This window comes from Sander lucioperca, chromosome 6 (assembly GCF_008315115.2).
Source record: "Sander lucioperca isolate FBNREF2018 chromosome 6, SLUC_FBN_1.2, whole genome shotgun sequence".
Lineage (NCBI taxonomy): Eukaryota > Metazoa > Chordata > Actinopteri > Perciformes > Percidae > Sander > Sander lucioperca.
In genome coordinates, this window is record NC_050178.1 from 42,983,956 (window position 1) to 43,128,134 (window position 144,179).

General features: G+C 41.6%; 2 protein-coding genes and 2 long non-coding RNA genes across 6 annotated transcripts; 2 read left to right on the plus strand and 2 right to left on the minus strand.

Moving 5' to 3' along the window:
• Positions 1-10,807: 10,807 nt before the first annotated feature.
• On the minus strand, positions 10,808-19,393 carry elf3 (E74-like factor 3 (ets domain transcription factor, epithelial-specific)). Its single transcript, XM_031280826.2, has 9 exons — positions 19,263-19,393; positions 18,546-18,691; positions 15,705-15,938; positions 14,258-14,365; positions 13,892-14,032; positions 13,704-13,790; positions 12,625-12,759; positions 12,209-12,404; positions 10,808-11,177 (listed from the first exon to the last, which is right to left on the minus strand). The coding sequence occupies exons 2-9, from the start codon at positions 18,685-18,687 to the stop codon at positions 11,066-11,068; spliced, it is 1,155 nt and encodes a 384-aa protein (XP_031136686.1). The 5' UTR covers positions 18,688-18,691; positions 19,263-19,393; the 3' UTR covers positions 10,808-11,065.
• Positions 17,587-33,639, plus strand: LOC116037325. Its single transcript, XR_004101838.1, has 3 exons — positions 17,587-18,224; positions 26,620-26,625; positions 33,629-33,639. It is a non-coding gene; the product is annotated as an uncharacterized LOC116037325 (long non-coding RNA).
• On the minus strand, positions 22,548-120,917 carry fbln2 (fibulin 2). 3 transcript variants are annotated; one of them, XM_036001757.1, is made up of 18 exons: positions 120,677-120,917; positions 112,406-114,245; positions 89,671-89,794; positions 87,434-87,560; positions 85,166-85,346; positions 76,141-76,350; positions 75,042-75,140; positions 70,163-70,264; positions 61,507-61,641; positions 58,727-58,864; positions 54,950-55,093; positions 51,048-51,176; positions 49,562-49,687; positions 47,285-47,401; positions 46,446-46,574; positions 46,026-46,149; positions 40,700-41,085; positions 22,548-22,573 (listed from the first exon to the last, which is right to left on the minus strand). In XM_036001757.1, the coding sequence occupies exons 2-17, from the start codon at positions 114,135-114,137 to the stop codon at positions 40,725-40,727; spliced, it is 3,978 nt and encodes a 1,325-aa protein (XP_035857650.1). In that variant the 5' UTR covers positions 114,138-114,245; positions 120,677-120,917; the 3' UTR covers positions 22,548-22,573; positions 40,700-40,724. The 3 variants fall into 3 exon arrangements, with proteins under 3 accessions (XP_035857650.1, XP_035857649.1, XP_031136190.2); XM_036001756.1 differs by lacking the exon at positions 22,548-22,573 and having other exon boundaries at positions 39,669-41,085; XM_031280330.2 differs by lacking the exon at positions 22,548-22,573 and having other exon boundaries at positions 39,669-41,085; positions 112,406-114,240; positions 120,677-120,901.
• On the plus strand, positions 84,294-103,087 carry LOC118495206. Its single transcript, XR_004897523.1, has 3 exons — positions 84,294-84,517; positions 94,105-94,109; positions 103,060-103,087. It is a non-coding gene; the product is annotated as an uncharacterized LOC118495206 (long non-coding RNA).
• Positions 120,918-144,179: the final 23,262 nt, after the last annotated feature.

Below are 144,179 nucleotides of genomic sequence, written 5' to 3' on the forward strand. Positions count from 1 at the left end.
GTGTGTGTGTGTGTGTGTGTGTGTGTGTGTGTGTGTGTGAGGGTGTGTGTGTGTGTGTGTGCATGTGCATGTTTGTTTTTCAGAGTGCTCTGCTCAGATAGTTAATTAACAGGTCTAACAACGGCAGTGAGTGAGGATTAAATCAGGTGTGTTGTTGCTGTTGAAAGGGCTCTCAGGGTTAGCAATGAGTGAAAGATTAATACATTCTTGGATCATCAAATGTAGTACAATAAAGAGACACAAATCAAAACACATTGCCCGTCTCCGCCCATCACTCACCTCCCCTGCTGCCGAAACTCACACGCCTTCCTCTCCCACACCCACTCCCGTGACCACATCACCCCCGTCCTACAGAACCTGAACCAGAACTGGCTCCCTGTTCCCCAACGCATCCGGTTTAAAGTCCTCCTACTCACAAAGCCCTCCATAACCAGACTCCTTCATACCTCACAGACCTGCTCCACCGCCACAATGAGCAATTTCAAGAGACTTTTTAAAATGAATATGTTGAGTGGGTATGAGAAAGACTCGATGTGATTGTATTTTGTACTGACTGTTTTGATCTTGGGGTTATATACAGTGTTGGGCAAGTTACTTCCAAAATGTAATACATTACACTGTAGAATCCTAGTTACTGTCATTTGAGAGTAATTAGTTATATTATAATATTACTGTCTCTGAATTGTAATGCTTTACACTACTTTTGCGTTACTTTTGAGTTACTTTCACCAAAATAACAGCAGAAGTTTGACTTGGCAGGTAGCTTTTGAATTTCACCACCGGATCAATAAAGTCTTTATCCACTTTAATACATCACTGATTATTCATAATATTTTGTATAATTAATATGAAAGGTAACTAAAGCTATATAAATAGAGAAGTAAAACGTAAAATAGGCAAGTAGGAGAAAATATAAATACTCAATTAAAAGTACCTTACAGTTGTATTGAAGTACGGCATAGTTACTTTCCACGGCTGATAAAATGCAATGATATTTACGTGCAGCAAGCCTAAACATGAATTCCCGACATGTTTCTATCTGTCAGTAGCTCGGACATACTGCTGTCCGCGCTGACGTACCGTCACCTGTTGGGACACAGATGTTGTCCGTACCGTCTCTGGTTCTGGCTCTGACCACGGGGAACAGTGATGGGACAGCTCGCTTCAACGCAGCGTAATAACTCCTGAAAATAATATCCATCTCGCAAATGTATCTGTCTCTGCAGTCACCTCAACCATCGAATACAGCAACAGGAAATAATATTTATGTTTTTTTTTTCCTGTGCAGAAATGTTTCGCGGTGAATTCTTAAAAAAACAAAATACCACTAAATGTTGCGTTAAAATGCATTGTAACTCGTGTTACTGACATTGTAACGGGTATAATATTACCAAAATGTAATTAGTAATGCGTTATATTACTGCGTTACGGCAAAAAAGAATACATTACTGTAATTGCGTTACTTTTGTAACGCGTTACTCCCAACACTGGTTATATATTATGTCTAGCTTGGATAAGTTATTATTCGGATGCTATAACTGACAGATGAAACATGGGACACCGGTAGTTGATAGCAGGAAAAAAAAACAAAAACAAATAATGTGTATACAGTATGTATGTGTGTATGTATGTGTATACGGGTATGCACGTGTATATGTGCCTGTAAGTAGGTATATATGCATGTATGCAGGGCTTAATTTGAGCCGGAACACGCCGGAACATGTTCCGGCACCTCCGACGTTGGATCCGGAACCTTTTTTATTGGATCCGGCACCTCCTGTGTCACTATGAAAAATTAGTCGCCTAAATGAAAAAAATAAACTACTGTTTGTGTAGTGTTCAATGTTGTTATCTGTCTTGTTAGTCTTGATTCCCCATTGGAGTTCCACAAAAGTCTTGTGTTTGCATTTTCAATGCGTTTTGAGGTGAATTTTCAGGGTAAGATAGGAGAGGGATGGAGGGAGCGGAGGCACTTCAACAGCGCGGCGCTGCACTTCAAGTGACACAAGCGCTTGTGCTGGTTGAGGATGAAAATGTCAAAAAGACAACAAAGCTTGCTTAACTTTTTCAAATCCGCTGGCCAGCCGGATCCCAAACAAGCAAAAATCGTTTCTGCCGATCAAGAATGTGGAGACCACGGTGGGTTTTATGTTTTAATTGTCCGATGGATAGTTGCTGCTTTTGAAAACTATCATTGCAGTGTATTTTTAATTTTTTTTACATTTCGCACCGATGCAGTGCACGTTCTGAAATAAAAATAAACATTGCCCTGATGTACACACAGCGTTGTTTAGGCTTTTTTAGTCAGAGTCAGAGAAGCTACGTAGGCAGGTGTAATTTTTGTTTTGGTTCCGTTACCTCCAACACCCGTTTTGAGTCGCCGGATCCACCCCCCCTCTGCGCTCCGGGACCTCCCACTTTACACATTAAGCACTGCATGTATGTGTAGGTATACATGTATAAATAAGTGAAGAATTAAATTATTTGTGTATAACTAAAGTAGAAAAGTAGAAAAAGGGGACAGGGCCAGAAAAGTGTTTTTTAACTTCTTCCTACTACTTTTTGAACATGGGAATCCTTATTTGAATCATTAACAATACTTTTGCAAAGATATGTTTGCATTTTGTTAGTATTTTGTTTTGTTGGTTTTCGTGCTTGTCCTGAAATGTAAATGTTCTTATTTATCTTTTATTTTTAACATCCATCCATCTATCTTCGTACACTTATCTGGTGTCGGGTCGCGGGGGGAGCAGCTCCAGCAGGGGACCCCAAACTTCCCTTTTCCGAGCCACATTAACCTGCTCCGACTGGGGGATCCCGAGGCGTTCCCAGGCCAGGTTGGAGATATAATTAATTAATTAATTATTAATTATTTTTAACATGTTCAAAATAAACTTAATCAAACAAAAAGGGGACACAAATAATATGTTTAGTTGTGGAACTCCACTAGGTAGGCTGGCAAAGCTATTTAAGTCACTTTAAACATTGGATGAAGTGATTATTTTCTCTACAGATGATGCTGAACTGAGAACTGAGCCTACTAGCAAGCAAGCTAACTAACTAGCCAGCCAGCCAGCCACTAAATTAGTAAAATGTAACACCTTAATGTTTCATTCACACACTCTTGTCACAGCATAGAAAAGCACAAGGCTCTCGACAGATGAGTGACAACTCTGTTCAACTCATTTTCTATAACCAGTGTGCAGCATAAAAGCACAGTGGGTGGAATTAGCAAGCTAGCTAGCTAACTATCCAACAGCGGACTTGTGGAAAGATACATCTTTTTTTTTTTCGTCATGACAAATTTATTGACTCAGCATCCTCTGTATTAGAGAAAACTCACTTTATCTGATATTTAAAGTGAATAAAACAGCCTTCCAGCCTACTTACTAAAGCAATTCAATATCTCCCATGAGTCCCACAAGACTTCTGCGTAGTGCATGCTGTTAATGTAAAGGATAAAACCAGAGCAATAGAGAGACAAGAGTTGAGACACTTGTTGATCTCGCTAGCGGGGTGGTCACGTGGTTCATGTAAGCCTGTATATGTGGCCTGTATATATGTGATTCGTGTACACAGACACGTTTATCTCGTTTTTTTTCGTGGTGGTCAGCACGTAATGGGAAGCATCTATACGGAGGTTGGACTGCCGTGAGACTGGGTTGAACTGTCACGCTGACTGAAACGTAAGTGGGAAACAACATTCTGCACGATGTTGCAACAATTTTGCAACTTCACCCCGCTGATCCACTTTCTGGTGTGTGACTGGGCACTAAATCCTAGCAGTCGTTGGCACCTAAGGAAATTCTTTTACAAAGGACAAGCCATCCAGTTGTTATCATGCCATGGCATCTCTAACAGACCAGACCTGTTGTACAACCAAGCTGAAACCAAAACCACCATCTGTCAGTGTCAGTTGGAAGAAGCAGACAGAGGTGTGTCAACCACAAAAGCTCATTTTTGCTGCTAAATGTATGAAACAATACACAAAAATGGTTGTGTTGCATGAGAGTATGTGTTGACTGATGCTTATTTTTTGTATTTTGTGTTGTCTTTGTAAAGCTGCGGAACGGAGTCCAAAACAAATTTCCCTTCGGGGACAATAAAGTATATCTTTTCTTATCTTACGTTGGAAAGCTAACAATGGTGGATTGATAACGTCTTCAGTCAGTAGGTAACTCACAGCTGTCAAAGGCCATGAGTCATTATGCAGTCACAATGTAATTACACACACACAAACACACTCAATGGTGTTTTAAGCCCCCACCGTCGACTTCAAGGCAGCGCTGCGACCGTCGACTTCAAGGCATCTAACCCTAACCCTAACCTCAATCCTAACCCTTGCCTAACCCTAGTGCAGATGCGTAACTATTGGTAAGCAGGGTAAGCGGTGCTTACGGGCCCAGACCAATCAGGGGCCTGTGTGACTGGAAGATATTGATTGACAGCCGGGGTCCCCTATCGCATTTTCATTACTCGCGACAATCCCAGCAGTCCCATGTGCAGCCACTGACCAAGCGGGAGTGAGAACGGGTCAAATTCATTTCCTTGTTTCAGAGACCGTTCTCTTAATACATCCATGGACAAGACATGTGTGTGACGCGAACATCTCACATTTACCAACACAACGTACAGCGAAAGGCAAAACATTTCAGACTGTCCTGCCAACCTGTATACATTTTAACATTAATGTACCTTGTAACGATTTTTCACTCTAAAGTCGCTGACGCTGCTGTCGGCTCTCTGCAGCTGACGGGGCTGCAGAGTTCCCCACACGACTGACGTGCGCGCGAGCGCACACACACACACACACACACACACACAATCACACACGGTGGATGCAGGAAAAACCGCAGATGAGACGACACAATGACCTAAATTGAGGACAGCTACTCTCGTTATTGTAAGTGCAATGATAAGTTAAAGTCCAATAAGTGCTTTATCAAACCGTATGAATGTGTGTCCCAGGCCAGGTTAGGAAATTAGCTAACAATGTAAAGATCAACAAGCCACTGACACATATGTTCAAATTTGATTCAATAAATTATAATTTTTTGTCTTAAATACACCAGCCATTTTCATATTATACCAACATTTGCAGCATCCTGAGCCTTTTTGGTAAGGTTCCCTAGGAAATCTCAGCCCAGAGTAATTAATTAATAGTAATAATTATTATCCTCCCCAAAACAAGTTTCCTTTTTTTTTTTTTTTAAAGAACTATACAAAAAGCTTTTTTTTGCAACTTTCACTGTCTTCCGCAACTTTATTGCAACAAACATACAAAAGACATCGCAACTTTTATTGCAATTTTTTACAAAAGCGCCCACAAAATCAGGCATTTTGGGCCGAAACAATCTCAAAAAAAGGCCGCGAAATCCTGGAGGGACTGCCCTTGTGTGTTTTTTCATGTGTTATGGTGCGCATTCACCAGTGTTTTCAGTGCATTCACCAACCTAGAACTAATAAAGGCATGAACTGCCTTTTCTAGATCGTGCCTGTTGAGGAAAGGCTTAACTTTAGCCAGGAGACAAAGCTGGAAAAAGCTCATTCTAACAACATCACTGATCTGCTTGTCAAATTTCATGCTGCAATCAAAAGTAACCCCCAAATTTTTGACAGCTGACCTAGTGTAGGATGCTAGAGCTCCCAAACTCAAAGCTGGACCATTTTGCGTGCCTGAAGTACTGAAAATAATACACTCCGTTTTATCTTCATTCAAATTAAGAAAGTTTTCTGAAAGCCACAGCTTAATATCAGTGATGCAACTAAGCAGGGAGTTTAGTGCGACACTGTCATTTGCTTTAATAGGCAAATAGATTTGCAAATCATCTGCATAACAATGAAATGACAGTTTATGCTTTCCTATAATAGCCCCTAAAGGCAGCATATATAAAGAGAACAGAATGGGGCCAAGAATTGAGCCCTGGGGAACCCCACAAGAGAGAGGAGCAGCTGACGAGAAGAGGTCACCAATCATGATAGAAAAGCTCCTATTAGCCAAATAGGAGCTAAACCATTCAAGTGCCGTGCCTCTGATGCCTACATAATGCTCAAGGCGAGAGAGGAGGACTGCATGGTCCACAGTGTCAAAAGCCGCTGTGAGGTCAAAGAGCACTAAAACAGTAGGATTCCCGGCATCTACAGACAAGGCAATGTCATTATGTACTCTCAACAGTGCAGACTTAGTACTGTGGCGTGATCTGAAACCAGATTGAAATTTTTCAAACACAGAGTTCTGCTGTAGAAAGGCTTGTAACTGTATGAAAACAACTTTTTCCAAAACCTTAGAAAGAAAAGGCAGATGAGAGACTGGTCTAAAATTTGACAACACTGTGGGGTCAAGATTAGGCTTCTTAAGTAGGGGCCTGACCACAGCATGTTTGAAGGCAGCTGGGACAGAACCTAAACTAAGACAAGAATTAAAAAAAGTAAGAAGACTCGACCCAATGGTGCTATTAAAAACCTCCTTCACCATTCTGGCGGGAACAATGTCTAGGGGACCATTAGTGGGTTTCATTTGTTGTACAACCTCACTAAGTAACGTCAGTGAAAGTGGTTTAAATTCCTCAAACACAGCTAAGTGTGCAGGAGAAGCAGGTACAAACACTTTAAAATTAGCACTGGCATTTTTCCTGACAGATGCTACTTTGTTGATAAAATAACAGAGAAATTTCTCACATGTACTGATTGAAACATCTGTCGGAGCAGAGGTGCATGGATTTACAACAGAGTTAATAGTATTAAATAACACTCTAGGTTCATGGCAGCTGCTAGCTATGACGGAAGAGAGATGGTGCATCTTTGCCACCTTCACAGCCTTCTGGTATGCTGCTAGACTGTCCCTTAGTAAACCCAGTGATACATGTAAATTGTCCTTCTTCCATCTTCGTTCAGCTTTTCTGCAGTGTTGCCTAAGGGCCCTTGTGGTATCATTTGTTTATCATGTCCGCCTTAGGTTTAATAGATTTAATCTGATGAGGGGCAGTATTTTTAAGTATTTAATTTGCCGTAGTAGGGGGGCCCACCTTGATAATCCTGCTTAGGGGCCCAGTGTTGGCTCATTACGCCACTGCCCTAGTGCCTTCCATGCAGCGCTGCCTGGAAGACAACGCTGGGGGCTTAAAACACCAAACACCAAACACCCACAAACACAGACACAGTTCCTCTGCACAATCTATTAACACAGATTGTATTTTTTTACTCATGCATGTTGATTTTCACAGAAAAGTGACATGTTAAATGGTTCTTTTGAAAGCTTTAATGCAAGTGTTGGGTTTCATAATGCCATCAGGTCTGCAGGCACCAATTGTGCAAGTTAAAAGGTGATATTGTGCAACTCTGGCATTTTGTGAAATCATTCCGGTAAACAGGTCTTACAGGTGTTTATGGCACCACACTGGTGAGTCTACGATATGGATCAGTATGATTGGTCTTGGTGCATGGCCGGGCTTTAATGGTGGGGTTGTTGTTGTTGTTGCTTCTTTCTTTGCTGTACTTCCATTCAAAGTGCAGGTAATAAAACCAGTCAAATCTAACATTCTGTCAGATGCACTAAATCAAAACATAATCACATATGTGTCCTTGAATATATTTTCAAGTTTAAGTTCAGTTTTTTTTTTAAACCATAAAAAGATTAATGAAAAAATTGTTTCTCTCAAGAACAAAAACATTAAGGAATTAAAAGATGCAAACGTAAAACCAGAAACTCTCACTTTCTTTACAAACTTTCTCTCTCCCTTGTGGAGACTTTCATGTTGTAAGGTTTGTTGGGAGACTAATGGTAGACAGAGCCCAAATTTAAGACGTATAGTAGAAGTACCAGTTTATCTTCAGTATAATGTTTCAACTCTTCAAAGATAAACCTTTGTGCAAAAATAAACAGTGCAACAGGGACTTGTGGAAAAGAAACTAGCCCATAGGGAGAGTGAGGCCTGGAATTTACAAAGCACCAGTAAGATGTTGTTACCGTCTTTATGGCTTGCATTTTCCGTGCATGTGTGCTGTGATAATGAGGACTATGAACTATATGTTGAGTGTGTTTTAATTTCTTGTAGCTACATTTCAACACGTTTACATGTCACAAAAGTTTCATACTTGAGTGTATTCCACTTTGTTTTTCAACATCATATCATGTTATCAAGAGCATATTTCTGGTGGTTATGGAATTGTATGGTTGTATTAAGACAACTAAAAATAAGGTTTGGATAAAACTGTGAGTAAAGAAAGAAGGAAGGTCACTTAAGTACAAAAAAGTCACTAATTGCAACATCCCCAGTTAAGTTACATGCATCTTTGTATTTCGGCTTTTGTCAATCCAAAAAAGGTAAAAATGCAAAAAGAAATCTCAGTCAACATTGGATGGATAAGACCATAGATTGTAGTCTTCAAAGTCTTATGTCTATAAGGGTTAGACTACATACAACTTATTCATACCCACTCCAAATAATTCAGGTCCCAATTACCCCCTTGGTGCACTCGTTAATCATTCAATAACTTGAGTCCGTCATAAGAGCTGGAAGGCCGCTGCCCATCATGATGACAGGGTTTCCGCAGGGTTTTTATGTTTTTATTTAATTTTAGTCCTTAAAAAGTCATAAATTCACAAGTATTCTGTTCTAGGTCCAAACAGGTCTTAAATGTTTCTACGCCCATGTAACGCTTCCTTTAATGCTCATTGAAATGTTTTTTTTTTTTTTTTGATTCTGTGGTGTTGTAGTTCTTTCTTTCGCTAGTCCAAAAATAATTTGCTGTATATGTACAGATCATTATTTCTCTGTTGCTTTTATTCAATTTTAATAATTTCATTTACTTTGCAAGCACTTTTGTGACCCTGCATTTCATTTTCGTGCTTTTATGTTGTCATATAGGTCTTAAATTTCATTCATAATGGTCTTAAAAAGGTCTGAAATTTGACTGGTCGAAACCTGCAGAAACCCTGGAATGAAGTGTTTAGTTTTGGAGGAGCACTGCAGACAAAAGGTTGGTGATAATTGTATCATGCAAGTTTAAAACTCACAACTTTACTCCAGTTTCACATCTTCCATCCTTCATGATTGTATATATCAATAAGATTACAGCGTTAAAAAATAAAAGTCAATCCCAAAACAGCAAGTACATGTCAAAGTGTATTTTTTTAATAGAAACAATATGCCATTAATTAAAAGATATTACAAATGGTATGATATAAACTCCACATACATTTATCAATCCAAAATGGATTAATCACATTAACACATTAAAAAAAGAAATCACACAAACAGCGTGCAATTGATTTCCAACTGATTAAAACAAACAGTTCTTTACAGGTGATGATCATGTAAAAGACATGTGACATAGTTACTCCCAAAACTACTCTTTACACTGTGTAAACACACTTTATAATAAGTGATACCGATAGACATGTAGTGCACATCATTACTGTATTAATGTGAATTAACATCACTTAGCCCCGGAGTCCTTGTGTTTTTTTTCGCCCAGCATATTTCCTTGGATTAGGATGGCACCAAGATCTTGGTTGCAGCTGTCGCCTTGATCCTGCTGCACCCCCTGCTACACCCTGCTATGCTCTGCGGTGCCCTGCAGTGTCCTGCTGCGTCCTGCTAAACCCTGCTGCGTCCTGCTACATCCAGCTATGCTCTGCTGTGCAACGCTACATCCTGTAACGCCCTGCAGTGCCCTAGCCTAACAAGCTAGACCCACATCAAGATGTTGGGTCAGGGAACTCACCATTGACGGAGCTCAATCCGAGGGGCGGGATAAACGGTTGTCTTTCAAATTCCCTCTGCACGCAATAGGATAGCCTAACCAGGCAGAGCAACGAAGAAGGTAGCGAAGCTAGTTGATAGATTAAACTTTTGCCATATCTGGTCGGCAAAACTCCGAACACATCTTCCTTTTTTAAGAATGACTTCAGTGCCGTTCTTTGTTCTTTTCTCAAAGAAAAGCTGAACTCCAAGCCTTCCAGAAGACCGCTGTTCCCAGCAGCAGCAGGCATAAGCCCGCCCACCGACTCTATACACGATGTGATTGGCCTGACTAGAGTTTGGTTTTTCCAGCTCGCAAGCCAACGGAGAGTGCCTAGACCCCCCTGGCTGCAAAATAAATTTGCTGCCACTAGGTGCGTCTCTCTTCTAGGCTAGCAGTGCCCTGCTATGACATGAACTACTACGACTAACATTTTCTAGTCACTGTTCCATTATCTTTATTGTGACTATTATTGCCACTGTTCATCACACCCCCAACCGGCACCGTCAGACACCGCCTACCAAGAGCCTGGGTCTGCCGAGGTTTCTTCCTAAAAGGAGTTTTTCCTCGCCACTGTCGCACTAAATGCTTGCTCTTGGGGGAATTACTAGAATTGTTGGGTCTTTGTAAATTATAGAGTGTGGTCTAGACCTACTCTATCTGTAAGGTGTCTCGAGATAACTCTTGTTATGATTTGATACTATAAATAAAATTGAATTGAATTGAATTGAATTATTTCACCCTAGTTCTCTCTGCTCTGTCTTTGTCCTTCACTTTTGAGTTAACCTTTAGAAGACCACATTTCCAAATTTGGTCCTACATTCAGATACACAACTCATTTTACATTGACATGGAAATACGATGGTGACATTAGTACCCTTTTTGAATAACAAGACAGTAGTAAGAAAGTAAGAAACAAGAAATATAACATTTTCAGTGCCACAATACAGTCATTAATGCCCGTATACCAAAGAAAACTCCATAGTGACAGATGAGGATGAGTTAGTCCTGCATCACTAAAGAAACTTAAAACACAAACATCAAAGTGAATTCTGTAAAAAAAAAAAAAAAAAAGCCTCTAGGTGCTTACCGAAACTCACAAGCATCCAAAACGATGTCCATTTAAGTTACAGTGCACATAGTAAAGTTTTGCTGTGGCAATCAAACACACAAAACAGGTACAACATTAATATTGGTTCATAAAACCTACTAGAGCCAAAAACACTGGCTTACATTTTCTGCAACATCTTCCTTTCAAGAGGAAGTTAGTGTCTGGGGGCAGCAAGGCTTTTTGGTTTCTACCCGCTCAGTGACTGATGTCTCACATGCCCATGCCAATCTCCTCCATCTTCCAGCCGCTGGAGTTCTTTCCAAATTTGTACACGAGCCTCCTGCCGTCAACTCGTTCCAGGATCTCTCTTTTATAGTAATACCTGAGGGAGAAGGAGGGTTAGTTAGTCCAGGCTTAAGACATAAAGTATGCAGTTCCCTTTAGCATCTGCTGCGCTTCATTGAATTAAAGTAAATGAAAATGTCAGAAAGTGACTTCTAGTCTCTTTCAGGGAAGACAATACAGGCAAAAACATCCTTTTTTCAATTTTGAGTTTTTGGGTTATTTTGCTTCCACAACATGTCTTCTTTTAGACTGGTGGGGGAAAAAAACATCTAAAATACACATTTAGATGTTTATTTGACTACACTTTGTCTATTTGCACCTGTAAATTTCTCCTAAACTTACTCAAAGATAGCATTAGATAATGGGTCATTTGCATATTTAAACATAAAACTTTCAGAAAACTTGTAATAGAAAAATAATTGTCTTAATGTAGGTAATCACCTGCAGTGTCTCCCCTTTAACAATATTCTTCCACTATAGTGACCAGACCAGGATTAAAATGGCACACTAAAAACACTTGTAGAAAGTCTTCTGTGGCTTTAGAGCAGCTTTGTCAACTGACATCATCAGGCTTATCTTGGCTTAGAGACTTCAAAGTTGGAGCAAAAAGCCTGTGTTATAAACTGGGGGTGTGGTAAACCACTGCAATAAGCCCTTTAAATTTGGCCAAAAAAGATAAAGCTACCAGCATAGCTTTGGGATGTTTGCTTTTTCAGCCTCTAAGTCAGGGGTCGCTAACTTTTGTTGTTTTTTCTTTCTTTCGTGCTGCATTCTTTGAAGAAAGTAGCACAAAGAAGAGTACTAGCCAATCAGAGGCAGAGTAGAGTGGATCTTCGAAGAAGCCAGAGGGTGAAAAAGTCAATCAAACTACTGTAAATAACAGGATGTGCTCCTGCCATTGGCTGTGAAAGAGGTCCTTTGGCATGGGGATTGGAACATTTCTAAAACTCTTGAACCTCTGAACCACGTATAAATGCTGAATCATTTCAGATTCAGGCAGATTCAATGGATAGCTGACGAAAAGTTTCCGAATCAAACTCTCCCCTGGTTGCTGCTACATGAACTCACCTCATGGCCCGGCTGAGTTTTTCATACGTCATGCTGCTGTTCTTCTTCTTCTGGCCCCACATCTGAGCCACGGCCTCGGACTTGAGGAACTTGAATACACCTTCGCGGCGGTCCTCCCACTTCATTAGGCCCTGGTTCCTCTCTGGGCTGATCAGAATGTCCCTGATGAACTCCCACAGGTGAGTGCCACGAGGAGCTGCAAACAAACAGTGACAGTGGGGCACAATGAGCTAAATGTGTGCGTGCAAGGATGCATACAGTAAGCATAAGCATGGCAGTCAGATGTGCATCTGCAGCCTGATAAAGATGCAAAGTAGAAACCGTAAAACAGCCCAGCAGTGTTCATGTACAGATGCCTTTTGAAACGGTTTTACATGATTAATGACAGTATGCTGATTCTCCAAACATGGCCTTACCGTGTTTGTTTTTCTTTGGACTGCCATAAATGTTGCTGCTGCTGCTGCTGCTGCTGTGCTCTCTGCTGACTTTGGGAGGTCGTCCCCGTGGTCGCTTCAGTCGACACTCTACTTTCTCTGTTTTGATGTTCGCCTCTGTCAGCACAACAGTTAATTGTCAGACGTTTACTTAAACTCACAGACACTGCTGAGACTGTGGAATGCAAAGAACCTCAAGCCCAGTTCGGACCAAAGAATTGTGGCGAGACGAAACCGGTTTAGAACGTTGCAGGGAAAAGTTGCAGCGGTCTGAACCGGCCCATCTTAGTACGACACAAGCCGGCTGATGACGTCACTGGACGTTCCTCGTGGCCCGCCTTATTCTGCCTCTGATTGGCTTACCCTGGTATTCTTACCCTAACCCTAACCAGTCTCCACTCCCCGTGCCTAAACCTAACTACATCGACCATTCTAGCAGATCCGATTTAGGATCTACCCTGCGACTCAGCTGGTCACGTCTCCAAAGGCTGGTGTTAGAACGTAAGGGACATCACCTTTTTCAACAGAATAGAGAAGTCAGCTTGTAAAGTCAGCTACAAACTATAGAAATAAAATGATCCATGATGCATTTTATTTCCATGTTACAAACTGTCAACTGGTCGAAACGGCAGAGTTTTAGACGAAGGCTCAACGTGCACCCGCGAGCACGTATATATGTGACCGAGCGAGCTAGAGAGTGACTAAAGAGAGGGAGCGGCGTTAGAACAAAGCTGTGATTTACAGAAATAGAACGTTGTTTGCACCGATTCATCACTAGATGTGCAGCTGTAGCAAGCATCTCACTTTTACTAATGTTATGCACATTCATATTTAGACGCAACAAATGATATATCTAGTTACAAAAAGCCTGAAAATCAAACCCTAAAATGGAAGTACAGAGCTGCTATAGAGATGATACATTGTCTTGTCTCATTGGTGTAAAATGGCAGGTTTCAGAACGTTGCTGACCGGCGCGTTGCAAGTAGTTGCAAGTTTCAACTGGTCAGGAATCTTTGGTCTGAACTGGGCTTTACAAACAATGAGTTTTGTTGCTTTCTCACTTGAAATCAGAGGGTAGGAGAACTCCGGGTCTGATTCGCCACTGCCAGACTCGGGTGAGCTGAGGCTTGAGAAGTCAAGCATGCCACCTGGACAAAAAGAGAGAAAAATGTTTCAGATACACAGCGTTCAGCTTAAGAAACAGAAAGGCAGAAGAGTCCGGCAAGATGATGAAGGATGAAATACTCACTGTTGGAGGAGGAGCTGTACTCGCTGTCAGACTGGTTATCAGACAGGTACTCAGTGTCTCCCAGAGATGTCATGGGCTCCAGGCTCACACTAATATAATCATCCCTGTAGTCAAACTCCTTCTTGGTGACAAACCCTTCACCTGTTGGTAGTAAGAAGCAACATTAGCCCTATGATTTCCACACTATATCAATTGTATGCTAGTAAGTAACATCCAGAGGTGGAAAGAGTACAATGCTTCAAACAAAACACACTTAAGTAAAAGTAAATAATAAGGATTTTAAAAACTGCTCAATAACAGGAACACAAGTAGTCGTTATTTGTTACTTCCCCAACCCCCTGGTAACACCACTGTAACAATATTTACCATGGCCAATTCTAATGGTGCTGAGCAAAGGGAAGTTTAGGTTGTCCAGGAAGTTGTCCAGGAGCTGGCAGGTCTCGTTCAGCTCCGGTCCCGACAGGCTCTGCAGCTCTGCGAAGAAAAAGGACGTAAAGAGGAAATGAAAAATGAGGAGTTTCAGCCATAACATTCATCCTGGAGAAGAAAACTCCAGCAAAGCAGGGAAGCATGGAACTACAATTCTGTCATCTGGGAACAGAGAACAGAGGCCAAATATATAATTTTTTTGACTGTATACATTCTTAGAGTTGTGTCATCTCTCTCTCTCTCTCTCTCTCTCTCTCTCTCTCTCTCTCTCTCTCTCTCCATATATTTACAAAGTTACATGCATTATAAACAGAAACTTAAAGATGTCTGCATGTCTCTCAGACACTCTCGTGCTCAAATGGACCTGAGGGGAGAGACTAAATTGAGACACACAGACACAAAACTCAGGGCAAAGGTGAATACGTGGAATGCTGATACTTGTTGTATCCTAACGGTGAGAAAGACAGTATACTCCAGGGCAAACACACACTCAGGTGTCATGTTGGGAGCGTGCCTATGTTCCCACAGCCCTATGTTCCCACATTTCTAAGAATTGTTTTTTTCACTGAAAATTATGCCCTATGTTCCCACATTTCTAAGATTTTTGCCAAAATTAGGCCCTATGATCCCACAGTTCCCACATTTCTAAGATTTCTTTTCCAAAATTAGGCTTTTTTTCATAAATTTGTATCAGATTTTATCCCCCTTTCTCCCAATTTGGTATCCAATTACACCCAACCTATTATCCAGTAGCAATGGACTACAGATGGAATGTAATCCTAACCCTAACCCTAACATAGGGCCTAATTTTAAGAAAAATCTTAGAAATGTGGGAACATAGGGCTGTGGGACCATTGGGTTGTGGTACCATTGGGCTGTGGGACCATTGGGCTGTGGGAACATAGAGCTGTGGGACCATAGGGCTGACCCCGTCATGTTGCACAGAGAGAGCTGCAGGTTTCTGTACAGAAGTAAACCTCTTGCCGACCAAGAGCCAGGTTCTGTCCGATGTTTGTTAAAAGAAGTTTTTGCTCGCCGCTGTCACACCAAACTCTTGCTCTGAGGGGGAATTGTTGGGTCTGTGTAAATTATAGAGTGTGGTCTAGACCTACTCTATCTGGAAAGAGTCCTGAGATAACTTCTGTTATGATATGACACTATAAATACAATTGAATTGAATTAAGTTTATTGACATTTAACTAGAAAATTTTACTTCTATTTTGGTGTGCTGTGTAGATTTTGGAGCATCAAACCCCTTGAAGTAACGAGTCGCGGGGGTAGCAGCTCCAGCAGATTATATTATATATATATATATATATATATATATTTTTTTTTAAGCTCTGAACTTGTACAAATCATTTCCACATGACAGATGCAGGCTTACCATATTTGGTCTTGTGTTCTTGCAGACTCTGCTGGAGGTGTGGGCCAAGCTGCGTGCCGAAAGCCCCGATCATCTGTTCCCGGCTCATTTGGCAGAGAGCAGGGCCGTCAATGGCGCAGTAGGCCAGATTTAGGGTGCTCGCGTCAAACTTGGTGCCCTCTACGTGATCGCTGATCCAGTCCAGAACGTTGTCTGCCGTCCAGCAGTGAGGGCTGATCTCCCTGTACCACTGGCCTGCAGAGAGACAAAGAGGCAGGATTTAACTTAATATTCTGCAGAGTATGGAAGGTGTGTTTACAGAAAGACACCTCTGAATGGGCCCCGAGGCTCTGGAAGGATCCGCCCGAGGATATCAGGTCAGCTGAGTTAGTGACAGTGGTGGAATGTAACTAAGTACATTTACTCAAGCACTGTACATAAGCACAAATATGAGATACAGTACTTTCACTTTCCTTTTCATTCCACTTTCTACTTCTACTCCGCTACATTTCAGAGAGAAATATTGTACTTTTTACTCCACTACATTCATCTGACAGCTTTAGTTTAGTTTTAGTTTAGTTACCTTACAAATACAAAAAGATTTTTTGCACACAAAACACATGTAGTTCATAAAATACGATGTTATGTTATGGATTAAACTACCCAACAATATAATGGCCTACAAGTCCAGTTGGAATGATTAGCCGTTTTTAGTTCGTAATTAGTTCCATACAACGCTCTTTGCAAGCAAAATGAAGGATCGCATCACAACTTTCATCCAGTTTTGGCGTTTTATTCGATTTTATAGCATTTGAAAAAAATAATTTGAAATAAAAAAAAAGGCAACCCAGACGGAGGACAACACAAGGGTTAGAGAAGCAAGTTCTGACATCTTCTGCATGAAGCAAGATCAAGATTTTTTCAGGGCTGCACCCTCTTAGTCGCTAAGATTACTTTAGTCCATTAGTCATGTTTTATGCCTTTTTAATGCTGAATCACTTATTCCCAAGAAACTTATGAGCACATTGGTGGTAAACACAAGGTTTAAAGTGATGCTTTTGGATGACTATTTGTCATAGCTCTGTCGATCAAATCAATTAATGGATCAGTCGACAAAATCGTATGGGAGTGTTATTCATCTGAGGATTTCTTCAGTCCAGGACAGCCATAGATTTAGTATAAAACACATACAATACAGTTTTTTTTAAATCTCCGTCTCACTGCCATTTATAGCTATTAATCAACCTGTGCACAGAGCAATGATAATGATAATAGTCTTCTTTTATAGAGCACTTTTTGAAAATCCACATTACAAAGTTCTTCAAACAAATACTACAACACAAATAGCCTACTTTTAGGTGTATAAAAACCTAACCCTAACCCTAACTGTACAATGTAGCTAAGATTAGGAAAAACATTTTTTTTTTTTTTAAGAAATAAAAGACAATTCAAAGGAGTTTCAAGCTCAAATAAAATCAGGAAGTATGTTTTAAGAAGTGTCTTAAAGGGGATTACCGACCAGTATTCAGAACCTTTACTTAAGTAAAAGTACTAATACCACACTGTAAAAATACTCTGTTACAAGTAAAAGTTGTGCATTCAAAACGTTACTTAAGTTAAAGTATGTAAGCATACTCAGGAAAATGCACTTAAGAAAGTATTAAAAGGTGGCCGGGTTGGCTCAGTGGTAGAGCAGGCGCACATGTACTGAGAGGTTGATACCTCAACGCAGAGGTCCAGGGTTCGAAACTGACCTGTGACGATTTCCTGCGTGTCTTCCCCCCCCCTCTCTCTCCCACCTTTCTCACCTAGCTGTCCTGTCAAAAATTAAAGGCGGAAAAGCCCAAAAAAGTAATCTTCAAAAAAAAAAGTATTAAAAGTAGAAATACTCGATGCAGAAAAATCCTCCCATACTGGAAACGATCCAAACTGTTCTGTGTTTAACGTCTTTTTGGGGCAATTTGGTTTGAAAGAAACCCACATTTCTGATATACCCCAACGACAACAGGAGGCTGATTTTCCTGCAACACATCTACCCGCTCAGCTATCAGTGGTGTGGACTGATACCAGTCTGCATCATTACACCCAGTCTCTGAGGTCAGACAAACAAGTCTGAGCTGTTTCAACTATGAGGTGGCGGCATTCCCCCCGTTTGACGGTTTTGCCGAGTTAAACATTGGCTGCCTGGTAAATGATTGAGCCGACAGCGTTAAATGAGGTCAAAGCAAAGTTCAGTGAGCTCATGGTCCCGATCATGTTTACTGTGAGATTAGTGTTCAGCTGAAACTGCCCACGAAACTCAGACCGGACTATAATGGTTAACAAAAGGCTTGGCAGCCAAAACGCCACACACATTTTAATTTCTTTTGGTGTCACACGGATCACAGCTAAATCTGAAACAGCAGTGATAAGATGAGTTCCATGTACCTAGTTGTCAAGACATCGATTTTTTATCAGATGTAGACATCCACTGCTGTGGAATTAATTGAATATGTCACTAAAAACAACTTCTTTGCCAGCCTTCAGGTCACAGTTAAAGAAGTTTTGAATTTCACCGAAACCATATGTTGGGATAATTCTGTTGGTTGTATTTATTGTCTGACTGGGCTTGTATTTTGTTTGCCTTGTCCTATTTCTTGCTTTATTTTTTTTTTAAAAAAGAAATGTATATACATGAATGTATAGTGTATAGTGTTGTATTGCTTGTTTTTACATTTTATTTTTTGTACAGGAATGATCATGTTTTTGTTCTCTTTTATATAAGGGGAGGATCCTCTCCTGTGTAATTGCTTGTTTGTGCAAATGAACTCAACTAAATAAGACAGAAAGGAGGGTCACAGCAGCAGCGGGTGTTCCTCTTACCGCTTATGTTGGAGTTGTATGCTGAATTGCTGATCTGCAGGGTGTCGATGCTGGGCAGCTGCGGCGGGACGTCGTGGCTGCCAGTCTGATACATGGTGATGTTGGCGTTGGTCAAGATGCTGCTGAGGCACGGGGATGACATGGCGCTGCAAAAACATAGAAGACAATATTTTTCTTTTCCTTGCTAATTTTCATTCAAAGTCAAGTCATCTTTTATTTATATATTATATAGCCCATTTAAAACAACAGAAGTTGACCCAAACTTAAGGTACAACCCAGGCACATGGTTTGAAATCTGCCTCGATACAGATGGACAACGTGACACAGCTAAAAAAAAAAAAAAAAAAAAACAACACTACATGGAATACAAAACAACTGACATGATAAAGCCAAAGTCAAGCAAAGAAGAAGGGAGTTATAAGAGAAGGAATGAAATGCACAGTAGATTAAAAAGCAGTACAGGCAAATAAAAGATAAGTCAAGAGGCAAAAAAGCAGCTAAAAGCGCGAGAAGAAAAGGTGGGTCTTTAAATCAGATTTCAAATTTTCTGTCAGAAACAAGAGGAAGCTCGGTCACTTTTGCAGCAAAGAGGAGTTATATCTAGTGAACCTAATGCATTTGTTTGCAGTTGTCCAGCGTTTGCAACATAATTAAAATATCACTTTCAAAACAGTGAACGCTCTGACATATTTCAACTCAAGTTCAACTCATATTTACCTGATTACAGCACGAGCCACAGATTGATGCAAAGGGTTTTTATGCTCCAGGACAATCTGCAGCAGCGTGAGCGTGCGTTGTATGATTTCCACTTTTCAAGTATCCGTGCCTGTTCTGTGCCTTCTTCACCCACCTGTTGAGCTTTATACTCCTGTAAAAAGGAGCGGGTTGGGGGGGGCGGACTCAGGTGAGTTCAGGGGAATTCCACCTGAAACTGGCCGCGCCCCCATCCCTCCTCCTCCTCCTCTTCCTTTCCTGAGAACTTGATCAACTAAACAAACCTGCTTTATTACCTAGCCTCTAATCTCTCTCTAACCATAATCACATTTACCATCAGTTACGCTTAGATTATAGTTGTATTCAGGGGTGGAATGTAACTAAGTACGTTTACTCAAGTACTGTCAAATTTGAGGTACTTGCACTTTACTTGAGTCTCTTCTTTTCATGCCACTTTCTACTTGTACTCTGCTACATTTCAGAGAGAAATATTGTACTTTTTACTCTACTACATTCATCTGACAGCTTTAGTTACTAGTTACTTTACACATTAAGATTATTTTTTTTTGCACAGAAAACCTATGTAGTTTATAAAATACGATGTTTTATTATAAATTAAACTACACAACAATATAACTGCCTACAAGTCCAGCTGAAATAATCAGCTGATCAATCACTCAAGTGTTTTTAACGTTTCCAGTTTCTAAAGTTTTCTATGTGAGGATGTTTCTGCATTGAGTACTTTTACTTTGAATACTTTAAGTACATTTTCCTGATGATACTTACATACGTTTACCTAAGTAACATTTTCAATGCAGGGCTTTTATTTGTAACAGATTATTTTTACAGTGTAGTATTAGTACTTTTACTTATGTAAGTAAAGGATCTGAATACTTCTTCCACCGCTGTTTGTATTTATAGACTGAGTTGGCTTTAATAGGTTTGCTTTGTGATATTAGATTCCTTTAACTGAAAATGAAATAGTAGTGCCGACGTGTTGGAGCTATATTTACACAGCACACATGACATGAAAGCAGTTTGTCAGACCTGCACTGGAGGATTACAGTATTTGCGTCAGTTAGTTTTGAAATATTTGTTATCACATTGTACGATGTGACTGTTTTAAAGTGACTTGACTTTGTCATGTTTCCGTGACAAAACCACCATTGACTCCAACAAGGAAGGGGGTGGGGAGAGTGTGCGTGACACAAGTTTGCGGATAGTCACAATTTCTAAAAATAGCCGCACAAAGTGTGTGTGTGTGTGTGTGTGTGTGTGTGTGTGTGTGTGTGCGTGTGCGTGTGTGTGTGTGTGTGCGTGTGCGTGTGCGTGTGCGTGTGCGTGTGCGTGTGTGACATCAGCAAACAGCCGACTGTGTGTTCGCAGACAGTTTAATCAGTAAACGGCCAAGCCTGTGAGTGATAAAAACAACTTTATTAAGATGCTTTTTTTCCCGATAGTCAGCTACGTCCTGATATGAACCAACCTGCGCTCTCTTTCTTCTCTTTCTCTCTTTCTTCTCTCTCAATTTCACTTTTCAATTTAAAGAACTTTATTGGCATAGCAAGACATTGCTTATATTGTCAAAGCAGATAACATATAAATGAAAGGAAATTGACAATGCCTGGTGCTAGGGAGGATATATTCATTCATAATTCAAATTGAAAGTCCAAAGAGAAAACGAAAAGAGATCAAATTAAAAATATTATTTTACTACGCTGCTAGGAATAAACATGCCATAATTGAATTTACAAAAGAAAAAAAGGAAACTGAAAAAGCAAAGTTGAAATGCAAAATGATAATTTGAAAGTGTAAAGTGGCAATGTAAAAAGTCAAATTTATAATGCAAAGCTTAAATATAAATGCTCCAACTGAAATCCTAAATTGAAAGATGACATTGAAAATCGCAGTGGGAATAAGAAAAGAGAAACATCAAATATGAAACTCAAAATGTGAAAAGGAAAAAACAAACAAATAATTAAATTTTAGCCTTTAAACTTTATAATCTTCAATTTTCATTTTGAAATTTTATCTTTTGAATTTTACATTTGGCAATTGCCCTTTGACATTTTAAAGGCCGTTTTATGGTTCTGCGGAGGTTCCACGCAGAGCTTTCTCCGTAGCCTACGTTAGTGGCCTGATGTTTATACTTGTGCGCTGGTGTGTGCGTTGAGCCGGCATGTGTGTGTGTGTGTGTGTGTGTGTGTGTGTGTGTGTGTGTGTGTGTGTGTGTATGTGGGGGGGGGGAGTGTGTGGTAGAGGGAGAAGTGAGAGAGTGACGGCAATCGGAGCGAGTACCGACTCTAGAGTCATAGTGAGAGAAACAAAGTGTCTCTCCTGTGCTTTCTGACCACGGTGGGAGATCTGTAGCAGGAAAAGTTAACCCTCTCCTTGATTTCATCTTGTTTATGGAGAAGGAGAACCAGGAAATGAGTCGGGGGAAATGCAACGCTACCAAGCCACGGCCGAGCGACGTGCGTCGGCGCGACGTGTCGTTACATTTTTCGAGAGGTTTTACGTTAGGCTATGGCGTAGACGCAGAGGGGTCTGCGTGAGTACGCCGTCGATTTGACGCAGAAGCATAAAACGGCCTTTAGATTCACCTTTTCCATTTCGATTTAGCGTTTGGCGTTTTGACGGGGTATGTAAATGAGGGGGCGTGGCCCAAAGGCTGGTGGGAGGGTCTGAAACGGAAGAGGTGCAGAGGTGTTCCATTGAGATTTTAATTTAAGTATTTCCATTTAAGCGTTTCCATTTCACATTTTGAGTTTCATATTTGATCATCTTTCAATTTAAGATTTCAGTTGGAGCATTTATATTTAAGCTTTGCATTTTAAATTTGACTTTTTCCATTGTCACTTTACACTTTCAAGTTATCATTTTGCATTTCAACTTTGCTTTTTCAGTATCTTTTTTAAATTCAATTATGGCATGATTATTCCTAGTAGCGTAGTAAGATACTAATATTTTTAATTTGATCGCTTTTGGTTTTCTCTTTAGACTTTCAATTTGAATAATGAATAAATACTGTATATCCTCCCATAGGATCATGCAACAGTTGGAATTCTCACCTACAGTAAATCACATTTCACGTTTGTCCCTGTCTGAAAGTAGCCTGGTCCTACCAGACTCTCGTACAAAATTGAAGTACATAGTACATATAGAGTAACTATAGAGTCTGAAAGGGCCTTGTCACAGCAGAGTAGTACTGCTCTGTCTCTACTTCTCTGTCTGTCCTCTCTGGGTGTCCTTTCTCTCTCTCTCTCTCTCTCTCTCTCTCTCTCTCTCTCTCTCTCTCTCTCTCTCTCTCTCTCAATTCAATTGGGCTTTATTGGCATGAAAATGTTGCCAATGTCCAAATATTCGGACACAATAAACACTTTTCAATATATTAGGATGGATTTAGTTGAGGTGGTTCGGGCATCTGGTAAGGATGCCCCCTGGGCGCCTCCCTAGGGAGGTGTTCCAGGCACGTCCAGCTGGGAGGAGGTCTCGGGGAAGACCCAGGACTAGGTGGAGGGATTATATCTCCACCCTGACCTGGGAATGCCTCGGGATCCCCCAGTCAGAGCTGGTTAATGTGGCTCGGGAAAGGGAAGTTTTGGGTCCCCTGCTGGAGCTGCTGCCCCCCGCGACCCGACACCGGATAAGCAGACGAAGATGGATGGATGGATTTATATTAATTATTTATACACTATATCTGTGTGTGTGTGTGTGTGTGTGTGTGTGTGTGTGTGTGTGTGTGTGTGTGTGTGTGTGTGTATGTGTGTGTGTGTGTGTGTGTGTGTGTGTGTGTGTGTGTGTGTGTGTCGGTCATTCACTGTCCCTCAGGTTGTGGCATGTTTGTACATATTGGGCAGCAAGATGTCTCCTTGTCTCCTTCTGCCGGGGGGATTTTTAACTTTGAAAGGTCATTAGGCTCTTTAAAATCTGAGATTAATTAATGAATTATATATTAAATTTGTGAGAATAACTTTCCCTCGTTTCATTACTAAATACTTTGCATTGTAGGAGAGCTGCCATCTCTGTCTCAACCTCACCTTTCATACAGTGACCATACATGCCTCTCTCGCTCTCAAATTCAAACTCAAATTGCTTACTGTAATTGACATGAATGTCAGGAAAACAATATTGCCAAACCGTCAAGGATAATAAAATTCAATATTAATAATGAGAAAAAATGCATAATTTCTAGTCACTGTTCCATTATCTTTATTGTGACTATTATTGCCACTGTTCATCACACCCCCAACCGTCACAGTCAGACACCGCCTACCAAGAGCCTGGGTCTGCCGAGGTTTCTTCCTAAAAGGAGTTTTTCCTCGCAACTGTCGCACTAAATGCTTGCTCTTGGGGGAATTACTGGAATTGTTGGGTCTTTGTATATTATAGAGTGTGGTCTACTAGATAGAGTCTTGAGAAATAAAAAATATATATATGCAAGTTTACATTGAGTAAACAAAAATAAATGTATTTAAAAAAAAAAAGAAAATCATAGGAAATGTGTGTGTGTGTGTGTGTGTGTGTGTGTGTGTGTGTGTGTGTGTGTGTGTGTGTGTGGATAATTCAGTTGTTTAGGGTGCATAAAGTAACAACAACAGTATATTATTTATAAAATTGAAAAAACACATGGAAAACACATAAAGCAGAGGGCTAAATGAGTCTCTCTCCATATATTTCCAAAGCTACATGCATTCTAAACAGAAACCTAAAGATGTCTGCATGTCTCTCAGACACTCACGTGCTCAAATGGACCTGAGGGGAGAGACTAAATTGAGACACACAGACACGAAACTCAGGGCAAAGGTGAATACGTGGAATGCTGATACTTATTGTATCCTAACAGTGAGAAAGACAGTATACTCCAGGGCAAACACACACTCAGGTGTCATGCTGCACAGAGAAAGCTGCAGGTGTCTGTACAGTAGGAAACCTCTTGGGACTCGATGCAGCTCGCTGCTGGTACCTAGCGGTTAGTGATAACTGTAAATACCTTTACTAATCGTGCGTTCCATTTACCTTAGGAACTCGGAAGTTGAGTGCATTCCATTTACAAGCCCGTTTTCATTGTTTTCATTAGCTCTAGCCAGGTTAGCCATTGTTAGCAATACCTGTTGTTAACAGCGCATTACCCTTTCATGCATACAAACTGGCATAGCAACATATCCACACATAGAAGTTGGACAAGACTGTGTGTACGATGATTTAGTGAGATACTAGTCTCGGTGGAGGAAGGTCTGGCTAGTCCACACAGGATTCCTGGATGGGAGAAAAACGTGCTCTGGTTTTTTGGCATTTCTTTAAACCAATCCAATTGTCTTGGGCGGCGCTAAGCACCGGACAGAGCCCCGGTGCCACTGCAAAACAGCCTCAGGAAGGAACTTGTTTTGGTGGAACATGTGTACATTCAAAAGTTGTTTTAGTCGTGCAACGGAACACTCAGATTGGACAGATAGTCGAGCTGTGATTTGACAAGTTCTTGTTTTGACGCATCAGACCAGATCATAGGGCAATAGTCTAGATCATGGATCTTCAACAGGGGCTCCGGGACCCCTAGGGGGTCCTCAGAGTCAGTGCAGGGGAGCCTCACAATTTTTGTTAATTTTTGAAAGTTTTTTCGAACAAATTAAAAAGTCTTAACATGAATCCAACAGATTATTAGCAAATATAAATCCCCACTGATGATAGGTTTACTGGCCTATTGGTAAGGTAGTCACTAAGATAGTCATCTACAGATAGTTAATTAAAGCTATAGTGCGTAGTTTCTGTCACCCCCATGAGGAATTCTGAGTAATGACAACAAATGCGCGTCAACATGATACAAGCCTTACATGATCACACATGTGCCCCCACCCCTCCCCCTCCACGCAGTTGCTAGTAGCCAAGGAGGACACGGAGGATTAAGAAAAACCTGATGGACTCTTCAGAATAGGTCATTATCTTCACTCAAGTTTCTGCGTGCGAAAGTCACCAGACGCCACAATCTTCTGAACATAGTCATACTGAGAAATCCAGAGAGAGTCGTGTGGAGCTGAGTCTTAATTAGCTTTGTAGCAACTCATTTGGCAATGGCTTGAATGTAACGGACGTTACGCAGTAAAACTAATTACTAATTAATAATCCACTGTGCCACATGTATGTTATAACATTAAAACATTATTTATAAAATCATGCCAACAATTATTAGGCTATTTTAATAGCTTAGTATTCTATGCAAAAAGACTATGTATAAAGGCTTTAGGCCGCCCTACGTGTTATTGTAGGCCCAGTTGCATGCATCTTCATTTTATACAATATATGTAGTGGGGGGTCCCTGCTCCGTCTCTCTTTCAGTTAAGGGGTCCTTGGCTTAAAAAACGTTGAAGACCCCTGGTCTAGATGGGACAAGACTAGAGAGTGCGTTACTAGTGTAATTGTTGAGTCTGTCAACAGACAAGCATTTTTTTCTGATGAGTAGTATAATTGACTACAACATAAAGAGAAAAAGTCAGGCTTTGTTACAAAGTTTTTTAGATTTGTTTGTCTGTTACTATTGTGTTACTGTGTACACAATTTAGTATTGTGATGTAGTGCCTTGCAAGTGTGATTATGTTAAGAGCTTAAGAAAATATACTAGGCTACATACCAGGCTGTCATGGCTGACAGTAGATGAAAGACTAGCATGCAGCCTTATTGTATTTAGAATATTTGTACATTACGGAAAGCCACCAGCCTGTCCTCACAGCCATTACATCTCAGTGACAGACATGGTTATGATAGCAGACTGGCCGTAGGTTATTGCTTTACCCTGCCTCCGCCCAGAACCATTATTAAAAATTGTTATTTCATGTCACTGTCTTTTGTTTTACAGCATGAAACACATGCTACTGTGCCTTTCATTTCATCAAATGAGGCCATGCTACTATGTTTTCATCTGAAATCTGATCTGAAATGACAAATATGAATGGTGCTTTATGCATTACCTTGTGATTTTAATTGTACTTTGTTTTAATATGTATCATATTTTATGTCTTATGTAAAGCACTTTGTTATTTTGTATCTGGGAAAAGCGCTATATAAATACATTGTACTTACTTACTTACTTAAGGTAGAGTGTGCACCACATGTACACACATGTTTAGGAAGTTATGGATGAAATTACTTTTGTATTGGTGTCATGTAATTCCTTGTGGGATGGGCCACTTAGTGGCATGACACGTAGTCTCGCTTTTCCAGACCTTCTTGCAAAGCGCGCTGGAGGAGAGTCTGGCTACTCCACATAGCATTCGGGGATGGGAAGAAAATGTGTAAGGGTTAATGCCCGACGAGGTGTCCATTGTCAGGTATTAAATAATTGCATTTAGAGGTTGTACCAGAATAGGTTTATGTGGTTTAATTTTCAGAAAACACCATATGTTTGTTGTACTGCACATTGCTGCAGCTCCTCTTTTCACCCTGTGTGTTGAGCTCTCTGTTTTAGCTACAGAGTGAGACATCTCACTTCTGTTCCATCTTTGTTGGGAGTCGCACATGCCCAGTAAGTACTGCTAGCTAGTCAGTTGCAGAGTATGAGGTCGTGCCATGCTAGCAGCTAAGCAAGCATTATAACGCAACACGGTCTCACGGCAGTTTGTGTAATTGTCACATTATTTAATCTATTGACTCGTGTTCACGGGGACGTTTATCGCGTTTTTTTCGTGGTGGCCAGCACGAAATGGGAACCATCTATTCAGAGGTTGGGTTTAGGAAAAAAACAACGGGGAAAGGATGCCTCACACGCCAGGAGACGGCCGCGGGGGACGCGCGACAATAACGGGACAGTTGTGATTAGGAAAACAACGGGGAAACAAAACGGCACACGCGGGACGCGATCCCCAGTCTCCTGGGTGAAAGTCACCCCGACCAACCTCCCTACGCGGATTTTCGGCTTTTCATACTACTCCCTACCGTATTCGTGCTGTGATCACGAAATATGCTTCCCATTGAAATACATTACTTCACATTTTCATGCTGGCCAATACAAAAAAAACGAGAAAAACGTCCCCGTGAACATGAATCAATAGATTAAATAACGTGACCATTTCACAAACTGCCGTGAGACTGGGTTGTATAACGTGTGTTCCAAAGTGACCACGTTTGTCTCTGAAGTAAAGGCTGGACTACAATAGAGCTGTTTGGAGCAGTTTGTGAACAGTGTTTTCTGTTGGAGATGGTAAGTCCCTTTGGGGTGGACTTTTTTACTTTGTAAACCTATAACGTCCACAAAAAAGATATATAACAAAATAAAGGAAAGGGGAAAAGCCAAAAAGCATAATATGAGCACTTTAATGGACGACGGTGAGGCGTGAACCATCCGATTAAGTCCATTAATACCTGACAATGGACACCGCGAAGGGCATTAACCCGTCTTATACCATGGTCACTTGCCAAATAACATATTTTAAAAACATTAGTTTATATTTTAATTTGCTTTACGATCAAAATCTAAAGTTTTTCCAAACAATAACTCCGTTTCCCTGGTTACGCCTGAGGGTTGGACTAATACCTGGAACAATCATTCCCATCCATCAGGTTCGTATGCAATGCAAACGTTGTTCACTGCTCCAGGAAATAGGAAGGACCTTAGATACGACTTGCCTCCCATAGCAACGGAAGATATTTATAGTCCGCTCATCTGATAGAACCCTTCAGCTCAGCTACGAGTAGGGATGGGCGATACCACACTTTTAGGATTCGATACGATACAGATTCTTTTTCTTGCATTTTCATCGATATCAATACCGATACCGTTAATTTCTTATTGGCAATTTTTGTCAGTAAGAATATTATTACATTTAAGACAAATCACAAGACAAATACAGACCATTTATACAAAATGTATTATGGTCAATACATAATAAAATTAAAATTAAAATAAATAACACCTCCGGCTTCCGCATTCGTGCTGGAATGGCCTTGACTGTGTCCCTGTCGGCTGTGTCCTTCTATATACAGTCTATGGCTGTGTCGCACGTTGACGCTCATTCGCTCGTCTCCTGTCACGTGACATGGGCCAGCTCAATACGCCGCCAGGTTACAGGGGTGTCCCGGCACATAGTAATTTAAGTAAGTAATCTAAAACAACTGAAAGTGATGCATACACCCCCAATTATTATTTTTTTAGTTTATATCAATATTTTTTTAAGGAAATCAATGCCAAATGAGTAGCGTGAGTATATCGATACCACAGGATCGATACGCCCATCCCTAGCTACGAGCCAGAAAGCTAACGCTGTGCTAGCAAGATCCAAAGTCAATAACATTGTGTACAGTTGGCTTTTACGAACAATTTTATCCGCAATGTGTAACGTTACTGTCGGCCGCAGCCTGAAGTAGCGACCTGAACATCGAACGGGATGTGAGATAACGTTATTCGCTGTGAAACTTATGGCGTTTTTCTATGACGTGGTACCTGCTCGACTCGCCTCGACTCTACTCGCCTTTTTTGGTTTTCCATTACGAAAAAAAGTACCTGGTACCTGCTAACAGGTACTTTATTTAGTACCACCTCAGTCGAGGTTCCAAGCGAGCTGAGGCGATGCCAAAAGGTGACGTGAAAGCGACAGAGGGGGGTGTCCTGAACAAACACACCATTTTTAAATAGTTTAGCCAGCTGTGGTTTTTTGCTGCCTCCAGCTTCTTTAGAAACTAAATTTGTCTTCTGTCTGTGGCAACAACAACACACCTTCGACATTCTGTGTGTGTGTGTGTGTGTGTGTGTGTGTGTGTTGCGTTAGGTCACAGCAGTTTACTGCGGCGCTGCTATGACGACCGGTCACGCTGAGGCGGTACTAAAATCTGCAATGAAAACGGACGCACAGTACGTCGAGTAGAGTCGAAGCGAGTCGAGCAGGTACCATGTAATGGAAAAACGCCAAAAGTCAGTTAAGAGGAGCAGTGTAACTTAGTTCTTACAGCATGTGTGTTAGCACCATCCTGTGGTGTTCAGAGAACGAGTTGGAAATAACAGATCCACATTTCAAACACATTTTGTTTTAATGTAGCTCATTCCTTTAGAACAGTAAACAGTCAGTTTTACCGGAACTCCTTTAGTAGGTGTCCTACATCACTTTTTTATGGACACCCAGAAGCCAATCAGAATTGAGCATTCACCCAGACCATGGTATAAAATATATCGAATCACATCATATCATATTATATCAAATCACATCATATCATGTAGCCCTGGTTTCAAACTTGACCCGTGGTCCTTTGATGCATGTCATCCCCTTACTCTAATAAAAGCAATACAAAATAAAAAACAACTTTAAAAAAGAAAAGAAAGAAAAAGCATTGACGTACAGCTGACAGATGGAAAACCAAAAAAATATTGAAACTCAATAAATAAATGAATCAACCCATGTAACATTTTCAGGTGGATTTTCCCTTTTTTTTATTTCCAAAAAGCGTGGGCAGCTGGTGATGTCAGCAGCCATGTTTCCTCATAATCCCATTCAGCATTGTCCTTTTGAAAATGGGTTTCAAGTCAATCAATTATTTCCCAGCGAACCTTTAAACAGTTTTCTCCCAAATTTCACAACATCACTCACACCCTGTTACCACAGCGTGTTAGAGGAAAAGCTTACAGCGTGGAATACAGCCCCTCAGGTTTTCTGCTTTCAGATGAGGCTCCAGCTTTCATGGCCCGGGGGACTTAACAGGCAAATCATTTCATCACTTGCACTTCTTTTTTCACCACCCTTCATTGCTCTTCTACACCTGGCCTGTTGCTAGCCTGCGGGGCTTTCCACAGGCACGTTTGTGTGCCTTTCAAAAGCGGGAAGACTGTGACGTCACAGAGGTGTGTGAACTAGTATGAAGGTGTGTTAGTTATGTGTGTGTTCCAGTGATGAGACTAATACACATGTCAAACTCAAGGCCCGCGGGCCAAATCCGGCCCCCCTGCAGATTTAGATCTAGATCTATCAACTTGGGTTCACAATACATTTTGGCCCGCCTAGTTGTGCGCCAAACCAAGAACACAGGAAAGTGTTTTATAAACTGCAATTACGTGACATTCAAAGTAAAATATGGCAGATTTGCTGACTCTGAGACTCCCCCAGAAGAAGCAGAGAGTTTTCATATTCAGGCTGTGAAACAGGTTGTATCATTGTTTTGCTTGATTTGCTAAATTCTATGACGGCTAAGGAACTCTTTCGATGACTTTTGTAGGGCTTTATATAAACAAAAATACGACAAAAAGCATACAAAAATGTCAGAAAAAGCAACACATTTACAAAAAGGTGACAAATGTCTGAGAAAGCCACAAAAAAAGTCAGAACAAAAACAACAAAAATGAGGAAAAAAGCTACCAAAATGTAAAAAAAAAAGTGACATGCAGTAACAAAAGCACGTCAATAAACTCTACATGTCTGGCCCTTGGTGTGATTCTCTATTTTCAGTGTGGCCCTTAGTGAAAATGAGTTTGACATCCCTGGACTAATACAGAGGCGTAATAATCAAAACTGTCTAGTGCAACGCACCCAAAAAACCTATTATAATTCCCTTTACATAAATTAAGACATTTGCACCATAATTTGATGCAGAAAAGGCACACAAAGAAAAATTCACCAGAATGCAGACAATGAAGTATTTGGATTAGAGCCCTGAGCGGGACTGTTTTTTGAATCCCGCTCCTGCCCGCTCCCGGTAGATTTCTGACCATTACCGCCTGCTCCCGCAGTGTGTGTGTTCTGTTACCGCCCGTTCCCGCAGCTTGTGTGTTGGGTCCTGCCCGCACGGCGAACATAGATTGATTGTCAATAGATTGACCGTTGATTTTGTGTCTTCTCCCCTCCCGCAGGGAAACTAGTTATTTTACTGTGTAGTATTAATAAATATGCATATCTGTTGGTAATAAGTAGCGACATTACGTTCTAGTGCCTAATTACATTCAAGTGCAATAATAAGTTATTTTAGTGCAATATAGAGGGAAAGTGACATTGTATTCATTTATTTATTTCACTTATTTTAGAACGTGTTGTTGGCTGTAGTTTGTTTTACTCAGGTTTCTTTTAATGCACTCTCTAACCAATTTCATGTGAAAGTTCCTTAAAGTTGATTGGATCCCTCAGGTCGCCGTAGGAGAAAGGGGCGGGGCACAGTGCCCGGGAAAGAAGTGAGAGAGAGGGAGTAGAGGAGTGCTAACGGTGCTCTAAGCGATGTTGGGTGACGTCACTTCCTGTTCGAAGTAATGTAAAACAAAACGGAGGCTAGCTCGCCCCTCCCTCCTCCTCATCCCGTCCCCTCCTCCTCCCTTCCGTGCACTAACCCCCACCCCCAAATCCTTCTTGTCGGTTATTGGCTGGAACACTGTTTGTTATGTTTGGTGGTGCAGGTTGGCGCAGTTTGTTTTTGTTGCTGTTTGTGGAGCCTGGGCTGTCTACAGAGACCGCGTTTTTTTACAGTGCATTCTACTTGCCCAAAGGTAATTTTTACTGGCCCATATACAAATTGTTTTTTCTCAAAAAAAAAAAAAAGAAAAAACATTAAAAAAGCGTTCAAAAAAACGTCAACAACAATGTCAAAAAGCATCAAATGTTTAAATAATTCCTAATAAATGTCAACAAAAAAAAACTTCAAAAGCATCAAAAAGAATACCGACAAAAAAAGTTGAAAAAAGCATTAAAAAAAGCGTCAAATTAAAAAAATTAAGAATGAAAGAAAAAAAAGTCAAATCTCGAGAAAAAAAACATTGAAAGCATCAAAAGCATGAAAAAATGTCGAAAAAAACATCAAAAGCGTCAAGCACCAACTCAATTCTGGATTGGCCAACAGCACATTTAAATCAAGTCATTCGACAAACATTGTACACATGTATGTGTGTACGTAGGCTATATATATATATATATATATATATATATATTTCTGTTTATCTGATTTCAAGGGTTTCAATTTGTGTCTCAACTTGTTTCTACTTAATTTAGTTGTATTTCCACTATATGTGTGTTTTATGCTTGTATACATATGTTTTCGTCTTAGGTGCAAACTTGTTTGCTTTTAAAGTGCTATATGAATGAAATCAACTTAAACTATAAAAGCGGAAAGTGTATGCTTACTGAGTTATAAAGTGTTATAGAGGACCTAAAGACTTCTGGCCCAGCTGAAGGTTTTTCCATGACACAAAGCACACACACTTTTCAGGTGGGAATGTTTGAGGGTGTAACACACACAATACGTTCCTCGTGCAGCAGTGGAATAGGTGATGAAAACAGTTAAGATAAGGACTGCTCAGACTGGTCATGTAGCAGTTTATTTTCTAAAGAACCTCTAAACTGAAATGTGTGTGTTGAAATGTGAAATGTGACACTGAGTTAATATTCATAGACTTTGATATTGCCTTTGTGTCTTACTTAACCCTCGTGTTGTCTTCCTGGCGACCATGCACCTGTTTTCATCCTGCTTTGCCTGTTTACAAGGCATAAAGTATTATTAAATGACCGTGTGTTACACCTTCTTGGCCAACTTTATTCCCGCTTATTACGACTATACACTTCTTTTTGGAATTCATGGTCAATAAACCTCATTTACATGAAATTATACACAATATTTGAGTTATTTGAGAAAAAAACAGAAATTATGAATTATTTTGACCAATATTTAAGATCTGAGGAACGTTTGTTGATGGATAATCACAAACCTGTTCATGCCAAAGTTTAGTCAGGGTAACTTCCTGTTTTAACCCTCTGAGAACGGAAGACGCACCGGCGTGTCCAAACGGTGTTTGACAAAACTCCCACTCAAAAAGCGATTGAAAATTCATTTCAAGCACCAAAACAATTCGTACAACACATCATAAGTTGAGATTTGTTTTCAAAAGAGATTTGAGGAGAATTTTAAAAAGCCAACAACAACGTTTCAGCGTTAGCACCCAATTATCTCTTAACACATTGCTCTAACCTTGGGCGTCACTATACGCAAAGCTAAGCTTGTTCTGAACATTTTGATATGAAACACATGGGGATCATTATATGCAAATACCTTAAAAACACATAATGACACCCGCCTGTTTGTAAAGCATTAATATAAATGATCAACCAATTCTGTGCCAGACCTAGGCTTCTAGACAACTTCATTCAGTTATTTTTGGGGCAATTTGGTTAAAACAATCCCAAATGTCATGTTATATACAGGAAATAAAAGAATTGAGAGTGAAAAAGTTAAACTCCACATTAATAATACAGAAATAGCCAAAGTTTCATCAAGGTCAGTGTATCTTTTGGTTATTCAATTTTCCTTTCATAAACAGGTATTAAAAAACAAAAAACAAATGGTTGTTTCGTTTTAAAATACAAAATTTGAAAATTGAAATACAGGGCGTGTTTTCCTTTTCCTGGTCAAAAGGGGATGAGAGAAATTTAAAATATGCTTTGATATTCATTTTCTATTTCATATAACAAAAAATAAAATCACTAGAAAACAGAAATGAAAAAAAGGCTTTTTTTTTAATATTCTGAGACCAGATGTTGTCGTTTCCAAGGCAACAGCGCCAGTGTACCAGTGTTGCTTTCAGCACAGACTAAAATTACTTTGGATTCCTACTCTGATGTGATGTTAGACACGGCGACGGCGGAAAAAAAAGGCCTGTCGTGCAGAAATCTCTGTGCGCATATCACAGGGAAGTGGGGGTGCAAGAGGATTTTCTGCAAGAAATGTGAAGAGATTTTGCGCTGAAAATGGCTCAAACATGATGTGACCATAGAACTGTATGGACTCATCTTACACCACGCTGAAGTTAGCTTCCGCTTCGCAGCGTCTGATTCTGCAGTTGAGGGAAACTTGTACCCCAACTTCCTGAGCGACTGACCGCTTTACATAAATATACATAAATATGGCTATGAAATACATCCTGAAATGAATAAATGGCAATACATATAAAGATTAGATACATTAGTCAGTATAGTTCAATAGCCTAAATACATATGTTTTACTTTGATTTATTTCAGGGGACTTTATTTGATATGTATCGTTAACATTAATCTCCCTATTTGCATATTATATTTAAATTAAGTTTGGTTATCTTACAGACTCAGACTAAAAGCAACTAGCTAGCCTCCCTGTCATAGTGCATCAAACCATATCACCATCTGCCAAAGGAAATACAACTTTAATACACCCATGAATAAAACACGAGCTCGGCAGATTAGTCTGATACCCAGCTAATGTTAGCTAGTGCGGGTCACACACGGACCAGAATCAGTCAGCACCAGGGACCCGGGTTACAATCTATGGTCACAACGGGCTGATGGCTAGCTGCTAGCTAGCTGCTACTTGAAGAAAACGGCAACAGCTAATATTAGACCCAGCACCGGAGGTCTGATCCCCGTGATCTGATCCCGAACCGCCTGTGACTCTCCGCCAGATCAGCTCAACTCAACGGCAGCAACAGAAAGTATGCTGGGATCCGACCTTGGCGCTGTAACAGTTACGTTAATTGTGTAACAGTAACGTTACAGCCGTGAACTGAAAATCTATTATTTCCTGAGCTGGTATCGACTCTTTTCGCGGCAAAGTTGTCTCTCAGCGGGGGGGGGGTTAGTACAAGCATTTAGTGAGAAAAAAGGAGTGAATGTCCCACAAATTGCAACAGAAAATCTAACAAATGTTTATTAGTCATAAAAGTCTCCTGTATAACATATAAGTTCAAGTCCAAGTTGAAAAATACTGAAACACCATTATTTATGCAAATTAGCACATATTTAATTAGACAATGCTATTTGCATAATTAAACATACACGTTCAGAATACTTGTAATACAAGAGAATATTGTCTTAACGTAAATAATCAACTGGTTTAATGGAGATATCTGTTAGTTAAAATATTTCCCCCATTCACCTGTAGTGTCTCTTTAACATGGGCTGCAATGGGAAACTGGCATTACTGATTTCAGTATTTTTCAATACTTTCCACCACTTGGACTTTGTATATGTTATAGAGAAGACTTTTATGAGACTAGATCAGTTGAAAGAGTTTCTGTTGCAATTTGTGTGGGGTCATGTTGCATAATGCCGGTACTAAGAGACGGAGAGTCGGGGGGAGGCAGGGAGAGGGAAATAAATGTGACATGTTGAAATATAAGTCCGCACAAGCATCATCAGAGTAGGGTTCCAAAGCATAGACTGTAAATATTAATATTAACAGTCTATGTTCCAAAGTCATTTTAGCCTGTGCTGAAAGCAGCACTGCTACACTGGCGCTGTTGCATTGGTAATGACAACATCATCCGGCCTCTGAATATAAAAAACAGGCCTTTTTTTGTTTCTATTTTCGAGTGATTTTATTTTTTGTTATGTGAAATAGAAAATTAATATCAAAGCATATTTTTTAAATTTCTCTCATCCCCATTTATTCATTCATTAGCTCAGTCAGTAGGGAGTTGGGTTGGGAACTGGAAGGTTGCTGGTTCAAGTCCCCATATGGACCAAAGTATGGTGGTGGACTGGTAGCTGGAGAGGTGCCAGTTCACCTCCTGTGCTCTTGAGCAGGGCACCGAACCCCCAACTGCTCGGGGCGCTTTTCCCTGGGCAGCTCCCTCATTCTGACCTCTCTCCATTAGTGCATGTAGAGGTACTGAGTAATTCAGGTCTGTGTGTAATAACTCAAGTAGCAGCACGTATCTCGGACTGACATTTCTTACACAAGACCTGACTATAACAATTGACAACTCTGTGGTAGCCCCCACCCAGACTGCTAGAAACCTGGGTGTGACACTTGACGGCTAACTCTCCTTCACTGCCAACATTGCTGCAACCACCCAATCGTGTAGATACATGCTGCAGAACATCAGAAGGATACGTCCCGTTCTAACGCAGAAGGTGGTTCAGGCTCTTGTCATCTCACGTCTAGAAGACTGCAACTCCCTCCTGGTTGGCCTGCCTGCGAGTGCCATCATTTGACATGGTCAAACCCTATACCCCAACCCGCCCACTCCACTCTGCATCAGCCAACCTGCTTGCTGCCCCCTCACAGCGAGGGAGAACTAATCACTCAACGAAATCCCAACTGTTTTCTGTCCAGTCTGTGTGGAATGAGCTCCCTATTGACATCAGGATGGCCGAAAGCCTACGCATCTTCCACCGAAGGCTAAAAACACATCTCTTCAGACTACACCTCGGATAAATATAAAAAAATATATATATTTCTTGAAGCTGCACTTTCATATGGCTCTTTGTAGTTTTGCCTATTTAAAGCTAATGTACTTGCACTTACTACTTGTTGTCTGGAGTTTGAACCTCCAGGGTTGAAAGCACTTAATTGTAAGTCGCTTTGGATAAAAGGGTCAGCTAAATGACATGTAATGTAATGTAATAATGTAATGTAATAACAGAGTGAAAACATTGTAATTTCCCCTTGCGGGATTAATAAAGGAAAAAAAGGAAAAAAATTCCTTGTATTTCAATTTTCAAATTTTGTATTTTCAAATGAAAATCAAACAACCATTCGTTTTTTGTTTTTTAATACCTGTTTATGAAATGAAAATCGAATGACCAAAAGATACACTGACCCATCAACTTGCTTTCTATGTATTCTGACTGATGCTGAACTCTTGGAGAGAACAGGTTGGTTTTGTCTGCAATAAGGTCAATAAATCTCTTGGGATCCTGAGAAAAATAAGAGACTTTGTAGGCTACACAATCAATGTTTCTTAACATTATATTATAGCTAAATGTATCCTTATTTAACATACTGTAATATTGTGTGGGCAAGTACGTTTCATATGTATCTGTCCAAACATATTGTTGCTACAGAAAAAGTTCATTAGACTAGCAATATTCTCCAAAGCTGTTTAGTGGCATTTCTTTAAACCAATCACAATCATCTTGGGCAGCGCTATACCCCGGACACAATGACGGTGCCGCTGCAAAATAGCCTCGGGAAGGAACTTGTTTTGGTGGAACGTGTACGTTCAAAAGTTGTTTTAGTCGTGCAACAGAAAACTCCGATTGGACAGATAGCCTAGCTAGCTGTCTGGATTTACCCTGCAGAGATCTGAGGAGCAGTTAACCATAGTCCTCAGAAATCCACCGGAGTTTAGAACGCCAACACAAAGAGGAAGGTAACGGACATCCGGCCTAAATGAGTGAAATCCGGTGGATTTTCCGGCGGCAACGGAGCAATCCCGGAAGTGAAACGGATATAGACTAACATTCTTCAAACCTGTATATTTGTTTAAAACAAAATATAAAAGAACAGACTTACCTTATAATTTTAGATATTATTTTGCTAACAATTCACATTTCCATAATTATCCAACTAGACAGGCTGAGAATCTTCATCTTCCCTTGAACAAACCATCCCGGGGTCATTTCTCTATCAACCTTCGTGGATCAGTATCAGCAGAAAACTGCACTTTATAATGCAACTGTATTTCAGGAGAATACTGAAAACAGCAGAACTGAGTACACTTTAATATCTGTTTATTTATCGCAAGATATTCAACGTTATCGCATATCGCATATTTTCCTCATATCGTGCAGCTGTAACACACACACACTATTTTGTGGAATGAAAATTTACATTTAATGGATTCCTCTGTGTCATTATCCATGTGATTTTTGAAAAAAAAAGTACTTAGTGAACTGTTGTTTTTATTGTAAACATGGCAACTATTTCTGATTCTCATCCTTCAAATCCGACTCGTGACGGTTTTCCTGCATGTCTTCCCCCCTCTCTCTCCCCTTTTATATCTCAGCTTTCCTGTCCAATAAAGGCAGAAAAATAAAAATAAAAATTAAAGAATGTGACCCAAGGACAACAGTAGGGTTAAAGCACTTTGAATTGCCTTGTTGTTGAAAGGTGCTATAGAAAATCAACTTGGCCTTGGTCAGAGGACACTTTCACCAGTAGATGGAGATGTTGGCTCACTGTTCACACACACACACACACACACACACACACACACACACACACACACACACACACACACACACACACACACACACACACACACACACACACACACAGTGGAAATGATAAACACAGCACCAGTGGAAAGCATTGATGTGGAAAAAGATTGATGTGACCCTGACACAGAATTTGATCTGTGCTATTATTGAGCAAATTTCAACAGTTTGATGATCATTTATTGATTGGTTTGTAGATACAAATGTCACGTGGCAGCCGGCACTGTGCACAGTCTGGAGTTACAACCGCAGACCCATTCATTCCTGCAAAATACAAAAGAATTTGTCTAATTTGTATACACAATTGCATGATTTTAACCCTGAGATAATTATAACACAGTAACAGAGAGAGATACATCCAGAAATAAAGGAAAGAATATGACAACAATAAAATGATCAACAGTTACGCTACATTAATACTTCTCAGTGCTGGAATTGACCATATGTAACTCGTTTAGGTTTTTTCGTGTGAATTGCAACGAATTTTAACACTTACATCTCATCAGATCACATCTTTCAAAAAAAATAAACAGAATACACACCAAATGCAGAACAAAATGTACTTTGAAGGATATGCTACTTTTTTCTAACCACATTAACTAATTTAGGTGGTGGCTTACGGAGGCCCAAAACTGATATGTGTATATATATAATATATATATTTCTATATTTTCTCTTAACCTCCAATCAGTTGGTAAAATAAATCAAAGCTTAATGTATTTAAAACTAAATCAATTTAAACTTGATTTATGTTATTTACAATTTTACTCTTGTATTTATCGCACGCACGCACGCACGCACACACACACACACACACACACACACACACACACACTAGGGCTGCACGATATGAGGAAAATATCTAATTGCAATTATTTTGACTGATATTGCGATTGCGATATGATTCATGATATTGGAGGGAATGATCAATTTTGTATTATTATTCTAATTTTCATTGAAAAACATATTTAAAAAAAAAAATGATTTAAGTGTGATTTTTTGCGAGGATCTGTACCAAACAAAGATTTGTTTCTTTAGTCTGTAGGATAGGACTTATTGGCCGGGACGTCTCTGCAGCACCACAATACTATATTTTAGAATGGTTTGACACATGGTTTGCATTTAACAAATATTGCGCCCCCCCCTGTGATTTGGATATTGCACTAGTCCATATATTCGATAAAATTGCGATTAACTGTGCAGCCCTAACACACACACACACACACACACACACACACACACACACACACACACACACACACACACAAATGGACACAGCCATTTCATTATCATATTAGCACGAGAAAAATAGGCAATGTCATGTGGAGAAGAAAAAAAAGATGATCAAGATAAATGATCACATTTCTGCCAAGACTAATTAATAGAAAAAACTGAGAAGTTGAACTGGTTAGTGGTAAAGGGAAAAAAAGTTAAAAAGCATTTTGCTTTTTCTTACCACCTTAATTGAAAGGAAAAACTACTTATCGATATGATTCATTATTTATTTTTACACTCTATTTTCAACTGTTTAACTAATTCATGTATTCCGTTGTGATTTTGACTAGTCAGTGTTGGGCCTCCACAGCTGACAAGTGCCTTTAACTTCAAGTGGTGCAAAGGTTTATTAGTTTTTTTCAGACTTCCATGAATAACTCTCATAAAAAATAACATTTACAGGGTAGAGGAGGTTAAAGAGCAATTGTTAAAGAGAGCAGAGCAGCACATAAAACACCGAGCCAGACTTGTGCAGTGACCAGCTTGAGCAGACCCTAACACTGGTGCTGCAGAAAAGCTAAATTACATACGCAAATAAGCTTATAATTAGCTGATAAAATACTTTAAATGCTGTAAATACAAGGCTTCTCGGGAAGTATGATTGTCATAGAAGATCTGAAGAAACAAGCAAGATAATCTGAGAAAGACAAGCAAACAGTAACGTCAGAGACACACAACCTGCGAATCGCTGCGAAGCCTAGATTCGTGCGCCTGTCTGTTCACACCAGACCAAATCCTCTCCACTTTACAGAATGTCTCCCTCTCTCTCTGTCTTTCTCCCCATCTGTCTGTCTGTCTCTTTCTCTCTGCATGCCTAATCGCCTGTCTCGCTCTAGACACAGCTGAGAAGTTAAGACAGCCAACGTCCCCAAAAAACTGGGCGTTTTATTTTGAAATGTGTTTTATTTTGTAAAGTATCCGGCTGCGCTGTGGATAGCCTGTGTTTGATAACCTACCTAGCTTGACACATTCGCTTAACAGCTTGTGGAAGAAATAGAAGAGATGGCGAAAGAATAGACGCTTCTCTCCTAAATCGCAAGCGGTGCGAACAACAGGTTGGATAACATGGGCGTCGAAATGAAAATGGCGCTGCTTTGCGTCGCTTCGCAGCGCTTCCGCGGCCGGTGTGTTTTTGGCGTAAGGTCTTTGGCAACATTCTACAAGAATTTCTTTTGATTTTGGGGAGGCATTACAAAAAGAGTCCGCACATATAAAAGTTGAGCACCATATGAAGTTCCCAGTCCCTCTCTCTGTCTGTTTGGCCTTGGTGTTACACAGCACTGGATGTGATGAAGACATAGATCCTGGCAAGGAACGAGGTGAACGTCCCCTGCCTCAGCAGCTTCATCTCCACGTCTATCAGGAAGTCTTTGGGCTCGCGGACCTGTCTCTGCAGGTACACAGCCCCGGTGAAGCTGTTCAGCTTTCTGGTGCTGAAGTAGCCCTCCTCGTTGCCTTTGATGATGCCGATGACAATGTGGTCGCCAGAGTAGGCGGGGGATGGTCCGATTCGGAAAATCTGGGCAGGAATGATGATGTTGGTCTGGAAGCTGAGCTGGTAGTACGTGATGCGTACAGGAGAGTTCTGACAGTCTAAGGAGTTGCTGGGACAGCTGATCCGCTCACATCGTCTGAAAACGAATCAAGAAAGAGAGAGAGAAAAAGAAGAGGGTCGATGGGCACGGCAAAATTTAGAGACTAGGTACTTTGGGTGTATTAAAAGACAATATACTGGAACAGTATGTGTGTTTTATTGGGAAAAAAACAAATATATTAAGTATCTTTCTTCCTGTCAAGCTTGGTTGCGCGTCCTGCTACATTTGTTTCCGGTGTGGATCCAAAAGCCCAAAATAGTCTTTGCTCACGTCATTGTACAGTTTAAGATATACAGTACATCGACCCCACTGGTCAAAGGTTAGGCTGTCTAGAATTAGACCAGAGTTAGACCCCACAAGCGACAGATGTAAACAAGGCCCTGCAAACCTATTACATATGTTTTAGACATGTCCAAGACTACATCATTTCTGCCAATCAATTTTCAATACTCTTCTGAAATACTGAAGGAGCCAATTGATCCATCCCCTCTTACTGCTGCGCTTGGTGTTATATCACAGGTAGTCTATAGCCACGACGTTCCACTTCCAGGATTGATACGGTGCCGCAGGAAATGTCTTTTCGCCGATGTCCGTTACCTATCGCTTTCTTTGTGTTTGAATTTTAAACTCCGGTGGATTTATGAGGACTAAGGTTAACAGACCGTCCAATCTGAGTTTTCTCTTACACGACTAAAACTACTTTTGAACGTACACATGTTCCACCAAAACAAGTTCCTTCCAGAGACTATGTTGCAGCGGCTCCGTGCGGAGCTTAGGGACGCCCATGACGATTGTGAATGGTTTAAAGAAATACCAATAAACCAGAGCACGTTTTTCTCCCATCCTGGCATGCTGTGTGGACTAGCTAGACCCTCCTCCGCAGCGATGTGGAGGAAGGTCTGGCAAAGCAAGACTATATCATAGGATATGCATTTAAGTAATAGGAAGTGCAACATGCTGGCCTATTGCACTCTGTTGGCCAGGCGACTCACTCTCTTCAAAGACCCTCTACCCCCTTTGTATTCTCAGTGGATTAAAGAAGTTACGCAATATCTTAAACTAGAGAAGATAAGACACTCCCTCTCTCTCTAAGGGTCTGTTTTGACTGCTGCTATTTGGCAGCTTTCCTTGAAATTTTATAGAACAAATGGAAGCAAAAAACAAACCCCATAATACATTGTATATTACTCTGTTGTTAGTGATTTTTCTTTTTTTATGTCATTCTCCTTTATGGGTAAATATATAAAGGGATTGGCCTTAATTTACTGTAGAAGTGTGGGTAGATGTTTGCATTTTGTTTATATCTTGTACACTCTGAGAATCTTTAATAAGCAGACCTTGATCTTTTGCATGATCCTCCTCCAGTATTGTGTATGTGGTGTGCTGTCTTCCCTCATGACTATGGCTATGAATAGTGTGTGAGGGGCTGTGTGTGTCCTTGCTGCTACAGAGATTAACACAGCGCTATAGAGATGGAGAGGGATGACGTGTTCATGGCCCATCAGCCAAATAAAAGGATGCAGACGCTCTTGGGCCTTGGGTCAGGGTGTTATACTACCCCCTAAAGTTTCTGGCGGTGCAAACGTTAACACAACTCCTATAAGCGAACAATAAACGGTAAAGGAGATATAATATAGAAACTAAACTTCAAACCACAGAGATTTAGTTAGAAGCTCTAAACGTACTGAGAGCTGAACACACTGACACTTTTAAAAACCGTTTTCTCTTGTCCAGGTCCCTGCGCCCAGACATACATCCTTATTTTTAGGTTTATGTAATGCTGTCGCGCAAAGAAAGGTTACATCCTTTGGCACACGGAGAGACTGTATAGCAGAGCTTTTTTCATTGGTCATTGAACGTTTCTAATGTAGGATTTATGTGAGAGTAACAACTGAAATGTATACACTCACACACAATCAGCCTATATGCAAACTGAATGATGTATGTGGTTATTTGCGTATAGAGTGGGAAAGTGAGATCCGATCACCAGCGGTCACTTAGAACACATTTGGAGACACATTCTGCTGCCACGTGTCAACTAGTTTTGCATTACCAGAGCTTACCCCACAGTGCTGTGGGGTAAGCTCTGTCTGCTGCACACATCCTTCGCAGGATAGGACGCTGTGGGTTGTTTGCATTTCTTTAAACCAATCCCAATCATCTTGGGCGGCACTAAGCTCTGGACGCAGCGACGGTGGCTCTGCAAAATAGTTTCGGGAAGGAACTTGTTTTGGTGGAAAATTTGCACCCCCCAAAAAAAACGCCACATACAATATTAAATTAAGTTAACTGATCACACAATACAGTAACGTGAGCTATTTAAATTAAATGGATACATGGTTAAACCTCATTTGCTCTTACCAGTGTATCGCCCTTTGTAACGTTACGTTGTCCACAGCAATTCTGACACAATCGGTCCCAAAACGTCCCAGTTAGTAAATGCCGTAACGTTAAACATATTCTTCGTAAATCTTAACCCTAATCCCCAGAAGAAGAAAAAACAAGCAGGCCTGCCTTGTTGCACGATCCAAATTTTCTTCAAAACTTGCCATTTTCAGCATGTAGCTTGTTGTTGTTTCCCGAAACGAACAGAGTTTTGCATAGCGAGGGATGTTCTACAGGAAATGAACTGTTGTAGATCCCGACTAGGTGTGAACTAACGTACTTAGAGCTGTCCACTTGTGATCCGATCACTCAGGACAGATTTTAATTCTAGGTGGAAATAGGAAATCTGTGCAGCAGATAAAATGTAGCAATACAATGCCGTTGGAGAAAGAAGGCATCCTCCAGTGGCCACTTACACGGCTTTCCTTGTCTGTGTTCTGATGCTCTGTGACTGCTTATCCATTACACATTAAAATTTACAGCCCGGACTAAAGCTTGATGTAGTGCACCGTAAAATTTGCACAGCTCATGCCAAAAGTGTCTTGGAACCTGCACTAATAAATCTCAGTCACTAAAGGCAGACCAGGAGGAGTTTTAAGCCGTGCGGCCATGGCTGCAAAGTCTACTCATGAATGAAAGATGTCTCTCTACGCTGAGCCAAGCCACGCTACGCCACGCCACGTCACACTGATGTTAGTAAGGTGTCTCTTGATAACATTGATACGACTGGGTAAGACTCCGGGTTGAGTGGAGGGTGTGTGTGCTGTTTCTGTCCACTGGAGCGTAGAGTGGGGAGAGCTGCTGATCAAAGCCAACTGACTACATCATACAGCTCGATGGGAGTCATGCTGGGTAACCAGACAGCCTCTACAGCTGCCACAGGTTCACAGCTAACAAGACCCTTCTGTGCAGCACACTGCAGCGAAAGGACTTGGATGTACAGTACTTCTCATTAGAGGAGCACAGGCAGAGAGGAACTAAGGGGAAACCTATCAAAGAATCTCACAGACACAAGCCAATGCTTAAAGGTGGAGTAGGAAGGATTGTGAAGATCCAGGCCAACAATGTCAACATCGACAACTTCTCAGTCCCTCCCCCCTTTCTGCTAAAGCCCAAAACGGTCTCCTAAGCCCCTCCCCCCACAAGGATGAATACGTGTGTATGAACAGTGACTGACACACAGTTAGACACCCCCCCCCGGCCCTGATTGGTGTAAATGAACCTACAGGCTGTAGGTGAAGCCAGAGGAGCTGGATTTTTTTTTTAATGACCTGCTTCATGTAGTTCTACTGGAACATAGGGTCAGTTTCAGCAAATATGACAGAACGTTTTATAAGTCTTACCTACTGCACCTTTAAAGGGACAGTATGTCAGATTTTAAATTCCCAGGATACTGCAAAATAACTTTAATATTCGTTTCACCATGGTGTCGGCGACGCAGGCAGATGCGGCAGCCAGTCATACACTTTGCTACAGGAAGAAAGTAGAACTACAATTCCAGGAGGGCAACCCTAGAAGCATGTGATGTACATGTCGTTTATACCAATAACACATAGAAAATGCTTTGCAAAGGTTTAACTTAAATGAAAAAAAGGCAACATTCGAGCAAAAATGTTTAAGGATTCTCCAGATGCTCAAGAATTCCCAGGGTTTATCATAAGCCTATCTCTCCTGACAGAGACGTGGCCCTTTTTGGATGCTCAGAGGACTCTTTAATCCTCCCTCTACACATTCAAACAGCTTTATTGATGGGCATGGTTCTGGCAAAAAAAACTAATTCTTACGGACTGGAAAACATCAAATCCACCACGTTTCAGAAACTGGCTACGTGGACTTGTTTCAGTGATCCACCTGGAGAAACTGCGGACTAAGTATTCAAAACATCAGCATTAATGGATCGAATCCTGGGGCCCCTTTTTGCAATATCTGGGTCCAATTTAATTATATGCATACTACAGGACATTTTTGGGTTTTGGTTTTCTTGACTTTGGGTTAAGATATATACTTGTAATTCTCCCCCACGTGTGTGTGTGTGTGTGTGTGTGTGTGTGTGTGTGTGTGTGTGGGCTTGTTGTGTTTAACTATATTCGTATACTTGTGGGGTCCACAGCTCGTATACAGCTTTGTGGGGCCAAAATGCTGGACCCCACAACTTTAAAGGGCTGTTTGAGGGTTAAGACTTGGTTTTAGGATTAGGGTTAGAATTAGGTTATGGTTAGGGTGAGGGTAAGGGTTAAGGTTAGGCATTTAGTTGTGATGGTGAAGGTTAGGGTAAGGGGCTAGGGAATGCATTATGTCAATGACGGGTCCCCACAAAGATAGTGCCACAAACTGTGTGTGCTGTGTGTGTGTGTGTGTGTGTGTGTGTGTGTGTGTGTGTGTGTGTGTGTGTGTGTGTGTGTGTGCGTGTATGTGTGTGTGTGTGTGTGTGTGTGTGTGTGTGTGTGTGTGTGTGTGTGTGTGTGTGTGTGTGTGTGTGTATGTATACGTGTGTATGGGAGTATGCTAGTTTGTATTTTGGGTGTTGATTTTTAAATATTTTTTTCATATGTTGTCAATTCTGCAGATGCTGAGAGAAAAACGTGACTCACATGTCTGACACCTTCTTGTAGTTGTGAGGGCAGGCAAAGGAGAGACATCTGAAGCCTCCCTGGAGGTTATAGCAGGTCTGTCCATATGAACAGTTGTGGGCGGCAGTTGTGCACTCGTCAATATCTGGAAATAAATAAATAATAAAGAAATAAGCAGTTTGATTTTGAACAGTATTCTTTTTTTTTTTTTTGCTCCGATTCATATCACATCATTTTGAACGTAACTCATTCATCTTCAGAAACAGATTTGACACAGTTTGACAATTATAATAAAGAGCTAGAAAATTTCACAAAAAATGTTGACAGTGTGAATGCTACTTGGTGCACATCCCAAGTTAGCCTGGCAGTATGTTTTTACAGCCAGTCTCTCCCAACTATCTTTTTGGTGCCGGACCATAACACTGTTCACTGAGGCCTCACCTTTGCAGGTGCGTCCATTGGCCGACATGACGTATCCATTAGCAGGACAGGCACACTGGTAGCTGCCAGCAACGTTCACACACTTGAAGGTACAAAGGTTCCCGATGCTCTGGGAGCACTCATCAATATCTGTTAAAAGAGACAAACATCTCAGATTAGAGCCCTGGATGGAAGCCGAAGGCAGGTTCTTTATCTCTCTCTCTGTGTTTGTGTGTGTGTGATCGCTATGACTGTGCAAATGTGTTTTCCTGTCTGGGGATTAGCGACAGGAGCTAGCTCAAGGCCCTCTCAGCCAAGACACAATTAAATCTGTTACTGGTGACAAGAGTCATGCTGCTGTTCTCCGCATTCATGGAAACACTGTGATATGATTTGGCTCAATGAGACTTCATATAAGCAATTTGAGTTATTATAGGATATTAAAACTCCTTCACCCATTCGGCCCTGACAGAAAAGTGTCCACTGTATTTGCCTTATTCTGTTTCCCTGAATATATCACGACTCAAAACTATTTCCAATGCTTTCTCAAGATCTGACATCTCTCTCTCTCTCTCTCCACCTCCCCCCCACATACAGCCCACCAGGTTTCTGCCTGCTAAGAGGAGGAAGCAGTTTCTCCTCGCCGCTGTCACACCAAATGCTTCCTCTTCAGGGTGATTGTTGGGTCTCTGTAAATTAAAGAGTGGTCTATCTGTAAAGTGTCCTGAGATAACTCCTGTTATGATTTGACACCCTGAACTGAATTGAACTGTAAGTCCAATGTTCCCTCTCCTTTTCAATTTGTTTTGGTTCTCCACCAACTCTACCAGTCTCTACCTAGTATCTTTGGTAGAAAATACCTTCACAGGTGTGTCCGTCCTCTTTCAGGTAGTAGCCTTGGCGACAGTAGCATTGGTATGAGCTGTAGATGTTGGCGCACTCCTGGCCACACGGGTTTTTGTCACATTCATTTACATCTAAGTACAGAAAAGAGAAGACGAGATTAGAATTCTTCCTGTTTTTCATATTCTTAAAGGGATAAGGCCGGCATTATTCTGTATTTTTCTTGTTGTCAACAAATCCTATCAAAATGGACTACATTTAAAAATGTGTTACCTTATCTCAATACTCTCTAATGGCCCAAAGCCCACTGATTCCCTCAGGAGACATACGTCTTCAGATGACGACTAATACACATTTGGGGCCCTATTTTAATGATCTAAGCGCACGGCGTGAAACGCCTGGAGCAGGTGTGTTTAGGGCGTGTCCAAATCCACTTTTGCTAGTTTGACGGCAGAAAACAGGGTCCGTGCGCCGGGTGCATGGTTCTAAAGGGTTGTACTTAGTGTCTTCATTAATCAGAGGTGTGTTTTGGGCGTAACATGCAATAAACCAATCAGAGATCATCTCCCATTCCCTTTAAAAGCCAGGCGCGTTTGGACCTTGGAGCATTGCTATTATGATGGCGGATTTGCTAGGCAGGAAGGAGAGATTTTCAGGAGAAGAAACTGATCTGCTTGTGCGTGAAGTGAAAGCGCACGAGCAGATCATATATGGCATGAGCACTATGTCACCAAAACTCCACTAGGTGAAGCAGGCGTGGGAGATGGCTTGAAATGCTATGCTATTGACTTTAGACCAGGTTTTTGTTGGTCAATGGTGCGATCACTTCCCGCTGCATCAAGATAGCAATACGCCCAGAATGCACCTGAACACACCTCCCTGTAAGACCAGCACGCCCAGAATGCACCTGAACACACCTCCCTGTAAGACCAGCACGCCCAGAATGCACCTGAACACACCTCCCTGTAAGACCAGCACGCCCATGGGCCACAGATGGGTGCAGGTTAGGGCTGGGCGATATGGAGAAAATCAAATATCACGATATTTTTGACCAAATACCTCGATATCAATACCGCAATATTGTAGTGTTGACTATTGGTGCTTTCACAATATATTTACACAATGAGATTTTTTATAAATAATCATCAGTTATGTGGATATAATGACTAAGTGGGTAAAGGCAAATAATAGAACAGTTACAACAGTCTGGTAAGTTCAGAAAATGACCACACACATGATCACTTTACTATAATGCAGCCTTTAAAACCAGGAAAAGACAACACTTATGTCATATTACGATATCCAAAATCTAAGACGATATCTAGTCTCATATCATGATATCAATATAATATCGATATATTTCCCAGCTCTAGCGCAGGTGCATTTGCTATTTAAACGACGTAGGCATTGGACGGGAAATTTGACAACTGCGTCGGTTTTAAACTAGCAAAGACACTTGCGTCGGGCCATGCGCTGCACTGTGCTGGGTGCAAGACAGGGCCCTTAGTGTTCTAATGAGTATTTAAGGTAGCAGGACGTATGTGGGATTAAGTCAAAATAAACTACAGTGTGTGTGTTTGTTAATTATAATGGAAATATGGAAATATGAACATAATGTCAGCCTCATCCTTTGATGTAACAAATAAACACAATTTCAACAGACAACTAAATGAGCACCACCCACAGAAACATCATCAGAAGGAAAAGGGAATTTCCTGCAGTGATTTCTAGTGCGCCGTCACGGAAGGCTTGTATCATGTGGACGCGCCGTTTTGTTGTCATTACTTAGAATTCCTCATGGGGTCGGCAGAAACTACGCACTATAACTTTAAAATATTCCACATCTTTCAAACATTATTGGTATTATTCAACTTTTGAATGACATTCATACTGATTAAACCCATTCCCACTTTTCAACTCATCCTACTTCTTCACCTACTTCTTACACGTTCAAGCCAGCAATCCACTCTAGACTCAGCCATTCAACATCCAGCATTCACACCGCATTTTCTTCAGAAATTGCATTCTCTAGTTATGTATGCACTCTCAGACACCTCCGCCATGGAGACTAAATTAAATTCCAAGAGAATACAGTTTTTGTGAAACAAACACTTACAAAGACTCATAATTTTATCAATATACATAATCTCCAAAGTCTGTGCGAAGGCTGCATTTTGCTCTCCCCAGAGGCATATCTCTATGCCTTGAGTTCTTCAAGGTAAATAACAGTCCATGTAAACAACGTGGCATTTAAATTCTCGATATGTTAGAGAGAAAAAAACAGTCTAGCTTACCTTCACAGTTCTTGCCATCAAATGCTAGGGAGAAGCCGGCTGTGCATGAGCAGTGGTAGGAGCCTGGGGTGTTTTCACAGGTCTGGGCACACAGCCTGCCAGGATAGCGCCAGCACTCATTTACATCTGTCAGTGCAGAGTAGGAGCTATTAGATAGCAGACAGATACCTCGGGCCGCTATGGACTCAACACCAGTTCTCATACAGACACACACCAGTGATGTTTAGAGTAGGGCTGCTCGATTATGGAAAAACTCCTAATCACAACTATTTTGGTAATTTGCCTTCATACTTTTCCCGTTTGAACTTTTCTCTTGAAAGAGTTTACTTGCAAAACGTAATGTTCAAAAGAATTGTTTTGATTACATTCTTGGTGATCGAGCTGAAATCAAAATCTCTAATCATCAGCAAAAGACTGATAGAAAGAGTACCCCCTGTCCTAGTTACTCAAATCTGACATTTTTTTTGGCTCTGTGCAGTGAAGTCGAACTGAGCCAGTGATGTGTTCTGCCTCCAGCGCAGATCTGGCTTCAATAACTGTTTGGACGACTAAACCGCCGATCTGGCACAATGTTATGTTATGTTATTGTATGTGGAGTGTTGAAAATTGTAATTGAAATGAAAAAAAACAACAAAAACAACAACTCCATTGTGCTCGTCACCTGCTCTTAGTTATGCTGTTATAGGTCTAGATTGCCGGGGGACTCCCTTTGACACACTGATCTCCTCTCTCTTTCCATCTGCGTGCATTCATGTCCCGGTAATGCTTGTTACTAACTTATCTCCGGGGAGCTTATTCCCCGGAGTCCTTATGTTTTCTTGCCCCACAGTTTTCCTTGGATAGGGATGGCACCTAAATCATGGTTACAGCTGCTGTGTCTTGCTCGACGCCCTGCTGTGCCCTACTACGCTCCGTAACGCCCTGCTAAGCCCTGCTATGCCCTACTATGCCCCGCAATGCCCTGCTACACTCTGCAACGCTCCACTAAGCCCTGTTATGCCCTACTATTTCCCGCAACGCCCTGCTACACTCCGCAACGCCCCACTAAGCCCTGCTATGCCCTACTATGCCCTGCATCGCCCCGCTACGCCCTGAGCTGCTACAACTATTATTTCTAGCCATAGTTCCACCATCTTTATTGTTACTATAACTGCCACTGTTCACCATTCCAACTGCTATAATTATTATGAATCATATTTCTCTATATCTGTATATCTGTGTCAGTGTCTGTGTCTAGACCGGCAGTGACAGATGCCGCCCACAAAGAGTCAGGGTCTGTCCTAGGGTTTCTGCCTAAAAGGAAGTCTTTCCTCGCCACTGTCACACCAAATGCTTGCTCGTGGGAAGTTGTTGGGTCTTTATAAATTATAGAGGGTGGTCTAGACCTACTCCATCTGTAAAGTGTTCTTGAGATAACTCTTGTTATGATTTGATATTATAAATAAAATTGAATTGAATCTCACAGACCTGACACGGCGATACGTACCGCTGCAGACTTTGCGGAGGGCGTCATACTGGTAGCCCGTCTGACAGTCACAGCGGTAGGTGCCAGGGAGGTTGTGACAGATCTGGCCCACTCCACAGCGGTGCGTCCCCATCTGACACTCATCAGTGTCTGGACAGGCAGAGAGAAAGATAGAGTACCTGAGCACCGATCCTCTCGGCACCTGACTGAGTCTAACGTCAACACATCCAAACAGTGATCATTGATAAATTAATGATTACAGAAATGATTGGAGTAATTTATGATGCCAAACGGTTATCAGTGTAGTTGAAATATTTGGGTTAAGAACGGTTGGTCGGACATCGAGGCTGTCACCTCGGGCTCTGGGAAATTGTGATTGTTTTGTTTTTTTCCTATTGGTTGATCAATAGATCAGAGGTGCAATGGTTAATCGATTAGTTGTCAACTATTAAATTAATCTGCAACTATTTTGGTAATTGATTAATCGGTTTGAGTCATTTTTTATGAAAAAAGGCTAAACATTCTCTGATTCCAGCTTCCTAAATGTGAGTATTTTCTAGTGTCTTCAATCGTCTGTGACAGTAAACTCAATATCTTTGAGTTGACATTTGAGGACTGCGTCTTGGGCTGATAATAATAATAATGAAGTTAAGCTGCTGTTCCTCGTCTCTGGAGACGCACTTACAGATGAAGCTGCGTGTCCGACAGCAGCTCTGTTATGTTCACATTTACGAGAACGTTATTAATATTTCCCTCCTTACTTATGTATTATTTCACACCCACTATTAATCACAATTTTAATTTATATGATCTGACTGGCCCGAACCGTGGATTAACCACGGGGTATAACTCTATATATATTTAAGGGCTGTCAATCGATTAAAAAAATGAATCTAATTAATTACATACTCTGTAATTAATCGTAATTAATCACGTACATAATTAACGGTGCCTGAACCGATACTTTTTAAGAAAGTAAAAAAAGAAAAGAAAAAAAAAGGGTACTAAACAACAGTTGGTGACATTAAAGAGCGGCTTGTCTATTGCTAAGGCCATATGGTCAAAATTAAATGATTTAATAATAATGTGTAACAATAACAATAACTTATTTCACTAGTAAATTGCTGTTGAACGACAAAAACAACCACCGTTTAGCGTTAGCTGTCAGCATTTTAACCGTTTTTTATCCAGCTACTAGCTAGCGGTAGGCTAACGTTAGCTGCTGTTGAGTATAGTGTTAACTAGCGTCACGTGCAGCGGTGTTTGTGTTGCCTGTATTGTCTGTTTCAGAGCATCAGAGAGAAGAGCAGACATATCAGTGGCACCAGATTTCGGTAGCCAGGGTTGGCAGGAAGAAGATTTTTACAAGTAAATGTTCCAGTTAATGATCCAGGCAGCACATTCTCGTCTCCCTCCTTCATTTTACAGTCCAATGGTGGCTAGAACGGCTGGAATAAATTAATCTGCGTTATTTTTTTTAACGCGTTATTTTTTCTCAGATTAATTAATCGAAATGAACGCATTATTTTGACAGCCCTAATATATATATATATATATATTCTCTCTCTCTCTCTCTGTCTCTCTCTGTCTCTCTCTCTCTCTTGCTCTCTCTCTCTCTCTCTCTGTCTCGCTCTCTCTCTTTCTCTCTGTCTCGCTCTCTCTCTTTCTCTGTCTCTCTCTCTCTCTCTCTGTTTCTCTCTCTCTGTCTCTGTCTCTTTCTCTCTGTCTCTCTCTCTCTCTCTGTTTCTCTCTCTCTGTCTCTTTCTCTCTGTCTCTGTCTCTGTCTCTCTCTCTGTCTCTGTCACGCCTCTTTGTTTACATGGCACTACCCGTGCAGAGGATACATCGGTGTATCCTTGATTATAGCTCCTCCAGGGAGCCACCTCGCTCTTAAATCCTCTCTTTGAGATGCATTTGAAGAATTGGGACGTTCTTCAGGATGGCGCGCTGAGATCGATTTCCGGGTCACAAGCCAGAGGATCGAGGTGGGAGGAGCCGAGGAGGTACACATTCGGGAATTGGGAAAGAGATTGTTGAGATATTTCAGCCATGCTGCTGTCCAGAACAGCTCAATAGCTTTAGTAATAACCCCTGTGGGGAGACTATTTCTCAGACCATCACAAGCTACAAAAGCAGGAGCTCATTACACACACTGACATTGTCAGATGAGCTTAAGACCTTTTATGCCCCCTTTGATTTTCTCAACAGAGCCAGCTGCCAAGTTTAGTTCCAAGTTTATTATATCCTTTTTTATATTTAAGAGCTTAACATTTTAATATTTAAATGGTTTATTCAGCTCAAAGCATGCAGGAGTAGTAGTCAACCGAAAAAAATGAATGGAATAATAAAGATTTGGATAACAATAAGCTGCAACAAACAAGGTTATTGTGAAAAATCATAATAATGAGGTGAGGTTAAAAAAATATTATATATACAGTGCTGCTCATAAGTATTTATACCCATGGTCAAGTTGGCTAAAAAGAGGAATAAAAAAATCATCTTTTGGAAATTGATCTTAATTCCTTAATTAAAAAAATTAGGAAAAATCCGACCTTTTAAGCACACCAATTTTTTTTACCCCAATGTTAAATTCCCATAGAGGAAGGATTTTTATTTTTAAAGGCCAGTTATTTCATGGATCCAGGATACTATGCATCCTGATAAAGTTCCCTTGGCCTTTGGAATTAAAGTAGCCCCACATCATCACATACCCTTCACCATACCTAGAGATTGGCATGGTTTTATTTCAGTTAGCCTAATAGCTGGTTTGATTTGCATTGATATGGATCTTATCTCAGTTAGCTATTAGGCTAACTGAAATAAAACCATGCCAATCTCTAGGTATGGTGAAGGGTATGTGATGATGTGGAGCTACTTTAATTCCAAAGGCCAAGGGAACTTTATCAGGATGCATAGTATCCTGGATCCATGAAATAACTGGCCTTTAAAAATAAAAATCTGCCTGCCTCTATGGGAATTTAACATAGGGGTATGTATAATTATGGCCCCTGTATTTTAAGGAAGAACATTTATTTATTTACAATACATTATTCATTCACAAAACAAACTGGTGTCCTTAAAAGGTTAGATCGTCATTTTTAGACCTCATTTTTTTAATTAAGGCATTAAGATCAATTTCCAAAAGATGATTTTTTTATTCCTTTTTTTAGTCAACATTAGCATGGGTATGAATACTTATGAGCAGCACTGTATATATATATATATATATATATATATATATATATATATATTGTGTCTGCTTCATGGTTTCATGGTTATATTTGATTTTTGTATCTGTATTTATTCATATTATAATTTTTTTATTTTAAAATGTTTTCATAATGTTATGTATTCAATTTTGTACGATTTTGATCTCCATGTAACCAACCCTAGTCTATATCGACGACGTTCCACTACCGGGATTGTTCAGTTGCCGCCGGAAATTCCGCTGGATGTCCCTCTTTTCGGCCGGTTACTTTCCTCTTTCTTTGTGTTGGCGTCCTAAACTCCGGTGGATTTCTGAGGACTATGGTTAACTGCTCCTCAGATCTCTGCAGGGTAAATCCAGACAGCTAGCTAGACTATCTGTCCAATCTGAGTTTTCTGTTGCACCACTAAAACAACTTTTGAATGTAGAAATGTTCCCGAGGCTATTTTGCAGCGGCACCGTTGCTCCGCCCGGCACCAGACCTTCCTCCGCAGCGCTGTGGAGGTAGGTCTGGCTATGTGAGACTAAACTGGCGTTAACTGCCGGATATTCAAGCTCATTCTTCCCCTTTTATGGCATTTTGTAACTATGCATTTGAGCACCTGTGTTTTAGCCAAAATACATACAATGCTAAATTCAATGCTTTCATTTACATCTTTTCCATAGTTGCCAGCCTCCCTCATCCATGCTGTTGTGTTTAAGAGGTAAATCTCACCGACACACATGGCTCCATCAGGGCTAACATGGTAGCCGGGGTTACACATTATGATCTTCTGCTGGCAGGTGTAGGAGCCCACGGTGTTGATGCAGTTAAAGCCAGAGCCGCACGGCTCACTCAGGCTGCTGCACTCATTTATGTCTGCAGAAACACAGAGAGAGAGAGTATCACGCCTCAGGACAGCTGAAAAAAAATGACACACGGGAGAACGCACTGGAAAAAAGGCCACTTCAAAAATGCGTAAAAAGACAATGAATACAGGGGGCCCTATCTTGCACCCAGTGCAGCGCAGCACAAAGCTCGACGCAAGTGTCTTTGCTAGTTTAAGACCGACGCAGTTGTCAATTTCCCATCCAGCGCCCACATCGTTTAAATAGCAAATGCACCTGCGCCCATCTTTGCGCCCATGGGCGTGCTGGTCTTACAGGGAGGTGTGTTCAGGTGCATTCTGGGCGTATTGCTATCTTGAGGCAGCGGGAAGTGATCACGCCATTGAACAACAAAAACCTGGTCTAAAGTCAATAACGCAGCATTTCATTGTCATTTTAACAGCAAATTAGTAAAATGCTCCTAGGCTCGTGCACAGCGCGCACACACTATGCTTGTTACACACACAGGGAAGCACAGCAGCACACAAACATGCAAAAGATTACAAATAAAAATATTACGGTGCAAATCCTCCATCATAACAGCAATGCTCCAAGGTCCAAACGCGCCTGGCTTTTAAAGGGAATGGGAGATGATCTCTGATTGGTTTATTGCATGTTACGCCCAGAACACACCTATGAATTAATGAAGACACTAAGTACAACCCTTTTGAACCATGCGGCAACAATCTGCCAATGGAACAAGTGGAAATTCACTTCATACGAGTTTTTAAAATAAGATATGATCTTCAAACAAGATGATCCATCTTTCACAAATAACACAGCAGCTTAAAAACCTTGGGATTTTGACTCAACTGAGTGAGACTCACAGAGGCAGCCAAGCCGAACTGCAATTACAGTAGTGGTGTCCGATAGCTTTTAAACATCACTATGTGAACTTATTATGCACCCTGAAGCAACCAACAAGGCACAGAAATCCCAAACAGTGCTTGTGCAGATACACAAGTCACAGAATTTACAAAAATGTGAGTTAGTCTGAAAAATCATAATAAACAGTTTGCATTGGAGAAAGCTAAAGGAAGCCTTCCACCATCAGTGATAGATCTGTAATGTATGTCAACAAATCACCTGCTGTGAGTCATTAGGCTTAATGATTACTTTGCTCTGCGTGGCTGTTAATATCAGCCGAGGTATATGAGACACTTTTATGATATCAGGAGCACCCAGGGGTGAGCATTATGACTACTTCGTGGTATTTCCCCATTCCAAAATGATAAAGTTTCCCTACACACTGCTAAACAAATAAGTAAATCATTTAAAGGAAAGCGGGATATCATTTGTTTAATCCGTATAAAAACCGATAAATTGTGGTTTTATTGGGGGTTATGTGCCAGACTATTTCTTGGCCAGGCGCAGGAACAGTGAGGTTACCAGGCAAACAGACGAGACACTCCAAGAAGTCACTGCACCGGGCCAAAAATGTCCAAAATGTCCAGCACGTAAACCCCCCAAAAAAACCACAACCTGTCGTTTTTACACTTTGTTTTTAGTTTCCCCATGCCTACAGTCTTTATGCTAAGCTAAGTGTCTCCTGGCAGTAGCTTCACATTTAACGTAAATAATGAAAGTAAGCATATTTCCCAAAATGTCAAACTATTTTATGCCTTTATTGTATAACAGACAGGAAAATGATGATGGGAAATGGGTTAAGAGAGATGGGGAATGACATGCATCAAAGGTTCCCGACCTGATGCCAACTAGGGACGTCGTAGTAGATGGTTGGCACCCAAACCCTTGGGGTTAAGACGGATCTACGCAGAGCCTACGCAGTAGCCTACGTAAGTGGCCTACGCCATTGTTAGGATTTATACTTGGTGTGGGTGTGCGTGGGGAGTGTGTGGTAGAGTGAGTGAGAGAGTGATGGGGTTAAGGCCCTGACACACCAACCCGATAGTCGTCCGTCGGACAGTCTCAGTGACTCGAGTCTGTTCGGTGTGTTCCGTGCCGTCGTCCGTCCGAGGGGCCGTCGGCCTACATTTTGGCCGACCTGACTTGCTGGGTTGGAGGGCGGGCAGTCGGACTCAATGACCAATCTGATTGGTGGAGTTCTACCCCTTGACTAGCGAATCAGTGCACTTTTGTTAGCGTGACGAACGGCTCTCAAAATCTGACGAAAATATTTTAAACTGACCTTTGTTGATCTGAAATGAAGACAGATTCAGCAATTGCACGGCCTATTTCTCGCTTAAAATGTTTTCAGAAACACGTTTCGGTGAACTATTTTAGTACAATATGAGATCGTATTCTGAATGAGCCGCCATTATGCTAGGTTGTAAAATCCCGGAGCAGCCAGACCCATGTGACGCGTTTGTCCAATCACCTGCCGGTTTTCATTTTTTTGGGCGACAATACAGATTAGCGCCGCCTGCTGTTATGGAGATGTATTACGTCTCGCGCATGCGCAGAACGTACACTCAAGTCGGCGTCGCTTCGGTGTGTCCCGAGGCACTTTTTTGACCAACTCGGGGAGACTGATCGGTCCGACTGCCTTTTCTGCTGACGGTCGGCTGTCGGGTTGGTGTGTCAGGGCCTTTAGCTTCGGAGCGAGCACCTACTCTGGCGGTGGAGACGGAGAAACAAAGTGTCTCCCCTGTGCTTTCTGACCACTGTCGGAAAGCTGTAGCAGGAAAAAGTTACCCCCCCCCCCCAATTTCATGCTGTTTACAGAGAAGAAGAACCCAGAAACGAGTAGGGAGGAAATGCGATGCTACCAAGCCCTGGCCAAGCAGACCAATCAAGGTTGTTGCGGTCTGCGTCGCCTCAAGGTTTAGTTACATGTCTGGGGAGGTACAGGACCATAAATCAGGCATTAGGGTTAGGGATTAGCTAATTGTTTATCTTCTTCCGTTTTCGGTTGCAGCTAAAGAGCCAGAAATTTCCCTCAGGGATTGTTAGAGACCAAAAACAGAGCTAAAAGGAGATTGAATATTGGACTGACATTCTCCAGGTGGTCAGAAATACGTCTCCAAATGAGTGCCTACGTGTTACATATTCCTAAATTAATTTGTTTAAGCAAATTACCAGACAACAAATCTGGGTAGTGTTGTAGCATAATTACTGCCCTTTGCCAACCAGTCAAGTTGCAGTTTACACCCATGTCTAATCAGACTCTATTCTCTACTCATACTATATGTAGTGAAGACTTTGAGCAATTTAAAAAAGGTATAAAGTGTATTTAAAGCATCCCCCTTTCGCGAAATTCACAAGCAGCTTCAACTTGGCAGCACAGGCGATCTAAACAATCACCACAGTGTCCTAAGTTATGGCACTGAATGACATTATGATGTCACGGTGAAGTTGACCTTTTGGATATAAAATGTGATCACCTCATAATTTTATCCTTTTAGTCATAATTAGCGCATGAATTCTTCAGTTCTGCATAGCATAGAAATGTACACACATCACAGAGAGTGGGAGGGACGAGGGTGTGAGCAGGGACCCAGCAGCTACATTTTGCCTCAAGGCCATCCTAGCAGGTTAATCAATCCATGGCGACACAGCAGGACAAAGATAAACTGTTCTTTGCCATACTCTCTATTAGCTATTTAACGGTCATGTGTTATAAGTTTCCGTTAGCCAGAAGAGAGCAGCACTGACAGTCTCTTACCGATACAGTTGCCATGGGAGTCCTGTGTGAAGCCACTGATGCACTTGTGTTTGGGATTACACAGGAAAGAGCCCGCTGTGTTCTCACACACAAAGCCCATACCACAGTTATGGGTTTGCAGAACACATTCATCAATGTCTGGAAGAAAGAACAGATAAAAACAAAATCCAATGTCAACTTGAGAAAATAGTTCACACTATATTCAACTGTTAAGAGTTTAAATGTGCTGTCAACTCTCTCAGCTTGTTAACAGTACAGTAGGTGGCACTGTGGCTCAAGCCCAGAATAAACATGTGCAGCATCCCAGAAACTTCCACTCACACAGTCAATGTTTAACTCGAGGAAAAATTCCCCTTACTCTAAAATGATCACAACTCTGCAATTAACAGAAGTTGAACAAAACGTCTTAAATGGCAGTTATTGAATCTCATGAGCGATGGATGGAGTTTAAATGGAAGATTTGTGCCGCAAGCCCGTTTTTCAGTTTACGTTGTGCTGTTACGTTATCCTCTGAGACTCATCCTGTGGCACACAAGCAAAAGGTTTTTTTCTCTACCAATCATCATCAGAGGGATATATTTCCAACGTCACAGCAAATATCTCTCCGTTCTTTCATGCAGCTAATTAGTTTTTTTCCCCCTGTTGGATGGTTGACTAAATATTACCTTCATTACCTAGCTACATTGATTAGTCCTCCCTGGTGCCAAGTGCTGATGACACCAGTCATAGAGCTTCAAAGTGCTTTACCACCCGCGCAATGCTTCTTCTCTCAATAATTATCTTGTCACATACTGAACCTTGGGCATCTGCTGAAGCACAAACATCACTGCAGGGGCCAAAAACATTAGCATACATCTTGATGAAGGCTTGCTGACTGAGCGGAGTTTAAGCCTGCATTCACACTGAGTGTGTCGGCCTTCAGGAGGTGCAGCGGCCTGAGGCGAAAAGTTGAGACGAGACCGATTCAACTTTTGGAGAAACGCAATTCGATGTCACGCTGCGGTAGCCAATCATGTAACCGGAGATCAGACTTGTCAGTGTGTTCTGAGGCAGTGTGAGACTCCAGTACAGGAAACTGGAAACATCACTGCCTCTATCGCTGTCATAACATTTTAAAAGACTATGAGGTTGAGCGTGAAGAGGCTCAGAAAACAATGAGATCTATAAAAGATCTGACGGAAAACAATAATTATACAAAGTCTAAGTATCATAAATAATCCATATAACTCTGTTTCTACACATCACTCTGATGATTTGTGTTGATTTCTCTGTCACTAAAGTGGACTGTTTTCATCTGAACATGAAAATGAAAATGAAAATGAGCTGTCTAAATGTATCCTGTTCCTGTTGAAGAGTGTCTTTGTTAACAACTGTCTGCCATCAATAATGCCAGAACCTTCGAATAGCCTTAACACCTATGCCGATGTACTCCACTTCAGTCTTGTATTCAGGGATTTGCGAGTGCTCAAGGGGCCCTTTAAAGACAAATTATTCTTTGGTGTATTCAAAGACACAACACAGAGCAACAGAATTATGCAGTGCCTCAGTTTGAGCCAGGGGTGTTGGACTTGTGTGCTGTTGGTTGTTGGATCCTCTTTAAATTGCTGAGAAACTGGCAACACTGAGTAACACAGTCCAACCCAAACACTAGTCTCGGCCAAAGTAAGTGCCAAGTTGTGTTAGGAAGTGGAAATAATTCAAGGTAATGTTTAGAACCTCACATGAAGGCTGTAACTACATATAAAGGAGTAGTATGGGGTTCAGCCAGATGTATCGCAATCCAGTATCTCTAGGAATCATGTCCATATTGGACTAATCTGCAGCTTATGATTTATGTCCAAGGTTATAACCATGGTTTATTTGCCATTATCACAATATTTTCCTAGCCTTAAAGATACTGTAGTTGCCATGCACAGATATTGTAAAAAGAGAGAGTTTTTTCAAATACGTTAGATTAGCAGATGCAATGATATGCAACCCAGGCAATATGCGATTACTTAGTTAAACATGTCAAAATTTACGTGAGAGAAAATGGTCTGTTTTAAGTTGTAGCTTGCATGTTGCAAATTTGATTTAAAAAAGGGGCCCCTGGATCTGTCCAAAAGGTCACAAAATCTGCCTTCCAGCACCTCTAAAGCTCACTAATAACATGTTTTTCCTGTGTGGTTGCCGGGCAACAAGCAGAGATTCCAGTAAGTAAAATGTGTGTGGCCAGGACATAGTCCAGCACAAAAAGGTATCAATAAAATATCAATAAAACCAACAGGATACAGTATAATTTTTTTCAATTAGTGAGCTTTAGATATGCTGGTATTTTGTTAGCTTTGCACAGAGCCGGGCTAGCCGTTTCCCCTTGTTTCCAGTCTTTGTGCTAAGCTTAAGCCAGCTGCTGGTTCCAGCGTCATGTACCAAACATATGAGAGTGGTATCAATCTTATTATAGATTCTACACAAGAAAAAAAAACAAGTGTTGAAGTATTCTATAAACAAAACGTTGGCATGGGACGTAAAAAAAACCCTGCTGTCACTGAAAATAACCCAGGCTTTTGCAGAATTGTCCAAAACTGACGTTATTGTCTGGCGATAGGGTTGTGCTAGGTTTTGCTTTACTGTCCTTTCCGTCTTATTTCTGTTCTCCAACCATTAAAAAGAAGGTAGAAACCCTGTGCTGCATATTAAACAAGGCATCATCAGCATTTCCAGCGACTACTTTAGTGGCCCTGAAAGTGACTGCTGGGTTAATTGGCCTTAATGAAATTCATCAGGAACAATGAACTCACCCTTGCAAACACTGTTCCTCAGCTGGAAGCCGGCAGGACAAGTGACCTGCAGCTCGCATATAAATGAACCCACTGTGTTCACACACTGCTCGCTGGGCCGACAGCTATGGGTGTTGGTTGCACACTCATCCACATCTGCAGAAAAAGAACAACAGTGACTGTGTGTGTGTGTGTGAAATGACGGGGGGGGGGCAATCCGTCACACAGGGCCTGTACATAATTCTTACCTCCCAACTGGCTCTAGATCATGACGAGGCTCAATGAGTCAGCAGCAGATGGACGTCAGCAAAATACACTAACAAAGGAAGTCGTTCTTAAATCGAGGCGTATGAGGCATACCAGGAAATTACATGATTTGCTTTTGCCTGAATGGAAATCACTAGCTGGGAAGTATGGGGCGAATGTGGCTCAGGTGGTCGCCTACCAATCAAAAGGTTGGTGGTTCGATCCCTGGCCCTACAGTCCCATGTCGAAGTGTCCTTCGGCAAGACACTGAACCCTGAATTGCTCTCGATACTGCGCTATCAGTGTGTAAATGTGTGTTAGGGCTGGGCAATATAGCAATATAAATCGATATTGTGCTATGAAATAAGATATCGTCTTACATTTTAGATATCGTAATATGACATAAGTGTTGTCTTCTCCTGGTTTTAAAGGCTGCATTATACAAAAGTGATGTCATTTTCTGAACTTACCAGAGTTACTAGCTGTTCTATTATTTGCCTTTACCCGCTTAGTCATTGTACCCACACTACTGATAATTATTTATCACAAATCTCATTGTATTCTGTAAATATTTTTTGAAAGCATCAATTGTCAACCCTACAATATCACCACAATATCGTCATCGAGGTATTTGGTCAAAAATATCATGATATTTGATTTTCTCCATATTGCCCAGCCCTAATGTGTGTGAATGTTTATCTGATGAGCACGTTGTATGGCAGCCTCGGCCACAGTGTATGTATGTGTGTGAATGGTGCCTGTAATATGTAAAAGTGCTTTGAGTAGTCGTTAAGACTAGAAAAGTGCTTTATAAATACAGTCCATTTACATTTGTCACAAGGGTCAATGGGTGCGTTCCGATCGCCTAGTAGTTCCTTGTGAAGTGGACTGTACGGGGTATTCAGACACGTAAAGTACCATAAGCTACTGTTAATACTTTTTTTGGAGGCAGTGTGTAAACGTGATTGACCTAACGTGAGGTCATATTTATTTTTTAACGTGCGAGAATTTCGGACTCTGTGTGCAAGGACCTTCACACCCAGTGGGTTTCTGTGATTTGAGAAATACTTTCAAAGTACTAATGATTAAAAATACAAAAATACACAGAGCTACCCAAAGGATCTTAGCCCCACCGAGTGGAAAAACCGTAGGGAGCTAACATGCTCAGTTCAAAAGGGAACAGTGAACTGTGTAGGGAAGAAATGAACAACGGTTCATCACAACAAGCAAGATTACCGATCAGTCATTGCGCCTCGCTGGAATAACACAATACATCTGGAAAATTAAATTATCAAATGCATTCATAAGTAACATGCATTTCAACTGAATAAGTCTTGTAATGGTATCAGTTTTTGTTTCGATATATTATTTTCAGTAGTGTAAAATGTCCACAGTAGCAGCAACATAACCAAGGGGTGTTAATGTTACCAGGGGAATCTACGTTGGTGACGTTGCAGGGTGTTCTGAATAGAGGAATTTTGTCGAGGGAAGTTCCCTCAACCGACACAAAACCTGCTAAAGAAGTCCACTGAGGACCAACTAGAACCATTAGTTCTGGGGAAAGTAATTTAGTTAGTTTTGGTCTTCACCACTTTGATGTAACATTCACTCCGTTGAGGTGTCGCCCAAAACGGCTTGGGTGCTAACATGGCTTTGAATAAAGTTTGAGTTGCTTTTGTGTTGTGTCAGTGTTACTGTCAGCCAATGACAGTAATGGTAATGATTACCACTTTGTGCAAATATGTTTCGAATGAAATGATTTGATTGGCCATAGGCAAAGAAACAAGGACATTCTTGCTGGTATCCACAAACAGGAAGTGCCATCATTAATCCAAAACATTGGAAATATACCTAACAAGCTGGCGCGTATGCGGCGGAAAAAAACAAACAAACAGGCAGGTTCATTTTAGCTGGACTATGTAAAGATGTGTTTTTTCGTATCCCTAATACTGCACACAATAATATCACATAATCTGTCCTGTGAGTGCTTTTTGGCGGGCCATCATATCAACTTTGGACAGTGACTGCTTGTTATGCTTGTTTGTGCGAAATTAAATACAGAGGTGCAAACCTTTGCATATTTATTAGTCAAACAGCCACGCAGCCAGTACATACAGGCACTGTTGATTTATGACGGTGGTGGGCTTATGCCGAGGCAGTGGATCGTCGCTCTGTTGTGGCTCACAAGCTGATGCATTATCTTATCGTGCATCACAGTGCATTGCCGATTAGCTGGACGCACTTATAGCATTGGTCTGGTATTATACATTCCAAAGATACATGTGTGTGTATCTGTGCGTTTGTGTGCATGCGGGAGTGTGGCAGTCATCCAGTTTTGAAGATCATCCCGATATATGTCGCATTCCACAGGGAACCTGACGGAAAGGTCTCGACCAAATCTGCATGACAGAGCCAGGGCGGAAAAACAAAAAGGCTGGAACAAGAGTGAAACATAGTCTCCTGTGTTGCCTGCGTATCTGTCGGCAGTCCCTTGCTGAAATGCCTTTCTCGACTTTCAAAGCTTTTGCTGCAGGGAATCTGAATGCACTTGTGTGTCTTACAACACCTTCCCACGGGGAGCAGGAGGAAAACCACTGAGCCGAGGTTTTTTCAGCAGCACCTGGTGAGTGATTAACATCCTGCAGCTCTTTTCTTATAAGGTTATTCACCTCCGAAAAACCACACAAGCTCTCACACAACATAGTTTATTGTATTATATAAAGCCTCTGTGGAGCTGCAGCAAACACATTCATCTTACCCAGTAAAATGAACCATTTCCCCTTTTTACATTGTGTAACTCTCTGTATAGTCTACAGGACTCGTGCTGTCCAGGCAGTGCAGTGGCAAATGTCCCTGTTTTTTCCCCAACCGAGAGACATCTGTTGTCCCCATTGTAGGGAGGATACTTCAGGGGCAAATCACACTAAGCGTCTCGTTCGCCTCGCCCTTTGGGCCCTGCTCGCCGCCAGGCCTAGGGATGGACAGGACTGTTTCCAATGTTTGCGTATTGCTAGTGGTCCAGAAAGTCGCCTTCTACTACCGCTCAGCATTATTTCCAGTGCGTCATTCGAAGAGCCAAAGAAAATAAAAGGAAAAATGTTCCTATTGCCTGTCCCTACCTCCCCTGACTGGTCCCCAGGGACAGCAACATTACACAGTCGTGATCCAATACAAGGTGGAAACAAAGACTCTATTTTCTGAAAAACACAAACGCTTAGCTGAACGGAGTGGAGGGGGGATAGCGGATTTAGAAGAATTCCATCAAGAGACCAGAGGAGGCTCTGCACAGGGAGAAGTCTGAGAGGCAGCACTATTAGGCACAGAAGCAAACACACACACACACACACACACACACACACCCTATTGTTCTTTCACAGCTCAAACTGATGTAGATGAAGTCAGCCTTGGAACATTTGCAAATTTGGTTTGAGACAGGAGGGTAAGGGTTACACAGACGGGTGGGACTGTAAAGGTTCACAAGCTGTGAGCATGATTTCCCAACCATCAATAACAGAGGATAAAGTCAGGAGGATGTGCAGAGCAACAATATTTTTTCAGGCTTTATTTAACAACTGAGCAAATCCATCTGGTGAAGGCCACGAGATGTAGCTGAATGAATCTTGTAAAGAGAATTTGTTGTCAAAATAATCAATTGAGTGACATTGTGCTGAAAATGTAAATATTCTCATGTGTGCTGCACAGGGCACCAATCAAGAAGCATTTCAAGGTTATGAAAACACCATTACGCAGTAGTGTCCCTCGCACTAGTCTTTGTGCTTCTATGAAAATAGAGCACCTAGAGTTATACTATCTAATGAGAATTTGTTGTCAAAATAATCAATTGTGTGACATTTTGCTAAAAATGTACATACTGGGGCAGCCTCTAGCTGATTGATGGGTATCTGTAAATTATAGAGTGTGGTCTGGACCATCTCTATCTGTAAAGTACGGAAGAGGATTAGGGCCACATGAGAAAAATCTATTTGAGTTCTGAGTTTAAAGTCAGAATTCTGAGAAAAAAAATCAGAATTTTGACTTTAGAAAAAAATCTGAGATTAAAGTCAGAAATCTAAATAAAATTGAATCAAAGTTAGCTGTTAATAAGTTGGTCTGCACTGGAGTTAGAGTGTTCTACAGACTGTACACATGTTGCCCTCCTCCACAGTAAAGGGAGATAAACATTATTCTCTTGTCCTGAGTAATCATTCTCATGTGTGCTGCACAGGGCACTAAACTATCAAGAAGCATTTCAAGGGTATGAAAACACCATTACGCAGTAGTGTCGCTCGCACTACTTTGTGCTTCTATGAAAATAGAGCACCTAGAGTTATACCATCACACTATTGAAACATCTCTACAGCCCTGAGCTGAAACTCAGGGCTGATATCAATTTTCAGTTACACCTTCCACCTCTCCTGTGAAAGCGAAGCAAAGACGCTTCGAGCGTGGATTGTAATTTGAGAGCAAACTTTCTCAAAACTATAGATACAAGAGAACACTTTTGGATCCTGTTGTGGAGTGTGGATGAGCGGACACTTTTAATTTTTTTTTTCTTTTAAAAGCTTGCTACAGCTAATCAAGGACGGAAAGTATGGTTGAATCGGGAGAGGACAACAGAGAATCCGCTGCAGAGCTAGCAACAACGGTGGCTAAAAACAAGGGAACCGTTTTCTCACCGAGCAGTCTCTGTGGCCGTAAAGCTTGTAATAAAAAACCGTGTGATAGTAAACTGTGAGCTAACAGCTACCCGGCTCTGATCAGGAGAGGGAAGAATGCTGAGAGGAAACGACAGCACACAGATCACAGAAATGACAAACACCGCAGATGACCTAAATGAGATAACAAAAAAAAAAACTCTCTAACTTTAATGAGTTGAATATATTTTTTTTAATTGATTTGAATTGAATATACTTTATTATAAACTTAAATGTTCAATTCAAATCAGTTATATTCAATTCAAATCAATTGAAAAAATTTTAAAACTGTAGTGAGACATTTTAGTGCAGGGCAGTGATGGAGTACTCAAGTCTGATTCAAGTCGCTATTCTCTGGACTCGTGACTCGTGACTTTGACTTGTGCACTGATGACTTGGACATAGACTCAGGGTTTCCCCCAGAAAAGTTGTTTAGCCCAGTGGCAAGTGTCTTTTTCGAAGAGGGCCCGGCTGGGGCAAGTCACACACTGATGGCAGCTGACGTAGAGCCCAATAGTTTCTGTGATAACAGAATTATGGATGGAATCGCAAAATTGAGAATTTAAAAAAGCTATGAGACAGAGGGCCCTACATTAAGTCAGTGCTAAAAGCTAACTGGAGATTTAAAAAAGTATGACTATGTCTAACTTCAAAAAAAAAAATTTCAAAAAAGCCATCCCACTGTCAAAATCATTCCCAGTGGCTTAGGCCACCAGACTTGCAATACACTGGGGGAAACCCTGGGGCTCGAGCATTCATGAAATAAGATTTGGAAGTTGGATGAAGTGTCTGACTACTTTTATGTGTAATAGGCAGTGATGGAGTACTCGAGTCCTGGACTCGGACTCGACAGTTGGTGACTCGACTACAACACTGGTGCAGGCTCCCATCCATAGATAATACCCATGTATTACATGTAACTTTGAAAGCAGATCTCAATGCACAGACTGATCTCATGAAGTGCCGTATGTATGACACGCCAATTCGTATGCCGTTTTTGCATGTTATAAAGATGCATAATCGTTTTTTAGCGTGTTTATCAACGCCGTTTGGCCTCCATTGACCTACATTACATGTGAATTATCGCTGTAGCGAGTAGTATGAAAGGGTGGAGGTTGGTTGGGGTGACTTTCACCCAGGAGGGCTGGGTTCGTGTCCCACGTGTGGCGTTTGTCAACCGTTTTTTTTTTTTTTTTTTTTTTTTTTTAATAGAGCCTTCCCCAATGTTCTTTTCCTAAACCCAACCGTTCATGGTTTCCCTAAGCGTGTGACGTTGGTCACCAATGTTCTTTCCCTAAACCCAACCTTTGTCTTTTTTTGTTTTTTGTTGACGTTCTCACAATAACACGGCACGTGGTGTATGTTTACATCCGCTGTATACAGCGTAGACATACACGTGGATAGCTCAAAATGCGTACAGATAACACGCCATTTGGCTTTAGGAAAGTGCCGTGTTTCATGATGCCATGTTGCAATGCACTATTTTGAGGAAGAAACAAATCAAAACCATCCCTGCCCGCAACAGTTTGTTTAGCGCTCAAGGTGAATTTCATAAAACTGTGAAGGTGGCAAAGATGTGTTAAAGCAAGAAAACCACTATGGTGTTTGAATTTGGTTTGTCTGTGTGTGTGTGAGTTCAGGAATATCCATTCACAGCCTGGTGATGAGCAGAAATAATGTCAGAGCACTGAGCAACTGTCTAGCCCACACATTTACTCTTCAGCTCGTGTATAAAGCCCTCTTCACAGATCCCATCCTGGTTGACACACTGGTAGGATCGCCATGGGAACAATTGTGTGTTAAGATCTTACATTCATTCGTATGTAGCTGAATGCATCATATAGAGAGAAGCGGCTTTATTTACCTTGTAAAAATGTGATTTAAATGATACTGGATTAATCTCTTCAGCATTTATGATAGAAGTGCTTCCATTTACAGGAAACATCCGTTAAATCCTCAAATACCCCCGTCACACTTACACCTTGTAGTGCTGTTTGCTTTTTTCCATTCCAGTCTAAACCAAAAGTAGCCCACCCACATCTTCACATGTGGGAACACTTTCGGTCCTCACTCGGCTCACTGAAACGGAGTGAATTCGGAGGGGAACACTAACTCTTATGTGCGTGTGCATCCAGAGGTATTATCCCGTCTGCTGACTGACGGACAGATTAAATAAACTCAGCCAGGTCTGCCAGACACACTCGCACTGTATACATTCACTATCACAAGTGCAGGGAAATCAAGATTTCACAGCAGGCCTTCAGTATTGAAGCCGCACATGATCTGAAAAAACGTATTCATACAAGCAAATTATATTCATGTTGATATCACTCACTTTCTACCTGTCCTTTTCTGTAGCGACATCTTGTACACTCAAAAGTACAAGTGGCGTAAAAAGGGATTAGCACACGCAATGCTTTAGCTGTTGTGTATTGAATTCCAGAGGTGGACCACACAGTATATCTTTTTTTCACGAAAGGAAAATTGCTCCCAAGTTTTCGCCCTGTTGCAAATGCATGGATCAATTTACTAACTACTGCAGTAGATTTATTACCGTAAGACCCTTCATGTAAAATAGTCTTTGGCATGGTAACAATTACATTTGGGAGGTCTCATGTCGATCTATGTGATGAGTTTTTCCACAGTAAAATGTTGTGCGTGTAGTTGCTTATCTTGCCATTTTACATGGATTCTCAGCTCCCCTAGTCTCGCATTGCCAGACCTCTCTCCACAGCGCTGCGAAGTAAGGTGTGGCTACACCACAGGCGCACAATCGTCTTGGGTGGCGCTAAGCTCCGGACGCAGCGACGGTGGCTCTGCTAAATGGTCTCAGGAAGGAACTTGTTTTGGCAGAACATTTGCACCCCAAAAAAGACAACGCCACATACAATATTAAATGAAGTTAACTGTTCACACAATACAGTAACGTGAGCTATTTAAATTAGCTGATACATGGTTAAACCTCATTAGCTCTTACGAGTGTATCGCCTTACCAGTACTTCCTTCACAGTAATCCCACCAATCAGTCCCAAAAACGTCCCAGTAAGAGAGTAAATGCCGTAAACATATTCTTTGTAAATCTTTACAATCATCCCCGAAAGAACCAAGCAGATCTGCCTTGCTGCACGATGCAAATTTTCAGCGTGTAGCTCGCTAGCTCGAAGTTCGTTGCTGTTTCACGAAGAGAACGGAGTTAGACAGCGGCCACACACATCCATACTAGTGCTGACCCTGCCTCCTACTATTTAAACAACAACAAACTTCACCTGTCAGGGGTGCCACTCTGTGTAAAGAGTGTGTGTGATAACTCGGTGCCAAGTTATCACACACAGCTTTATGAATGGAAGATAACTAAGTACACAGACATGCAGTGTTTGTAACAGCAGCTGTAGCTGCCACAGAGTAATTGGCCGTGGTTGACTAATGCTCCAGGCAGCAGGAAGTGGGAGCACAATCACTCAATGCATTATTTAGTATCACAAGACCTGCATTTGCCTCCTTCATCAGTGACTGCACCCAATTAAAAAGTGTCCCGATCCCTGGTTGTGTTGTCATGGCTGTATGTGTTGCTGTTCATGTATACAGCAGTTGAGTGCTATTGTTGATGGTGTTTGGTTGTTTGTCACCTTGTGCAAACCCTGCTCGAGGGAGACAGCTTAAGGGATACATACGAGCATTGTGAACCGCTCCAATTACTGCCAACGTTGCCATGACAACAACGAGCGGGCAGCCCTTACCTTCACACATGCGTCCGTCTGTCATCAGCGAAAACCCTGGGAAGCAGGAGCAGCGAGTCCGGCCGGCCACCGCCGTACACTGCTGACTGCAAGGACCGTTTTCTGCAGGACACAAAATTGCAGCATGATCACCACCATGTTTATTATTATTGCTTATGAAAAGGATCCCCATTAGCTGATGCCCTAGCAGTCAGCTACTCTTCTTGGGGTCCGCACTAGACACACAATACATACACATTACATCACAGACAGACATTCCATTACAAGAATATATGTAAAGTCACATCAATGTGCAATACACTTATCCATGCCCACATACAAACACATGCATGTGTACACACAAACATACACACAAACACACATTTCCCATAAACAAAAGATCAAACTAACAGTCAGACTCAGTAACTATCACACATTATAAACATGAACAGAACAAACGTTTTTTTTTATTTTTTTTTATTATAGAAAAATAATTATAAAACACAATAGGAATATTTTCAAACAGTGTAAGAATCATATAAGACTTATACAGTTACTTTCCAATATTCAGTCTATCATGCCAGATAGATGCCTCTGCATTTACTATACCATGTCTGGATTCCACACAGCGACGACTCTAGGACAGTAATTCACTCATGATGTCTTCAATTCTCATCCTTGAGCTGTTTCTCTGCTGTCTTTGTAATTCATTTAGGGCTGCAACTACTGATTTTTTTCATTGACGATTAATCTGTCGGTTATTTTCTCGATTAATCGATAAGTTGTTTGGTTTATAAAGTGTCCGAAAATGGTGATAAATGTGGATCAGTGTTTCCCAAAGCCCAAGATGACGTCCTCAAATGTCTTGTTTTGTCCACAACTCAAAGATATTCAGTTTACTGTCACAGAGGAGTGAAGAAAACAGAAGATATTCACATTTAACAAGCTGACATCAGTCTCACTTCTCATTTAAAATGACTCAAACCGATTAATGGATTGTCAAAACAGTTGGCGATTAATTTAAAAGTTGACAAGTAATCGGTTAATCAGATTAATCTTTGCAGCTCTAGATTCAAGGAAGGAGCCTCTCATGAGCCATCACATGCAACACAACAGAATCAATTCTCTCTATTTAACAGCCCGATAGTTTGTCGACTGTTACAAAGAGGCATGGACCAGAAATTTCTCACAATTTCTCACCAACACATTCCCTGCTAAAGTGTCAGAAGGCCGCTCGATACGTCGATCAGGTTATTCTTACAACTAACAATCAGAGGCACTTTGAAGGAGCATGGCTTTTGTTGGAGCCTGGAGTAGAGACTTGAGGGTTTGCACTGTTGATCTCTGCCTGACTTGATCAAGATTCAGCTCATGAAGCTGCAGCAGCATGGCTGAACAGTTGATCAGTGAAAAATGCATGCAGCGAGGCAACTGCCCCTTACTTTTTTACTTCATAAGGGAGTTATTCGCGTCAGGGCAATCAGACAGTACTTGGACACGTCATGTCAGACCTTCTCAGCCCGGCCGGCATGCTTTCTTTCAATAAAAGCAGAGCTGATTTGTTGAGCAGATGCTTACTGGGCTCTAGACATTGAGTTGCAACTGCTTGTACACTTCACCGCCTTATATGAAACACTCTTTTAAGCCCTCAAACCCTGTTACCTCTATTTTCCACCAGGCATCTGCACTGCGTTCCGGAGGCGCCGCGGGCCCCGCGAGCAATTGCGGCCATTCAAGTCAATGCTTGATATTCCACCAGCTGCGTCACGGCGCGTCCCAGAAGCGTGCGTGAAGCGGCTCTCCGCTCCCCTAAAGATACGCGGCAGGTCTATTTTCACGCGAGCCGCGGGGCATTCAGGCAGCCGGGCAGGAAGTGAAAAAGCGAGAGCATCCAGTCAGTTTACCAAAACACCCCCAATATTGTTTACGTCTCCTCTACAACACCACGGACGACAAGAGATTCATCTTGGAGGTGGAAAAACATAATAAGACATGACTCTTTTTATGAGGACAACACCAGAAAAGAGAAGGCACGGAGTTTAACTGTAGGAGTGCTTGGAGTGGAAGGTAGATACTAGCTTAATAAACACGTGATTGTTCTGTAAAGTACTTGTAGTAACAATAAAATCTGCAAGTCGGGCAGCAAGACGCTCTGCTTCTGAGACGCTCCCAGTGCGGTATGGCGCGCGGCGGAGGACGAAAGGAAACAGGAACGCAGCCGGAACGCAGCACAGACGTGTCCAATGGAAAATGGGGGTTACACATTAGGGCTGGGTGATATGGAGAAAATCAAATATCACAATATTTTTGGCCAAATACCTCGATGACGATATTGCGGCGATATTGTAGGGTTGACAATTGGTGCTTTCACAAAATATTTACAGAATACAATGAGATTTGTGATCAATAATCATCAGTAGTGTGGGTACAATGACTAAGTGGGTAAAGGCAAATTACAACAGTCTGGTAAGTTCAGAAAATGACATCACTTTTGTGTAATGCAGCCTTTAAAACCAGGAGAAGACAACACTTATGTCATATTACGATATCCAAAATGTAAGACGATATCTTATTTCATAGCATGATATCGATTTATATTGCTATATTGCCCAGCCCTAGTTACACAGAAAGCTGTAACACACAACTTTAGATGATGGCACAAAAATCTGGCAAAATGGCAGCTGGCCTGGCAACCCGAAAGGCATAGGTTTCATTTCTAACATTTGTGGGGACGCATTCCTTTGAGGGTCTGGTTTGGGTTATTTTTTGTGTCGAGTTTGATTGAAGTGCGTTTTATGATTATCATAAAAAATTTAATACAAAAAAAAAATAAAAAATGTTTTTGTGAATGGAGTCTGGTGGCTTTTATAACAGTTTCTTTTCACATCTTACTTGTTGAATTCAGGATTTAGTTTGACTAAATAGTAAGAGACAGTTTTGGGGAGTTATATTTGGTTTCTGTTAGGGTTAATTCATCTCGTCTTGGTTCGGGGAAAGAGACAAACTTGAATTTAGAAGGTGTATGGTTGTATCTTTCTGTTTAGGTGTGAGAATGTTTCCTTTCTTGTAATTTTGTGGCCACAGTTGCTATGGCTACACAAGCAGGAGAACGAGCTTTCTCAGTCAATATGGCACACGGTGGGGGATTTATTTCTTTAACAGACTACATATACCATCAGTACTGCTTGGACATCCACAGTAAACGTGGCAAATTTTCCCTTTAAGTCAGGTTGATTGAAGGGCAAAGTAAGATGAATGATCAATGAGTAATCCAAGAATATATCCTGATCTATGCTTTTCATTTGTGCTTTAAACTTAAATGTCAGAAAGGATTCCGCCAAAGAAAAATGCAAACCACTAGGGTTGTCCTGATCACAGCAGTGTTTCCCACACATAGACTAATTTGTGGCGGTGCGCCATACAATCAACACCGGCCACCACATATTGCGTTTCGTTATTATTATTATTTTTTTTTAACGCTGTTTAAAACACGCAGCGTATTCGTTAAGCTGCATTTGCTTTCCTTGCTCTCCTCCGTCTCTCTGTCGCTCACGCGTCTCACACACACACACACACACACACACACACACACACACACACACACACACACACACACACACACACACACACACAGCTCCTCCCCTCCGTGCACACAGCGTCTGTCTCCATGAAAACGAGAGAAGACGGCTGGCGAAATTCAAAAGTTCATTAAAGGTTGGTATCTCGTGAACACCTTTACACCATCACACATTGAAAAGTCCTCTAAAAAATATTTTATATTCTGAATACAATGTTGAGTCCTGACCCAACTCTTAGAAAACAAGCAATTGCGCCCGCTTTAGAAAGTTAACTAGTCACAAGTTTGCGGTAAAATGCAGTTGGGTTGTCGAGGTCAAAACACTATATGTAGCAGCTGTGAATCAAATAAACTTATTATAAATAATGTTATGTCATTTTTTTACTCTTACACTGAATGTTTGCTGCTTAAATCCAGATGAGTATTGAAAAGTGTTTTCCACGACTGAAAAAGGCACGTGTTGAGGATGAGGACCAGCCTGAACCGGAGGTATCAGTCTGAAACAGAGCTCAACAGTCTTACCAGTGTAATTAGTTATGTTATTAATTTGTTTACAATATTTTCAGGCTTCAACCAGTGCTGCTCACGCAGGAGAGAAAGAGATAGATTCCTTAGGCATTGAAAAAAGAGTAGGAGAAGTGGACGGCATCCAACAGCGTGTCCTCCTCAGTTTTTGATACTTGATTGTTACGAAAATAAGTACTGTCTGTCTAGCATGCTAGCGCTAGCGTGGTTTAGCCCCCTCGTTTCGGCTAGTGGCGTAGAAAGCCGTGCAGATTTTGAACAGCTCACCCGGAGACTGAAGACAGGACACATTCAGAAACCCATAATCTCACTCAAAACAGCATGGATGTTTTTTTACCCAAGTTTATATGAGTGTGGAAGCACCAGAAACACAAAATAACACCCCAAATCCCAGAAAAAGTGTTTTTTTTTTCATAATATGGGCACTTTAAGACATATTTTAGTTACTTTTATTACTTAAAAAAAAAAAACCCGGTGTGCAGATCTATTATCTGAGCAACTACAAGCATTGGATCGGGACTCGGGATCGAATCGGGGGTCTAAAAAGCTGATCGGGACATGCCTACAATCTCTCGACTTCCAGTCAGCGGAGATCACGAAAGTCGCAGCCCAACAAAATAAAATCATGGCTCTGATGGGAAAAATCCAAACACTTAAGACACCAAACATGGAAAACAAAGAAATAAAACCTGTCTGAGTCTAAATACCAAACATGACTGAATGTGTAATTTTAAAATAAATGCACAGATGCTGAAGGTTTGAATGTTTACATGCGTTGCAGTGAAATGCTGGTATTACCTGCACATGGATTGAGGCGGGCAGGGCTGCTGGTGGTTGCGCTGGGTGTGGTGCTAGCAGGACTGTGCTCTCGGACTCTGTTGTCCTCGTCTTGACTCACTGCACATGAAAACACGGCAACAGAAACCAGGAAGAACATGTCTCTTTATGTTAGTTTCCTTTTGACCTAAGCCATGATGTGTGCCTCCTGTAAGTTGATTAACTTTCGAAAATCTTGATTTACCTCATTAATCAATCAATTTATAAATCACCCTCTCCTCCCACTTTACACGTAAAACAGACAAAATAACTTTGGGTACAAAGACCATATATCATAGTCAGTTTTCCCTACATCGAGTATTTTTTTGATTCTTCAAATTTCACCCTTCAAAAAATAAAACTGACAGTTCAGAAGACTGAAATTGTGAGTGACACTGTGTCTGATACAGCGTCATGCAAATTCTTTCTTGCCTGAGTTTAAATATTTCAACACACAAATTTGCGGCATCATTAATGGCCACCGCCGCAAATTTGCATCTTTGCACTGACTTTGTGACTTTGTTTATGTAATTGCGCTGCCAAATTCGTGCGAAAACACCTCGGTGTGAACGCACCTTAAGAAGGTGATCAGTGCAGAAGTGCATAATACAAATGCCCTCGGAATATGTGTACTTCTCTCATGGGCAAAGTAAAAAAGCTTGTTTGTAATTAATTAATCAACCCTCAGAGGTTTTTTTTCCATCTCTGTTAGCTTTTGTCATTATGATTCAAATGTCAATGTAAAAAAATGTAAACTTGTTAGCTAAATAATGAGTTGTACCAAGCCAGCCTCCTTCTGAAATATGACATCTTACTTTCAAGAACATTTGTGCAAACATACTGTAACTTCAAGCCATATCAGATTTTGATAAGCAAATTTTAAGGATCCCTTCAACATGAGTTACTTTAAGATTTATTACAAAATTTGGTCTGTCTCACCGATACCATCGTTTTAGGCAGTATCAGAGGCGCTACGATACTTATCGTACGTATCGGTATGACTGTAGTTTACAACCAAAGCCAGATTACTTCAGTCACAGAGTTGAGTCACATGTTTGAATACCAAGGTGTGTTACTGTACCTGGTGCACAGGAGCTTCCGTCCTGTTGCAGGATGTAGCCCTGGTTGCAGCCACAGCGGTAGGAGCCCCAGATGTTGGTGCATGTGTGCTGGCACAGCTGGCCCGGGTAGAGCTGACACTCATCCACATCCCCCTGCTCCTCCACTGCGTTGGCAGCTTCTTCTGTGGCACTGATGGAGAAGGCCTCGCTGGGGAACTTGCTGTCGGAGACTGGAAGGAGTGAGAGGAGTGTAGAGTTGATCCCATTCATGTCATCTTATCTTATTATTGTTGTTCTATTTTATTAATGTCATTTTATCTTATTTCATCTTTTTTATCTTTATTTTTACTGTTACTACAATTGCCACTTTTCATCATCTCATTCCATTATACCCACCTTGGTTTATTATGAGTCATATTTTTGTATTTCTTTCTCTTTTAAATTAAATTTAAAAAACATTTAATCAGACAGAACACAGTAAACGGTAACATGAACATTACCACAATATTAGGATGGATTTATATAATATGTGAAGTTTGAATATATTGAATGAAAGGCTGAATATATTGAATGAATGTCTGAATATATTGAATGAACCTTGAATATACTGAATGAATCTTAAATATATTGAATGGAAATCTGACTATATTGAATAAAAGTGAATGAAAGTCTGAATATATTGAATGAAAGTCTGAATATAGTGAATGAAAGTCTGAATATAGTGAATGAATGTCTGAATATAGTGAATGAAAGTCTGAATATAGTGAATGAATGTCTGAATATATTGAATGAAAGTCTGAATATATTGAATGAAAGTCTGAATATAATGAATGAAAGGCGTGTTGACGTTAGCCTGATGAAAGGGACCTGCCTGACCAGAGAGGTTCCATTCATTCGGTCTTCCACGATAAAAAAGTGAATAAACTTCTTCATTGGGAGAACGGTACTGGATACAGTTACCGTTATCAGTGTTTTGGCCCGTACTTGCATTTGCCAGTGTGTTAATAATCTCTTCATTGCTTAAAATTGCTGACACTAGATTTCTTGCTGATTCGCTCCTAGTGTCACACTTCGGTTAGGATTCATCACAACGGAAACACAAGATGGCGGCAGACAATGACGTCAGATTCCATTTCAACTTTCATTCAATATATTCAGACATTCATTCGATATATTCAGACATTCATTTGATATATTCAGACTTCCATTCGATATATTCAGACTTTCATTCAATATATTCAGACCTTCATTCAATATATTCAAGGTTCATTCAATATATTCAGACTTTCAATCAATATATATATATATATATATATATATATATATATATATAATTTCCTAAATGGCATGCCATAATATATGTATAGTGTGTGTGTGTGTGTGTGTGTGTGTGTGTGTGTGTGTGTGTGTGTTGGTGTCTGTGTGTGTGTGTGTCTTTGTGTGTGTGTGTGTGTGTGTGTGTGTGTGTCGGCCATTTACTGTCTTTCAGGTTGTGGCAACATTGTACATATTGGGCAGCACGATATGCTCTGTCTCCTCCCAGGATAATTTTTTATTTTAAAAAGGTCATTCGGCTCTTTGAAATCTGAGATTACATTGTATCTAAAAAATGTTTTTTCATTAGACGCTTGCATTGTAGGAGAAAGTGCATCTCTGTCTCAACATCACCTGTCCAACAGTGACCACATGTTCTGTTTTCTTTTGGTTGCCATGACTTTGTGTGTCTTCCCGTTTTAACTTTGTTTGTGGTCACTGAGCCTGCACTTGGTTAGGATGGTCTGTTTCTGCTTTCTATCTCTGACAGCAGAGACATTTCTTGCTAATTTATAATGTCTTTTTAGGGCAAGATAGCTGTTTCTCTCTCTGTTTTTCTCTCTCCTCAGCCAGTCGCTTCGGATGGCTGCCCACAAAGAGCCAGGTTCTGTCCGAGGCTTCTGTCTGTTAAAAAGAAGTTTTTCTTTGCCACTGTCGCACCAAATGCTTGCTCTTGGGGGAAATGTTTGGGTCTCTAAATTATAGAGTGTGGTCTAGACCTACAACATTCTATCTGTAAAGTGTCCTGATATAACTCCTGTTATGATTTGACACTCTAAATAATTTAACTGAAAAGTGCAAAGGTCATGGTCTCAGTGGTGCCTGAACTACACTGCACTTAAGACTTACAGCACAGTGCATTAACAATGCAATTCATCATAGACACCCTTATACATTCAGGGGTAAGGGCCAAAAGTATACTGCAGCAGTAATGGATCCAGTTGTGGGTTTTAAAGTAAATATAATTCAGAAGAGCAAGGCGATTAAATGTTTCCTGTTTTAATTAAAAGGTGGTGAGTCACAAGACTGAAAACATAGTCCCCATGGAAATAATTACAGTGCACCTCATCCATAATTTCATCCATAAAACACTCAAAGTAAAGGCAACCTTCAAGCATTCTGAGAGTGTGTGTGTGTGTGTGTGTGTGTGTGTGTGTGTGTGTGTGTGTGTGTGTGTGTGCTTGTTTTACTATATTCGTAGGGTCCAAAAACCAGGGAATACAGTATACTTGTGGGGTCTGCACAGCCTTGTGGGGCCCAAAATGCTGGACCCCACAAGGTTAAAGGTCTGTTTGAGGGTTAAGACTTGGTTTTAGGATTAGGGTTAGAATTAGGTTATGGTTAGGGTGAGGGTAAGGGTTAAGGTTAGGCATTTAGTGGTGATGGTTAAGGTTAGGGTAAGGGGCTAGGGAATGCATTATGTCAATGACGGGTCCCCACAAAGATAGTGAAACAAACGTGTGTGTGTGTGTGTGTGTGTGTGTGTGTGTGTGTGTGTGTGCGCGCTCGCGCACACGTGTGTGTGTGTGTGTGTGTGTGTGTGTGTGTGTGTGTGTGTGTGTGTGTGTGTGTGCGTGTGCAACTAACTGAGAGCTTGAACAGTTTTTGCAGCTCCTAAACCTTCCACAGCTTTCGGCAGGTTATTTGATTCCCGCTTCAGGATGACATCATTCAAATTTCCCTTTTAAAGCCTAAGGAAATTAGCTGCAGTCGATGGTTAGAACAGAGCTCATTAAAGGGCGGATTAGGAGGAATTCCTCTGATGTTGTGAATGAAATAACAGGCTAAGGCAGTGAGGAGACGGACCTTACCTCACCATCACCATTACCATCGGTACAACTATACGAAGGCTGACTAATAACGAACTGCAAATGCATGCTGTGTGTCTGGTCCCAACATATAAACTAAAAAGCTGAACAAAGGTCTACCAAATTCCAAAGCAATGATTCTGGACAGCTGTTGAGTGAAGGCCTTTTCTTGTGCTTTACTGAGAGGGATTTAATGCTCTCTAAATGCACAGGAGGGAGTACAGACAAACACACTAACAAATGCGGTGTCACGCTATCTTTTTAAAGTCTTACTTCACCACATCACACGTCTGATGTCATTGATGAAAAGCATACAAATTCTGTCTCATGGAGCTTACGCTTTGACTTCATTGCATACGTAATGTATGTGGACCGTTGGCGGAGCGGAATGTATCTTTTAATTGGCTACACCTGCAGAGCGCACACGGCGTAGGATTGTGTGAGTCACTTGTAAAACGGTGAGCTTTTGCTTTGGGATTGCTGTTATGTCTTTAGTGTTTGGACCTGGCGCAGCGCTGTGAAACGTCAATCTATTGTCAGTTATTACCAATGGACACACACGACAGGAGACAATAAAAAAAAAAAAAAAAAAAAAAAAATAGAAACTCTCAAACTGCCAAAACGGTCATTGACAGTCATTAAGGTCCCTATTTTAACGATCTAAGCGCACGGTGTGAAGAGCCTGGCGCAGGTGTGTTTAGGGCATGTCCAAATCCACTTTTGCTAGTTTGACGGTGGAAAACGCCGGGCGCATGGTTCAAAAGGGTTGTACTTAGTGTCTTCATTAATCAGAGGTGTGTTTTGGGCGTAACATGCAATAAACCAATCAGAGATCATCTCCCATTCCCTTTAAAAGCCAGACGCGTTTGTACCTTGGAGCATTGCTATTATTATGGAGGATTTGCACCCTAATATTTTTATTTGTAATCTTCTGCATGTGTGTGTGCTGCTGTGCGTCCCTGTGTGTGTAACAAGCATAGTGTGTGCGCGCGCTGTGCACGAGCCTAGGAGCATTTTACTAATTCACTGTTAAAATAACAATGAAATGCTGCGTTATTGACTTTAGACCAGGTTTTTGTTGGTCAATGGCACGATCACGTCCCACTGCCTCAAGATAGCAATACGCCCAGAATGCACCTGAACACACCTCCCTGTAAGACCAGCACGCCCATGGGCGCACAGATGGGCGCAGGTGCATTTGCTATTTAAACGACGTGGGCACTGGACGAGAAATTGACAACTGCGTCGGTCTTAAACTAGCAAAGACACTTGCGTCGGGCTTTGCAGTGCACTGCGCCGGGTGCAAGATAGGGCCCTTAGTCATTTCCGGTATATCGATAGTTTAATTTAAAAGAAATATAGACACTTTAGGATCCATCCATCTTCTTCCGCTTATCCGGTAACGGGTCGCGGGGGGCAGCAGCTCCAGCAGGGGACCCCAAACTTCCCTTTCCTGAGCCACATTAACCAGCTCTGACTGGGGGATCCCGAGGCGTTCCCAGGCCAGGTTGGAGATATAATCCCTCCACCTAGTCCTGGGTCTTCCCCGAGGCCTCCTCCCAGCTGGACGTGCCTGGAACACCTCCCTAGGGAGGCGCCCAGGGGGCATCCTTACCAGATGCCCGAACCACCTCAACTGGCTCCTTTCGACGCGAAGGAGCAGCGGCTCTACTCCGAGCTCCTCACGGATGACTGAGCTTCTCACCCTATCTCTAAGGGAGACGCCAGCCACCCTCCTGAGTAAACCCATTTCGGCCGCTTGTACCCTGGATCTCGTTCTTTCGGTCATGACCCATTTCTGTGCAAAATGTGTGCACACATCTTGCGTAAATATATATAAATAGGAGACTGTCCTATTTTCCACTTGTAGAGCAGATCTCTGCGGAGCATACGCACCACTTACGTGCTGCTCTAATGCCCCCTGTAGCCAGTATCATTGATTATAGTGGAAGCGCATACGTTATGCGTGCAATGTAGCCGGCCAGTTACAGCTGCAAACAAGATATATTGGTCATATTCAGTTGTGGCTAGAAGGGATACAGCTGCGGCGTTTAGCGGCATCGGCAGTAAAGTTTAGGCACCAAAACGACTAGTTGAGTTTAGGAAAAAGATCGTGGTTTGGATTAAAACACTCCGGAGGAACGAACATGCACTTCCTGGGTGAACGTATTAAAATTATATTATTATGGTTAGATTTGAGAGACTTTGCACAACTTCTGGCCGTTGCTGTATCCCTTTTAGACACAATCGCCATATTCGGCGGCCCGTGCACTGAACATAAGCAAAAGTGTTGAAACTGGTTCAACCACGTGTTTGTAGACATAAGGAGATACAAATGGGTATTGGAATACTTTTGCAGTGAAGCGTGTTTATCCTGAACCTCCACTGCTTGAAAAACTTTGCTGGCACAAGTAGAGAGACAGCAGCCTGAGCTGCCATCTGTTCCTGATTCATCACAGCTTGCATACATCTTTTCCCATTACTCTGAACGGTAACGTGACTCCTGACCAATCAACCTAAAGCATCTGTCTTGTGGGAGATCAAACACAGCCCATACTCTACCTCTGACATAAACTTCAATAAGGAGAAAGTAGCGATGGCTCAACCCAGAACAAATCCATATTTCAGTCCAGTGGTTTGGTAAAGGTTGTAACAGTGAATATACTTAGTCACAGAGCTGTTGAGGAGGCAGAATGGAGCAAATGTTTTATTTGTCCAAGTACTAACTGCTAAACATGAAAAATAAGTTATCAAAAAAGTATGACCAGGGTGAAATTCAATATATGTTTTTTAAAGATTATTTTTTGGGGCTTTTCCCTTTTATTAGATAGAGACAGTGGATAGACATGAAAGGGGGAGAGAGATGGGGCATGACACACAGCAAAGGGCAGCAGGTCGGACTCGAACCTGCGCCGCTGCAAAGGACTCAGCCAACATGGGGCGGACGCTCTAACTGGGTGAGCTAGAGGCCGCCCACAATATGAGCATGGTTTTCAAGATCTTGTAAGTTTCACAGCCTGTTGTCCCCAGCAGCAGTAGAATAGTACATCTAGTCTGAAGACTGCACACTAACACAAGTAGAAGACAAGGTACACACAGCGATACACTGGTAAGAGCAAATGAGGTTTAACCATGTATCAGTTCATTTAAATAGCTCACGTTACTGTATTGTGTCAACAGTTAACTTCCTTTAATATTGTATGTGGTGTTTACTTTTGCGGGGTGCAAATGTTCCACCAACACAAGTTCCTTCCCGAGACTATATAGCAGAGGCACCGTCTCTGCTTCCGGAGCTTAGCGCCGCCCAAGACGATTGGGATTGGTTTAAAGAAATTTAAACAACCCAGAGTCTTTTCCCCCTATCCTAGAATATATCTCCAACTCCAGCTGTTGAGATAGGTCTGGCAATGCAAGTTTTAGGTTTGTGGTTACCTTGCACGGCAGCTGGATTCTCGCGATATCACAAGATCACACAAAAATTCATCTTGTCAAGCTTCAAGTAGTCTCGCATTGCCAGACCTTCCTCCACAGCACTGCAGAGGAGGGTCTGGCTAGTCCACACAGCATTCTGGGATGGGAGAAAACATGCTCTGGTTTATTGGCATTTATTTAAACCAATCACAATCGTTTTGGGCGGCGCTATGCCCCGGACACAATGACGGTGCCTTTGCAAAACAGCCTCGGGAAGGAACTTGTTTTGGTGGAACGTGTACGTTCAAAAGTTGTTTTAGTCGTGCAACAGAAAACTCAGATTGGACAGATAGTCTAGCTAGCTGTCTGGATTTACCCTGCAGAGATCTGAGGAGCAGTTAACCATAGTCCTCACAAATCAGCCGGAGTTTAAAATTCCAATTCCAAAATTCCATTGACGGACATCCGGCCTAAAAAGAGGGACATCCGGTGGCCGGGTTGGGTCAGTGGTAGAGCAGGCGCACATATACTGAGAGGTTTATGCCTCGACCCAGAGGTCCAGGGTTCGAATCCGACCTGTGACAATTTCCTGCATATCTTCCCCCTCTCTCCCCTTTCTCACCTAGCTGTCCTGTCAAAATAAAGACAGAAAAAAGCCCAAAAATAATCTTTAAAAAAAAGAGGAACATCTGGCGGAATATCCAGCAGCACCTGAACAATCCCGGAAGTGGAACATCGTCGATATAGACTAGGCTTTAAGTAATGCGTTTGTATCTGAGCAACTGTGAGTCTAACCAATCAGCGTCCTGTGAGGAGCTGTTGGCAGCTACGGGCGAGGTTTAGGTTTCTGACAACATGGAGAGGCGTTTAAAACAACGATGTCAGCTCCTAAAGAGGTTAGCGTAGACGCTGCGATAGCATCATTTGTATCAGAACTATTTCTTCATTGAAAGAAGAGCAAAGAATGACACTGAAGGCTTTCCTCGATGGAAAAGATGTTGTCCCTCTTCTCCCGACTGGCTTCGGTAAGAGTTTGACGGACAGATGGTTCATCCAATCACCTATCAGATATTTTTTGGAAAGTTCCTGCCCTTTTCCAAACAGTTTCCAATGATTGGTTCTTACATGTTTCGGTGTAACAAACCATCTGGCTCAGAAAACAAGAAATGAATAGGGAAAGTGTACAGACACCTTAGAGAAGCACAGGCAGATAATTATTCTCTCCAAAAAATATATGAAGGTTGGAACAAAGAACTTAAAATAAATAACTCTGATATAACCTATGTATATATATATATAACCTGGAAAGATTGCCTAAATATAACCAACACCATTACCACCAATGAGAATCTGTGTCTCATACAAGACAAGCTCATGAGAAGGATATACTACACTAAATCAAAAATAAATAAATTTGATGCCTCTATCTCCCGTTTGTGTAAAATGTGGCACACATAAGGAGACAATAATACACGCTTTCTGGGAATATGAGAAGGTCTGTAAGGGTTGGGTAGAGATCCAAAAATGGATGACCAAGACCTGTAAAATTAAAATCGATTTCACAGTCTTGAGCAGTATCTTTCAAAGTACAGACAAGCTAAAATACCCCATTGGATGGATGGTCCTTTTCTCCTCCTTGGTATATAAAAAAATAATCTTACAGTATTGGAAGGATACAGAGGCCCCATCGTTACAACAATGGAAGGGACTAATGAAATACTATTTAAGTATAGAAAAATCAATGTTTGAAGACAGGAACAAAAGGCAACAATTCAACAAGGTGTGGCAGGACATATATGAAGCGTTGTAAATTTAATGGCTAAGAAATAAGAACTAAGTATGGTGACCGAGAGCTGGAAACCAAGTGGGTGTGTGTGTGCGTGGGGACGGGTGGGTGGAAGTGTGTGGATTTGTGTCACAATGTGTGTTGGTGTGTGTTTGGGTTTGTGTGTCAAAGATGTGGAGTAGAAGAATATTGATACCAGTAGGAAATGTATTCTGTTTGAAGTATGAAATTACACAGTATGCTGATATATGCATTGCTTCTTGATGGAAATAATAAAAATAATTATTAAGGTTAGGTTTGTGGTGCATTCAAACTGAAAAACTGACAAAATGTAGTATAGTATACTCAAAATATCTATTGTCCCACTGTGAAATGCATAAAGAAAATGGAGAAGCTATTCACAGCTGCAAAGCATTAGGAAATGTTACTTTCTTTTTCTCTTTGACTCCTAGGGGTTTGTAACATCCAGTAAATCCTAACATTACCAATGTGCATGACGAATGTGTTTTCCAAGGTATATCTGCCCGCAATGTCGTCTTCCAGGCAGCGCTGCCTGGAAGGCACTAGGATTAGGCAATGGTTATGGTTAGGGTTAGGGTTAGGTTTAGGGTTAGGGTTAGGTGCCATGAAGTCAACGGTTGCAGCGCTGCCTGGAAGGAGACGTTGGGGGCTTAAAACACCATTGATCTTTTCCATGCCAGTGAAACATTGCGGTGTAACAGATACCTTTTCTTGGCATAGAAGTTGGTCTGGGCTTCTGCTTTCTTCTCAGCAGGCTTAGACCTTCCTCCCCCTGGCAGCAGGTGAGGAAGACGTGTCCACACGGGTATCCCAGGTACTGGTGGACATCACAACCCCATCCTTCACTGCGCGCCCGTAAGCCAAGGGCACAGCAGCTGCAGCACACCTGTGCATCCAGACACAACAGCAGAGCATATTAGGAGTGTGTCACTGGGGGGCCCTTCACATCTCTAATCACCACCTCTTTTTATGACCCTCCACCATAGAGAGGCAAAGTTCCTCCCCTTCTGTTGGACCACCATGAGACCTTAATTAGGAAAAAAATATGTATGGTAGTGAACACGGAGAGGCAAATTGTTTTTTGATCGCGTTTGAATTGAGCCAGGAATTACACATATGATGTCTGTCCATTTAAAAGATAATTTTCCAAGTCAAGAAAGTCTCAGTTTGTCGTAAAACTCTTGAAGTATAAGACAGTGAAAATATGTCTCTAGAAAGACTACACACTGCATAAGTGACGTCTCGCCGAAGCGATGATGCTTCTGTGTTTCGTACCTGGATGTAAAGTTATCAGGTTATCTTATCAGGTAAGATGACGTTACATGTGCTGTGGAACAGAGCTAAGCTAGCTAGCTTCCGAGCAAGCCGAGCATCAAGGTAAGTGACGTATTTTGTGGGAGACGAGAGATGTAGTTCACAGGGCGGTTTTCACACAAAACTAAGTGGTACTACGACAAAGCTACAGCAAACTGAGACTTTCTTGACTTGCAAAATTATCTTTTAAATTGACAAACATCATATGCGTAATTCTTGGCTCAATTCAAACGGGATCAAAAAATAATGAGTCCCTCCCCGTTAACTATTTTTTTTCCAAATTAGGCCTCCTGCACACTGCATGCGTGGCGTGAGCGAGGCGTTTCTGTTGCGTGTCAGTTGCGTGGCGGCTGCGTGGCATTTTCTGTCTTTACACACCAGAAAGGTGTCTGACGCGGCGCTGCTGCTGCTAGCCTTGTCTGTACACATGGATGTTTCTCATAAACATAAATATATACTGATCTGATTACAGCAAAGACAACATCGGCAGTATTGACGGCAAAATAGGCTACAGAATATTTCGTTCTGTATTGACAGGTGCAATATTTGAAAATCGAAAATTATTTCTTATTATTTTTTTAAAAGTTTTTTTAAAAGTTCTTTCAAACATCAACATGTCATTTATTAATATGTAATCATGTCAAAATGACATATAAACATCTTTTCGTATTCTAAGTCTGGAAACGCTTCCAACACGCTTGCGTGTCGCGTGAAAAATAGGTGTCGGTTCTATTTCTAGCATGCATGCGTTTTCGAGCCGCGCCTGAGACGTGCGTGTCACGCAGGCAGTGTGCGGTCCGATGGTGGTCCACCAGAAGGGGCAGGACTTTGCCCGTTTATTAACCCTGTTTTTCTTGACCAGCAGAAAAGGGGGAGACATAACAGCTAAACAGGCAAGCGGGCTAGTTCATCACACACTGCTAAGAGTTTCAGCTGCTGCCTCAAGCTAAACCACATGTCATGCATCATTCATCCACCTATTTTTTTTACTTTCCTCTAAAACAATGACCTGGCACAATGGTTTGGCTCGGCTGCCTCAACACATGTACAGCTGGCTCGAGGGTCTCTGGGTTTCCTCTTTTACTATTGGAGCTGACTGAGCATGATTCCTATTTCCATATGGAATCATTTACAGGTCTGAAGGATGCATACAGAAATGGGAGCTTTTGGCAGTTATTTATCAATACATTTAGCCTTTTTTCCAATAAAGACAAATAAGCTGTCTGGCCTTTACAAAAGCCTCTCTGCTCGCATTGCTATCTGAAATTGAAATCTCACTCTGGCCAAAGCGACAGTGCATTCCCGGGGATGTTTAAAATGTTTGAAGTCTAAGATACATGGGCAAACTCAGATTCCACTGTGTTTTCGTGGCAGTTCCAAAGTATTCACAGTACTTGACAGCTGCCCGTTTACACGGTCCGGTTTTGTCATCTTGAACCATTTAAAAAAGTGACTTATACCCTACCTGACTCACAAAAACAGTTGATATTCTAGTCTAGAGGAAGACGTGACTGCATATAATCAATTCAGTGTTTGTTTTACAGAGAACATGGTGAAAAGGTCTGCTCCATCCACCCACGACATCAAGTCTTTCTGTTTCTTCCGCTTTAAAAACAACATTACTGTAAGAGTTGTCATAGTGGGGAGACAATAATGTACCTGGTAGGAGTCATCTGTGCACTGGTCCTCCTCCACTTCACAGGTGTCCCCTCCTCTGGCTGAAGTCATACCTGATTCACACCGGCTCTCCTTTATAGAGCTGAGACAGCACTGCTTCCCTGCAACACTGAGACACACACACACACACACACACACATTTTTCCATTACATGGCACCTGCTCGACTCGCCTCGACTCTACTCGGCTTTTTTGGTTTTCCGTTATGATATAAAGTCCCTGGTACCTGCTAACAGGTACTTTATTTAGTACCACTTCCGTCGAGGTTCCAAGCGAGCTGAGGCGATACCAAAAGGTGACGTGAAAACCTGCAGACTACTGATTGGTCGGTGAGAATCGTCACTAATCGCTGCGTCATCATTGCCAGCGACAGACGGGGGGGTCCTGAACAAACCGGCCATTTTTAAATAGTTTAGCCAGCGGTGTTTTTTTTGCTGCCTCCAGCTTCTTTAGAAACTAAATGTGTCTTCTGGCAAACAGCCACATGATGAGAGTCAAAAACAACACACCTTCCACGGTCTGTGTGTGTGTCGAGTTAAGTCGCGGCAGTTTCCTGCGGCGTCACTATGACGACCAGTCACGCTCGCCTCACGCATGAGGCGGTACTAAATCTGCAATGGAAAATGGAGGACGGGGCACCTCTGCTGAGCCAAGTCGAGCAGGTACCATGTAGCGGAAAAACGGCAGAAGTTTCATGCCGCATCTGAGAAAAAAAACGTTAGACTAACAAACTGATAGCTGGGGCCACGGAGGGAAGCCGTTAATCTGCACACACACTGCAATGAAACAGATGCATGCACGTCCAGCACGTCCAGCACGTCCAGATGCATGCACGTCCAGCACGTGCATGCATCCCTCGTGCATGCATACACAATTTCAAACCCAGCAAACTCCACAAGAAACACTAAAAACGTTATATCTGTACAGAACTATACATATATTAGAGAGAAAACAGAATGCAGATATACTGAATTGCTAGTGCTGAAAACAGGCAGAGCACGAAGAGTATCAAAACTGGAGTTTGATATAAGGAAAATCTAAAGAATTACAACTTTAACGTGAGGGGCCTTGTGAGAAGCAGTTAAAAAAGAATAAAAAATAAACTCGAAGCGGCAGAAGCCAAGATATCGTGATTTTTAGCCATTAGTGTGAGTAATGCCTCTGAAACCTGGATCCTACACTTGTCAAAATGCTTCACAAATAACTTGATCATCTTTCATTAGACCTTACCTGCCTAATGAACACCCACATCTCCACACGATGTAACACAGGTTTTCTAATTAAAAACAAACTAAAAGCTCCCTCCAGAGCCGCAGAAGACTACAACTGTTCTCACACGTTGAGTAGTACTCCTTATGAGGAGTAAACTGATCTTCATGTGTAAAATTGGTGTGATATCCCTTAAAAAGTTTTCTTAAGCTGTAGTTCAGTAAAAAAGTAAAGAGGCCTAGTGTATGTCCTAAAAACTGGAATTGTGTTTGGTATTGTTTGGGTTTATTCCGATACCGGTGCTAAAATGATACTTTTAAAACAGTGCCAGTGCCTAAACGGTGCCTGAACCGATACTTAAAAAATAAAAGAAGAGCACAAAACTTTACAAAACGGCTTGTTTATTTCTAAGGTCATATGGTCAAATATAAATGATTTCTTTAAAATGTAATGACAATAACTTATTTCACCAGTCAATTGCAGTTAAAAGACAAAAAGAAGAACCACTAGATGGCAGAAGGGTATTTTACAATAACTTTGAATGCACCATGAGCTTACGAGTTGCAATTGAATGCACCATTAAGTCTTGTCAGTGTTGTTTCGCCAACAACTTCGACTCCTGCAGTTGTACATGGTGTCTCAAAGTGCAGCCAGTCTCCTCTGTGTCTTTAGCTGCAGACTGTTGTACGTTCCGGTGTTGGAATCCTTTCCAGTGAAATACAGCCACACTTTACTCCGTTTAGCTTTCAGCATTTTAACAGTGTTTAAGCCAGCTACTAGCTAACGGTAGGCTTACGTTACTGCTGCCAAGTGTAATGATAATTAGCATCACAGATACCTGTCGTTGCAACATTGGCACTGGGTTTCGGAACCCAACCCTACCCACTTATGTTTTATCCAATCAATGGAACTAAATAAATGTTATATCCATATTCCTCCAAAGCAGCTGTCAAAAAATGTCTGTATGTAAAACTAACACTACAATCTGACACCTAAGGCCAGGTCACTTACTTGCATATGGAGTGCTTGTCATTGTTCAGCAGTGGCATGTGGTTGCAGTGGTGGTTTTCTGTGGCCCATTTCTGGCCAGCAGCACAGCAGCTCTGCAGCAGGTCTTCAGCAGAGACACCTGGACCTGCAGCCCAGAGACACGCGGGTATTCATACATCAGCACATACAAGACTGATGGAATAAAAACAGTTCAGCAGTAAATCCTCTGTGTCTGCACAGCTACACTGAATGGAACAGACAGACGCCTGAAGAGGGAAGCGAATACAGTAAGCAGTCAGACAGAAACATATGGTAGACTGCACCGGGCCTCAAAGGCACCTTTAAGTTTAAACAGCTGACTAAAGAGGAGCAGCCCCGTTACCAGAATACAGTAGCCCATTTTAGGATTGGAATAGTTGTTTTACTCAGGTCTGAGAAAAGATTATTTTATATTTTTTTTACAAGTAGAATGGCAGTCCAAAAAAATAGGGTTGTGAAAAAGAAGTGTGACAGGGAGTCAGTGTTTATGAACCTGTAGGCTGCCACAAGCGACAGGGCAGCAAGGTGGAAGGAGTTAGTTGGGGTGTTCAAGGTAAGTCCCTTTCATTTTCTGCATAGACCATGTACGGTAAGAGGCAGCTGGATCACTTCCAAGACTTGGATAGACACCAAACTCTCCTGGTTGAATCATTAGTACAAAAGCCCCACCCTTACCCTACCAGGTGAGCTAGAGGTCGCTCCCAGTTGTCATCATTAACTGGCCATTTTAGTCACTCAGTGAAAGAACACCAAAATAAAATTCCAGTAATGGAAATTCATCAAAACCATCTCCACTTTGCCATCCATTTATTCAGAGGAGTAATGGCATTGTTTCAATGTCATCAACTGAGGGGAATGAGCATAACACGTGCTAATCTAGGAACCCATTAAATCCCCATAGCTGAATAAATGCATTTTTATATTTCTAAACCACACATTTCTGTTGATGCTTAAAGCAGCAAAAATCAACCCTGCTTTTTTGCTTCCAATTAGCTGAACCATGACGTGGTAGCCTTCACAGTGATCACTGACATTCTATGCCCCCCCTCCCTCATCCACTGGTGAGCATGAAGCTTGGATTGTGGTGGCACCTGGATTGTGGTTGCAGCTGCTGCTCGACGCCCTGCACTGCAACTACTACTACTAGTATTATGGGCCGTCCACCCCAAGAACGATAACTATGATTATAACTAGTGCTGTCAAACGATTAAAATATTTAATCGCGATTAATCGCATTAATGTCATAGTTAACTCGCACATTTTTATCTATTCTAAATGTCCCTTGATTTCTTTTTGTCCCATCATTTTTTCTCATTTTAATGCTCTTATCAACATGGAAAAGTGGATCGGCTTGCTTTGTGCTTTTGTCGCCTGGCTTTGACGAGGGGGTGGAGAATTGGCATCAGCTGTGTGCTTGGCCATCAAGTGGTATTTCAGACTGGACGTGCTGCGATGATAGCTCAGTTCACAACGACTAAACACACAGATCACTTTGGTCTTGTCAATGGAACCATTTGGCAACTTTTTAAAAGTAAACTTTCCATTCAGAATCTTATTGGCATCCATTTCGGCGTCTTGCGCTCGCCATCCACTCAAAACGTAACGTTAGCCTACTACTCTTTGGCCGGCTCACAAGCCCAAACAAGTGTGTGCGGCGTGCCTGTTGTTGTGTTTCCGGTCTAGCTAGATCCGGTGTGGTGTTGTAGTTTTTCTAACGTTACTAGTTGTTGCAACAGCATGTGAAAAAAACTACAAAGTTTGCTAGGCCAAAAAGAACGTTAATCTTGCGATAAAAACATTGACGCCATTAAAATGGGTTTGCGTTAACGCCGTTAATAACGCGTTTAACTGACAGCACAAATTATAACTGTAACCATAACTATAACTGTAACGATGTGAGCAGCCACACTTCTGAACGATAACGTTCTGTAAACAGTGATGTCAAGCACGCACTGCACGCTCCAGCTGATAATAATACATACAGCAGACATTGCAACATATGATTACAGGAATTTCTGTAGTAATATCCTACATATTTGTGAATTTGGGTACATTTTATGAACCTAAAAAGTCTGACCGGCGGTCCCCGGGGCGCCGACACCACTGCCTGCTCCAGGAAACAGTGCACAGAGCTCCATAGAGCCGGGGATGAGAGCAGACGGGCGGTGTCAGATATGCGCAGAGCACCAACAGCATGGTAATCACATCTAAAACTTAAGATTCACTCTCAGGTGTTTCTGTGACATGAGAAATACTTTCAAAGTACTGATGTTTAAAAATACAAAAATACACAGAGCTAAAGGATCGTAGCCCCACCGAGGGGAAAAGTCACGCCACTAACCACCTGTGTTAAACAAATCTCTCCGCCGTGTTGTTGAAACTCAGATGGACTGTGATTGGCTGTCAGTGTTCCTATCGTTCATCATATCGCTCTGAAAGTTATCCCAACGATATTGTTCTCAACTGTCGTCGTTATAGTCGTGGTGTGGACTCCACCATCCACTTGAGTTGGAACGATTTTTAAAACAATATATTTATAGTTGTCGTTATAGTTAACGTTCTTGGTGTGATGGCCCGTTAGTCATAGTTCTATTATCTTTACTGTTAATATAATTGCCACTGTTCATCATGTCTTTCCATTATACCCACTGAGTCATATATATATATATATATATTCTCTCTCTCTCTCTCTCTCTCTCTCTCTCTCTCTCTCTCTCTCTCTCTCTCTCTCTCTCTCTCTCTCTCTCTCGCTCTCTCTCTCGCTCTCTCTCTCTCTCTCTCTCTCCAACCGGTCGCATCAGATGGCCGCCCACCAGGAGTCAGGTTCTATCTAAGTTTCTGCCTGTTTAAAGTAAGTTTTTCCTCGCTGCTGTCGCACCAAATGCTTGCTCTTGTGGGAATTTGTTGAGTCTCTGTGAATTATCGAGTGTGGTCTGGACCTACTCTATCTGTAGAGCAGGGGTGTCAAACTCAACTTCACTAAGGGCCACACTGGAAAATAAGAATCACATCAAGGACCAGATGTGTTTAGTTTATTAACATGCTTTTATTTAAATCGAAAAAAGTAAAATATCTTAAAAGCCCTAAAAAAGTCAGGAAAAAGTTCCTCAGCCGTCATAGAAAAAAGCGCCCAAAAACGTCGGAAAATGTGACAAAAACATCAGCAAAAGTGACCAAAATGTCAGAAAAAGTTACAAAAACTTCGAAGAAAGTGACAAAAACGTCGCCAAAAGTAAAAAAAACTTCGGAAAAAGTTACAAATCGTCGGAAAAAATGACAACAACATCGGACAAAGTGACAAAAACTTGATCAAAATCTTCGAGGGGCCGGGCATTGAGTTTGACACAAGTGTCCTGAGATAACTCCTGTAATGATTTGACACTATAAATGAAATTGAATTGAAAATTGAATGGAAGCAGCAAGCCCGGTTGCTGTGCATGGAGCTCAGGCAGTGGATAAAAACACTGGGAGGCATGTTGTTGCCTCCCAGTGTTGCTGCTGCATGGCACTACGGAGCGATGTCAGAATTAAAGCATTAGCATGAACGCTCATACACACACCCAACTTCTCTCTGTGCCCTTTGAAGAAAAGCCACTCACGAAGAGCTTTTGTTTTGCAACTCATTGAACTTTTGTTGGCTTCTATACTGTACACAGCATTTGCATATTCTTCATATTAACACTCCTGTGAAATGCAGTTTTGTTTTATAACTTGGAAGACATGAACCTAATTTATCACAACAAAAAAATATAAATACAAAAAAAAAAAATTCAATAAACCTTGCGTCGTTTTGATGCATAGCAGCGTCCAGTCATGAATACACATGTGCTACACACACATTACAGAGTTCAATACTGTTAAAGCTTATTTCTTGTAATTAAAATGGTTACATCAGAGAATTGGCCCACAGGGTGTCAAATAAAGCATTGTGATCAGATTAAGCAGTTTCCTGCATGCATTATTTTCTTGATGTAACATCCATTGTATTCACCTCGAGGTATAATACGTCTAAGCTATGCTAATCCCATACTGCACAGAGTACATTCAGATAAAAAAAGAACCACAGAGCCAGGAAGGCCTTAAATAACTCGGCTTTTGAGCTTCACTTTGAAAGTTATTTTATTTCACTGTGCTGCATTCAGTTTTCATCCCAGTTCCTTTAAAGCTCGGTAGCAATCATTTAAAGCTAAGGCTGTATGTGGCTTACTGTGCATAATTCATAAGCACTGTGAGAACAAGATGCTTGAGAGTAAAAGCAACCTCTTATTTTACCCCTAAAACATTTGTGTTTCACGTTGTAAAACATTATTCTCTTAGAATCCATGTCCTTGTTGAGAACCTACTTTTAAAAGACTTTCAGCTGATAAGTCTCACTGCAATCTGTGAGATCTGGCTCTAATCCCGCCAAGAAGCAAGGTAAGGTTTAAAGTACAGTATGTGTCCTGCGGTTCTGAGGACAGATAAATAAATACAACAGGTATAATTGGTTTACTTTTCATAGATCCTCTGGATGTTTTCAGGAAGTGAAAACATCATGCCAGTCTGATTTTGTACGGAGGAAAAGAAAACTGTAGGGCACAGGTTCATTATTTCACACTGACACTAAATGGAAAAGTTGGAACCAGTGTCATTCCTCACTGTTATGTGAAGTATGTTCAAGAAGTGCTTGCCAAAGGCCAAACATGAGGTTCAGCCGGAGGGTCAGATGCAGCTTAACACTCAGGAGGAGCCTACTAATTACCTGAGAAACAATGGAAAAAGGCACATAGAGTATATTTATAGCTTACACATTTGTCAATAGCTATTGTTGAAAGACTCAACATGGTTGAAACGATGGCAGTACTGCCTCTCCCCTACACTGGCCTGTTATGTAGCAGACAGACTAAAACTGAGAGACATCCGTTCACTTAGGGAGCTCCCATGGGGTTTGTCTGGACTGATTAGCCTGGCCTCACACTGCTCGCTCGTCTGGCCAAACACAAACCCGTCTCACACCCATAGACTCTAAAAATAATTGTTGAAGCCTCCAGGCCTGAAAAGTGGAGCTCCTTAAACCTGTATTCTATTTAATTTCCAGCAGGGGGCATCTCCACTGGCTCCAAAGAAGAAGTCAGTTTCTATAGAAGTCTATGAGAAAAGGACCCTACTTCTCACTTGATTTATTACCTCAGTAATTATGGTCTCAATCGCTACTTTCAAGTCTTATTGATGTTCATTTTGTAAGTTATGGTCGTATTTATTTTAAAATAGATGATAAAGCAGGGGATGCTCTAGGACCTGTCAACCAGGACAGAGGCTTAGCAAAGCTAACCATGGCACTGTAGACATTAAAATAGATGTGAACGTGGCCGGTCAGCTCAGTTGGTAGAGCGGGCGCACATACGCAGAGGTTTATTCCTCGACGCAGAAGGCCCATGGTTCGATTCCGACCTGTGACGGTTTTTCCTGCATGTCTTCCCCCTCTCTCTCTTCTTTCATATCTCAGCTTTCCTATCCAATAAAGGCAGAAATGGCCCTGAGAAATAGACCTGAACTCGGTTTTTGGGGTTGTCCGTGTTTACATCTTAAACGTTGACCCTTTCACGGTGTCTTTTCACGGTTACAAAGTTAACTGGAACATTTCGTCGACTAAAAATGTCTTGTTCAGCAATCTGCCAACCGAGCTAGCTAGCTACCACTAGCAATAGGTGATGATTTAAGGGAAGGTTTGCCGAATTTCTGTTCTGCCGTACATGCGCCAGTATCCGGAGGTATCAGCCGGTAAATCTCCACTGGACGACTCGCTTCAGAAGGGTTGACAATTTCCCTCTTTGGCGTTTAGCTTAGCACAGCGCCATTGCAACCATGAACAGAGATTATATCTCCAACCTGGCCTGGGAACGCCTCGGAATCCCCCAGTCAGAGCTGGATAATGTGGCTCGGGAAAGGGAAGTTTGGGGTCCCCTGATGGAGCTGCTGCTCCCGAAACCTGACCCCGGATAAGCGGTTGAAGATGGATGAATGGATGGATGTTTATGTACTGTAGAAGCTGGAGCGGGCAGTTGTAACTGGCAAGGACGCCCTGTTTTTGCATTTGTTCATCAGAATAAACAGAGAACCGTTAAGAGATCTGGACCAAGAAAAAACAACACGGTCTCCATCATAGTTTTGTTTTTCGAAAAAACAAAAGTCGTTCCTGTTGAACATTCACAGGCGCAAAACATGATGGATTCTATCTTTCCCGCCTCTGAGTGCCTTCTGTTTCAATGTGTTTGTTTGTGCCGCCAGTATGGATGGACAGACGAGGCACTCAAGGCATTCAGGGAGTGTCGGTTTTAGGATATACTAATCCAAGCAATCTAGAATGAGTAATGGCTTAGAACAATGAAAGGATGCTAACTGCCTCAGCTCCGACTGCTCTGGCACAGTCGCAAGCTTTTGTCGCCCACATAGAAACACAGTCATTCATCAATATGCTTTCTGAACAAATAAACCAGACAGAGTGGAACTGACTCACTCTTACTCCACAACAATATGGGAAGACTGTCACAATGTTACAATTAATACAATGCAGCATCCTGGCCGGAATATTCTTAAATATCCAGTGGCATATTAGATCTCAAGTCGCCACAATGCAATTCAAAGTATTTAACATTTTACGCCCAGTATAACCACAACGGAAACTATCTGGAGCCCCTCCTCTCATCCGAGTAGTAGATTGAGATCGACAGAGCACTGATTTCAGTAGCTAAGCTCGACAGGCAGTGATCAATGATGACCATCAAAACCAAACCAAGTCATTTCAGTTTATTATTATTATTGTTTTCTGTCATTGCTCTGTAATAATATACTTGTCTTTCTTGTGTAAGGGTCGCTATTGATTTTAGGCATTGAATTCATTCAGCATAAATATAGCTTCAATCTAGTTTCGCTGGGTTGGGTGAGGTTCAGGTATCTATAAACTGTACAAATCGTGCTCATGTTTGTCTTTAGTCCAAAAGGCCAAGGGAACAAAAAAAGCTGCTAAATTCAGCTGTCTCTCTGCATGTTCACTAGGGTAGGGTACCGAACTCAGTACTTTTTTTTGGTACCGACCGAATTACATCAGTACTACCGAGAACCGATTCACGTTAAATCAAACGGTGCCAAATTTCGGCACCTGAGAGCATGTAAGCACAAGCTGATCTGTCCTTTCTGCATGTTGCGCGCGCAGAGGTGCGGACGGAGCAAACCCGAGCAAACTACGTCGTCTCTGCAGTTTAGTTTAAGTCACAGTGAGTCACGGCAATGACGATAAAGTGGTTGCAAGTGAGGTTACACTTTTCAAAACTTCACGCAGACACGTTCGCTGCGATATATTAATCGCGAGGCGAAAGCAGTCGCGGTGCTGTTGACTCTTCCTATAGAGACAAGCAGGCACACCAGTTTCTATGCCCTGGTGACCTGGTGGAGGTTCTACAGCACATTTCAGCAACAAGGCAATTGAAAGTGCTTTCCATAAAACATTAAAGAATAAAGAATAGAATAAAAAGTTACAGTGAGTAAGAAATGAAAAATGATTTGATTTAATAGGTTGTAGGGTTAGGGTTTGCAAGGGAAGAGGGAGGTGTTTTATTTTTCGTTTTGTTTATTTTGTTTTGAGTGTAAAATGTTGTAAATAAATAATATAATGTTCTAAATCAATAGGATGAATAGGTTTGGAATTATTTTTTTTACAACTGAAATTATGTTTTGTTATTACAGAGGGAAAGTACCAAAAAAAGGTACCGTTGGGTATCAGGTACCTGTATCAGTACCGATAAAAATGTGAATGGTACCCAACCCTAATGTTCACACATTTCACTCACTAACTTTCAATGTGTTTCCGACTGCAAATGGTAAATAAACTTGACCTTTCTGTTTCCAGTGAGTGGAAACAGTTCCAGCAAGAGATCACACCCATTGAATTTGGCAGACAGGCCACTTTTTAACTTTTAGGCTGGACAGACGGGTGCATTTACAACATCTAATGTTGCTTTAAAACGACAATATTTCCTGTACAAAAAGCCAGTCGATCAGTGCATTGTTAATTACAACGTCACCTGGTCCCTGACCAATTGTCTTGTTTTTAGTCTTTTTTTTTACTTTTTGAAGATCAGTCTAAGGACTGTTGGATTTTCTGAATCCATACAAGGTTTTAACATGAGCACAGCAAAATGCATGTATCATCTATATTTTTTCTCTGCCTTTCTTCACACTCAGCCCCCCCAGGGTCTCATCTGTAAAGCAGATGGGAATATAATGGATTGTAGGCTTGAAAGGACTGTCCTTACACTGAGTCAAGGCTGTCCCTGAAATATGTGGTTTTACTAAAATAGAGAAAAAAAAGGCCTGTATAGTACAGCACTGCCTTCTCTTTGTCTCACACTCTGCCTTCATCAGGGGCAAAACCAGAGCTACAGTATTTTCCACTGACCCTTTTGCCTCCTGTTTCTGAAACATCAGAACTAGCAGCTTTGTTTTTTTTTTGCTCTCAACAATTATTGGTCTTTGCCTAGAAATGCTAATCTCCTGCAATGCCCAGCGTGCCCATCCGGCCTCCCACCACCAGTCAGAACCTTTTCATGTCTGGCAATCTATCAGCCCTAGACACCCGTCAACAGCAGCCTTTCCACAGCAGCACCCTGGGCCCAGCTCCAGCCACCTCGTGAGAAATCTTGGCTGATGTTGTTATTTCCAAATGTGAGACAGCAGGGCCCCTCAAACACCAAATCCAAGTCAATGTCCTAAATTTGGCCTCAGAACTTTATTTAGCTGTTTTCATAAGGGTGAAAAGTTAAAAGGTCTACATCTGATTTAGCTTTAAATGTACAAATGTTGTAAAATGCTACCATGCCAGCATGCTAACAGGGTTCATAAGCACATTGGAATGGTTTATAAACTCCAGACGTATTCACACAAGATGAAAGTAATGAGTAATTTCCTATATATATTCTGGGACATCCTCTCCCTGTTACACTTCATTATGCCCAATGCTGCACTCATCAGGCAGGATGTTTCTGGTAAGAATCCAGCAGCAGCAGCAGCAGTCTGGATTAGATCTGAGCTGTGGACCAGACATGGTCTTGAAAGCAGAGTTTTAGGGAGCTGTCCTCCTGGAAACACAAAGCAAGACTCGCTTTCAAATCAACCTCTCAGAATCAGAAAATCAGAAAGGATTTTATTGCCACAGTAGTTACCCTAGGTGGAATTTGCCTTGGTGATTGGCTCATACATAGCCTATATCCACGACGTTCCACTTCCAGAATTTTGCTCAGGTGCCGCCGGAAATTTGGCCGGACGCACCTCCTTTCAGCCGGATGTCCGTTACCTTCCTCTTTCTTTGTGTTGCCGTTCTAACCTCCGGTGATTTGTGAGGACTATGGTTAACTGCTCCTCAGATCTCTGCAGGGTAAATCCAGACAGCTAGCTAGACTATCTGTCCAATCTGAGTTTTCTGTTGCACGACTAAAACTACTTTTAAACCTACACGTTCCACCAAAACAAGTTCCTTGCTGAGGCCATTTTGCAGAGGCACCGTGTCTCTGTGCAGCACCAGGCACCGCCCATGATGATAGTGATTGGTTTGCTGAAATGCCAATAAACCAAATAACGTTTTCCCCCCATCCTGGATTGCTGTGTGGACTAGCCAGACTCTCCTCCGCAGCGCAACATTAAACATTAATAAAAAATTTAAAATAAATACAGAGACAAATACATATACAAAATAGCTGTTTAAATAGTTTAAGCACTGTGTGCAATGGGTAGATGTATAGTCCAGGATGGAGATTAGTGTGTGTAGTGTGTAGTGACAAGGGGTGGGGTGTGTGTGTGTGTGTGTGTGTGTGTGTGTGTGTGTGTGGGTGGGTGGGTGGGGGGGGGGGGGGGGCAGAGGGGAAGAAACAATTTTTATGGCGTGAGGTTTTGGTCACCGCAGCCTCCTGCCAGAGGCCACATCTGTCAGTTAGAGCAGGTTTTAGCGTTGGAAACACCTGTCGCTTGTACAGGATTTACACTGACAGGCTGTGATCACAGCCTGAATAGTCTGGATCAACGGAAGTACATTTCCGGGATAAAGCATGACACCCTGCAACAAGGCAGACCTGTTTGGTTCTTTCGGGGAACGATTGTAAAGATTTACAAGTAATATGTTTAGGGCATTTCCTCTCTAACTGGGACGTTTTGGGACTGATTGGTGGGATTGCTGTGGACAAAATACACTTGGTAAGAGCCAATGACGTTTAACCATGTATCCATAGCTAATTTAAATAGCTCACGTTACTGTACTGTGTGAACAGTTCAGTTAATATTTTATGTAGCGTTTTCTTTTGCAGGGTGCAAATGTTCCATCAAAACAAGTTCCTTCCCGAGACTATTTTGCAGAGCCGCCGTCGCTGCGTCCGAAAGGGAAAGTCGACAATTTCTAACCATTGAGAAGCGAGTCATCCTGCGGAGCTTTGCCGGCACTAAACGCGGACCTTCAAGCACTGGCGCTGTTTGTGAAAATCGGCAGACTTTTCCTTAAGTTATCAGCTTAAGTTAGCACTAGCTTGGTGTGCAGAACGTTGAAGACATTTTTAAGCTATGAGGTAGTAAAAAACAGACCATAATCAAAATACAGACTACTCATCCATACTGCTATTAAACTACAACCAACATACAGTTTCTGCCTGATATCCATACGAATGACTTTCCGCAGCTGCTTTATAAGACTTTTGCAATGTTATGAAATGATTCAGAATTCATGGGGCGTTGTGAGGCCCTTTGGTGCAGTGCCTAATTCCTCAACATTTTCCTTTCAGCATCTGTGAAATGCCACCTGGGTTACTAAGTCGATTTTAAATTCTGTATGTTAAGTAACTCCACTTCACAGTGAAGTATAGTATTCTCACATCTATATTTGACTGGGCAGGCTTGATTCCTTTTGGCAATGAAATCAGATTACACAGGTTACAAACATACTAGATAGCACTTTTCAGTGTAGGTATGTATGGTGAGCTATAATATCTGCTCTTGATAACAAAGGTTTAAAGGGTCGGTTCACCCAAACTACAAAGCTACATTTTTTTTTCACTTATCTGTTGTGGTGGCATGGTCTAACGGTGTATATCACGGTATATTCATTTTTCTTGTCTCATATTGATTCCTCCTTCAGCTCAGATTCCTTTGGCAGCAAAACACAGAGCTCTGCTTCTGAAGCCTCAACTTCCAACTGTTCTCTATGCTCTCCTCCAAAACGGTTATTACAAAAGGGACTGTTGCCTTGATTACGATTAGTTTCTGTAACTACCTCCACTCCTCCTCAAGAAGAAACAAAGATTTTTTTGTACTCGACAGCAGTACATCCAAGTACTTGTTGACTCTGTCTCACAATGAAGTCCAACAAACAAAAAGAAATGCAGTTTTTTTCCATAGACATATATAAACTGGACCACCAGATCCCGTGTCTCTGGACGGAGACCAGTGAAGGATATTAGAAGCACTTTTCTTGTGATGGCTGAGCGTTACTGAGCATCCTCCAACTGAGCTTGAAGACGTAGATGTGACGTGAGCAACCTGTCTGAAAGTTGGAAGTCTTCTGGTAGCTGTGCCAAGAGAAATCTCAATCATTCCCAATCTAGCAGAGACGGAGAGCGTAGGTATATGTAAGGAAATAACATAGGCACAGGCTAATTATTGATCACTAAAATGATAGTTAACATTAGTAATTAAACTTAAACAGCTAATGTGAGTCGAAAACTGCCTGCGCGCTTCTCCTGTACTATACAGTAATTCCTCTACTATGCGACAGTAAGTTGCGTGGTTATGACACAATCGTTAGCCTATTTTTACAAAAACGTCTGCTACGGAGCCATAACGTGAGGTACAAGGTAATGGAGCCTTTTATACATTGTCGTGTTTCTTTAGAAATAAACAATGGACAAATGGAGTCTTTAAACTCTTCAGATGTAAAGTTATTCTCTGTCAAAGTGACGTCAAAATGAATGGCAGTCAATGGGATGCTAACGGGAGGTGATGGCTTGGTAGCATCAAAATGGCGCCATAGGAGCTACGCGTTCCGGGGAGAGGCTTACCCCCTTGGTTTTTTCACATGATTAGCTGTTTGATGTTCCACTTTACAGCTGGCATTAAAAGCAACGTGACTGGGGTCATAACAAAAATATGCAGCCCGTGCTCATGGCCTAGCTATTTCTCCACAGTCAGAGATAAGGACAAACAAGCCTGGTGACAGATGAGGGACCCACTCTACATCATCATCCGCTTTATTTAGATGGTTTGCTTCCTGCCGCAGAGCACAATGGCTCTGACAAATTCTCTGGCTGAGAACAAAGCGGGAGATAGCGCGGCGATAGGCGAAAGCTTTCACAGATCCACTTAAGATATGTAAAAGAAAGCCACCAAGCTGAGTTATATGCCAGAAATATAACAGCAGATGAGAATCATGATCATCCATTATTCCCAATATCTATGACAGTTGCTTTTAATGCTGACATCTTAAACGACGTTCTCTCCGTTGTTGGGAATAACAATAGCAACAAAAAAAAAACCGTCTCTGATCTTCCACTCAGAGCTGAGTTTCATTCCATTTAGAGCCGAGGAGAAATGCTGGAGGCAGTGGAAGTACGGTAGTACGGTGTTCTTACAATGATACAAATAGGATCAGTCCAAGCTAGGATCAGGTTTGTTTTTTTCTAGAGCACTATTTAAACATTGGCACAACCTTTTGGCTCGTGCACCATGCACTACAGTACAACACCATACTGCAATGTGAAATCTTCAGGGGCCCATATTTCTCGGTAGTCATCTGTGCGGTCTATAAGCTTAGCTGCAGAGAATGCGGTATTATTTTGGTGATTGGGGTCATACAGTAGGTCGGGCTGACACCGGGACGGGAGTGTGCAGAGGAGCGGACCTTCATAACAGCGGTATTATCCAGGTACAGCAGGAACTGTTGAGGTTCAAAGGGGTCAAACTGACTCCCCAAGGCAACAACAGAAAGAGTCCATCTGTTACGGCCACAACAAACAAACTCAACTTGACGGTGACCGTCAACATATTAAAGAACACCTTACCCGAGGATTAGTTAAAGTGCCCATATTGTGCACATTTCCAGGTTCATAATTGTGTTTTGAGGTTGTACCAGAATAGGTTTACATGGTTTTAGGGATTTGGGTTGGGAGCCGGAGGGTCGCTGGTTCAAGTCCCCGTACGGACCGAAATACGGAGGTGGACTGGTATTCACCTCCTGGGCACTGCCAAGGTGCCCTTGAGCAAGGCACCGAACCCCCCCAACCCGCTCAGGGTGCCTGTTCAGCAGTCGCATCCCACTCACTCACTGACATCTCTCCATTAGTGCATGTAAAAGGATCTGAGTGTGTGTGTGTGTGTGTGTGTGTGTGTATTTCAGGCCTGTGTGTAGTGTGTAATAACAACAGAGTGTAAATTGTAATTTCCCCATTGGGGATCAATAAAGAGTATAAATTATTAAAATTTAATTTAATTTTCAAAAAACACCATATTTTTGTTGCACTGCACATTGCTGCAGCTCCTCTTTTCACCCTGTGTTCAGGTCTCTGTTTTAGCTACAGAGTGAGACCTTTCACTTCTGTAAGGACTACATGAGCTAGCTAGCTGTTTCTACAACTTCAGTAGTACAAGGCAGGATTAGCCGGGAGACTTCTTCTAAACGAGGGCGCACTTCCAACTTTGCGTGGAATACCTGCAGAACAGGGACATGGAAGTAGTTCTTTTGTAGATTATGGTGAACTTGCGTGTGTTGTAGCTGTGTTTTGCCATTGAGAACGAGGGGGCTAACCGCTAGCATGGTTTAGCCCCCTCGTCTCGGCTAGTGACGTAGAAAGCCGTGCAGATTTTGAACAGTTCACCCGGAGACTGAAGGCAGGACACATTCAGAAACCGTATCTCACTCTAAACAGCATGGATGTTTTTTTCCAAGTTTGTATGCGTGTGGAAGCACCAGAGACATAAAATAAATCCCAGAAAAAGTGTTTTTTTTTCATAATATGGGCACTTTAAAGTAAAATAATTGTATTCACATAAATTAAGATTTTACCAAAACTATGGGAGTCTGGAGGTCTGGCCAAAAATAACAAAAGAAGGGAAGAAGCCTGGGCCAACCCTCAAAGGGCCCAGAACTTCCCCCCTCTAAACTATCAAAATTGTGTCTAAACTAATAAAGAAACAAAGCTGCGAAAACTAGACTACCAGACCTCCGTCCTCAAAAGAAATAAACACAACAGAAGGAAAGCAACAGGAACCAAATTCAGTCTGACTGCGAGAAATCCCAGTCTCCCAGCCTCCCAGGAGGCGGGGCCACCCACTAATGGCCCAATCAGGTGCACCTTAGATAGGCAGAGAGGGAAAAGAAAAAACAAGGGGAAGCCCATAACACCATCTATCACATGGAAGACTGCTTTCATAGAAGGCTTCACATGAGAAAAACAACCTCAAGGCACTTGAAGATCTTGGGGGAGACAGCGCAGACGTAGAACACCTGAGGTCGTTTACCTTGGAGCTACTAATCAGACGTAGCTTCCACTGACATCGTAAATAACTGGGATTGTGTCCCTTTGGTCTGTTTGCCTTCGAGTTACTGACACTCTGCCTCGGTCAAGTCAATACTGGCGGCAACACTATTAGAGAGCCTGATGATTTGTGCCATCTGCTGAGCCTCGCTGACTTCATTTAAGGGTGTTCCTCTTTACCTCAATAGCTTGATCTGGCAAAAGATCAATCTACAAAGGCTAGATCAGGCCTCCAGGATGTGTGCCGGGCTTTTAAAGCAAATTGAACATAGCGGCCAAATGTCGGAATTGCAACATTTGCAACTCCAGATTGCAACTCCCAGCCTGTCACGTGATGCCCTCTGGCCCAAAAAGACTTCTTTTCATAAACTTACATGGTGAAAGACACGGTAGGACAAATCATGAATTGATTGTAAGCAGTAAGTGGGCCAAACTACAATAACTAACTTCCTAAACACCCACACACTTCACCGCAGCAGTATCTTTGAAAACCTCTGCATTAAAGGGTAACTGGACTCTTTCTTCCAATGGTTTTGTGTCTAAGTGACTGATGATAACAACAATCTTTGAAATAGATCCAGTATTAAGCGAGACAAGCTACAATGTAACGTTAATGGGTAATTGCGCCCTTTTAATTTACTTCCACTGAAAGTGATGGATTTAACACTCACATGCGCAGATTATTATTCTAAGTGTCTGACAACATTACGGAAAGGATCCCTACAGAGATAGACCTTTTTCTTAAAGTGTAAGATGCTTTTTGTCTAACCGGAAACAGTGCTGAAATCGCTGTTGCAAAACCCACCAGACTCCATTTAAACAGTAATTTTATCATCGTAAAACACACTTTATTCAAAATCGACAGAAACAAAATAAAAATCAAAAGCCATTCGCCCATCTGATTACATTTCAGCCCGGTTGGCGGCTGCCGGTTACAGCGTTCTCGCTCAATACTGGATCAATTTCAAATATTTTTGTTCACATTAGTCACTCCGACACCAATGCTTGGGAAAATAGGGTCCAAGTTGATAAGAGGCAAAATTTGTTTAGTTTTAGTTTTCATAAGACAAACCCAACATTTTTCAGCCACTCCTTATCTAATGATGCTGTAACTTACTGGAAAACCATAATGCTCCCAAACAACAGATCTAAATGGCATCAGAGGCTCTTCCAGCTCTTGTTCCTCATTTGCAAACCTGACAACACCTGACACCTAACCTGATTAACAGACAAAAACTGTCTCACTGACATGTTCTGTTCAGGTACCAAACTGCAGAAAGACATACAGAACCAAACGTCCTCCGCCGAACGATGTGGGATGAATATATGTACTGTTTGACCTGTAATAGATAGAAAACCCCAGGAAAATGTGTCTGAAAGACTGACGAAAGAAAGCCTTGATGAGATATTTCATTGAGTTACAGAACCTAGCTCAGGTGTGATGTCAGGATTAGTTCTCTATGATAATGTGTTGACATTTCATTTAATTAATTTCTTAAACCCATGAAATTGTGGAGCATCCTAAACCCAAATAAGCACATAATCCTGGAAGGGAAAATCATCAAAGTCATCTCAAGCTATATAGATCCAATGAAGCTGAAAACTAGAAAACTGCTTTGTTTGAGAGAGCAGAAAGAGCGGATGAATGATCTAAAAGTTCAAAACAAAGTGCTGCATTGAAATCATTTCATATAATGAGAGATGATTACACGACCATCTGGAAGAAACTGATGTGTGTTTGTTTTGGATGTGCCTGCCGCAGTGGGGCTGAGTTTATTCATTGCAGTAAATGACTATTCCTGGAATGTGTCACTGCAACAGGCAAACACTGCTGTTTTCCTCTAAATGCCAAGTAACGTTTTCTACGTTGGCTCGCACACAAACACACAAAGAGTTTCTATTACTATACTGAACTTAATTAAATTTTCTATTCCCTAATGCCCACTCCTATTATGGGGTCAGTTTTTCCCTTCCTGCTAAGAATAAAGTTCTGGGTAAAAATTGCCATATTTGGCATGTTAAGTCTAAGTCCAGGGCTTACCCGAATGGTTCGTAGCTTCGACCATTGCCATGCTTAATGACATTCAGATCAGTTTTTAAATGCTTCATTGTTTGTTTTTGTTTTAAGTACATAATTACATATCCATTACACCAAAAACCATCCAAGCAATAAGGAATAGTAATCCAACATTATTTATAATGCATCAATAATTATTAGTTGCTATTCTCATGGTAGGCGTCCACTGGGGCGTTTTGTGAAAGCAGGGATCGCCCCGTTTCCCAGCATTGGCCGCTTGATGGGCGAATCAATTTCTCTTCAATGACCACTGACAAGCAAAGATAAAAGGTTCCACCCTGGAACCACGATGGCGGCGGCTGATTGGACGAACGCTTCACTCGTGGACTGTCTGCTCCCGGATTTCAAAACAAATCAACACGGCGGCTCCTTTTGAAACTTTTGCTTATTTTATAAAAATAGTTCACCTAAATGTGGTTCTGAAAACATTTTATACGTGAAATAAGCTGCAGTTGCTGAATCGGTCTTCATTTTAGATCGACACCGGTCTGTTTAAAAGATTTTCGCGAGTTTTCGAGAGGCGGCAAGTCGAGCTGGACGCCCCTGATTTGTAGGACATCGATAGACAGAGTCTTATGGCGTTTTTCCATTACATGGTACCTGCTCGACTCGCCTCGACTCTACTCGCCTTTTTTGGTTTTCCATTACGAAAAAAAGTACCTGGTACCTGCTAACAGGTACTTTTTTTAGTACCACCTCAGTCGAGGTTCCAAGCGAGCTGAGGCGAGCCGAAAAGGTGACGTGAAAGCGACAGACGGGGGTGTCCTGAACAAACCCGTTATTTTTAAACAGTTTAGCCACCTGTTTGTTTTTTTGCTGCCTCCAGCTTCTTCTGAAATAAAATGTGTCTTCTGGCAACAACACACACCTTCGACGTTCTGTGTGTGTGTGTCGCGTTAGGTCACGGCAGTTTACTACGGCGCCGCTTGTTTACAGTTCTGCGGAGGCTCCAGTCCAGGCAGAGCTTTCGCCGCATCCTACGTACACACACACATGCTGGCTCGACGCACACACCAGCTGACAAATGTATACATCAGGCCACATATTACACAGGCTACGGTGAAAGCTCTGCATGGAGCCTCCACAGAACTATAAAACAAGCTCAAGTGGCCTGATGTTATACTTGTGCGCGCGTCGAGCCGGCAGACGACCAGCCACGCTGAGGTGGTACTAAAATCTGCAATGGAAAACGGACGCACAGTGTGTCGAGTCGAGGCGAGTAGAGTCGAGGCGAGTCGAGCAGGTACCATGTAATGGAAAAACGCCATTAGTTTGTATCCTGCATGCGATCGTGGTTGATAAGTTCTCTGCTATGTTCCTATGTGATTGCTCTGATTAAAAGGTAAACTTTTCAACCACTAGCTCTGTTTCACTGCAGCGCGGGCAGTACATGCAGAGCAAGCTCGTCACGTACCCGCCTGCAAAATTTGGCCAGACAAAGCCAGACACAACGTTGTCTTTTGTGTTATTGTCCACATTTTACAATTCTTGTTTGCCAATTCACTCTAAAAAAAACTTCCGGTACACAAAGTCCCAAACACCTTAAACACACAAAGTGCCAGCACTTCAAAACTTCGTTAACCTAACTAATAGCAGCCTCTACACTCTGCAGCCATTACTTCGGTACCAATTAAATTCTGAAAATGGGACGGTAGTTGTTTTTCTACAGTACCGTAAATAAAATTTTTGATTTGAACTTTTCTTTTCAACAGGAAAAGAGCAGCTGCAGGCTAACGGTAAGCTAACGTTACCCTGTGTTTTTAGCTTCATTCTACCAGAAGGTAAGCTACACTGCGCCTGTTGTTATTTTTTTCTTAGGATGTGTGCAAGTAGGCGGGGTGGGAGAGAGAGAAATACTGGGGAATCAATCTGATCCTGCTTTTGATTTCAATAGTCAAAATCGAAAGCTCATTTTGATAAATTTTTGATTAAAAATCTAAATTGTGACACCTCTAATATATATATATATAAAAATGAATACCTCAAACCCCTGCTAAAGGATTCATGCCCCTTAATTTTGTACGAGGTGCTGATCGAATGGCAGGAGCATGTATCATGCAAGTTGGAAAGCAACCCTGATGAAAAACCAAGGACAGAAACACAGAGATAGATTCATAGCAGCATAGCACAAAGCAGCTAACACTAATCACGCTAACTACCAGATTATTCCAAACAACTCGGAACCATTACATTCATCACTTCTTCTGTGCACCATAAGCCTTTTCAAAGAAGACCTAACTCCCAGTGAGTGTTAAGAACAAAAAAGCTTTCAGGGACATAGCTATTAGTTGAATCACCATGGTTTTACTTTAACTAATGATATAAAAATGAGGAAACTGACTTTCAGTTGTGGAAAAATGTCTACTGCTTTAAATGTCGCTGAATAAAACACATTAAAATATTGTCTCTGTCCCAAAATTACCCTTCTCCTTCTTAACCTCCGACTCTAATTAATTTGCCATTTTGAGGTAGTCATAAATAATCAAATGTGAATGCCCCTAATCAACACTGGTGTTGGAGGAAGCATTTGGGTGATAAAACCAGCCTTTAGGCTTAAATTGCAGCCAGCAGAGCCAAGGACAAACTGCAAATGGCTTTAGTGACTCTAACTTGTCTGTTTATTTTGTAATATAAAAATAGTCATCTGCAAGCTTTTTAGGGTGACCTTATTGTGATAATTAGATTTTGTTTTTATAATTAGAAACTGGATCGGAGGCACACAGACCCAGGTGACAGGGCCGTGCTGGGACAGGAGATTTATGGACAGGATGAGTTTTTCTTAATGACATCGGAGTCTCTCTAAGATCGATCACAGTGATTAACTCTTTGTTTGTTTGTGTCACAAAGAAGTGTGCTCTCTCTGCCTTTTACTGGGACTGATTTGTTAGCATTGCTGAGCTGATGAAGCAGGCGACGAAGGAACTTTACAATGCATACAATGTATGGAATAGTAGGTCCCTCGCAATAAAAACTTTTTATCTTGAGTGCTCAAAGGAAAACAATGGTTTAGCACAAGTTGGACATTTTGTTGCTCTCATTCCTTTCAGTAATATCTAGGGGTGTTCGATTCGAATAAAACATTTTCTTTTCAGCATTGCTGGCAATGCCCCAATATAAGCCATTAGATGTACTTTACAACTGTTTGAGTTTCTCAAAATTAACTAAGTGCAATTGCATGCACCATTAGTTTAACGAGGTGCACATGAATGCACCGTGAGGTCTAGTTGGAGCCACATGCTTTACCTTCATTGTTTGTTTCCATAACTCACTCATAGGGAAGGAAAAATGTTGTCAAACCGGTGACTTCAGGGAAGCAGGAGATTTTCCCAGTTCTGTTGTTTCTTCGTCATCTCCGACTCCGACAGTGGCTTCTGGAAAAGAGCCACTGCAGGCTACTGCTAAGCTAACGTTACGCTGTGTGTTTGGCTGCATGCTACCAGCCAGTAAGCTACGCTGTGTCAGTTGTTTTTTTTCCTCGGACGTGCGCAAGTAGATGTGAAGAGAAAAAAAAAACTGGTAGTATACGATTCATCTCTGCAGCTCTACAATAACACATTTTAAGAATGATCAGATTTTAATGGATCACATCTTATTATTATGTACATAATGCTACCAGGTTAGATATTAATTTACTAATTCATTCATTAATTAAAGCTGCAAGCAGCGATGGACAGGCCCTCGCTCCTCTGCGCGCGTCGGGGTCACCGGCGGTCGCCGCTCCTTGCGACCGTGCATTTGCGCGGCACTCAGACACCGCAAATCGTCACCAATGAAAAGGGAACTCCCTGCTGCGTTCAATGATACCTCACACAAGACTCTACCTTAGATGGTTCAAATGTTATGAAAGGGGGCGTGGCTTAAGCATAGGGGGCGGGCCAAACCATCACCAATGAAGAAGCAACTCTCTGCTGAGTTCAATGACACCTCACACAAGACTCTACCTTAGATGGATCAGCATTCATGAAAGGGGGGTGTGGCTTAAGCATAGGGGGCGGGCCAAACCATCACCAATGAAGAAGCAACTCTCTGCTGAGTTCAATGACACCTCACACAAGACTCTACCTTAAACGGTACAAATGTTATGAAAGGGGGCGTGGCCTGAGTAAGTGGGCGTGGTTATATTATAGGAGCCGGCTCATTATCACATGTAGACCACACATTCTAAGTTTCATGTAAATCGGATGATGTTTGTCATATAAGGCGCATTTCCTGTTGCCAGCGGGGGGCGCTATGACCAAAAGTCAAATATGGCCTGTAGGTGTCCTCAGGCCTGGACCCTTGTCAATCGTGAGAATTTTCGGGCAGATACAGTTACAACAATTTATTTGTTCATCGCTCAACACTCAAAATGGCCGCCACGCCCACACCGTCAGACGAAAAGTTTTTCTTTTAAGAACTTTTCATCTTTAAGGTGTTGGGATGATAGAGACCAAGTTTGAAGTACATCGGATGAAATCTCTAGGAGGAGTTCGTTAAAGTATAGCACCTTGACTTTTAGGCCTACGTTTTTTGTACATCTTGACATGATACACATGTGTACCAAGTTTCGTGAGTCTACGTTAAACGCACTGCAGGGGCTCAATTTTTTTAACATTGTAGGGGGCGCTAGCGAGCCATTTTTGCGCGCCTATTCCCAAAACCCTTAAAATACGTAAATTTTCACCAGACTTGATGCGACCGCCAAATTTGGTGAGTTTTTGAATATGTTAAGCCCCTCAAAAAGCCAATTCATTTTCCGGGAAAATAATTCCTTCAGTTTCAATAGGGCCTTCGCCGCTGTCGGCGCTCGGGCCCTAATTATCCCTTTCAGGACCCATCTCAACGTTAACTAAAAGTGTGTGCTAACTGTGTGACAGTTATAAATAAAGTGTACAGAACTAAAGTGGCATCCTCTTGTGTTTCTAATCGAACACGTAGCAGTGGGACAGCATTTCTAACCACTTTTAAGAAATCCTGCAGAGCGCCGCAATATATCAATTCTCGGGCGAGCCAGGAGTTCACTGCGCCGGTCAATAAGAGATTCTGTATATGAAAATGTTTACTCGCACTTGACAGATTTTTGGTCTCATGTGCTCTGGAGCCCTGTGAAGACATGACTTTTAAGCTTTGTGTACATGCTCTGTTCTTCCAGATTTCAGATCAGTCATATTTTTGTAAATCGCATAATCTCAGTGTTTGCTATTGTATAGCCCAGAGGAAGCAGTGCGATTATAGGTTAAGAGATGGAAACTTTTGTCTTGCATTTACTGAGCACATGCAGAGTACCTCGACACAGAGAGTCTGCTAGATGCTAGAGCTTAAAGAGATTCTGTGGAAATGAAGATGTGAAAATTATTTTTTTCTCTTTGGGGTGAGCAGCATGGACAGCCACGAGCAGTCCAGATTGTGTGAAGCATCTCCCGTGACCATGCTTTCTGTCAGTGCCTGGGAGTGTGACTGGCATTTTGATTGCAGTTTTCCTCAGGGGACTGTCTGGGGCCTTGAATCTGGATTGCACACAGTGGTTGTGGAGGCACACCGGATCCAGTGGGGGCTGCTACTGAGAATTATAGTCAGCTATTTCCTTAGTTGTGTATCTTTTTCTTAAAAGGGGCAATAACTTATGTTTTACAGCTCTAAAGCAGATGACCGTAATAAATCTGCAGGCTGTTGACTGGGTTTTTTAATCGACACCAGTGACTCTATAGACATCCGGCTGTTAGGCTGTCGAGACGCTCCCAGCAACTACCAATGTTGCAAAACCTTTCTATTTATTAAGGTAATATGCTAAAATGCCATGTATAACGTGCATTGCTATCAATAGCTATAGGATTTTTTCAGTTACAGTCCAGCGCACCTGCAGAGCAATACCACATTTCCAAAAGTGTTTTTCCTGGTCATAACTTAGCCAACAAATTCGTACGTTTTTGTCCCTGGCCTACATGAATGGCTGAAGTAGGGCTGCAAATTGATAAATAACTATGCATAGCATATTTTCTGTAGCGACTCCTCAGCTCTGGAACTGCCAGAAGACACATGTTCAGGAGTCTTCACTGAGCTAAGATATGGATTACACTCTAAAAATAAAAATCACCGTCTTCCAAAAAACTTGACTTACCTCCATCAGGTTTGAAAAGCAAACCAGGGCGATCTTTCCTCTCCTCCTCCTCTTCCTCCGTCACCTCTTCCTGGTCTTCACTGTGAAGGTTAACCAGCCTCTGACCTGGCTTTCTGCTGGACTCACTCTCATTCAGCTTGACCCTTACTGGCGGCTGGGTAGTGCTTATATAATGGACCATGGGGGTTGTCAGGTACTCAGGCCTCCTGGGGGAGCTGGTGCTGGGCTCGGGTGTGCTCTTTTCATAGCTGCTGGTTGGATTGCTGCTCTCTGGCTGTTGTGCTAACTCTAACTTTATCGTGTAGGGAACATCACTTCTTTCAGGCTCAGTGACACTATGAAATGTTACTATTTCTTCATCCTCCTCCTCCTCCTCCTCCTCTATAATCTCTTCTTCATCCATCCCTTCCTCACTGTCTTGTGTGACCGTCCCCTGTGATTCTTTGTGGCTATTTGAACTTGCCTGGGAATGGATTGGGCCCTCTGGGCTTTTCAGTATGTTCAGCTGGAAATTCACTCTTTCTGATTGTCTCTGCTGATTGGTTTGACTGTCTGTACCTCCCTCACTCATATGTGGATACTCTGGGTGTTTTTCACTCCCAAATCCTCGTTTCAGTGGAATTATGATCCTGTCGGAAGTTTCCGGTGCATGCGATGGCTTCTCCACATCTTTCTGTGTTGTCAGATCAATGAATGAGACACTTTGCGCACTTGTTGGACCCTGTGAGGGCTGCCAAGAAGTAGTGGCATCCTTGTGCAAATGTGGCCTGATAGTACTCTGCTCTAGTCTCAGGGGACTTTCTGTCACTTCCTCTTTGTCTGCCGAATGGTCATGAACTCCATATTGCTCTCTCAGCTCCAGCTTGCTTTGTCCGTCAAAGCTCTGAAGGGCAGAAGTTCTGTCAGGTCTGTCCGAACCTCGGGACAAAGAGATGATCTTATTAAATGAGGACGACTTGGTGGGGAAGACCAAAGATTGAGGGTAGGTCTCTGGAAAGTCTGTAGGACCGTAATCATAATCTTCTGGCTCCTCCTTATCCAAAGGCGGCGATTTGAAGAGAGGAAGATTCCCAATAGGAGGAAGGTGATGTGGTGTGGAGAATTGATCCATTGGCCCATGTTGGTCAAACCTGTCGGGGTAACTTTTGCCCATGCTGGCTGCGTCCTCCCCTGTTGGTGCAGCCAACATTGGTTTATGGACCTTGTGCGGGTCACAATCTGGCACAGGGTAGCACATTAGATTCCCTCCTTCGTTGGGGCAGTGGCAGACCCGGCAGGGATCAACGTGGAAGGAGTGTCCGGCCTCGTACTTTTGCTCGCCATGGACGCATCCGACGCGTTCGCACTGCACGCAACCGTCCGCAGGCTCTGAAACCTCGATGCAGTTCGGAGGCATATCAGGACAGCTGATGAAGTTGCAGCTGATCCGGCCCCCTCCCATGGGGCAGGAGCACTCTGTGCTGCCGTAGTCAACAAAGTAAGACTCTCCCTCGCCCACCTTGCCATTCTTGAATCCAGAATTGAGGCAATCATAGTACTGGTAACCCTCACATGTGCATCCTTTTTGCAGGCATGAAGCGCAACAGCTGCCACTCTCCAGCACTTCTTGGATGCAGTTGTCCAGCTGGGGGCAGTTCACGCCGGTGCAGTCACGCTGGCAAAAGCAGACACTCATGTAGAGAAAGAGAAAAGTACACCTCAGCAGTGTAACTTTAGCTATTAGACCAACCATGGCACCAGTTGTACGTACAGCAATCAAAGGATGATCAGGTATCGTCCACAGCCTTTAGTTTATCTTCAAGGATGCTGGCGCATTCTGCCCATGTGAACCATCACTACTCTGCAGGAAATGGGAGAAAGAGAGAAACAGGCAGACAGAGGCTTTTGTTACAAAATGAAAGCAGGCCAACATCTGGCTCGATAGTTGAGATCACATGCCCTAACCCTAATTATTACAGTCCTAACAATAAGACTATGTACCGGTGTTTCCCATACATAGGTTCTACTTGGGCGCCCCGTATGACAGCGTCAACGCTGCACTTGCTCAGAGAGGCTATCGTTACGTTAGTAGAAGCATGCTGCTGGTGGTCTTATCGTGGGATTAACTGTGCTAATAAAACCGTAGAAACAACGCGGCCACGCCGCTGTGAAAGCTCCCCAAACGTCATTTATCAGAGTCTGGTTGTTACCCCTCCCCGCAGCAGTCTCCTCCGCTCCATATCTTTAAAACGGCGCTAGCTAACTGGAGCTAACCGCTAATCAGAGCTAATCGTTGCTAACCGAGCCTTCAGTTCTGTGTGCCTGTATTCATTAACTGTATTTATGGACTCAAGCCCAAATAACACCCTTCATTTTATTAAAATGGCTGTAAAAGTTTTAAACTACAACTCAGAGTTGTTTGAATGACAGAAAACTGCTCAGATGCTAAATCTAAATGCAACAGGTCATGTGTAGTACAGAACAGCATGTTTAGGATCCCCAAAACACAGATAAATACATTTAAAAAAATTAACAATGATCTAACCAACAAAATGAATAAGAATTAACTTTAGATAGCCCGTAGCCTTATATGATTTAACAGGAGTTAGGAGGGAACAGTGTTGAGATTAATAATGAATAATAATAATAATAACATGTAACATTCTGTATGGATCATTATAGCACAGTATTATGGGTATTTTACGGCATCTGCTGAACCGTTAACATTTGGCAAAAAAAAAAAAGATTTAATTGACACACATTGAAGCACATCACGGCTACACTTTTTTGTCTTTGTTTAAACTTTAACGTGCAATTTGTTGTATTTAAGCAAACTACTGCAAGCAGCATACATGCAGAACTGATTAGGCTATATTTTAAAATCTATTCATAAGTTATATCATAATCGCAATATTCAACAACGTTGGGGCATATTGCATATTTTCCTCATATGGTGCAGCCCTAATAACTACCCTGAAATTGTGTCAGATGCAGCATGGTGTCGCAATATTTTCATCATCTTTTAGTCTAATTGGTTTAATATGTAAATAGTTATTTCATTCTAAATGATCTGATAATGTTATGTAGTCAGTTATGTAGTCATTATTTTCACCTTCATTTGACTAGTTTATAACTGAACCCATTATTACTGAACCCAGCCATTACGCGCCTCGCCGTCACATCCTGCGCCACCCACCACCACAAGTAAATTCTCAACCTGCGGGAAACACTGTGTACTCCTCATTAACATCCGCTTTTGTATCATTATGCATAGGGGTGTACGATTCAGAAAATGTCACAATTCGATTCCGATTTTTAGGCTCACGATTCGATTCAATATCGATTTTCGATTCAAAAACGATTCTCCTTTAAAAAAACGATTCACAGTATGTACATAAATGTGGTTACTTTTCCCATATATATATATATATATATATATATATATATATATATATATATATATATATATATATATATATATATATATATATATCTATCCCTTAGTACATTCATGTGTTTTTTTTTATTTAGTTTATTCAGTATCTTTTATTGTCCATATTATTCATGTGAATTTGTTTGTTATTTGTTATTTTATCATCCTGTTTATGATGTATGTGTATGTTGTGTGTGATGTCTGTAAGCTACTGGGACCTTGAATTTCACCTTGGGGATCAATAAAGTATCTATTTTTTTTTTTTTTTAATATGAATCAATTTTTGGAATTCTATGAATCGATTTTGAACCGGTAGAGCTTGAATCGTGATTCGAATACGAATTGATTTTTTTGCACACCCCTAATTATGCAGGCTGTCTTGATGAAACTTGGAACCTGCCCAAGTCATCCATTTCTACCACGATCCTGATTATTTCTATTGCCATAACAATCTTGGTTGGGGGGGGGGGGGGGCGGCTTCCCTACTTCCTACCCCCCTACTTCTGGACTTCTGGTGCCCTTGCTCAGGCTACACCCATTTTTGATCTCGGCCCTTATTTTGATCTCAACTACACAGCTGTAAAGCTTTGTGACTGTATTTTGCATGGTTGCGACGCTATCCCGGTGACAAAATCTGTCCACAGACATATCAATACATGGCAGAAGTACTTAGAACCGCCTCTGTGGCAGTTCAAGCTACAGCAGGTGTCTCCAGGACCACATTTTGCCATCATGGCACACACACTGCTTTTGTTACCTTTGCAATGCTTTTTGTACTACAGAAGGATCCAAACACATCAACAACTTGCCCTAAGAGAATATTGTGACACTGTGGAAGTGTAGCTACATTGTTGTATTCATGGAGTAGGCCTAATAACTCTTATTCTAAAGCATTTCATTTGGAAACCAAATGATGGATTTGTTTGTTATCATTCTCACGTTTCAGGTTCTCAAAACCAGCAAAGTGAACTGTAAAACGATTGTGTTTAGCCATTAAAGCCATTACAAGCCATGCAATAAAGTTTTTCTTTGTTCAGGAGCTTTTTCCTAGAATCAGTTCATCTGTGCTGTTTGGACAACAACCGAAATAATGAGTATATTGTGATCTTTGCTAAACAAGTTTCAAATTTACTATAGATAACGCGATAATATCATTGTGAATTCTTTTGGACACGATAATTGTGTAATGAACATGTGACAGCCATAGTGTGAACCACAAAATACAATGTAGGAAGCAGAGTTCAAGAACAAGAGTTGATTAATTAGCATTTCTTGCTCTCTCCTTGACAGTCAAAGCTTCTGTGATAGCCTCCCTGACTAGGCCCAGCCCGCCCCGAAGGCCTTCTGTCACCAAACTGAGTTTATTTAAAGCCTGAGGACTGAGGATCACTGCAGTCCTGTCAGTGGAAGTGACATGCAGCGTTACTGTACTGGACATCATAAGAGTTGGCAAAAGAAAGAAGACTGAGTAGCCCACGCAGCCTGGTGTTCCCCCAGGTAGTGAGGAATGAGGGATTCCTCTGTTTTCTCTCTTCCTGCACGCACGCACGCACACACATATACATACACACACACACACACACACACACACACACACACACTCAGCTGATCTCTGAACAATCCCTGGTGTCATGCAGCTCAGCCAACATGGACACAAATAAGGATCATTTTAAAACTTCACTCAGAAACATTGCAGAAAAGAATATATCTCATCTAAGAAATGATGTACAGCGAGCCGGTCATTCCCCTGATCAGCCTGAAGGGGTTCAATTCACATTATACCATGGTCTGGGTGAATACTCGATTCTGATTGGCTGCAGGGTGTCGATAAAAGTGTTATAGGACACCTACTAAAGGACTTTCGGTGAAACTGAGTGTTTACTGTTCTAAATTCTTCAGTTCTTCAGTGCCTCGTCCTCTTAACACCACAGGATGGCGCTAACACACGCTGCAAGAAGTAAGTCACACTGTCTCTCTGAACTGACTTTGTGTCACAGGCTGCGGCCGACAGTAACGTTACACATCGCAGATAAAATTGTTTGTAACAATCGTTATATTGTTTCGGGGACAATGGCATGGCTGGATAGCTAGCTTGTCTTGTTGTTCAACATACTGTCAAATTATTTTTTACTTATTGCCAACTGTACACAGTGTTATTGACTTTGAATCTTGCTAGCATAGCGTTAGCTTTTTGGTTCGTAGCTGTCTGAGCTAAAGGATTCTATAAGCTGAGCGGACTATAAATATCTCCCGTTGCTATGGGTGGCAAGTCGTATCTAAGTGTCCTTCCTATTTCCTGGAGCAGGGAACAACGTTTGCATTGCATAAGAACTTTATGGGATGGGAATGATTGCTCCAGGTATTAGTCAAATCCTCATGCGTAACCAGGGAAACAGAAGGTTTAGAAAAACTTTAGATTTCGATTGCAAAACGAATTAAAATATGAATTAATGGTTAATTAATTAATAATGCCGCTTATTACATGGCTACTCATACAGAGGTTACCCACTAATAATGCCTGCGCCCCAGTCGGGACGGTTAACTTTACCGCTGATGAGCACGGTGAGTGAGCTAACCGTGGAGCTAACTAATGCTCTGTTTGCATAACTAATGTTTTCATTAGCGCTGTTAGCAGGGTTGGGCACTGTTTTGACTTTAACAAATCTGAGTCTTCCTTTCAATCCCGATTCTTTGAGGGGTGGAGTTGAAACGGGTCACATGCTTATTTCACAAATAAGAGGGACATTTTATATTGATTCAACGGTGATTTACAGTTTGACCGGGCTTTAGACACTTTAGAGCGCAGCTTACTGTGCTCCATGGCTGCAACACAACAAGCGCCTGGAAATACGGCGGCCGCTATGGAAACCCAAACTTGTGCACAACAATAAACATTTAAGTGGCACCATAATGAGGCACCGAAATCCTCGTTGCTATTCTGTCCGGTATATACTATTAGCACCGGATTTTAACATGCGCCGTTAACTTGAACAGAAAATTGCAATGCCTGTATATTTTCACGGCAAACACACGTGTGTGGAAAGCGGTCGCACAACAGCTGAAATGTTGTAGTGTTTAAACTTTTTAAAATAAGATTTTAAGAGTTTTGTAAGTCGTGATTTGTGTTTATATAAAAAATATTGAACAGGTGGTTGCCAAAGGGGGCAACCAGAGGCCATGAAACAGTCACTCAATCTGGTTTGTGATAAATATTCTGTTTGACTGTTCAATGTTCCATGCTTATTAAAAGAAAATCACCTATTGCCGGCGATTAATATCCGTGTTCTCATCCTTGCATAAGAATACAGAGCAGTTTTGATAGTGTTTCATGTTATAACGCTCAATGACATGTTTTATCTGTTACACAGAGAATATTGAACTTTAAAGAAAGAAAAACATCGCTAATTGAATCGTAATCGCAATATCTGGCAATTCGATTTTTTTCCCCTAATCGTTCAGCCCTACCCGAATAAGAGCAATTTGTTTAGTCATCTGAAAATTAATCACAAAGTAGTCTGTCACCAAACAATAGAGCAGAAACCGAGAAATAAAAGTGCCCTCTGGTTCTTCCATCGCAACAAAGTCATCGATTAAAGCTACAGTTGGTAACTTTTATAAAAAATAACTTTTTGTCATATTTGCTCAAACTGTCACAGTATCCTGACAGTAGTACAACAATCACATAATCGCTGAAGAAAATCACGTTCCTCCCAGTGAAAATGACCCAAGGAAAACAAGCAATCAGAGCCGAGGAGTCTCTAACACAGTGTCAATCACTGCTCATAACTCAAATTTTTCTGAAAACATTTGCGGCAAGAAATAGGTAATACAGTAAGAAAATCTTGATTCATATTTAATCAGCGCTGCCTAGTTTGACAGTTTGATTGGAGTTTACGAGCAGTCATTGACACTGCGTTAAAGATTAGGGCTCACGATTACTTTCATTGTCTATTAATCTGTTGATTATTTTCACGATGAATGGATTAGTTGTTTGGTCTATAAAATGTCAGAAATTGGTGAAAAATGTGGATCAGTGTTTCCCAAAGCCCGAGATGACGTCCTCAGATGTCATGTTTTATCCACAACTCAAAGACATTTAGTTTACTGTCACAGAGGAGAGAAGAAACTAGAAAATATTCACATTTAAGAAGCTGTGATCAGAGAATCTTTATGAAAAATACTCAAACTAAATAATCGATTATCAAAATAGTTTATGATTACTTTAATAGTTGACTACTAATCGATTAATCTTTTGCTGCTCTATCTCAATGTTGACCAAAATAATCGTGATTATGATTTTTGCCATAATGGAGCAGCCCAAATACAGGGAGATTCATACATACAGTAATATTTTTAAAGCTACAATTAACTAATCCCTACAGACAATCTGTAACAACACGACTGTTACAAAAACTGAATAAAGTCTGTTGAAGTGGTCTTGCTGTTGTCGAGCATCTGTCACACCTGTAAGCTATTAGCAACACCAGAAACTGTTAAACGCCTTTAAATCACTCATTCACAATAGATTAGACCAAAAAGTGTAAACCAAAACTTCAAGACTCCAAGACTTCATAACTTCTTCAGTTAAAGTATTGTGCACAAACATTGTAACCTGTCATCGCTTTCCACCTGATAACAACAATCAACATGGCTGCAAGGTTGCAGTCAACACTCTACAAAGTTGAATTCCCCAATCAAACTTCAATTAAAAAAAGTTCTCCGCGCCTTTTAAAGTTTCCACCACAGCGTCCATGAATTAAACTGTAAGTTTTTAAGCAGGCGAACAGCCTCGGTACAAAGAGCTGACACTGTTGACGGACTAACGAGTAAAACCGCTTGTAGACACCGGTTTGTTTTACCTTGTCGCGTACGGATTGACGGGCTGGAGAGCCGCCGGCTGCCGGTCCTCTGAGCGCCGCAAGTGTGAATCCTTTGACCGTCGCAGCGTTGCTGGTAGCGGGCAGCCAGGCAGACAAGAGGAGGGGGAGGGACAAAGGAGATCCCATCGTGGTTCATAAACCTAGCTTAATGAAGAGCAGGCTCTGCTGGCTGGGCCGGCCCACACAGCACAGCAGCAGGTACAAATGGGGACTTTTATCTTACGGTTGGACAGACGTTGAACAAGTTACTATAAATAACATGTAATGACATTTTAAATGTAAAAGGGAAATAAAGCTATTAATGACAAGACAAAATTAACCTGATGGCAAGACCGTCACTGTGTAGAAAAAGGGCGGGCACTTAATGGCAGGTGATTGGATGAACCATCTGTCTATCAGACTTTATATTTATATATATATTTTTTGTGTTTTTTTTTTTTTAGTATTTCTTGTTCTGTATTTGTGTGTGGGGAGTGTGACCTATGTTTCTTTTAGTATCACATGTGAATAATGTGAAAAAATGTTTGAAATAAAGGAACGTTATATTCAATTCAGTTGTTTTGATTGAGAGATCCCTAGCGTCAGAAAATTACATATTGTGCGTTTAATAGTGAACTTTAAAGGGGCTGGTAGGCATGTTTCAAGCTAAGTGTTTCCCGCTGCACTCAGTCTTTATGCTAAGATAGGCTAATCTGTTCCCAGCTCTAGCTCCGCACATAACAAACAGACATCTTCTATCTTATCTTAATCTTGGCAAGAAAATGAATACCCGTATTTCCCAAAAGAAATGTGAGCATGAACAGGGGCGTAGTACAAAGTCCAGGGCCCTGTAGAAAGGCATTCTCTATGGGCCCCTCCCCACATCTACTGCTATTCATTCTAGCATCTTTTTGGGCCCTCCTCACATGAGGGCCCTGGGTACTCGGTCCCCTTTCCACCCGCAGTCCGACACCCCTGAGCATGAAGCATGACTTTTGTGTGTATAAATCTGTTTGTGTGGAAGTGGAACTATTATGCTTTTCCATCCTGTCTTATATATGTCTTAATGTTGGATTTTCATGTTAAACGTGGCCAGAACAAATAATGAGGTAAATGTATTTCAGAGAAATCCCCGTGAGCTAAAACGTTCCAATTTCCAACTGTTGTGAACTGTTGCGTCAAGCCGGTCTTCTATGATTGGTCATCTGCTCCAGGCAGGAACTACTAGAGTGTTGTTGTTTTTTAAACTACTGCAGTGTTAACATTGTCACATGTAGCTACATGCTAACGGCAGTAAAAGATGTAATCTTGGCTGCCAATGTTGTTAAATTCTCCCCAATTCCGGGCCACATTACTCCTGAAACCTTTCCAGTTATGTAGTATTTGGTTTAGAAGCCTTTATCAGCGATTTTTGACTAGAAAGTGCTGCTATATTCTATTAGTTTCCACTGCTTAGTGGTTTTTCACAGTAGAAAGTCCTGCTATATACTCCGTCGCAGTCAGTCTCAGGCTCCTGAGTGAAACAACACAGCTGAGAACCAGACACTAAAAAACATTACGAAAAAACATTACGAATCTACAGCAAAAACTGAGCTAAAACAAAACAGGTTGTAAAATAGCAAACAAATGTCTACAGTTAAATGTAACCTATGGCTACAAAACGGAAGTAAAGAGGTCATCTGAGGCCTATCCATAGTGTCTTGGTGTTTCCATATTACATCTGGCATATATATACTATATATAAAAATAAAAACAATCCATTTGGCAACCTGACAACCTGACGCTAGGGTGCGTCTAGATTTCTAGGCAAGCAGCCATGGGCGGTATGAGAAAAAGTGTTTTTTGAACATTAAAGCATGTAAACATATTCTAATAGAATCACAAAATACAAGTATAAACCTGAAAATGCTATATAATAGGTCCACTTTAAATTCAACATACACCACTGTGGTCAACTACTTTGAACTCACATAAGGTTTATATCAGCTCAAAAAGGAAGATAAGCTGGGTTAAGGTTATTCCTCCACTCTATTTGTCCGCTTATTGTAGTATAAAGTCAACCTGTATGACCAGAGTTACTGTGCTGCTGCACTCCTTCAGAGCCATGTTGTTGTCCCCCAGGGTAAAGTTTAGCTGCTGTCCACCGCTGTGGTTTTAAGGGTCTTGCATGTAACTCTTAAATGGAAGGCCGTAACCTTGGCTAAACAAGAGCCTTGCACTCCCATCATTACTCGTGCTCATGAACAAATTTTAAAAAAACAGGCCTGTTTTTAACTACCTTCTTGATCTCACATTGAGCCCTCCTCCCTGGAAGGATAAATATGTATGTCATTCAAGTGAGCATGCCTCTGAATTCCAGTGATGGGGAGTAACTAGCTACATGTAACAGGGTTACGTAATTATATGATTAAAGGTTATGGGAAAAACGTTTGTATTTAAATTACAGTGACCTATGACAATGTTTATGATTATATTGGGGGTTACATCTGAATAGTTTCTGCAAAAATATTCATTTTGTTGCTTTGCATGTTTTTAATGTGCACAATGTCTTATTTTGCCATTTCCAGCCACAGCAGTTTAGTAAAGTTTGATGCTATTGTGATGCTTTCCATTGGTTCTCCTGTTTGAATTTGCAGCTAAATTGCGTCTCAAGCTGTCTGAGAGTTGCCACTCTACGGATATGGCTATGTATGGCTACGGATAAAAACATGTTCCAGTGGTGGAAATATAAAAAAAAACCATTTCACACAAAAATCTGAGAAGGGTTCGAACATAACAATGCAAAGAATGTTTGCCAGTGGTCAAAATGCTATCGACATCGAAAATGTCGATGTCCAACCTCAGGAAACATCTGCAGGTATGTAAGTTAAGTTAGCTTACAGTAACTGCAAACAGTCATTTTAAATAAAGTAGGGAAGACATGCCTGCCTTCCGTGTGACACACCGTGCTTCCAATTTTTGAAAAGGGTTAACAGTTGAAACATTCATTAGAAATTTAGAAAAGTAATCAAAAACTAATCAAATGTAATAAGTTCCATTACTTTGATAAAGTCATTGAAATAGTTACACTACTATTACATTTTGAAGGACAATTCCGGCGCAAAACGAATCTAGGGGTTATTAACAGATGTGTACCCACTCTGTCGCTCTCTGGGACATGTTTTCATGCTATGTGTTTGTAGCTTGAAACAAGCTAGTGCGGACCGCTGATTAGCTTACAACGCTAGTATTCGGGGCACAGGGAAAGTAAAAACAAATCGCTTATTATACCACTAAAAAGGCTCAAAATATCACCACACGTCAACAGTAGCACAATGAATGTTAAATGCTAAATGTTAACCGAAGCATTGAGAACTTTGTAAGTGTACAGACAGTTTATTAAAAAGATAGAAGATGAAGACAGTCGTGTTCTCGTATACAGGCGGCCGCCGTCTTGGGAGCTACTGTCTTTCTAAACTATCTTTGTAAGCATGACCCTGCAACAGCAAATGCCAGAAGAGTGAGCAACTTTACGACTTGAGACCAATCTTGTATCACACGTTCACGACATGTCCTTCCTTTATTTGAAGCGGCCCCTTTGGAGAGGCGTCATAAACCCGGCCCAACACGGCACCTCTAGAGGACATCTGAGTTCAAAGAGTGTAGGGAGTGCGAGTGTTGCTCGGGATAAGTTGTGGCATAGATGTTTGAATGGATTTCACTCAACGTGTTGGAGCGTAGTGACCTGATCAGCAGTCTGGACCCCTCCCAGCAGTATTGAAGGTCCTAATGAGGCGCTGTCAAGGCCTGGGGTGAAGTGTTGGTCGGCGTTGTGATAAACAGATCGGCTCTGATCGCAGATAAGACCACTGCCGGGGGAGTGGGTCGGCTTTCAGCTAGAGATGAGAGACGAGGTAAAACAATAGAGAGGACCAGTGGTCCTACTCAAGCACTGTACTTAAAATTTGAGGTACTTGTACTTTACTTGAGTCTTTTCTTTTCATGCCACTTTCTACTTCTACTCTACTAAATTTCAGAGACAAATGCTGTACTTTTTACTCCATTACATTAATCTGACAACTTTAGCTACTAATTACTCTACAAATTAAGATTTTTGCACACAAAACACGTAGTTTATAAAATATGTTTTATTATAAATTAAACTACTGAACAATATACGGCCTCCAAGTGCAGCTGAAATGATTAGACCATTAAACACTTAGTAAATTGACAGAACTGTTTGGATCGTTTCCAGTATCTAAAATGTGAGGATTTTTCTGCATTGAGCACTTTTACTTCTAATACTTTAAGTACATTTTCCTGATGATACTTACATACTTTGACTTTAGTAACATTTTCAAAGCAGGACTTTTACTTGTAACAGAGTATTTTTACAGTGTGGTATTAGTACTTTTACTTAGGCTATTACACATATTACTACATTGCTACGTTTTGGTTTAAAAACGAATATATTTTTCTGCGTTTACAGCTCGCATTCCCACTACTCTGGCGTTTACAAGCCCCTAAACCGGAGACATTTCAAAGCACTTCTGACCCATTTTGGTTTGGAATCTGCGGGGTTGTGTTGCAGTCTCAACGGCCGCAAACGGAAACCTTTGGCAACACCGACACTGACGCCAACGTTTCTCTGCCTGATTGGGTCTTATCAGTCATGACGTCTCATTGTCTGAGAAAAGCTACTAACATTACCATGGCAACTACCGGGCGGAGTATACATGCTGCCTCCTGTTTACACCGGCACGCACATGCCCAGTATACGAGAATGTTGATGAGATATGCAGTTTGGGCGTGTTAGTTTGAACGGACATTAGTTCTTCTACTGGAGTTCACTTTTGGCTCAAAACTGCACTTAAAAACCAAAACGTAGCAATGTAAATGTAGCCTTAAGTAAAGGATCTGAACACTTCTTCAACCACTGGAGAGGACTCACATTCTGAATATCGAGGGCAGTGGAAGGACATGTCAAAACTTGCTTAGAGGCCTACATTTTTTTTATTTCATCTGCTGTACGGTGGGCCTTATTTTTCACATACAAAAATAGACTTTGTGCTGTGACAGCGCGGCTCCCTGGAGTTAACTGCAGTTTTGTCTGAAGTCGCGCAGATGACTTGTGTAGGATAACAAGATCAGAGAGGCGTTGCCATGGTGTAGTGAACAAACTTGGATTTTGCATGCACATAACAGGATCAGGCTCAGCCTCGCTATAAAACACTGAGTGGGACTCAGCAACGCATGGGTGAGATTTGTAGAATCCCAGTGCGATCTCTGAGGAAAGTTGCCAGAAGCAGACAAGGCTTTGAAATAGCCCAGGAGGCCTCAGGGAGTCAGGCTTCATGTGTGGGGTCACCGGGGAGCATCTGGCTCAAGACTCACTGGTGTCTCCCTCTGTATGGTTTATTGAATAGAGAGGGTTGGCAGGGACCTTGAAAATTGGCTCTAAGTTATGTCTAATTACTGTACATGACATGTGAGCGACACATACTGTGCCGAAATAAAGATTGCTGATAAAGGTTGGGATTGGTTCAATGCATTTCTAGGAAAATGTAAGTCTACAGAAAAATGGAAAAATCTTAAGATGACTTTTGTTTCCGGTTTGGCTGGAAATTTATATCACTATCGCTGTCTTCTCCATAACACATGGAGCTTGAAGAAAGGGAGATCATGTTATATAGTATGTGCAAGATGTACTTAAAACATATATTATTTGAGCAGCTGGAATAAATGTTTTTGTACCAAGTAAAAAGTTCTAGAAGTACACTAGCTGTATTATAGCTTCAGTCAACAGCAAACAACATAGTTACATTAGTCTGAATCAACAGAAGAACATTTCCAGGATAAAGCCTGACGGATGTCCGCTTCTGTTCTCACAAACACAATGGAGATACTTAATTTCTGGAATGTTCTTAACTCAGTCAGTCAGTGTTCTGGCTGAAACGTTTCGGTGAATAAATGCATTAAATGACTTCCAGACTAACTATATACAGACGTATTGAAAGTATAAACATAATATTTGGGGAACATTTTTTTCCCATCACTGACTGACTGGGAGACTAAAGGGTTTGGAAATATCATTCTCTCTGTGAACGACTATGTGCAGCATGTTGCAATTAACTTCTGGCACCAGCTCAACTGCAAATTCCTATTTCCTGCAAAACACAGGGCGCTGAGGTACATATCCTCTGTAGTTAATGATATACAGGAGATTTGAATACATGGTCAAAGACACAGACCCCCTTGATGGCTATCTTTGACCATCATGTACTCCACAAAGTCCAGCCAATATTAGACTGAACAAAACCACCCCCTTCACTTTCAGTTTGAAACACTCCCATCAGGCCGTAGATTCAATAGCAATGAGTAAAAACTCCCTCTTTTCCTGTGCAATAACTCGGCTTAATTTCTTTTAGAGATCGCTGCTGTAGTATTGTGTAAAATTCTGTATATTGTATGTACAGGAAACATTTTTGTACTTTATGTTTTTGTATTGTTGTCTTTTTGTTAAAGTGACTGAACTGAGCATCAATGCAGCATCCCTGATTTTTTGTAAGAATGAACGGGTTCGTATGATATCGTACGAAAATGTATGCACAACACTTTGTATGATATCCTACGAAAATAGGCGACCGCCGGCTGGTCACATGACGCCGGCTACAGAGCTCCGTGAGCTGTCGATCATATCAGCGGCATTGCTAGTTGAGTTTAGCCAACAAAAGGTTTCTGGGAGCCGGCTACAGAGCAACCATGATATGACAGTTCTTTTCAGGGGCCGTTGTTAGTTGAGTTTAGCCGACAAAAAGTTAGCATCATATGGCGACGAAAACTAAGTTTAGGCAACAAAACAACTAGGTAAGTTTAGGAAAAAGATTGTGGTTTGGATTAAAACACTCCCAAGGAACGAAGACACATTTCCCAACACAGTCTCACGGCAGTTCGTGAAATGGTCACATAATTTAATCTATTTGATTTGTGTACACAAACTTGTTTATCTCGGGTTTTTTTCGTGATGGTCAGCATATTTTTTTTTTTTGTGATGGTCAGACCGTTTTTTATAATAACAACAATTGCATAGCTGTATACAGCGGGACAGGTTGGGTTTAGGAAAAGAAGAACGGGCTGTATAGGCTACAGCGGGACGGGTTGGGTTGAAGAACGGGCCGCGGGACAACAACGGCACGGGTTGGTTTAGGAAAAGAACAATGGGCTTGGAAAGGAAACGTCACATGCGGGACACGATCCCCGGTCTCCTGGTGAAAGTCCTGTGTTGTTTGACCCATCCACCACCCCAACCAACCAACCAACCTCCCTAGGTGTATTTTCAGCCTTTCATACTACTCACTACCGTAGTTGCTCTTAATGCTACGTCATCTTCTTATTGAGAATCCTGCTGCCATTGAAATACATTAGTTTAAAAAACGTGCTGACTATCACGAAAAAAACGAGATAAACGTGTTCATGTACATGAATCAAATTACGTGAACATTTCACAAGCTGCCGTGAGACTGGGTTGCATTTCTTGGGTGAAAGTTTGTTACATTACATGTCATTTAGCTGACACTTTTATCCAAAGCGACTTACAATTTCTACGTATGTCAGAGGTTGCATGCCTCTGGAGCCACTATGGGTTAAGTGTCTTGCTCAGGGACACATTGGTTGATGTATCACAGTGGGAATTGAACCCAGGTCTCCCACACCAAAGGCATGTGTCATAGCCCCTGAGCCATCACCACCCAAAGAAAGTCTTTTGTTTTCCCCTGGAAGCAAACTCCGCTGGCTTGAAAGCACTGTGTTTTATGACCCATTCTTTTACAGCAGTCAATTTCGTGCATGCAGCAATAAATACTTGGAATATGGATAACACTGCTTTACTTTTCACAGCGTTACAGTATGTACAGTGGTTCATGAAAACAGTCTTTTTACTAACGACACAGAAACATACCTTCTTCTGCAAAAAAGAGAAACTATTGCCTGTAGTGCACTGTTCCACAGGCTTGAAGAGGAGTGAGCTTCACAGGGGCCTCAGCCTGCGGGGTTATCTGAGGGATACAGCACAGTGATTTGCAGGACAAACATGAGCTCTGAAGAGAGAAGGGAAGTGGGTGTTGTCAAACTCTGGAATCTCCATTAGCGTGGCACTGTAGGGGACAGAGCTGCCCTGCCCCGTGGCACTGATTCTCGGTCAGTGGACTGTTTTATAAGAATAATATGTGGTGAAATCGAGACTTTAAAAGACTCAGGTGAACCCTACATAGACCTAACCCATGCTGTGTTTCATCTGTATTTGCCTCTGCACACATATTTATGAGAATAAGCTGCACAAGCACAAGCGTTACGGCTCCAGTTAAATCCAAAACCGTTACCTTGGGAGATAAACAAAAGCTTAATGCCTTGATCACCTTTTTGCCCTCAGGCTGTACAAAATGAAACTTTCCACTTAGATTAATTCAAAACAGTGAGTCACAAACCACATCTGAACCCATTTGGCTGAATAAAACTTTCCAAATTAGGAAAACAAGGGTCATAATGCCTTGTCTGTGTTTGTCAGTGTGTCAGCTTGTCTTAGTCACTGGCTGACCTGTCTTGTTTGGCAGCACAGTGTGTTCGGATGGAGCAGATTGAGCAAAGAGCGGGCCGTTAACAAACGTGTTCTCTCACTGCTGCCTGTGCCAGTCAACAGTCAACAGGATGCTAGAGACTTTTATCCTCCGTGCACTCATTGAGGGTAATAACTAGTTGTAGACTGCTGAGGAATAAACACGTGAGAAGAGAATTTAGCATTTAAGGCAAGATTAAAACTGGACGATTGGTGTGAGTCTATGGAATTAAATTTATGTATGATGAATACAAATAACTATTAAGATCATTTTTATAATTACCGAACATGAGGTTCATGTAGTCATGCATGTAACATATAATACAACATATTAAGAATACAGTTCTTATTTTGTGAGGCACATTATATGCAAAAAAAAACCAGTCCAGATTCACTGGAAACATATGGGCAAAATCTGATGTAAACTGTTTTTGACATCCATAGGTCAGACTCACCTGGCCATTGGGCCAAATATGGAACCTATTCTTTGATTGAGGACAGAATTAACAAGGTTTTCAGATCTTCAGCTTGTCCTGGTAAGTTAACGTTATCAGAACATAAATCAGTGATATGACTGAATAATGTTTTTTTTTACAGAACCCAGAGGTCCCAAGCAGCAACTGGTGGGAATTAGAGGGTCTGAAGCACAGCAAAGAGTTTCTTAAGGAGCAACACATGCAAGATTCAGCCCTTGCCTCCGACCGAAACAGCCAAGTAAAGACACACAAGTACAGACGTATAGAGAATATTTACAGCTAAAAGTACATTTTCCTACTATAATGAAGTGCTGTGTCTCACTCTTTAGTTTAAAGTGGGTGCAGAAGGAGTTGTGTCCAGGAGGAACGCATCATTTATTTGACATCTGGCATACTGGTAAAAACATGTATCTTGTTGTATCTGTTATTTAGGATGGCTGTTAGGAGGGGCTGGAACCGGGTACAACACACGGTTTACACTATATGGCTGAAAATTATTAGTGATCCAAGTGCTTGTTGGTGCTTCAGTGTGTGTCATAAATGCATATGTAGACAGTTGTAGTAACATCAGAACAAAATATGTGTTTATGCAGGATCAACTGCAGCAAATTAACTTCAGAGTGTGGCTCATAGACTGTAAAAATAATGCTGGGTCTGAAAAGTGAATGCTGAAGTGCCTTAAAGCTGCATTCTATCTCATTTCCAGCAGGGGGCGACTCCACTGGCTCCAAAAAGAAGTCTGTTTCATATAGCAGTCAATGAGAAAATGACCCTACTTCTTACTTGATTTATTACCTCAATTAAGATTTTCATAATGAGTATATGGCCTCAATCGCTAGTTTCAAGTCTTCTTCAATAAAGCATGGTGTTCATTTTGTAAATGATGGTCCCATTTATTTTGAAATAGACGATAAAGCAGGGGATGCTTTAGGACCTGTCAATCAGGACAGAGGCTTAGTGATGCTAACCATGCTAACACTGTGGACATTAAAATACAGCTCAACTTGTTTTCATCTTAAACTTTGACCCTCTCACTGTGTGTTTTCACTTCATCAAAGTTAATTGGAACATTTTGGTTGCCTAAAAATGTCTTGTTTAGCATTCAGCCAACCATGCTAGCTAGCGTTAGCTGTTAACTTAAGGGAAAGTCTGCAGATTTTCAGTACTGCCAGATATGCAGATGAATGGCGGCAGTACACGGAGGTCAGTGTTTACCCGTCTGTAAAATTCCCCCTTTAGCATTTAGCTTAGCACAACGCAATGAATCTATTAGACAACACTGGCTTGGCTGCGTCATCCTCCTCAGCTCCACCCTCTTGTCAAAAAATCGTCAAATCCAGTTTCAAAAAACAAAGATGCCGACGGCCATATTGTCAAACTCAAGGCTTTAAATCGTCAGTCCACAAACTAATGGGTGACGTCACTGATGCTACGTCCACTATTTTTACAGTTTTGTGGTGTGGCTACAAGAACAGCACTGATGAAAAATGGTGGGCAGTTGTTCCCACAGCATCAGATCTTCTCACAGGAGGCATATCACTCCGTCATCCTCCACATTTCACCAAAGCACAATGGGTTCTCCTTCCTTGGGATGCACAGCAGGTAAATATTATGTGATGGTGAAAGACTGAGTACAGCTAAAACCAATCCCCAAACCTCATTGATAAACATGAGGTGGACAACACATAAAAAAACACATCTCACACAATAGAATTCCACAGCACCACAATAACCCTAACCACCCTCAGAAATAACCATAACGTTGAATCATCTGCTCTCTAAAATAGTTTGAACAAAAACATCATAACCTTGAAGATAGAGCTCATTGCAGGCTGTTGTGTTAGACTGCATTAGTTTAAACTTGGTGTACCTAATCATCTGGGATGGCTAATTGTGCCTTTTAGTCATAGAGTGGCAGTGTTGCTCAGTACAAGGAAACATAGGTTTTCCATATTTTCCATATGTTATCTCTACTTCTTGGTTTAGTCACATTTGTGCAACTTGTGAACGGCATAATCTGCTTTTTCTACAGGCTTCTCTGGCCGCCCTGCAGTTCAACCACAATGGCATGCCTTGGGGTATGCTCCATTTATGGCGGCTATTTGCAGTATTTTTCAAAATATTTGATAATGTAATGCCTAGAAATCTGTACATCATTTGGGAAAAACATGATACTTGGTGATAGGCTTTTTTCGCTTTTTTAAGCTTTTTTGAACGCTTTCAACATTTCTTTTAGACTTTCATCGCTTTTTAAATATTTTTGTCTTTATTGTCCTTTTATCCAACTTTTTTTGTCCCTTCTTTTGACATTTTGGTCGCTTTTTTCAATGTTTTTGTCTAACCAGTGATGGTGACATGTTATGCAGGTTCTGCAGAGGTGGCTGGGTAGTCCGCCCTATCAAGGAGAGGCCATCACATGTTTAGCCGTTTTTATACGTCGCTAAATATGATTTATTAAGTGAGGCATCTATAATACCACACCGCACTGTTTCGTTCCTTTGGCATTCCATCAGCCCTTATGAAGTCTCTGAGAGATGGCTACTCCATGGCTACCCCCCCCCAACGCGGCCTGTATCTTACAGAGCATTCACAGTTTAAACGCAGGACAATCAGTGTGAAACCAGCTGAGATGTTGTGGTTCCTGGTTTTCATTATTATAAGCCAAGACAATAGCAGATGAATTCTATAATTCACATTCATATCATGGATGTTTTGGTCTCCCTCCCTCTCTCTCCTCTCTCTCTCTCTCTCTCTCTCTCTCTCTCCTCTATCTCCTCTCGCTCTCCCTCCCTCTCTCCTCTCTCTCTCTCTCTCTCTCTCTCTCTCTCTCTCTCTATATTATATATCTATCTCTCTCTCTCCCTCCCTCTCTCCTCTCTCTCTCTCTCTCTCTCTCTCTCTCTCTCTCTCTATATATATATATATATATATATCTTTATCTCTCTCTCTCCCTCCCTCTCTCCTCTCTATCTCTTTATCTCTCTCTCTCTCTCTCTCTCTCTCTCTCTCTATATATATATATATATATATATATATATATATATATATATCTTTATCTCTCTCCCTCCCTCCCTCTCTCCTCTCTATCTCTTTATCTCTCTCTCTCTCTCTCTCTCTCTCTCTCTCTCTTCCTTCCTCTCTAGGTTTCCATGGTGAGGAGGCCGTGTGGTTTAGGTTCTGTTTGGTGACATCTGGAAGCTGCTTGACATCTTCCCAAGTCCATTTTATTTATGTTCATATTCTATTTATGATTTCTGTCATTTGGAATGTTTTGTAATTTTTAAGTTTGTCTGTTCTGTCCAGGGAGAGGGATCCCTACTCGTTTGCTTTTTCTGAGGTTGCTTTCATTTTTTTTCCCACCGTTAAAGTTTTTTTTTTTTTTGGAAGTTTAGTTTATCTGCTGCGATAACAGGATGGACACATGATAAAACTACTTGAGGCAAATTGTGATTTGTGATCGTAAGCTGAAACTGACTTGAAAAATTGACAAGCTAATGGTATTCAGTTGAAAAGAAGCATTTAGCATCTATCTCTGTCTATCTTGTCTAGGTGTGTAATTTAATGTAAAGCCAATTGCAAATTAAAACATTTATGTAAAAAAACAACCTGTAAAACGTCAACCTTGACTTAAACTAAAAAAAAGGATGTTTCTTTGTATTGGTGATTGTTTTGTTGAATGCAACTGTTCACACCCATTCAGTTAATCAACTTCTGATTTCATGAAATATGCATGGGCTAGCAGCAGGCGCTAGGCAGGGAGCTTTGGTTTCCAGGGGATGTGGCTCGATACGGAGGAGGAATCCAAATCATGCATTGCTCCAAATTGGCTCCCTGTGTCTTCAGCCTTCTACACTGCAGCAAAAACTCAGTCACGGCAAAACAGCTCAAATATGAAACTCTTAAATCAGGGGCGACGTTGTAACCTTTCGGGGCTCAGCTCAAATCTAGAGGGAGTCTGGGGGCATGCTCCATTTACGGCAGCTATATGCACTTTGTTTTCAAGCCATTTGATAAGAGAACGCCTAAAAAACTGTACATCATACTATTTTTTATATGTTTTTGGCGCTTTTATTGACGTTTTTGTTGATTCTTTCGACGTTTTTGTCCCTCTTCTCAACGTTATTTTCAATAGACCTCAACAGTCCCGCCCACAGCCGGTTCCATAAGTAAGAATGCCATTGATTTTCTCCATAAGGATTCAGATTATCAGTTATAATGTCTAAACCATCCGAGGTAGACTCACCACGAGTTTGTGAAACGAAAGTTTCTGCTCCTGTAGAAGCTAGAAGTCTGTATGAAATCAAGAAGATTAAGAAGAACATGTTTTATCCGGGATCTTATGGAGAAAAACTACACTACCCACAACCCTAAGTGTAACAGCAAGGTCTCTGATTGGTCCAACTCGCTGTTACCATAAAAACTTTTACCATACCCGCGAAAGAAACCGCGAACGGCTAGAGCGAGCTTCTTCCATTGAAGTCTGTGATAGTTTCTATACACGGTGTGGTACCGTTCCCTTTTTCGTCGTTTTCAAAATGTTTTTTTGCGCCGAATCAAATGTTTCATGTTCACTATCCATCTCGTAGCTGGTTGGCTTGGTTACAGGCTTAAAACTCTACGTATATAAGCAATTTTCGAAACGTCAATGAAACAATTGAATGGGGAAAAACACTTCCGGAACCAGAGCCGTTATAAAAGTGGGCAGTCACTGTTGAGCTCTATGTTTGTCATTTTGTTCTATTTTTGTCTTGTTTTTTTAACTTTTTATTAATTTTTTTTCTACGTTTTTGTCGCTATTTTCGATGTTTTTGTCGTTTTTTCAATGTTTCTGTTCCTTTTTTACATCCTGTTTTGTATCTAATTGTTCTCCAACTGTCTCTATCATTCAGAAACCAGAACACATCAAATGTTGATGATGAATCATTTTCACTCCTGCCGCCTAAAGAGAGGCAAAAACTGTCCGATGTTACTAATTTTAAGTTCCATAACATAGGTAGTGTTGCTCCATTGATTTCTCGGTTGGGTCAAAGAGACTGAGGGGAAATGACACAAAGTTCAAGTTATTTTAAAATCCTAAAAGGTTCGGGGCTTTTGAGAAAACATTCGGGGCTGGAGCCCCAGAAGCTCTGCTCCACCCCCGTCTTAAATCAATAATGACACATCACCTCAGATGTTCCTTCGCCCTTTGTACCCTGGAGTTTCTGAAGGCTGGCTACAACAGTGCTGAAACCACTTTGTTGACAGGAAGATGCATTCCTGTCAATGATGATGAATGGACCTTCAAGTAAAGTGAACAACTGTTGTCATGTCCCTTTGTGTTGATGGAAGCCAACCAGCCAAGCCAAGCCAGTGGACAAAGCCATCCTTTACACATAAAACAACAAATCCAACACCTGCGGTGAATCCCAAGTCTCTTAGTTGATATTGAATTGAATTGGTCTGGCCCTCCTTCGTAAGGGCTGTCTTAAAGCTCCTATTTCTTGCGCCGAGGAGCGAGGATGGAGGAGGGATCTCTGAAGAGCTATCAGCGAAAATACACAAGAGCAGCCTTCCCGGAAGCCGTGCAGCTGAAAGCTTACAGCTGACGAATTCACTTGACACTTCAGAGGAAGGGACATCTCATCCCTCTAAAAACACATTTTCTCGTTTCCTTTCTCCTCGCATAATTTTCCTCTCGTCTCTCCCATGCTTCCTCGGTGGGATGGACTAAGACGCGAAGGAAGGGAAGCAAGTGAAGGAAACGTGGATGACGATAAACAGCCTGAGACTTAGCCCAGGAGTAGTCAGCTGTTCCTTCTCTCAGTCAGGTGGCTGAGACACTTACGTATGTGTGCTATGGTTAATCATGTCACAATACTCTGACCTTTACCTTGAATTAGAAGAAAGATCAGTAAAACGTTATTGCTGCTGGACAAGCTCTGTAAATGTCCAATATTATCCTGTTTGCTTTGAAAAAATTCCTCCCCACGGCTTTCAAAATCCTCATCCACTTATTTAGATCTATACTTTACAGATAATGCACATAATAAACATCAAAGCAATAAGTAGTAGATATGTATTTGCTAAAAGCTAAAAACTTTGATTTTGCCTGTATGTGTTTTCTCCCATCATTTCATCATAACAGCTTTTCAAACGACCACCATATGTTGGCAATGCACCATTGTTTTATGCAGCCCTGAAGGCCAGTTTAAAAAAAACAAAACAGTGATTGTGTTTAAAATAGGACAAAGGATCTCTTCCCATATCGACAGCATATCCACATGAGCCTGGCTATCTTCCAAAGACAATCCAACAGGAACTACAGGGAGAAACAATAACAGATATTTTTGAAGCTACTGTTGTTAGCGTTAAGTCATGTTATTACACCAGCATGTTGCATCACTTTTTTTCCCCAGGCAGCACAACATCAAATCCCCAAAGAAATACAAAGATGGAGCACGTTTAAGTCCCACCCCCACCGGAGGGGAAAACAACGCTCCGCTCTCCATTGACTTGCATTGCGTTAAGGTGCATCCTTGCCAATTTCGTCTGCTAGCAAACAACAGAAAAATGCCTAAATGCTGCTGTGTGGTCATATTCACTACCAACAGAATAAATAACCCACAACTTAAGTTTTTATAAGCTGCTGACCCGAAAAACTGAGCTTTTATGAAGACAAAAGTGGATACAGACGTGAGGAATCAACAGGTAGAATGGGAAGACTGTGGGATCCTGACACTACGCTAACGTTACGTCTGACGCTGAGTGTGTTAGCTTAATTTACAGACATACTATATAGTTAGCCTAAAACTGACATTTGGATATTTGACTTGGAAACAAAATGCTTGTTGCAAACATAACGGCGGACATAATGTTAGCTTAGTGTCAGGATCCCACAGTCTTCCCATTCTTCCTGCTGATTCCACGCGTCTGTATCCACTTTTGTCTTCATAAAAGCTCAGTTTTTCGGTTCTGCAGCTTGTAAAAACTTAAATTATGGGTTAGTTACCCTTTTGGTAGTGAATATCACCAGACAGCAGATTATAGGCACGTTTCTGTTGTTTGCTAGCAGACGAAATTGACGAGGAGGCACCTTCACGCATAGACAGTAAAGTTAATGGACAAAGCGACGCCGTAGACTTGCAATGGAGAAAAGTCGCATGGTTATGACACAATCGTTAGCCTATTTTTACAAAAACGCCTGCTACGGAGTCATAACGTGAGATACAAGGTAATGGAGCCTTTTATACATTGTCGTGTTTCTTTAGAAATAAACAATGGACAAATAGAGTCTTTAAACGCTTCAGATGTAAAGTTATTCTCTGTCAAAGTGACGCACAAATTAATGGCAGTCAATGGAATGCTAACGGCGGGTGATGGCTTATTAACATCAAAATGGCTCCATAGTAGGTACGGTTTGCGGAGGCTTGCTTACCCCCTTGCCTTCACACAGTACCAGTCAACGGAGAGCGGAGAGTTGTCTTCCCTCCCGGAGGGAGTCTCTATGTGCTTGCCATTCTTCATGTCTCTTTTCTCAAACTGTTTGGGAATGGGTACCCTGTCGTTAACCCACCTACATTTTTATGCACATGCCCATTGACCCCGGGGGCTTGCCATATGTATCCATGTATAAATAGGAGACAAGCCACAGTTTGAGCAGTTGTTAGCTTACAGCTACAGCTGGAAGAGTGCCTTTGGCTCTCTTTATGAAAACACAGACACAGGTTGGTTCTTTGAAACGGGCGTTTATTGCTTTACACGTTTTTTTTCTCTTTGATGCATCCACATCACGCCGTGAGAACTATCTTTGAATGGACACAGTAAACACATCCATAAATTATACAGTAGCGAAACAAATGAAAATACAAATGGCGCTTGGCACGAATACAAAGAAAGGCTCTACAGGAAACACAGAATACCTTGTTGGCTGCTCTCCTGAAAACAAGTTCGTGAATCCTGAAAGTCCTTTGGCAGTCTCTTTTACTGTCCGCCTTGGCCTCTATTATAACTCTGACTGCATTGGACCATATTTTATTTCTAAGATAAAAAACACAAACAATGGACTAATGTTCATTGTACCTGTTACATCACATTTAAATTTGAACTTTTACATTAAAAAAGCATGTATTTATTTACTGGGGTAAAATAAACCATTAACTAACTATGAATTAGGCATTAATCATGTATCATGAACACAGTATCTATATAACAGCACTTACAGTGACCATTTTAATCAGGACAGACTTCATTTAAGAGTGAAATAAGTCTAATGAACATGGTGCATGATAGGTTGATATGTTAAAGTCTTTGGCGATTAGACTCCATCGCAATGTTAAATAATAAGGGGTATTGAGGCCGTGGATATATAGGAATATCCCCCCCGATGGAGTCTAGACATTGGTGGTGGTGATAAAGGGATAAAGGAAGCCTGAAGGTCTGGATGGATGTGAAGTGAAGCGGCTTCTGATAGAGGAACCCTGGGTGCTGGGAATGATGGGAACTGGAGGTGAATGACAACTGACAGCAGCAGAGTAGAACAGATTTAAAGTTTGAATGCAACAATGTGATAGCTCACAGAAATTGCAGCAAAACCTGGTTAGTTTAACTGAAAGAGTAAACGCCCACATTTAGCTGATGACAATGCAGCTGATTAGGTTGGGAGTAGTCTATATCCACAACGTTCCACTTCCGGGATACTGGAAATTCCGCCGAATGTCATTCTTTTCGGCCGGATATCCATCACCTTTCTCTTTGTTTGTGTTGGCGTTCTAACCTCCGGTGGATTTGTGAGGACTATGTTTAACTGCTCCTCAGATCTCTGCAGGGTAAATCCAGACAGCTAGCTAGACTATCTGTCCAATCTGAGTTTTCTGTTGCACGACTAAAACTACTTTTGAACGTACGAGTTCCACCAAAACAAGTTCCTTCCCGAGGCTATTTTGCAGAGGCACTGTGGCTCTGTCCGGCGCTTAGCACCGCCCATGACGATTGTGATTGGTTTAAAGAAATGCCAATAAACCAGAGAACGTTTTTCTCCCATCCCAGAATGCTGTGTGGACTAGCCAGAACCTCCTCCGCAGCGCCGTGGAGGAAGGTCTGACAAAGCGAGTCTATGTTGGGAGAGAGAGGAATGTGAAGCATTGAAGTCTTCCTGAATTCAATTATGCTGAGCTTCATATGTAGCACTTCAGAAGTCCTGTCCCAGAGTGCCAGCTTTCAAAACCCGGCTGACTCTTGGATGTATTGTAGGCTAACTTAATAAAATAATTTTAACGTAAATAAAACAGTTTTGGAAATGTTTTTTGTTTTTAATTTGACACAAGCTCTTTGTGCTGAGGATAAGCTAATAGCTTCTCTTTCACTTCTCAGTAAGACAGCAAGTCCATAAATTTCCCAAAATGTTGAAGCATTCCTAAGAGTAAAATATAAACTGTTTTGTGAACAGCAGTTAGTGCTCCGGCCAAAGAAAGCTGGACTGAACAGTGTCCTGTGGCTTATTATGCTTTGGTATAAAATCATCACATGGATCACATTACACAATTCCTGTATACTGAAGGTCAGAACACTTCTCGCCACTGTTTGGAGGCATACTCAAACACCTTCAAAAACATATTTGAACAAAAACCTTACCTACTAAATCTCCCCAGTAGGAGGAAGGTAAATCTCTCCGATAAAACAGATAACATTTTTAACAGCAAAGACACAAAATCATCACTTTCTCCAGACACTGAAAGACTGCAGTGTGTCTTGGCGCGAGTAGTCAACAGCTTGATTGATTATCGTTGGGTTTGCATCCAGGCAGAGGGCCACGTCTCTGCGGCTGTTGCTGGATTGAAGGATGAAAGCTCAGTCTGGAGCCCCGTGTGGTCCTGGACCTCAAAAGGCCTCCACTGTGGCAGCCTTGAACACACCTACATACATCTTCCTGAAATTCAGCCTTTATTTTGATAAAATTAGGGTGGGGATGCATAGCAGTAACTCTCTTTAATTTATAGCCTTGGAAAGAAGGCTGCTTGCTGTGCACCAGTGCCAATAATCACAGTAAGGAATGATCAAGGAATGTTTGGATGGTGCTCCTGATTTTTACAGTGTGGTCATCTGAACCCTACGGAAAACTTATGCTCCAGCTGTGAACCGAAAAAACATCCCATAACCATTCTGTGGTGCATTGTGGTCTTTTCAGACAGGGAGCGACTGTCGCACCTCGTAATTCATTTTCAATGGGAGGCGAGCGAGCAGGTAGGGGTAGGGCTCACCAACAGATTCTCATTCCCATCTCGTAAAATACGGAAGCTTGGTCGGGTGCATTTGTCATTGTTATTGACGCTAAAAGTCTCCTTTGGCGGCATATAATGCGCTTTATCTAAACGCGCTTGGTCGGGACTATTGGCGTCCCTTTTGACGCAGTTATGTTAAGGAAAAGATTGTGGGTGGGCTTACGTTTCCGTGACACGCGGGAATAATGGGACGGTTGGGTTTAGGAAAAGAAGAAAGCGACTTTAGGAAACGTGACACGTGGGACACGAACCCCGGCCTCCTGGGTGAAAGCCCTGTGTTTGACCCATCCTCCACCCTGACCAACCTCCCTACGCGGAATTTCGGCCTTACATACTACTCGTTATCGTAGTCGCTCTTATTGTAATCTTCAAACACCGTGTATAAAATTAAATTAAATTAATTATTAGCTGCTGTTCTCCCCGGTGCGTTCTACAAACACGCTGAAGGGCGCTTTTTTCGTTGTTTCAGACGCTGACAGCCACTGCCCAAACATCCGTATTTTACGAGTTCGGAGTGAGAACGGGTTGGGCTCACCGCCATTGCACCAAATGCGACACAAACACTTGAGGCATGGAGTCAATACCATCAGCTCTGTGTTTTCCTTAAAGATCAGATTTCTATGTGACTGGTAAGGTCAGCAAATGTGGTCAGGAAAACAATAAGAAGGACTGTAAATTTCCGGATGATGGATATACATAAACAACGCTGCTTTGCAACAGTTTGCCAGGGAATACATTTCCCATATAGCCTTGGATCGATAAACAATTCCAGACCTCACATTATGTTAAACCTGCCAGTAATTGCTGACTTTAATTCAAACTAAACACCTGAGCATTTTCTAATACAGCTGTCTGATCATATTTCCACTCCCCATTCGGCAGGTTTGGCTAATTTACTCTGATAGTGCAGCCAGGAGCCCACTGTGTCACATGTTGCTTGGTAATGGTGTTTTTAATGATGTTGCCCAGGGATCATTGAGCTGGCAGATTCCATTTGATCATGAAGCCTTTTGTCTATTGATTTTCCCTAGGACAGTTATGTTTTTAGAAAGGGAATATTTGCCGTTATAGCCCATTGCCAGAGGAGATCTGAGGTTGTATTATGTGATAAAACCATCCAAAAGCACAGAGCAGTGAAGCAGGTTGTACATTATTGTTTTCTTGGAGCGAGATTTCTCAGCCTTCACGAATATTGATTGCACTGACACAACAAGTAACCTATAATCATAGATAAATAGATGGATGGATACTTTATTAAAGGCATTATATGTGATGAGTATTGCTACTGTTTGTAAACACACAGCATTCTAAGTTGGTCCCATTTATTTGAAAATAGACGATAAAGCAGGGGATGCTTTAGGACCTGTCAATCAGGACAGAGGATTAGCAATGCTAACCATGCTAACTGTGGACATTAAAATAGACCTGAACTTGTTTTTGTGTGTTGTCCGTGTTTTTATCTTAAACTTTGACCTCGTTGTGTGTTTTACTTAATCAAAGTTAATTGGAACATTTTGGTCTCCTAAAAATGCTTTTGTCAACATTCTGCCAACCAAGCTAGCTAGTGCTAGCTGATAATCTTTTTTTTTTTGATTTTCTGTGTACTGCCGTACATGCAGGTGAATGGCGGCAGTACCTGGAGGTCTGACGGCAAAACTCTGCTGGATAATCAATCAATCAACATTTATTTATTTTTATTTATTAATATAGCAATTTACAGCAACCAGCAGGTATCCAAAGTGCTTTACATCAGGAACCAAGCATAAAACAACATCAGAATCAGAAATACTTTAATAATCCCAGGGGGAAATTATTTTTGTTTATCATACAATAAAAAGAATACAATACAATAAAAAGAATGAAACATAGAAAACAGTAAAATCAGAAAAGGTTACACAGAAACAGGAGGAGGAGAGGGAAATTGTCACACCACTACTACGTATTAAACGCCATTCTAAACAAATAGGTTTTAAGTTTGGATCTAAAAAGAGCTACATCTGTAATAGTGTGAATATCAGGGGGTAACTTGTTCCAGAGTCTCGGGGTATTACTACTAACTCGCATTAGAGCGGTTGAGAATCGGTGACTTTCCCTTTTTAGCGTTTAGCTTAGTGCAGCCCCACTGCAACCATGAACAACACTGGCTTAGCCGCGTCATCCTCTCCAGCTCTGCCATTTTGCCCAAATATGGTCACTTCTGGCTCCAAAAAAACAAGATGGTGACGGCCAAAATGTACACTGCTGGCTTCAAAACGACCACAAACCAATGGGTGATGTGTCCATTATTTTTACTGTCTACGGTTGAGACCAACATTGCCATCCCAAGAGCCATGCTGCTAGCTAAAAGCTGAGATATCATTAGGGTCCTTATTTTCTTTAGAGACTGACTCTTCTGACACTAAACTGGAATGTGTAAAATCAGCAGAGTGCCCCTTTAATCTAGCCAAAGACCATACAGCTTTCATTAGTCACAGTCTTCTGTGAAAGAAAAACATATTGAGCAGAGCTTTCATTGACTTGCTGTAATGTTGTTTTCACACCTGCCTCGTTCAGGGCTGCGTATTGTGGACCGTTTACATGCACTTGGGTTGGTTCGTTTGGACATGTGAAAACATCCCGATGGAAGCAGCCAGTCAACGAGCACTCGACAGTCTCGGCCTCCGTCCAGCTCCATCTCAGAGCAGTTCATTTGAGGTGAGACAGCGTCCAAGAGCCAGGCAGACAGCCAAGGAATGTTTAATAAAGCTTACCGCAAGGTTTCTTCGTCCCACCGTGCACCAAAGTACATGGTCTGCATGAAATGATGTTGTCATGATGGGTTCTGTCTCTCTGTTGTGGGTAGACACATTCTGGGAGTATAATAACTCTAGAACAATCCAAGATAACTTCACACATCCACCCCCAATTATAATTTAGAGCTCCTACTTAATAACCTCCAGAGTTAATATTAATAAAACCCATGTGATACGTAAAGTATGATGTTACTTAGATATGCACTGATTAATACACCAACTAGTGTTAATAAGGAGCTCATTAGGATAATTGGTTTTGTGTCACAAATGGTGAATATGGGAGAGCATTAGACGGCTAAAGTGACTTGTCTTAAGCTTGTAACATATCAACCCGGTCTCACGCCAGTTCGTAAATAGTCACGTTATTTTGATTTATTGATTTATGTACAGGTCATGATTTTCTCGTTTATTTCGTGTACAGGTCACGATTTTCGAACGTTACCATTTCACGAACTGCCATGACACTGGGCTGCTGTGGGGGACGCAACAACGGGGAAATGAAACGCCACACGCCGGCCACAATAACGCGACGGACCGCCACACGGGGACGTGATCCCCGGGCGTAGGGACACGATCCGCGGCCTCTGTGGCACGCAACGACGGGGACATGAAACAGCACAACAACGGGACGGTTGAGGTTAGGAAAAGAGAACAGGGAAAGGAACCGTCACATGCAGGACACGCCGAAAACAACGGGATGAATAACGCGGAAAGGAACTGCAACACGCCGGACACGATCCCCGGTCTCCGGGGTGAAAGTCCTGTATTGTTTGACCCATCCTCCACCCCGACCAACCTCCCTACGCGGATTTTCTGCTTTTCATACTACTCCCTACCATTGTTGTGCTGTGATTACGAAACATGCTTCACATTTAAATACATTAAATTAAAATTCGTAATCACCACACGAAAAAAACGACATAATCGTGTCCTGTTCACGAATCAATATATTCAATAACGTAACCATTTCACGAACTGCCATGAACATACCTCATATGTTCAAAACCTTCATTCTTGGGTTTAGTAACGCAAGTAAAATTCTGTTTGAGCAAAAGAAAAGTACACATGCATAAACAACTGACAGAAAACCGAGAGCTGCTCATACTTTGTCTGCACAGCTGCTTATGATTGTTTCTTTTCATTCAGAAGTTGAACAATGCCACTGCACCGCTTTGTTCATAAAGTATAGTTTGCTTGTCAGTTGGGAAATGAAAACAACATAAACATGCAGACAGGTTCAAGCCTTCAGACCCATTGTCCACCCACACAGGTGTTCCTAATTTTCCTTGATTACTGAAGACATCTTCTCAGGACTGTGTGGGCTTGCACAGACTGTGATGATTGACGTCTTACTTGGACACTCTCCTGTTAGCCTTGTCTACTTTCCAT

Bases quoted from the DNA above. Each gene is read 5' to 3' on its own strand.
- elf3 (XM_031280826.2), bottom strand. From the start codon at position 18,687: ATGTCATCCCCGTGCCTCAGCAGCATCTTGACCAACGCCAACATCACC. The intron at 13,791-13,891 runs GTGAGTATTTCA...CTTTTTGTCCAG, and splicing joins GTACAGCTCCTCCTCCAACA to GTGGCATGCTTGACTTCTCA. The intron at 12,760-13,703 runs GTGAGAAAGCAA...TTGTGCTGACAG, and splicing joins CTCCTACCCTCTGATTTCAA to AGGCGAACATCAAAACAGAG.
- fbln2 (XM_036001757.1), bottom strand. From the start codon at position 114,137: ATGGTTGGTCTAATAGCTAAAGTTACACTGCTGAGGTGTACTTTTCTC. The intron at 61,642-70,162 runs GTAAGGGCTGCC...CTTTTTCTGCAG, and splicing joins AGACGGACGCATGTGTGAAG to ATGTGGATGAGTGTGCAACC. The intron at 47,402-49,561 runs GTAAGCTAGACT...TTCTGTACTTAG, and splicing joins TGATGGCAAGAACTGTGAAG to ATGTAAATGAATGTGACAAA.